This window comes from Serinus canaria, chromosome 21, assembly GCF_022539315.1.
Source record: "Serinus canaria isolate serCan28SL12 chromosome 21, serCan2020, whole genome shotgun sequence".
NCBI classification, from domain to species: Eukaryota; Metazoa; Chordata; class Aves; order Passeriformes; family Fringillidae; genus Serinus; species Serinus canaria.
In genome coordinates this window covers 3,651,989-3,793,119 of record NC_066334.1, presented here as the reverse complement: position 1 = coordinate 3,793,119, position 141,131 = coordinate 3,651,989, and the positions used below count along the sequence as shown (strand labels likewise).

Genomic DNA, 141,131 nt, shown 5'->3' with positions numbered 1-141,131 from the left:
CTCAACATATCAGTGCTGTTAGCATTGCTTTTCATTCTGCAGTGGAGTGCTGGTTCTTATTTCTGGTGATGCTTTAGGTATGGGGTTTTGGTTGTGTTTTTCCTTTTTCAAGGTAAAAATCCAAGTGTCTTTTTAAATGCTTAACTGCATCCATTAATATAGGCAGTGTAGGAGTTCAGTTCAGGAACTGATTTATCTGGGCTATTAAAGTCATATGACAATGTGCTGAGGGCCAGATATGGAGGTGTTGTGCAGACTGGCACATACAAGGTTTCTTTATGCTCTTACATTGTATTAGCTGCCCACCAACTGCTTTACTCCTACTCAGTTGGCAGGTGAGGGATGCTGGGGCGGTGTAATTTACGTGGTAAGCTCATCTTACCATATAAGCATTAAGAACATTTAATTGAGATGCACCTCACCTTGTTTGAACTTGCTTGTTTTTTTTCTGTCCTACTCTGTATTTGCACTGTGTTCAATACTATAGACCTTAGTGGCATGACTGGGCATTTACAGAAATATAAATTTTGTTCTTCAACTGGTAGCATAAATGTTATGGAAAGCAGAGTTTCATTTGGATTTTACAAAAGCTCTTATCTGCCTGCAACAGAGGTACAGGGAGAGTTCAAGGGAAGAAGACAAGCTGGGATTGGGTCTAGAAATGATCTGGGAAAGTGGATTGTGGAAGGAGCAGGTACAGTTGGGATTTAGAGGACATGTCAGCCTGTTTGATGAACACTTGTATTCATCTGTGTAACTCCAGTGCTAACCAACAACAGGACACAAGGCCGTGGAATGAAGGTGAGCCAGGGGAAGTTCAGATTGGACATTAGGAGAAGGTTCTTCACTGACAGGATGGTTGGTCACCAGAACAACAGACCCCAGGAAAGTGATCATGGCACCAAGCCTGTCAGAGCTCAAGGAATATCTTGTTATAAGGTTTAGTTTTAGGTGGACCTGTGATGAGCAGGAAGTTGGATTTGATCACTGAGGGTCAGTTCCAGCTTGAGATATTCCATGATTCTAACTCTAGCAATTTTTGTCATTAGCTGAACTGATTTAAAATAAGCATAAGACTGTCATGAACTTGCCATTGATTAAATGTCTTGGTCCTGATTTGCAAACTTACAGGTGGTCTAGGGTTGATCTGTTTTAAATTATTATAGTGCAAAAGAACAATAGCATGAAGGAAGCTGATCAATGATTTTTTGTTAACTGCATTGGACAGAATGGGGAATTTACTGCATAAAAGAAAGAGTTGCATCAAGCTTTCTGAGGGATTACAGGAAAATTTTGAGTATTGACCTTGCTTGGAAAAAGACTATTTAAAAGAGGCAGGCCTCATGCTCAGTAGTAAATGTACAGGGCTTTACTCCTAGCTTCTTAAGTAATCATGCTGCTGTCTAGTTCTCAAGAAAAAAGTCTTTGGGAACTAAATAGTTCAATTTGAAGTGACCTCCAACTATCATCAAGTTCAGCTGCCTGACCACTGCAAGGCTGACCTTCCCTCCCTCCCCCCTTGCCAAAATCAGTGGGCTGGTTTTGTGTGTATGGATATCTGGAGCCATACCTGTGAACAAGAGGAGAAAATGCAGCTGCTGACACCTTGTTCTCTAGACATGAGCTGAGATCTTTGGATCTCTACTGTAAGAGTTCCTGATTGTAGCTTATTCCAAGTGTGCTTTTGCTAAAATATGGTGACTGCCTAAGCAGAACAGGAAGATGCTACAGACCAGGATACTCTGGTCTCATGTACAGTAACAAAGAAGCTGTTGTAAAAAGTTACATGAGTGGTTGTTTTTCCTCCAAAATCTTCTGAAAACTTGCCCAAAATTTCATGGGCAATTTATTTAATGTCAGAAAAATGTCTTGAATCCATGGCACTAAATCCTACACAGCCTGAAGAACTTAAGACAGTCACTGAGTTCATATACACATAAATATATATTTATCTAAAATACTTAGAGAACACAAGGTGGTGAAAAAGCATATGAGCTGTTTAATATCACTGACAATGGGTTTGCCAAAGTAGATGTGGTACTAAGGCTTAGTACAACACACATGACTCAGTCAAGTTCTCTTTCAGTGAGAGCTAACCACTGGCAACAAATAAGAGATCTCAGCTTTTTCATAACTTCTGAGTGCTTTCTTCTGTTGGTGGGAAAGAGGGAAGGGCTGAGGAGGGGAAAAGGTGTTTTAAAGGCTTCTTTTACTTCTCATTATCCTCCTCTGACTCTGTAAATAACAAATTTACCTATACCTTTAAATTTGAGCCTGTTTTGCCCTTAGAGTATTTTTCTCTCAGTTCTTATCTCAACTCATAAGTCCTTGATTAATTTTTTCCCCTTTCCTCTGCCCAACTACAGCAGAAGAGAGTGAGTGAATGACCATTTGTGGGTGCCTGGTGTTTGGCTAGTATCAAACCACAAGTGTAGGCACAGGTCCCTCTGCAGACACAAAACTTGGTACCTCATCAGGCCTCTTCTTCCTTGAGTCATTGAGCACAGATTAATCTTTGCTCCAGCATTCATGTGGCCTTTGAGTGCTCTAAAGCAGCAGCCCCCAAGAACCAAACAACTTCCACGGTGAGTCTGCTACAGACTTTGTATCTCTCCCCCTCAAAACATCAAGTCATGTTTGTAAAAGAAGCTGCTGTTCCAGATGGATCACAGAATGACATTGTGGATCCTCTGAACTAAGCTGAAAGATGTTTTAGATTCATTTTAAGACAAAAGGAGAAAAAGAAACACCCAACACCACAGAACTGAAACCCAGCCCTTCAGCAGGAGAACAACATATTCTTTGTTGGTGTCTTGCAGAGAATTTTACTCAACTGGAGCTAATGTTTGCTTCAGAGGTAAGGATTATGGGGATTGTAAGAGAGGTTTCTAAGAAACAGAGGAATGGTCTGATCTGAGCAAAGCAAATAATGAGGCTGGCAAATGAAACACTGAGCCTAACGTCAAGCTGTAAATGAGCAGAGATGAATATGCTGTTAGAAGCTCTTGTGGAAGGACTTAACAAAAGTGTTTAGTGAATGCAAACCTTGCACCCAGAGAAGTTAGGAGGGAACAGTGCAGATTCATAGCAGTAGGTATTCACCACCAAAAGCTGCTCTTTTGAACACTGGTGGGTTAAACTAGTACAAAGCAAATGAGTAACTTTACATTTCAACTGCAATTTATGTGCAAACTCTCAGAGGAGAGGAGATTTGTGGTTTCTGTTTTGTCTAAAGCCCAAAGGATGCTAATAAATGAATGCACAGCAGGAATTGCTTTTGTTCTCTCCTTTGTTCTTACCCTGGGAAGGACTAGAGTTATTTGTCCCACTGTCCCCAAGTGGATACACTGTGCTAAATAGAGTTAATCTGTGTAAGTTTTGAGCAGACAATTTTATTTAATTAACCATGGGATAAGCATGAGTTTAATGTCTCAAATACGTTTAAGAGGAAAAATCATTGTATAAGATGGCCATGACTGCCTGCCAGCATTAATGATATCACCCACTCTCCATGGCCAGGTGGAACAAAAAGCCATCCTCATGACAAGGAATGGGACTCTTAAATACTGTTTTCATTTTCCCAGTGTTTGCAGAGCTCTAGCACATGGGTGGTGGTTGGACTGAGGCTGGAGGGAGCAGGGGTTGTTGCACTGTATTCTCACTTGTGGTCACTGCAGGGGTGGCTAAGCCTGGGTCTTCACCAAGGCAGGCAGTCAACAGCTGTGGGTGTGTGACACCATGTCCAGCCCATGTAGCTGTCCCTGAGCACCAGAAGCTGGGTGACAAGGAGCTGGTGATCCTACAACTGCCTCTGATGGCAATGGCTTCTCCCAGCACTGCTGCCTCTTGCCCCACCTGTCTGATTGTTCTGGCAGCAGACCTGCCTGCTCATGTTCTCTCAGCAGCTGTGCCACCTGGCTGGAACTACTTCTGTTCCTGTCCTTCATCCTTAGGGTTTCAAATCTTCCTCATCTTCCTTTTTTCCCCCTCTTTCTCTTTGTTTTTTCTTCTTTTCTGCACAGAGCTTGAAGGCTCTTTCCAGTGGCTGTGACACTGGAGGCAGGTAAATAAAACCTGTGGTTTTGAATGGGAATGTGATTGTTTTCTCCCAGAGCAACTGCAATGATTTTAATCGGTTCCTTATGAATGTGGCTTCTAAAACCAGTTTGTTCTTCAATAGGCAGCAAGTGGAGTAGTGAATATTGTGGATATTGTGGATGAGACCTGGCTGCAGACACAGCATCCTGGTGTGGCCACAGCCATGTGGATCAGCACTGAAAAGTGGCCCGTGGCAAGGCTGCGTTGGTGGAGACCCAAAAGCTTTATATCTGGGGAGGCAAAAGAAAAAGCTGAGCACAGACAGGTGAGGGACATCCCAGCACCAAAATAGCTTCAAATCTGCCAGGAGGACTGGGGATAGAGTGTATGTCAAAATGGGGAACCTGCAGCATCCTCAATAGAAGTCTGCCATGGTGTCTGGCATGGAACACATGTTGTTTGGGACAAATAGGTGTATTTTTGAGATTATTCCATTACTCAAATATGACATCTATGGCATTGGATTGATTCTCTCATCTCTGTTTAGTTTATCTTGCACGAGCATTTTGATAGGGGAGAAGGAGATGAAAAGGTGAACTGTATCAAATTGCTGACAACAGCAGTGCAACAATGCCAGTGCAGGACAAGTTTCTTGCTCAGTTTCACCTATTCTGGCACAATCAGACACATACCTTAGGGTCAGCTTAGGAGCAAGATACTTGCAGAGAGCCCTGTGTAAGAAAGGAGGGAAGGGAAGAGTTTTGCTGGGACTGCAGATATGCTGTTTGGGTTGTGGTTTTTGAGGAAGAACATTTGAGGATAGATGAGGAACCCAGTCCCACTTTTCATTGAGATGAGTACAAACCCCTTTCTGCCCGGTGACTGTCATGCTGTGAGTCAATAACCCTGAGTGTTGCACACAGGTTCCTTACACTGCTGTTTAATTACATAAACACTGATGAATACTTGACCAATATCATGGCCAAAATGATGTAAAAAAGTTGAAAACCACAGATCAGGTGGCAGGAAATTCGTGGAATAGGAATGTACAGTGATCTCTTGTGCCTGTCCTTGTGTGCTGCAGGATTATCCCAATTTCTCACAATTTCTTGTCAGGCTTTATATGAGCTTGTCCCCTAGCTGAACCCAGTTTGCCTCAGACAATGCTCTTTGGCATCTTTTCCAAATGTGATTGCACCCTCTATTGCATGAATTAGAGCTGGTTTTCTACAGACAAATACCTTTTATTCCTACTATGACTACTGATTTATGTGCCATCTTCCTGCTACAATAAATTCTACAAGACCTAAATACTAATATATACTAGGGATTCTTGCAGTGTTATGGTACCCTCTGAAGATAAGATTAAGAATGCTTAATGATTAGGGCTCTGAATTTTAAGTTTTATTTTAAAAGTAGAGCAGACTGCACTACATCACTACATCTTTGTTTGCAAACCATGAGGAAATTTGAAACACAAGCCCAAAATACAGCACTATAAAATAAAATTGCCTAATTTCTTTAGCCTAGGAAGGGAAAGACTTAAATAGAGCAGTGCATCATGTTTTACGGCATCTGCTTTACAGGCCTATCAAAAAATATCTCTGTACCCGCTAAAAATCTTACTATCACGATCCGCCCCGCCAGTGCCAATTTGGGAACGAGCGCCCAGCAGCCGCATCTGTCCTGGGCGGGAGGGGCTGCGGCGAGGCCGCGGAGCGGTGGGTGCTGCCGCGAACGGGGGGCGGCTTCTCCCACCGGCCCCTCCCGACCCCGCCGCAGCCTCGGGGCTCTCCGCGGAGGCGGTGCTGGTGCGGGCGGGAGCAGCGCGGGCCCGGGGCCGTTCGGCGGCTCGGGCGGTGCCGCTGCGGGCGGGCGGGAGCAGCGCGGGCCCGGGGCCGTTCGGCGGCTCGGGCGGTGCCGCTGCGGGCGGGCGGGAGCAGCGCGGGCCCGGGCGCTCGGGCGGGGGCGGCCGCTGCCGCTGCCGGCGGGCAGCGCTGGGCGGGGCCGGCGGCGTCACGGCGCGGCGCAGTGCGGGCCGGGCGGGCAGGTGAGGCGGCGGGCCGGGCCGGGCCGGGCGGGGAGCGCGGGGGGCGCTGAGCACTGGCGGCCGGGGCGGACGCGAGGCCCGGGGCCATGAGGGGCCTTGAGGGGCCGGCCCGGCCCGGGGAGGTGGCGCGGCGCTGCCGGCGCGGCTCCTGTCCGGCCGGCACAAAGGATGGGCAGGCGGCGGCCGGGTCAGCACCAGGGTCAGGGCCGGCCTTCCCCCGCGGCGCCGATGACTGTGGGGTTTTGGGAGCTCTCCGGTACCCGACGCAGAAAAACTGGAACCAGATTTGCCAGAAAAGTACAGTTATTTTCGGCGTAGCGGTGCCAGGAGGAGCGGTAAGGGCGGACGACCCTGCCTGCCGAGCGCATTGCCTGAGCACACGCGTTGGTGCGGATAGCAGCCGGCATAGCCAGCGTCGCTTTCCAGACTGTGATGTGCAGGTGTTGGTGTAACAGTGGAGTGCCAAAAATCCCAAGTAACTATTGACACTGAGGGCTAGCCGCCACACTGAGGGAGAGGTTTCGTGCCTTGCCGCTGTTGTGATCACCAGGTAGATTTAACCGAGGGCAGGTTTGAGATGTCTTCCTGTGAACCAGCAGAAAGTTGAGGGAGATGGCAGGTTGAGGTTATAGGCTCAGTTCATAGTTTTACACTGATTTTCTGCTGACCACTGACCATTTTCTGCTGAGCAGTAATAGCCTTTCATTTCAAGTAATTGCAGGTCACCACGTGTGTTTTTGAGCCATGCATGCAGGGTCTTTCCTTATATCATTAAAACATTTCCCCTTAGGACTTGGAATGCAGTCACTTTGCAATACACAGTAAAGAGCAGGAAGATAAAGGAGGATCTAGTATGGAATGAAACTAATAGATGAGGAAAAGGAGATAACACCCTCTCTGCCAATGGCAAGGTATGATAGTATTGAAGGGGACAGCTAGCTCATCCTCTTTGTCATGGCTCTGTGAAAGGGTTGTTAGAGCAACTGTCATGAATCTGACTAGGGTTTCATTATGTCTTCTTTCAGGTATCTCCTCATTTTTAACAAATTCTCATTGTGAGGAAATTACTTTTTCCTGGAGGCTGATAAAGTTTCTCTGCAAAGTAAGTACTCTGCTTGTGAGAAACATGAGTCACAAGAAGTTTTCAGTAATTTGGAGAAACAATGTCAAGGGGAGCACTGGTGCAGATGTCTTCACAAAGTCTCCATACACCTCTCTTTCTGCCGGTCCTTTGTGGCTAATGAGAATTCCCAGCAAGATGCAGCTTGCTGTTGGTGCTGTGTGAGGTGAGGGTGGTCAAGATGTGCAGCTGGGATTATGAATTGCCCGTTCTTTCCTCTTCCATGATATACGCCTCTTCTGAGGAGAAACTGTCAAGGAAACCCTCGATACCATGTTAGCAATATTTCAGTAGATGCCTTCGCACTCTCATCCTTCCTTATCCTCCTTGGCCCCCAAATGCACTCAAGTTACTCCAGCTGCAATCTCCTGTGAGGTGCTGGGCAGCCAGTTTTGGATTGTGCAGTGTCTCTGGATGCCTGCATGGAGCTGAGCATTGCTGTGTGTAGAGGCATCATCCCCAATGCTTAAGACTGCTTGGGTTAGTGTGATGGTAAACCTGGGCTTGTGGGGTTCTGCTTTTGGTAATAGTTGGGGATCTGCAATAAATTGTTGCTTTGTGTAGACTAAGGCCTACAGGAAGGAAGAGCAGTGTATGAAAGGTGCCAGACGAAGAAGAAGAAAACATGAGATTTAGGGGAGTGCTGTAGAGCCAAAGAGTAGAAGAGCTGGGAGTTTTTCCCCCAGAGGAACTGTAATCATAGAATAAGAGACTTGTTTTACTCACTAGTGTGCAGTTGTGAGGGTTTGCTGAAGAGGGATGGGGTGATGTGGAGCTGCAGCTTTGGTCTGTGGGCAAGGAGGCATAAGGAAAAGGTCAGACTTCACTCATGAGCTGTTTCCATTTCTGGCAAAAAGAATCAAGAAATCACATGTGGTTCGTTTATGCAGCAGATCTGTTGGCATCTCTCTGATGTGCTATTTTGGAAACCATTTGGCTGTTTTACCCACCACACTGTGCAGGCTTTGGCTACAGCAGTGATTCTGATGAGATCCAAGGAGCCTATTCAGCACTTGGGAGCCATTAAGCACTGGAAGAGGAGTAGTAGTTTTGAGAGTGGCTTGTGGGCCATGAATCTTCTTATGATTCACTTCCTAAGGATCAGACCCCCTCCTTGCACTGGAGATATCTCTGCTGAATTCAGCAATGGAAATAGGAATAAAACCAAACTTGGTTATTGAGAAAAAGGTGTTGCATTAAGCCTTGGCCTCTGCACAGGCAGCAGGAGTCCTAGGATCAGTAGCAAAAGGATTTCTTGCCAAAGTGATTTCATGTTGCAGCAGGGGTCTGGGATCTGCTGCCAGGCCACAGCTTTGCATTATTGTAAACATTGACTGAGATTATGATTTATTTTTTTAGCTTGAATGAGTTTGACTCAAGTGAATTCTACATAAATGTAAACCATTTGCTGGCCCATTGGGAACTTCTGGGAAGTGTGACTGTTAATTATTTTAAATATTTCAATTTTAATCCCCTGTGATGGTAGGCAAATACCTAGGTAACCTAGACAGTATCTCTGGTGTCTCATTTGTGCAAGGATGCAGGAGATGTGCCCATAAAGCACAAATGCCTTCCATCAAGAGATGGAAAGAAGAGGTTGTAACTAACACAAAGTACATGCTTCATTTGTGAAATGCTGACAAATGACTTAAACTTCAGTAAAAAAAATTAAGCAAAGTGTGGTGGTGTTTGTAGGGGTTTTAGGATGAGGGAAGAGATGAGAATTTTGACTTTGTTTTAGAAGGTTGATTTATTATTTTATGATAAATATTATACTAAAAGAAAATGTTTATTAAAATTATATTAAAATAATAGAAGAAAGGATTTTATTAGAAAGTTAGTAAAGAAAAGAATGGAATGATAATAAAATGTTGTGACTGTTAATAGTTTCAACACAGGTGGTTGTTATTGGTTATCAAGTAAAAACAATTTTACATGCTGGGTAAACAATTTTTTAAATCACATTTTAAAGTAGCAAAACATGGAGAAGCTGAAGCTTCTCAGCTTCTCAAGAGAAAAGGGTTTTTCATAAAATATGTCTGTGACAGCAAAGCTTTTCTTACCTCAGCCATTTTCTTCTGAGCTATTTGTCTTGCAGAGCCCTTCCCGTGATGATTCCACCGTCTGCACCAAGCCCTGTCGGCGATGCTGCGCTCCTGTCAGGTGTGGCCTCTCAGGAGGTCTGGAGATCAGCAGTCCCAGGCTACTCTGGGCTGCCCACACGGCACATCAGCCACCGGGCCAACAACTTCAAGAGACACCCCAAGAGGAGGAAACACATCCGGCCCTCGCCGCCGCCCCCACCCAACACTCCCTGTCCCATGGACCTGGTTGACTTTGGGGATCTCCAGCCTCAGAGGTCTTTCCTGGAACTCCTTTTCAATGGGTGCATTCTCTTTGGGCTTGAATTCAGTTATGCCATGGAAACAGCCTATGTTACCCCTGTGCTGCTCCAGATGGGGCTTCCAGACCAGCTGTATGGAATGGTGTGGTTCATCAGCCCTATATTAGGTAACTTTTCGTGGTGCTATTTCTTCCCTCTTATTTTTTTCACTATGGGTTTTTTTTTTTAATTTTTTGTTTGCAGTACCTCAGCTGAGGATATATTGTATACTCTCTTGTATACTCTCTTGTATACTCTCTCATGAGTATACTCTCTCAAGGTTAAGAAGTACTAACCAATATTTCAGACAAACAAAAAGAAGGAAAATTCTTGCTGTGCCCTGCCTGAAATAAGACAAACGTGCTCAAAATATCTGTTCTTTTAATAGCTTCTCCACCTCTTAAAAGGTGTCTGAGGGTAACCTTTGGTTGCTCTGTTCCTGTACTTAAAAAAAAGCATAAGAAGATCGGTGTATCCATTTGTGTCCCCATGAAAAAAAGCATACAGAGACAGTTTTCAAGGGTGTGTGAAAAAGAGCAGAGTGGGATTGCCTTCTCCTGTTTAACTTTCTGAAACAAATGAGGTGTTCCAATGATGAAAGACCATCAACCACTGGTGATACAGGTGTTGAATTACTTGCCTTAGCAGAGAGACAGGGCTGGGAGTGTATCCATTACTATGGATACCACTTGGAAAATTTTGTTCTGCCTGTTCTTGTACTCACAACATGTGCTTTGGAAGAAGAGATAGGCCCCTCCTAACAGGCTGGCACAGATTAATACAGGCATCTTTCCTACTTACATATTTGCTTCCTGCTGTTTTCCAAGCTAATCCTGCAGGGGATCTCACATCTAATATGGGATAAATGAGATAGCTTGTAAGGAACACAGTGCTTAAGAATGTGTAACTTGTACTCTGACTCTTCACCTGGTGTCAAACTCTGTGTCGCTGATGCAGGGTGAAGTGCCCTGCAGTGAGCAGCAGCACATTCTGAGTCCCTGTGCTGAGGCAGTGCCAGGCAGTGTGCTGTGTGTGTCCCTGGGTGACTGGGGATGTCACTGCACTGTGGTGTCCTGCCTTAACTGCCTTTTAGGGCATGCCTGTCTTAACTCCTCTGTGAAACAGGCTTGTAGAAGAATCCTGTCCATTGGTGATTCCTTTTTTCTAGGGTTTTTGCTACAGCCTTTGCTGGGAGCCTGGAGTGACAGATGCACATCAAGATTTGGGAGGAGAAGACCTTTCATTCTGGTTTTAGCAGTAGGTGTGTCTTTTAGAAATGATGGGCATAACACTTAAAAACATTGTGCATCTCTCTTCTGTGACATCCCTTGTGGCACTCAGCTGAACAAAATGCTCCTGAGGTGTTGGGTGTTGTGGGTCTGAAGAAGATGGTGAGTGACACAACTGATGCTTTGGCAGCTGGAGATCCACACATAAAAGCTTCTCAGAGTCTGAAAGGATGCTTTGAGGGTCAAGATTGTGGATGTTTTTGGCCAAAGTAAACTCTGGACATTTGTTAGGCTTGAATAGTGGAAAAGGATTATGTGTATCCTTAAGCCTATAACACTAATTTCCCAGGCTGCATTGATATGAACAAGAGCAGTAGTGCTTGCTGCAGACTGTGCAGGTAGAATGATGCTTTTGGAGTCTGGAGCTCTGCAGGCTTGCTTACAAACTATGACTGATTTTGTTTTGGTTTTGTTCCCAGGAGCATTGCTTGGGCTCTCACTTATGTTGAATGGCAAAGATATAGGGAGTGCCTTGTCTGACACTGAGAATAACCACAAATGGGGCATCATCCTTACTGTCTGTGGTGTTGTCCTCATGGACTTCAGTGCAGATTCAGCAGACAATCCCAGCCATGCCTACATGATGGATGTGTGCAGCCCAGTGGATCAAGACAGGGGCCTCAACATCCATGCTTTGTTAGCAGGTATGTCTTCTTGGTGCTTCCTGGGAGATGTGAGCCCTGAGTGAACAAGCCCTGCTGTGAGAAAGCAGGGTGTAAACTGCTCTTTTCCTGAATAGCCATAATGACCAAATACTGAGAGGTATCACTAATTAACTGTAAAAATAAAAAAATCATCTACTTATTGCAAAAGGCTTTTGTAACTACCTCAACTCAAACAAGATACAGTCTTGGCCTGTTCATCTGAAGGTCCCTCACATATTTTATAAGACCTATGGAAACAAAATTATCCCTTGAGGGAGGAGGTTTGGCTTCCTGCAGGTGTGGAATATGTAGTTGCTGTGTTGTAGTTGCTGTGTTGGAAGCGAAAGTGCATACTGGGTGCTGTTGATCCCTCACTGCTGTCATCTTCAATTGCTGTGCTGCCCTGTTCTAGGAGACTATTCCACACTCTTGAATGTGTTTGTGAGTAAGAAAGGAGAGTGTTGAAAAGACTTTCACCCTGTGAATGGAGAGAAAGGTGCTCTCTAAACTTCCCTGTTCATCAGTAGTAACACAGTGTCAGTTTTGCACACTGTCAACTCAGTGCTGAGTAATGAGCTTGCTACACTTCTGAAGTGATTGGATCTTAGTTAGATCTGCATTCCTCATATGAGGAAAATGGATTTTCACTTTCAGGAAAACAGTCTTAGCTGAATGATTGCAGAGCCTTGTCACAAGGCTGGTGGACACTTCTGTTTACGGACTGAAATAGCTAAAGGTAAGGTGTTTTGTTCTTGGCAAAGAAAAATTATAATTTTAAATTATTTGTATCATCACTTTCACAGCACTTTCTCTCTCTTTCTGTACCATCTTGGTACATCCAGACTGTCCTCGTGGCACAGCTGTGTTTATTAGTGCATTTGAAGTGAAAAGGGATCAAATGGTAAAACAGAAATGTCAGATTCTACTCATGATTCATTATACAAGTGATGCTGTGCTGCTGCTGACTTGTGGGACTCGAAAGGGAAGATAATCTTAGCTCTGTTTTTCCACCAGGTCTTGGAGGTGGCTTTGGTTATGTTGTTGGAGGAATACACTGGGATAAAACCAGTTTTGGAAAAGCTGTAGGAGGGCAACTTCGTGTCATCTATGTCTTCACCTCAATTGTACTGACTATTGCTACTGTGCTGACTCTAGTTAGCATCCCAGAGAGACCCTTAAAGTCCTCTAACAGGAAGAAAAAGGTGATGAAAAGTCCAAGTCTTCCTCTCCCTCCTTCTCCACCTTTCTTCTTTGAGGACAATGTAAATGAAAACTCTGCTTCTCATAACTCAGCTCACTTACATGCAAGTTTTACAAGTCCTGTTTCCCCCATGAGCCCACTCACGCCAAAATATGGGAGTTTTATCAGCAGAGACAATTCTTTGACAGGACTTAATGAGTTTGCATCATCCTTTGGGACTTCAAATATTGACAGTGTGCTTATAGACTGTTTTACAGGCGGGCATAACAGCTACATGACATTTCCAGCTAGTTTGTCCAGGCAGCCTGTCAGTGTCAGCTTTCCTCGGGTGCCTGATGGCTGTTACCATGGAGCAAATGGAATTCTGGAGCAAGGGGAAAGCAGCTTAACATCAGGGGCTGATAGTGATGTGCTGAGAGTGGGCTCACTGGATGCAATAAAGCCACGGTCATCAGGGATCTTGAAAAGACCTCAGACCTTGGCCATTCCAGATGCTGTAACAGGACACTGCCCAGAGAATAACAGAAGAAGAAATGTAACCTTCAGCCAACAGGTAAGAGCAGGAAATCAATGATATGACCATGTAAACATGAGTGTTATTAATCTCTTCATATTGTTTTAAATATGTGGTGCACAAATTGTTCATTAAAGACTCTTGTGGCAGCTTCCTCACAAAAGTCATTATGGGAACAGCACACCTGCTATGACTCTATATCAGTAAAGCAGTGGGTAGAGTGTGAATTATGGCTGACAGTCTGTCAGCTGCCTTTGTTAAGATGGCAGAAATGGGAATGTCCCACTCTTAACTGGGCCAGTTGTGAGAGTTAGGTCAGTATTTTTAGTCTTGCTTCACTACCAAGGGAGCTACCACATGAACGTAGAAAAGGTCACATTTTTATTGAGCCTGTATCTTCCCTTTCCACAGAAAGACCTGCAAAATAGGGCCAGGGATAGGATTCTCCCATGAGCTTCTCCTTATGGCAGTCATTACATCTGGCTCCATCAGGGAGGTGAGCTTTCCCTTACTGAGGGATAAGACTCTGACCTCACCTCCCACTGTTGATGATAACTTGGAATGTCTGAGACCTCTGCATGCTGGCCCATTTTTTTATGATCTGGGATGAGGTAAACAGTCCTCTGTTTTTTTTTTTTTTTTTTGTTTGTTTGTTTTTTGTTTTTTTGGGGGGTTTTTTTGGTTATTGTTTGGTTTGGGAATTTTTTATTTTATTTTAATTTTGGGGGGTGGTGGTTTTTTGTTTGTTTTGTTTGTTGTTGCTATACTTTTGACCCATTTTGTGAGAGCAGAATTTGTTAGGGCCAGGATTTTACATACTGGGCACACTGAGGTTGAGCATTGAGGTTAGCAAGCAGTGATAATGTGTTTCAATTAAACTCATCCTCTTCTTCCTCAGTGTCTCTAAAATTTCAGGGTCCACATTCTCCTGAAAGTGGGTACAGCTCCTATAAATGCAGTGGAATTTTTGCATTTCTGCTGTGCCTGTTCATCTGAATGTGGTTACCAAGTCCCCTAGTGAAGGGAAGAGAGCTGGTTCATGCATACTGAAAGCTACAGTGCAGTGCTGCCATTTGTCACTTGTTCCAGTCTAATACTCACCTTAATCTCCAAGTCAACGTACTCCAGCAGCAGAGTTTAACTTTCAGATGATCAGATAGGTGTGCAATATTGCATTCATCTGCTTACAGGATGTTTGTGCTTCCCTTGCTGTGCTTGTTGACCTGGCAGTTCTTATGGTGCAGGTTGCTAATATCCTGCTGAACGGGGTGAAGTACGAGAGCGAGCTGAACGAATCGGGCGAGACCTCGGAGCAGCCCCTGTCTGTGAAGCTGCTTTGCTCAACCATCTGCCACATGCCCAAGGCTCTCCGTAACCTCTGCATCAACCACTTCCTAGGTACTCCCAAAGCACTCTCTTGCCTTCACCAGGGAGTATTGTACTTGCAAGGCACCCCTGAGGAAGGCAGGAATGATGCATCTGACTCCATGTTCTCAGAAGGCTGATTTATTACTTTATTATACTATAGTATATTAAAGAATACTGTACTATACTATACTGTACTATACTATACTATACTAAAGAATACAGAAAGGATACTTACAGAATGCTGAAAGATAATAATGAAAACTTGTGACTCTTTCCAGAGTCCCAATTAGCCAAAGAGTCAAAACAATCCCCTGTGGGTAAACAATCTCCAAACACATTCCACATAAGCAAAACACAGGAGAAGCAAATGAGATTAAGAACTGTTTTCCTTTTCTTTGAGGCTTCTCAGCTTCCCAGGAGAAAAATCCTGGGTGAAGGGATTTTTTCAGAGAATGTGAATGCCCCAAGGGAGGACTCTACCTTGGGTGAACCTTTTTCAGTATTTTATCTATTGCTGCATTGGCTGTTAATAGAGACAACTTGATTTCTTCTTCTTAGAACAATTAGAAAGGGAAAAATCCCCAAAACATCCTGGCAAAGCAGTAAAGCCTGTGTTCCTAGAAAGGGAACAACAACAGCCTAAATCAGCACATCCTAAGGGGAATGTTCACACCAGGCAGAAAGATGAGATTAGTTGTATTTCCATGCTTTCATCCTGAGACTGGCATTTACTTTCCTCCCTTTGGCTGCTCATGTCCAGGGGTCCCAGAAGAGGCCAAGAGGAGGTGTGGAACATGGCATTGCAGGAGTGCCTGTAGCCAGTACATTATTACCTTAACTCTTTTAACCAGTGTGTGACTGGTGTTTAGGAAGGGCTTGCAGTCATTCCAGTTTACACTAAATTGGACAGAAGGGACCAGGTAATTAATACTCATTGGCTGTGAAAGGAATTAGGGGATTGTCTACATCAATGGCCTTGGTGCCAGTTTGTGAGCAGAGTTTTTAACTGTGTCAGAGGCACTCTGGAGGCTGCAGCCATGACATAAGAAGCACTCCTTCCAGTCCTACGTGGGAGGATAACAGCAACCTGAAATTACTATGGGATGAGCCACTCTGTTAAACTGAGTGCTGTGTCCTGTCAGAACCTGAAGACAGCTCAGACTTCTGTCATCTATTTTTCTGTCTTGCTAAACCAGTATTTTGTGGCCTTTAGTCAGCCTCGAGGTTTCCACTTAGGAATTCAAATGGTAAATCTTGGTCTTTAAAAGCCTGAATGTCTTTAACAAACATTGCAGCATTATGCACGGGGAGCAGCGGTCTCAGCTCCATGTGGCTGGATGTTATGTAACACTCAGCTTGCACAACCTGTCCTAGGGTGTGATTGTAATATAGCTGATAACATCCATGTAAGCTTACAAGGGGAAACTGATATTCTGAAATCCTAATAAGTTACTTTTCTCTTCTTTCAGGGTGGCTTTCATTTGAGGGGATGTTACTCTTTTATACTGACTTCATGGGAGAAGTAGTGTTCCAAGGGAACCCAAAAGCACCTCACAACTCAGATGAGTATCAGAAGTACAACACTGGGGTCACCATGGGCTGCTGGGGAATGTGCATCTATGCATTCAGTGCTGCTTTCTATTCAGGTACTTGGTACATCTGTCTGAAATTCTGCTTTGGGAAAAGATACATTTCTTAAAAGTGGTGATTCTGCAACAAGTAGGGCAGTGTTTATATTGCACACAGCCTACTACATGGCACAAGTGCTGTAGCAGAGTAGTTTTTTTTCACCCTGTTATCTCTGCTACTTAGCTTGACCTGCACTGACAGCAGATGAAGTCAGCAACCCAGGTGAAGACACATTTCTCTTAGGATGTGGTTCCTTTCACCAAAGTGGCATTTTCAAAGTACATGGAATGCAGAGATACATGCAGTCACCATGGGCACAATTCTGGTGCAGCACCACCCAGGCAGAGCACTCAGGTGTCATGTGCCACCCCAGCACTTTGTCATGTGTGTCATGCCTCTGCCTGCCCACCCCCAGCAGTTCCTATTTACCCCTCTGGGACAGGGGCAGTGCCAGGCCTCAGCTCTGCCATGCCCTCTGTGCAGACAGGGCAGCAATGCTGCATCATGGAAGCCAGATTTGGAAGGGGTCCTTGGCACTCACATGCAAGCCACCAGTTCCTCAGTGGCTGCCACTGAGATGTGGCTGCCTAAGCAAGGGTGGCAGTGGGGAGGGCTGCAGGTCACCCAAAGCTGTCCCATTTCCTTGCAGCCGTGCTGGAGAAGCTGGAGGAGCGCTTTAGCACACGGACCCTGTACTTTGTGGCATATTTGGCCTTTGGGCTGGGCACGGGCCTGGCCACGCTCTCCAGGAACGTCTACGTGCTGCTGTCCCTGTGCGCTACCTACGGCATCCTGTTCGCCACGCTCTGCACGCTGCCCTACTCCCTGCTCTGCGACTACTACCAGAGCCGAGAGGTGAGCCCCGGGCTGGGGAGGGCTGGGAGCCCCAGGACACCCCTGACTCTGTGCCTGTGTCCCCTGGGACATCCCTGACCCTGTGCCGGTGTCCCCCGGCCACCCCTGACCCTGTGCCTGTGTCCCCCAGGCCACCCCTGACCCTGTGCCTGTGTCCCCCGGGCCACCCCTGACCCTGTGCCTGTGTCCCCCAGGCCACCCCTGACCCTGTGCCTGTGTCCCCCGGGACATCCCCTGACCCTGTGACACCCCCTTCCTTACTCTGTGGCTGTGTCCCCCGGGTCCCCCTGACCTTGTGCCTGTGTCCCCGCAGTTTGTCGGCTCGCAGGCGGAGGGCACTCGGCGTGGCATGGGCGTTGACATCTCGCTGCTGAGCTGCCAGTACTTTCTGGCTCAGATCCTCGTGGCCCTGGCCATGGGGCCGCTGACAGCGGCAGTGGGCAGTGCCAGCAGTGCCATGTACTTCTCCAGCCTGGTGTCCTTCCTGGGCTGCCTCTTCTCCTCCCTCTGTGTCACCTACGAGCTGCTGCCCACTGAGGAGCTGCCACCCGTGGAGGAGCAGCGCCCGCTCCTGCCCCGCACACGGAACCAATAAACGGGAGAAGCTGCCTCGGCCTCTGCTGCCTCCTTGCCTCACCCTCGGCCTCCCTCTCGCCACAGGCCGGGCTGTGCCCCCTGGGATGGCAGCAGGGGGCTTGGCACACGGAAAGAAAGGTCTGTGCTGGCTTTGCTGGGCTTTCCCCTGCCGGAGGGAAGGTGAGGGGTGAGGCAGCGGCGCCTGGCACTGCTCGTGTCCTTCCCCCAAGGTTGCAGAGGGCTGTCAGTGCTCCTGGGGCCTCGTGGTGCTGTTATCCTGGGGTGGCTGCCACTGTCCTGCATGAGGCAGGAGACCTGCAAGTCTGGGGCCTGGGCAGGACAAGCTCCCTCTGTCGCTGCTGGGCTGCAGGCACTGCTGCAGAGATTGCTGCCGCGGGGATGGTGACAGGCCAGTCTGGGGGCAGAAGGTGCCACCTCCTGGCCAGGCAGAGCAGCCCTGGTCACCAAGGGCAGAGGTGTTTCCTGGGAGGCCTTTGGGAGCTGCGGGTCCAACCTGCAGCCTCTGCCCGTGGAAGGCCTGGCTCTGGAGGGTGCTTTTCAAAACTTTGGGAAGGCTGAGAGCAGCTGGTGTTGCTTGGGTGGTGTAAGTCCTCTGTCAGGTGTCAGTTAAGGCCAGGAGTTAATTTTAAGTCATTAATAAAACTATTTCTGGGTGCACAGAGCTGCCACCAGCAGAACTGCTACAAGACACCTCTGTGGGCTGCCAGCACTGTGGCCTGGCTCCCACACCCCACTCTGGGGGTCCTGGCTGTGGTCCTTGGTGATGTTTGCCAATATGTGCATATTTCCTTCCTCATTAGAGTTTTAATTAAGACTACAGGAGTTTGTGATGACTTAGCAGGAGGATTTGTCCATAATCCAGTTCAGCAGCTGTCCCCAGCTCTGGGGAGAAAGGTCTTTTCCTATCAACCTCTCTTGGGCAGAAGGTTACTCTCAAGATAAGAAAAATCATTTGTATGGAAGCTTACATCACATCATTCTTGTTTCTACAATTTTACCTTGGGACATTCTGAAGCCTGGGGGTCAGGGGCTAAGTGCTTGTCAATTACAGCTGCATTTTCCACATCTCAGTGAAACCAGTAAAAGGGCTTTGGGTTTCGTGACCTGAGAGATTTCTTAATTATTCTGATTTTAGAAGATGATGTATGAGAATTTTTACAAGTTCTAGTTAAGGCCAGGAGTTAACTTTAAGTCATTAATAAAACTGTTCCTAAAGCCCCTGTCAGTCTGCCTCTGTATGTGGGTAGGCAGCCAAGTTCTGCCAAGGCTGGTGGGATTTTGGTGTTCACATGTGCTGTGCATGGCAGCCCTGTAGAGATTATATTTGGTTCCTAGATCCAGAAGAAGGGTTTTCTCTGGAGAGTCACTCCTTTTAAATGGGGTGTACTTCACTAAGTTGGTTCTGATCTATGGTGCCAAGGTGAAGTAATACCTGTAACCTTGAGTTGTTGTGGCTTACTGTAATCCAGTGCTGAAGGAATAATACATAACTTGTAAGAACCCCTCATTTTTATCATCTGCTCCCAATTTTTCTATTTTAGAAGCAAGTATTGACTTAGAGGAATACTGCTGAAATGATGAAGTCAAGCACTCAGAGCTAAAGGACTGTTAGCTGTCAGACTGATGAGTACATTCACCTTTCATTTCTTTCTTTGGGCTCACACGGTGTCACATCTGCAGGAATATCTGTGCCATTCCCTTCATTATGGGACAGCTGTTCCCAAGAATGTTCAGGACAAAGCTGGGACAAACAGCAGGAGAAACAATGGCATTTGGCACTTCTGACAATCTAAACACTTGACTTTGGAGAATTATTCTTTCCTTGTTAGTCTGCTTTGTAAACTTAATTTCTTTTCCTTCTCAAACTTTTAAACTCCAAAATTATTTTATTTTTTGTTGGGTCCCACTAGCTAATGTGGTATTAGTTCTTAAAGGTTTTTTTTTCTCTCCTCTTAAGTTTTGTAGCCAGCATTATTGCACTAAATGGATTGTGAGCACTTTACTTTTCCAGGGAGCTGGAGTTGCAGATCATTTTGTTGTAAGTGAAAATCTTCAAAAAATTCATAAAATCAATGTATTTGATGATAATGTTTGTCTCCATTTCCCTCTGTAAATAATATCAACTACATTTATGTAGTTATAAAACTATTGCTATGCCTGTATGCCTTCCCAATGGACTCTGTATGACATTTTTCTATTTTATGGGATATGGACTTTATTTTTCACGTGTATTTATGTAGTGGTACATACACAGGACTTCTAAGTCATTATCAGGGTGTGTTAATTTGGGGCTTTGAGCAATACTAGTGATGTCTGGGAAAAAACCAGAGCCTCTCACCATCATGCAGAGTTAAAAGTTGCACCAAACCCTTAGGAATAACTTTAAAAAGAGGCATTGCTTACTTGCTTATTCTTTTCCTTTGTCAGACATTTTGTATTTTACAGAAATGACTGTATATGGTCACTGGTGAACTCTGAGCTGCAACGTGGTGTTTCCCTTCTGGAATCCAAAGGCTTCAAATATTCTGTCTAAATTTGCAAGTTCCTGATTAAAAAAAAGATGCATGAGTTTAGGCAGGAACATGATTTTACACTGTGCTGTTTTTCAGTGATGCCTAAAAGTTAATTTTGATTAAGTCCATATCATTAAAGGTTGCTTCATGGCAATTATTTGTGATGTTTGTAAATGTATTTATTACACTTGTACAGAAGCAGGGAAAACGGGGAGAGGGATGGAGAAAAGACCTAACTGATTTTCACATGTTTGTAATTAAGCTATCTGTAACTATCTCAGCATGTCTGCAGCTCATTCAGAAAAACCTCATGATTTCAGAACTTCTGCTGTTCTTCAGTAGGAAAAATAAATCTTTTCAAGAATAAAATAGAATAAAATTTATATATATAAATATAGTATGTATCTAGTATATATAAGGTATATTGGGAAGTATTTAAGTGTTCTCTAGACAATTTATTTTCTACAAATGAGTCATTAAGCACCTTGCACTCTATAGGAGAAACACTTTATTAAAAAAAGAATATGTGTAAAAGGTTCTTAATGTGCTCTCCCTCCCTCAGAGGTTGGTTACACTAACAGCTTTACTGAGATGCAACACTGGAAACTTGTCTTTGCCTGACATTTGTAGAATCATTTCAGTGTTGCACAAAGGAAACCCCAAAAAGCTCAGGGGTGCTTCTAAGGTAGGAGAGACTCTGGTGGGTTTCTTGTCTCTTGGAACAGGGTCAGATATGGGATTAAACAGTAGGACTTGTAACTCACTTCCCCAGTCCCTCTTTACATGAGACTGAAATCTTTCTCTTTTGCTTTTAAATGAACAAGCAGGCCCAGAACCTCTCTGGAGAAAGTGAACAGAAAACCAGCTGCACTCGTATTTGCATCTGTCTGAGCCAGGTCTGCCCTGAACCACTGCACTGCTCTGTTACAGTAACTCACAGCCAGGAGTCACAACTCGGACAAGGGGAGCCGGCCAAAGGCAGCTGGCAGAGGATGTGCCGCTGCTGCAGGCAGAGCACCTGGAAACAATGGCACACCCGGGGAACTCCCTCCTGGAATGCTCCTGTAGCTGCATTAGAGCAGCAAAGCCTCTTCTATGCACCACATGGCAACAGTGAGCTGTGACTGAAAGGAGTCTGGAGAAAGCAGCAGATGGACGGTGCAGAGTGCAGAGGTAACATTTTAATGGGGTCAGATGCACTGACAGGGCAGGGGAGTCCTCGGGCCCGGAAAGGCCGGAGCAGTCCCAGTCCGGGGCCGGTGCAGTCCCGGTCCGGAGCAGCCCCGGGCCGCTCGGGACCCTCCCGGCCGGGCCGTGTCAAGACGCGGTGCCGGGCTCGGCCGAGCCGTCCGCAGGGTCAGCCTGGGGCTGCTGCTCGCGCTGTCGCCGCCGGCGCAGCCTCTCGGCGCCGGTCACCGTCATGGGGTGGAGCGGCAGGAACCCCGCCAGCCCTGCCCGGTGAGACGCGGTGAGAGCGGGACCGAGCGCGGCCCCCCCGCCCCCATCCCTGCTCCGCCCCAGGCCTACCCAGGAGCTTCTCGGCGGGCCGGGAGAGCTGCGCGCCGCAGCCCAGCCAGTAGCGCAGCCGCTCCAGGTTGAGCCCCGCCACCTTCTCGCCGTGCGCGTTGGGCAGCGGGTCCAGGCAGCCGAGCTGCTCCAGGTACTTCCCGTCGCGGGCCCGCCGGCTGTTGGCCGCCACGATGCGGAAGAACGGCCGGTTGGTGCAGCCCCCCAGCGCGAAGCGGATAACGACGTGGCCGCCGCGGCCCCTCAGGAGGCGGCTCCCTGCGGAGAGAGCGCGGGGCGGTCACGGCCGGGCCGGGCCGGGCCAGGCGAGGCCGCTCCGGGCCCACCGCACTCACCGAGCTGCACCATGGCGGCGGCACGGCCCGCGCGCGGCGCGCAGAGATGACGTAAGGGGCAGGAGGCGCAGGGCGGGGCCCGCGCGGTGAATGCCGGGAGTTGGAGTCTGTGGAGGGATGACGTCACTGGGGCATTCCCCAATGTCACCGCGATGCTGCGGTGGCGCTGGGGGGGAGCAGGGGCTCCCCAAAAAGGGAGGGAACTGCCCCAAAATGCCTGAAAATTCACAGGGACCGTGTGCGTGTGTGTAAAATACTGAAACTGCAGTGTTTGTCGTTTTTATATCTGTTGAGAAATAACGGTACTTTATATAAAAATTGATTGAAAAACAACCCGCCGTATCTGCCGTATCATATACGGGATTTTAGAATATGAGAAATCCCGAATGTAGAATTATAGGGCTTTCAGATGGAAATGTAGCTTGAGATGTGGCTTGAAGAGGCCAGGAGAGGTGGGGTACAGGAGAAGTCAGAAATCTCTGGAATGTGCTCGGTGCTCTGGGACTGGAATGAGCCCAAAGACTGAGATTTGGGGTTTTGGTTAGGATTAGGGCTTGGGTTAAGGGTTAGAGTTTGGGGATTCTAGTTAGGGATTAGGGTTTGGGGTTAGTGTTAAGTTTTATGGTTGGAGTTAGGATTTTTGAGTGGGGTTCTGGTTGTGCTTGTGATATGTTCTGTAGTTTTTTATGACCCCATGTTGGTCAGGAATTGTATAACTTTGGTTTTTTAAATTTTAATTTAAAAAATTTTATTCTGTAGTTTTATTGCATTTGAATGCTCTGTACTTTTACAGGCAATGGGTTTTGCCTTCACATACTGCTTGTGGAGTGTTTTGGCAGGAGCAAGAACCTCTTGCCCCTGCTCAGGTAAGAGCTTTATTATTTTGCCTTTTATTAAAACTCTTCTGTTTCCAACACTACCTGAGCAGCCATCCTGCTGATTTTGTGCCATTCCAGGTAGCTGAGCTATCTGGGGTGTGATGGGTTCTCTGAGAGCTCTTAAGACCTGGCTTGAGGAGGAAGCTCCTGTTACGAAGTGCACATCCAGGATTCTGGACTGGGTTAGGGACCACTGTTGGTTTTTAATCTTATGGAATATCAGAGAAGAACAAAAAAAAAAAGTCTTGGGATCTCTCACTGAAGTGTTACTACACCCTGGAATGGAAATCATCTCAGTCAGGCTGGAGCTCCTGAGTTTCTCAGGTTTCTTTCACCACTGTGGACTCTTCTCATCTGCCTCTTTCTTCCAGGAGAAAAAAACCCCAATAACAAACAAACAAACAAAACCCCAAACCAAAACAAAACACAAAAAAACCCAAAAAAGCTGTTTTAGGTAGTTCAGCTGCTTTAGGAAGTGCCACTCAAGGCATTCTGGGTTCTTCTCTTCGTCCAAACCATTCTCACCCTTCAAAACTTTTAGACACTTCTGAGTTATTCTTGCTCCTTTACAGGGTTGAAATGGCTTCCTTTGGATCACTGCAGTTGTAGCAGTCTCTGGGATGTCTGTATCAGTAGATTTATTCCAAGTATTGCACATTTGGGATGCTTCCATTTTGACCCAGAGAAAATATTCCCCCCAGCATGAGATGATGTAACAGGGGTTTGAAATGGCAAAATGACAGTGGAAAAGGCTCCTTTCCTCTTTTTTATTTGCTTGTTTGCCTCACTCATCCCACTTTCACAGGAAAATCTGTCTATCCTTATCTGCTCTTTTTGTCTCTCCTCTGTGCCTTTCTCATGATCCCTCTTTGTTTTTATTCTCTGTTACTCTGGCTGAAACCTGGCTCAAGCCTTTCTGCAGGGTGTTCATCTGCAAAACACAGATTGATCCTTGCTGCTGGATCCATCACTGCCTCTGCTGCAGCCCCTGCAGAGAGGGAACTCTGGCACCTCCAGGTCCTGGTTTGGGGGGATTGCTCTTCAGCATCTCCAACCAGCAATATCTCTTCAAATAACCCCGTCTTACATGTGCTTTGGCTGGTCCTGCTGGAAAGGGAGGAAATGGGGAAAGGGGAAAGGAAAGGGGAAAGGAAAGGGGAAAGGAAAGGGGAAAGGAAAGGGGAAAGGAAAGGGGAAGCGGAAAAGGAAAGGGAATGGAAGGAAAAGGAAAGGGAGGGGACAGAGGAAGAAGGGGAAAGGAAAGGGGGAAACGGGAAGGAGGACGGGAATAGGAAGGGGAAAAGGAGAAGGGGGAAAGGAAAGGAAGGGAAAGGAAGGGGAAAGGAAAGCGGAAAAGGAAGAGGAAAGGAAAGGAAAGGAAAGGAAAGGAACGGGACAAGGAAAGGAAGGGAAAGGAAGGGACAGAAAGGAGGAAAGGAAAGGAAACGGAAAGCGGGAAGGAAAGGGGAAAGGAAAGGGGACGGAAAGGAAAGGGGAAAATGAAAGGGAAAGAGAATAGGAAGAAAAGGACAAAGGGGAAAGGACAAGGGAACGGAAAAAAGGAGAAAAGGGAAAGGAAGGGGGAGGGGGAAAGGAAAAGGGAGAAGACAGGGAGGAAGGGAAAGGAAGGAAGGGGAAAGGAAAGGGGAAAGGAAAGGGGAAAGGAAAGGGGAAAGGAAAGGGGAAAGGAAAGGGGAAAGGAAAGGGGAAGGGAAAGGGGAAAGGAAAGGAAAGGGGAAAGGAAAGGGGAAAGGAAAGGAAAGAGGAAAGGAAAGGAAAGGAAAGGAAAGGAAAGGAAAGGAAAGGAAAGGAAAGGAAAGGAAAAGGAAAAAAGGGAAAGAAAGGAAAGGAAAAAGGAAAAGGAAAGGAAAGGAAAGGAAAAGGGAAGGAAAGGGAAAGGAAAGGGGAAAGGAAAGGAAGGAAAGGAAAGGAAAGGAAAGGAAGGAAAGGAAAGGGGAAAGGAAAGGAAAGAGGAAAGGAAAGGAAAGGACATCTCCTCCTGTAGTCTCTCATCACCACATCCTTCCCCTGTGACTCTGTTTCCAAGCCAGAGAGGTTTTTCCTTCTCCATCTGCAGCAGCTTCTCACCCTGCTGGCAGATCCAGGTTCCACTGGTCACTCTGCAGCCACAGAAGCTCCAGACCCTCTTAGTAAGTGGATTGGGAGGAAACATAAAATGCAAATAAAGGGAAAGGTAATTTTCCAGATCTACCTTAGCCAGTGCATCTCTGTGCCGTGCTTTTCCTTTTCCCTACCAAACTGCCCGAGTTTCTTCAGCAGAGGGAGCTCCAGCTTTACGTTTGCCCTGCCTCGCCTTTCCCGAGGATTGCCCAGGGGAGCTGGGAGCGAATTCCTACTTCTGGAGCCTTCCCTGGGCAGCAGAACCCACCCACCTTTCCCCGGGCACCCCCAGCCCTACCTGGGCAGCCCCACCCAGCACCAGCTCGCAGGACGCTCCCGGTGCCGAAGCTCAGGATGTGCCCCGGCCTCACCTTGACCTGGCAGCTGCTGACAAAGGTGCCCTGGGGGGAGCTGAAGTCCTGAAGGACAAAGCTGTTTTTTCTGAGGTGGAGAATTCCAGGGCTGCATGGCGATCTGCTCCCTCTGCAGAGTGGGAGCAGGTGAGGGCCAGGCAGGGGATGCTGCTGGAGGTGGCTCCAGGTTCATTCCTGCTTTGCCAAGCCCCTTTCCTGGCTGTCAGTCCCAGCACTAACTGCTACCTCCACACTTTGCATGGAGGGCTCCAGCACATCCCTTTCCCTTCCCTCCATCCCCCTCCTGTTTTAGCATGCTCAGCTGCCTCGGCCCCTCTGTGGCTCCCGATGGTCCTGGTGTAGGATTCCAGCTGGAAACACTCTGAGCACTTTGGAAAGGCTCACCTTGCCCAGCCTCCTCACCTGCAAGGCTTGCACCAAGAAACCAACTTCTCATTCAGGAACCTCCCACCCAACACAACCTGAGCCACGAGTGGCTCAACCAACTCACACATCAGAATTGCACAAAATGACCCCAAAAGCGGCCATGTCCTAGCTGGCAGTGTGGCTGCAGTAGCCTTGGAAACCTTGGCCATGCTGCTGCCTGCCTGGGTGAGTATTTCCTGTTTGCTTTGTTTAGTTTAGGGCTTTTCCTCTTCTTTTTCCAAGCAACTATCCTGGCAGCACAACAAACTCTGTGCTGGAGATGTGGATGCCCATGGAGCTGCATCTGTTGATGGATCACAAACCTTGGGAAGGGCCAACCATGCATGAGTACACAACACACACAATGTGAAAAACACACACAAAATGTACAAAATACACACACACAATGTACACAACACACATCCAATGTATAAAACACACACACAACGTGAAAAACACACACACAATGTGAAAAATACACACACACAACGTTTACAACACACATCCAATGTACAAAACACACAAGCAAACACAACATACAAAACATTTATTCGGACCAGCCTGCCGGCACAGGATGCTCAGCAGTGGGTTCAGCCCTGGCTCTGACACACGCAGCTCCCAACCCCCAGAGTCACCCATTTGCCTCAAACGGAGCACAAAACACAGCAGGGAAAGCAGCAGAGGCAAGAAATCCATCCTCTCCCTGAGGAGCAGGAGGCCCCTTTCAGCTGCTTCCCACCAGCCAGCAGAGACCTTGGCAGGAGTCAGGGCTGGCTCTGGGCCACCAGCCCAGCCCAGCTGGGAGCCAGGGAAAGCCTTCATGCTTCTCTGGCAATGCGCTTCCCCTTCCTCAGAAAGAAAAGACACCCAAAAAAAAGAAACATTTCACTTTTCCACTTGGAAAATCCTTCTGCAACATCAGTTTGGTGGCTTGGAAAAGTCTTGCTGGAAGAGAGGGGGAGAGGAGATGAGAGGATGCACTGGGTGGTCTCATTTCAAACACCACAAGTGACACTTTTGGCATGTCCAGCCTTCATTTACTTCACAGCAGCAGAACTTGTGGTGTTCAGGTTTCTTTCCCCACAGTCTTTTGTAAAACCCAGTCCCAGGGAAAATGAGTCCCATCCTTGTGCCACAGCACGTCCTCCACGTGGCAGCTTCCAGGGAGCCCTGGCTGCTTGTGCACCCACACACCAACCCCCTCTTGGCATGGTGGGTTTTAAAAAACCCTCAACCAAGCAGCATCACAGATTCCTCATTTTTTTCTTTTAAGGCATTTGCTGGCCCACTGGCATTTTCTCCTGGATCTCCTCGTACTTGGGCGGAGGGGTGAGGGGCTCTATGGTGATAGGGACGCTGCTGTTGCCCTGTGCCAGGTTTAGCCTGATGTCCTTCAGGTGCAGCTTCTCTGACTTGATCCTGCGCACCTTGAGGGGTTTGAGGCGCTTGCTGAGGCGGGAGCTGTGCCGGCTGGGCGGCCTCTCCGGGCCGGGCTCTGCGCCCGCCGCCCCCGGGGCCGCGCCGCTCTCCTCCAGCCCTGCCAGGGACTCGTAGGAGGGCAGGGACACGCTGAGCCTGTTGCTCCTGTCCGAGTCTCTGGGCTCCGAGTAGCCCGTGTTCATCACCTCCTCGTAGCTGGGCACGTAATATTGGGAAGAGACGTCTTCATCCTCTTCTTGGCTGGAGGGGAAAGAGTTAAGTCTGGGCAGCGTGTCATTTGTCATTTCGGCTTCAATTGGGAAGGGGATGGAGAGGGAAGAATAGAACCACCCCACCCCACCAGAAATAGTTTATACCCTTCTCCATTATATGCCAGTTTCCTTTTGCTTGATAGAATAAATAGTGACCCCACCTAAGTTCAGAGAGATTTTATTTTCTTGTGACTTATGGCCATATTTGATCATCACTTTCTCTGCCCACAGACCCTTTTCTATTGCCCAGCAGTGATTTCTTCCCTCAAGAGAACATCAGTTTCTCTCCTCCACTCACAAAAATCAGTCAAAATACATTAGAAAAGAGCATCACCCCTCTGTCATTCTGATGTCTTATGGGTTGGGTACCTTGAGTTTTTCTCAAAGAGATTCAACTCTATTCTCTACTCTATGCCACCATCTATGCACAGGTACCTGCACAAAATAGTTGCCATTTCTTTGGCATTCTGAAGTTAACTTTCCAATCAAACACGGAAAATCAGTTTTGATGTGCACATCCTGACAAGAACCAGCAAAGCCATTGTCACCTCCTGTCCCCTTGCACCCCACATTGTCTCAGTGCTCCCCTGCCTCTCTCTGCACAGGAAGCACTTCCCCTGTGCTTGTCCAGACTGTGCCTGCTGTGGCAGCAGCCTTTGCTCTGCCCCACAAAACTCCCTGAGCAAACAGCTGAGCCCTGCAGACTTTCACCGGGTCTAAACTCCAAGGCCAGTCTCCAAGGCTGTTTGGCACCTTGGCTGCACCCAGCGAGGCAGAGTCAGCCCCTCTCCTGCCCCTCTGGCTGCTCTCCAGGCCTGTGGCAGGAGCCTCCTGCTCTCTGTGTCACCCAGCAGCCTGCCCAGCGTTCCCTCAGCTCTCTCCTATGTGCCAGCCCAGCCAGGAGCGGCACCTCTCCCAAGGCTGTCCTGGCCTCAGCTCTGCCTAGACCCCACCTCACACACCAACAGGGCTCCCTTCCACTCACAGCTGCATAAATGCAGCTGGGCTCATTCCTTTCCCATCTCCAGGACATACCAAAGCCCTTAACTATGGTATGTGCTTCCTTATTTCAGCACACGCTGCCTTCCTCCAGATCCTCCAGAGTAACAACAGCCCTTGGCTTCATTCCCACACCCGATCCCTCTCCCTCTGTCCCCAAAACTCCTCCTCACCTGTCCTCCTGCTGCGAGGGCTCCGCCGACACCTGGCGCTGCACGTGAGCGATGGTGAGCTCCTCGCTCTGCCTCTTCTTGTCGCGGACGTTGAGGCAGAGGGAGAGCAGGAGCAGCAGCAGACCTGCCCCCACCAGCACATAGGCCACCGAGAAGGTTTTGCTCTTGAGGATGCCACCAGAGCCGCGGTCGGGCTTGCTGCTGTTGCCGGCCTGGCTGCCGGGCTTGTCGGGGGGGCCGAAGCCTGGCACGAGGTTCCACACGGCCATGATGATGCCCAGCACCAGCATGCCCAGCCCGATGGCCGTCAGGGCGTAGTGGGACCCGTTGGCCCGGGACTGGGCCATGGCTGCTGGGGGCTGCGCCCACGTCACCGCATGGCTCGGAGCACGGGGGCTGCAGCCCTGCTGGCATGCGTGCGGCCCCCGGGCCGGGCAGGCAGAGAGCTCTGGGGACACAGGGAAGCTGTGGTGAGCGCACGGCACACAGCAAAGGCTCTGCAGCCACCTCGGCACCAGTTTATCCACCTGACACTGGAATCTCAAGCTCCTCAAGCTGAGGAGTTCATGTCAGGATAGAGCAGGGTAGATCCTTCCTGGATCCTTCCTCATCCCCATCCTTCTCTACTTTCTCAGCTGTAATATCCACCAACCTTTGAAAGCAATCAAATCAGTGATGTTTGCTAAGGGCTTAGGTTGCCTGTCCTAAGGAGTGTGATAACTGACAGCTTCACAGCACCAAAAGAAGGCCATCAAAATCGATTTCAAGAACTGTTGTCAATGCAAACCCACCTGGAAGTGCTCAGAAACACACCTCTAGCTGAACAGCTTCTCCTCTCCCCCTGTTTGGGAGGGAGCAGGGCTCCTCACAGCCCGGGCTGCCGGCCCTGGAACGCCTTCCTGCCCAGAGAACAGAAACCAAAACTGCCTCCCTCCCAGCCAGCTCAAACCTGTGGTTTCCCCTGGCTGCTGCTGGCAAGGGCTGCTGGGATGGTGAGTCTTTGGTAGGGCCCCTGGCTCACTCCAGGCCAGCTCTCACCCTCCCTGGAGCAGCACACACTGGTGCTGAGTTTCCCAGCTGCATCCCTCAGGGATGTCCAGCACAAACACTCCCGACCAGCCAGGCCATGGATGGGAACTCCTCCTTTGACTGTTTTCCAAGTCACCAGGACCAAATGTGCTTGATTTGCAAAAATAAACACACAGAGCCACATTTCCTGCCCACTCGCCTCCCTGGCCTCGGGTCCAGTGACCCATGGGTGGGCAGCTTGCATCCTCACAGCAGAACTGCCCCATCTCCAGCCCAGTGAGCTGTGCAGGTTTATGGATGTGCCATGTCAGGGATCTCTCCTTCCCTCCCTGGCTTCTTTATGCCAGGTTAGGCTCGAGGTGGCTGTGGTCTGTGCTGTCAGTGGTGCTATATCCATACACCCCCTCCACACACCCTTCAGCTCAACCCTCCTGAGCACAAAAGTTTCATGTTTGCTTGTTTAGCTTGAGTGCACGCCCAGTTTGCAGGGTCAAGGGCCAGAATAAAACAGCACTCCCAGAAAACAGAGTGGCTGCAGCAGGAAAAGACATACACGCAAGCCTGGAGAGGAGGAATCTGCAGAGGAACTTCCCTGCCCACTGCCTGTGCTCCAGCACAGCTGTGGAGACTCCCAGAGGGGTGTCCCAGCCCCTCTGCACACATCCCTGGCCCCACATGGCTCTGGGCAGGGTAAAGTCTTGTTCCCCATGGTTTTCTGGGGTTCAGGGACACCCAGGATCTGCCGATCCCAGCTCAGTGAGAGCTGCCAAAGGCAGGCAGGGACAAGCCCGTCATTCCCTGCCTTGCCAGCTCCAGCCCAGGCTGCTGCTCTGTGTGCTCCTGGGGGAAGGTATCCACTGAGCCCAGCTTTAATTCCATCCTAGTGAGCAGCTGTTGAGGTTGTGGAGAGCACTGCACTCAAAATGTTCTCACCTGCATCCCAAGAGCCATCCTCCCACCCAAGCGCTTCCAAGCCTGCCACTGGTGGTACCAGCACTGCCCTCTGCCCTCCCACGCAAAGGTTTTGCTCTCTGCTTGTGCCCTGTGGAGTTTTTCCCTCACCTGATGATCCAGTTGAGCTCCCATCCTTGCCACAAACACATCAGCCAGCCAAGACTTCACTTGAGAACAGCTGTGATGGCCTTGGGGCAGGAAAACTGCACTGCACCCACGGTGGGCACAGAACACACACATGGCTGATCACATCTACCCCTGGTGTCTAAACCTCTGTGCCCGCTCACAGCCTCTGTGCCTCCCCTCAGGCACCTCAATCCTGGAAGTGGGCAGGATTTCAGCTCCTACGTCACCCCTGTGCTTGGAAGTTTTTTACAGATCCATTGCAGTGCTACCCATCAGCCCAGCAATCAGATTAAAGCAGGAGACTTGCTATTCCAGTCTCTTTCTCCATTGAATTAGCTGCTCTCCTGGCTTCCCAGAGCTGTTCCTATCGCTGCTCCAACAGTGCCCTGACGTCAGTATCCCGGGAAGGGAGCTGCTGCTGTCTCTGCCTCAGCTCCAGCACTGTCTGGAAGCTCATCCCAGCATCACAGAATGGTTTGGGTTGGAGGGACCTTACAGCTCATCTCATCCCACCCCTTGCCATAGGCAGGGACAGCTTCCACTATCCCAGGTTGCTCCAAGCTCAATCCAACCTGGCCTTGAATACTCCTAGGGATGGGGCAGCCACAGCTTCTCTGGGCAACCTGTGCCAGGGCCACACCACCCTCACAGGGAAGAATTTCTTCCTAAATACCCGGTTCAAAGTATCCTTCTGACTTTAGAATCATCTCCCCTTGTCCTTTCACAAGAGGCCCTGTAAAAAGTTTGTCCCCATATCAGGTGGGTGAGCAGTGCCTGAGTTTTCCAGGCCCTAGGGCCCCCTTCTCCTCTGCCTGCAAACCAGACCCTCTCCATCCCATTCCCTGCCTGCCCCTGCCCTGCCCTGGCAATGATTTACACCAGGATCTCCAAACCATTAAACTCCTCCAGCAGGGCTGCAAAGCCTGGGGGCACCCACACCTCCTCCGGGCTTCCCGCACCTCTGCCCTACTCCTGCAGCTCCGGAGCCCTTCCAGGATGCTCTTGCGACATCTCCAAGTGTTAATCGGGCACGGGAAGGTTCGGGATAAGCCCGTTCTCAGCACCACACGAGCGGCCAGGAGGAGCAGCAGCAGGAACAGCTCCCTCCGTGGGACACAGACCCCCCGACAGGGTCAGCCCGGATCGTGTTCCTCATCCCGGTGCCCCGGGAGGAGCTGTGGCCCTGCTGGGTGACTCATGAGGAAGCCCGACACCCCCTGCTGCCCTCACAGCACCCACGCTCCTCTGCCCTCCACAACCTTTGGATTTTTCCCTGCCATGACATCACCTTCCCACTCACGCTCCAGCAGTAACACCTTTGTCACAGGATCACAGGAGGTGAGTCTGCAGTCCAGGGAACAGGTCGAACCCCCATGCAGTCACCAGACATGGGATGAGCTCCAGGGCTTCCTCACTCCCCAGAGTGACACAGCCCCTCAGAGCTGCCTCCAAAAAACAGGGTGTGACTCCATCACCAGTCACACAACTAATCTGGAAAATTCTAGGGGAAAATAAACCCAACCATCCGAAGATTCCAGTCTCCTCTCTGTTAGATTACAAGGCTCTCCCTTCATCTTCATGCTTCCACCCAGAGAACCTCCTCATTAACCTCCTTCCCTGCTAATTGGGAAGGCACATCCTGGCCAGGCACATCCTCAGGAGCTTGTTCCTGCAATGGCCACAGCCCCGTGCATTACACAGGGGTTCAACCCACCAGGAACACAAAACTCCATGTGGGGGTTTAAAGAGCAACAGGTCAGGACTCGGGAGGTATTTTCAGAGTCCCAGAATGTTTGGGTTTGGAAGAGATCTTAAAGCCCATCTACTTCCAGCTCTCTGCCATGGTTTCTCTCTTTTTGTCCCTTCTTGCTGCCCCTGTTACCCCTGCCCCAGGAACAGGGATGTTTCTGGCCAGCTGCAGCCAGGGGATGCAGGGAATAGCCAGAGAAATCCAGCTGAGTCACGAAAAGAAGCACTGCTGCTGATTTAGCCAATTTCTGATCTTTTGGATGAAGCCCAACCCATTTCAGAGCATCTCACCAGGGAACAGGAATCTGGAGAGACAGCCCCATGCAGACTATCAGGGCTTTTCCACATTTTGCTTACACTTCTGCCTAGAGCACAAAAGAAAACATCCACATCTCCATTGCCCACAGCATTCCCCACAGACATTTAAGAGTTATTTTACCCTCTTTCTTCAATTTAATTTTTAACAACCCCTCCTCAGTTGTACCTTGTAGGCAGCACTGGGGGAACAGTGATATTTTCCTCAAACCTTGCCCAAGGCTCTCCCACTCCAGAGGGAGCCCAGGGCCCCCAGCTCTGCCACTTCCTGCAAAACAAGGGCAAAGCCCATTCCCAGGCTCAGACTGCTGCAATCCACCCAGCTGGCTGTAGCCTCCACAGCAGAACAACAGTGACAGGGCCCACAAAACACCCCATTTCCACAAAGCCATGCCTGACCATTCCCAAGCCATAAGCACCTGCCTCTGCTGCGTCCCTGGGAATTGTGGGCACAGTTGCCAAGGGCTTCTGAAGTGGCACGGATCACTCAGGGCACGGTAGCCAAACTCCAGAGCTGTAATCATGACTGTGCAGCAGCCACCACCTTGGCCTTTGCCACTGAGATACAAGAAACTGCCTCCCAGACTCCTTCTCCCCATAATTCCATTATACCCATCCAAGCAGTGCCTGCTGCAGTGGCAATGGACAGGGACAGAGAGTCCTTTTGCGTTTGTGTTTCAGGACATTGCCATTTGTTCCTGGGGACAATGCTGCCGTGGCCACCGAGGCCACGCTGGCACGGCTCTCGGCAGGTCAGCGAGCCCCGGCTGTGTCCTGGTTGCTGTGTAAACACTGTCCTGGGGCTTTTCCTGCTCCTGCCTCTGGGACTGGCACTGGCACCAACTGCCACACTAATGCTTCCAGGCCCAGCTCTGTTAAACCAGGGAGGGGGGCTTGGGGTGATGCCTAAGGTTTTTAGCTTTTAATATTTTTCATATATTTAATATAAAAATATATTTAATAATTTGCATATATTTTGCATATATTTCCACCCGGCCAGCCAGGTGGATTTGTAGCTTTGTAGATTGTTAATGCATGGCTGTAACTCCCAGTACTTTTCCTATCTTTCTTCTCTACATTTAGGAACAATAAACTAACCTCAGAAACAATTTCCCAAAATACTGTTTAGTCTGATTTCAAAAAGAGAATTGACTACAAGGATGTCCTGTTTTCCAAACAGAATCTGGACCATACAAAAGAGAAGTGGAGCAAAAAAAAAAACCTCTGGACTGCTTCCAGTGTGACAGGACCCTGGAATTATGGCCTAATCAACCAACCTTTTAATTGGAGAGTATAAGTATACTAATCGACTAACCTTATAAAAGTTGTAGAATTACTATACCATGTGTGATTTTTGCCATATTGTATACCTGAAAGCTTTCAAGTAAAGGTTTGCTTTTGCATCCACTCTAACTGTGGAAGATCTATTGTATTTTCCAGGCAACGTGGGTGCTCACCTCTCTCCAGGGAGCTGAATTCCTTGTGCACCTAGGCCTGGGAAAGCATGCCTGCTTGGGAAAATCCCAGCACTCTGACTCTTTCTCCTTCCGGTTTTCCTTTGGACACCCCTTTGCACCTCTGTGTTTGGATTTTTTTTTTTTTTAATTCTAATCTGCTGTTTCAGCTGAGATAAAGCCATTCCTCCCCAGCCTCCCCCTGGTTTTTGTTCTGGGACCTCTCCCCAGATAACACCCAGACAAACACACCCTCCTCCAGTACAGGGAGACATTATCCATCTGCCCTTCTGATGTCCTCTGAAGCAGAACTCAGCTTTCCTGCTTCCTCCCAGCCCCTCTGGAGTGCTTTAAGTACCTGGATAGTTATCTCCCCTTCCTGCAAGCCACTAACCTGCCACTTCTCACTGGCTGCCATCGGCCTCGCCAGCACCACCTTCCTCATCCTCTGCCTGCACTTCCAGCAACATGTTTTTCCCCAACACAGCATCACCTCTTCCCATGCTTTTCCAACCAAAGAAAACCCATTGTGGACAGCCAAGGAGCCCCCAGAGCAGGAAGGCAGTGAGCAGTGATGCTGGAGGGCACAGAGCCAGCCTGGGGACACAGAGCAGGCTGGGCAGCCAAGCGACACGGAGCAGCCAGGCTCAGAGCAGCCGTGTTCCGCAAGGGGGGCACAGGTATTTTGATATGGATGGAGGTTTGCTGGGGATTACATTGCTCCAAGCCACCTGCACCGCTCACACAGGATATTTAGCTGCTTCTACAGAGCCCTGACATCAGTTTCTGCCTGTGAAATACACTGGGAATGAGAAAAGCTGGAGCAGCACGGGGAGGCAGACACATACCTGGGCTGTTGGAGGGATCCATCCTCCCAGGCTCCAGGCAGGAGGGCAGGCAGACAGCCCTGCCCAGCCCTGGCCCTCTGGCATCTCCTACAGCACCGCCACGGCGCCAGGCACTGGCACTCAGCTCTCTCCAGGGCACCGGTGGCCAAACATTCCTCCTTCCCCAGCCACTTCCCTTCCCAAGGGTTTTCCAAGCTGTATAATTACACAGCTAAAATCAAAGGTGTTTCACATACTTCCGAGTCACCCGAGCCCAGGGCTGGGCTCACCAGCCCCACACCCACATGTTCTTTGCTGACACCTGGGAGGTTTCCCTTTCTGCCTCTCATGCCAGGACATCCAGGGCTGTGGACAGCTGCAGGATGCTTGGATTTGTTGTAGAGGCATGTGTTGTGGCAGCATCCCATCTGGCAGTGGCCTAGGTCTGCTCCAGAGAGGCTGTAAGGAGCTGGAAAGCCAGGACCACACCTCCAGGTGCAGCTTCACCTCACCAGGCTCCATCCACCACACAGAGCCAAGGGTAACCCATCTCACACAGGACAAGCTCATGGAGCTGCTGGATTCTGCTCACACATCCACACTTCCCAACAACCCCAGCTATGCTGTGCTCAGCGACGCTCGTCCCCACCAAAAATCCAAAAACCCAACACCAACCTCAGCAGACAGCCATTCTGCGACACGCTCGGGAGACACTTGCGGGTTTGCCGAGCCCCTCAAAGCTCCAGGCCGCTCCTTCATGGGCGGCAATGGCACCATAGGAAGGAACAAGCCCCGGTGACCGGCGCTGGGCTCACGGACCGCCCGGCCCCCACCTGGCCTGAGGGAATGTCCTTCTCCTCGGCTTTGTTTGCTTTCCCGACAGCCCGGCTCGCACACCGCTCCTGCACCTTCCCGGGAACGGGCATCGCCACCACGGGCTCGGGACCCGTGTGCCGCTCCTGCCACCCGTGGGCCTGAGTTCGGCGGGGGGACATTCCCCGGTGCCCTCCCTGCTGCTGATCCTCCCTCAGAGTGCCAGCTGATGGGTCCCGAAACCACAGCCACTCTTGCCCCCACTCTCAGCACGGCCAGCCCGGTGCCCGTCAGGGCTGACGAGGTGCCCCAAGCCCAAGTGTCCCCAGGGGCTGACCCCAAGGCCCCGCCGCCCCCAAACGCGGCCGCTCCCGCTCCCTCACGCGCGTCCCCGTTCTGGGACTGTTTGCTCCCGCTCTGAGGGGTGTTTCCCCCGATTTGCAGGTGTTTTCCCGAGCTCTGGAAGGGATTCCAGCTCAGCCCGAGCCGGACTCGGCTCCGACTCCCCTTCGATCCCGTTCTTGTTCCCGGTCCCGTTCCCGGTCCCGTTCCCGGGGGGGCTGAGCCCAGCCCGCCCCGCTCCCACTTCCCAGAGCTCCGAAGGGTCCCAGAACAGAGGGTCCCGTCCCCTCCCGGCTCCCCCTTACCCACGTACCTCCGGCAGCAGCTCGGTGGGTCCTGCGGGGCCGCTCCGCCCTCCCCGGCCCGGCCTCCGGGGCGGCGCTTCCCGGGACCGGCCCCGCCGCTCCCGCCTCGGGCACCGGGGTCCGTTCCAGGAAACAGTGGAGGGGCGGAACTGGGACTTCCAAAAACACTCGGGAGGCTCCCCACAAACCACCAGGGAGACCCCCAGAACCAGGCGTGGGTCACACTGGGGATGCCGATCGCGTCACCCCTCGGAGCACTTGCAGCCCCTGCTTGATGCATCACAGCCCCGCATCTCTGCTTTCAAGGATCCCAGAATGGTTTGGGTTGGAAAGGATCTTAAAGCCCATCCCGTTTCACCCTGCCACGTCCAGGGACACCCTCCACTATCCCAGGCTGCTCCACACCTCATCCAACCTGGCCTTAGACACTTTTGGGGATGGGGCAGCCACACAGCTTCTCTGGGTAACCTGAGCTAGGGCCTCACCATCCTCCCATGGGGAAATCTATGCCCAACACCTAATGAAAGTTTTAGTTTTTATTCTACAGTTTAGAACCCATCTTGCAATGGACCTGCTTTGTAAAACTCTTGTAGCAATGAGCGGAGCTTTCACTCCATCAGTTCCAAGCTTTGTGTGCAGAAGCCCCATTCTGAAGAACTCCAACCACTCAGGCTCATCACTGCATTCAACAGAGCAAAGCCAAGCTTGCACACACAGGGAGCCTGGAAAGCTCTTTTTATCAGTGTGCTGCCCTCTGTAAACATTCCTAGTTAACCACTCGTGTGCTGGGAAGAGCTGTTTCAGGCACAGCCCTCACCATGTCTCCTGGCCACATGCCTTGGCCTCATAGCCAGACATTCCCATGGTTTCCAGACTGAACCACGGGGAGCAGAGCTGGGCTCTGGCAAACTTCAGTGCAACTAACGCTGTGTCCAGTGTCACCTCTCCTTGGCTGCCAGCCCAGCAGCAATGAGGATGTGTTTTTCCAGGCTCTTCTCACACCCAGCTGTAATAATAAACACCACCAAGGACTCAAATCCTGTTAGAGATGATACTCAGGGTGGGTTTTTTCCTGATCCAAGCAAAAAAACTGCATCACTATGCTGCTGGACCAGCCACTGCAGTTTTTCCTGTCCCTTAAGCCCTGCGAGACCTTGTGGAGGCAAAAGCCATCGTGAACCAAATGAAACTTGTCACATCACCTGGCGTGACTCAGCTCCACAGCCCTGCCTTGGGGCCACTGGTGTTCAGGATGCTTGGGAAAGCCCCGCTGCTTCCCTGCATCTCTCCCTACCAGCACAATCCCACATGGAGCTGATGGTATTTTCCACTGACTCACCTGCCTGTGATACCTCCCCCCTCTAATCAAAGGGCAATTCCAAGAGCTGCGCTATAAAAAGAAATAATTATTAAACATAACTGCATTTTTTTTCCCCTTGGATGGATTGTTTTGCATTTTTCCGCTTGGCCCCTGGCTCAGGCAAATTCGCCCCACTCCAGGTGGATTTCCCACTCTCCTTCTCCACCTTCCTGTGTCAGACACAAACCCGACATCCCAAGCAGCTCTGGCAGTCAGGAGACATAACAGGGAATTGTTTTCTCTGTAAGAAAGGGGGGGAACACGGACTTCACACAGTGACTGTCACCAAGCTGGCGCAGGGAGAGCTCCGTGCCCGAGCCATGTCACCCCCCTGCAGAGACCCTGGGGACTGTGAGCACAGAGGGGACATTCATTACCTGGTTCCTCAGGTTGCCACTCCACAAAACTGAATATTGGCCAGGAATGGGCTTTTCAGTGGCAGTGGAGCAGGATCAAGGAAGGGGGGCTCGCCTTCACCGCTTGGATGGCTGCAAAACACCTTCCTCTCTCACACACACTCTCTGTGGGATAGTGTATTCAGATCCATCCCTTGGGCTCCTTTCCCTTTCCAGCTCTGCAGACATCCCAATGTGGAGATTTATCTCTGGCAGCTCAAATCTTCCCCCTGCAAAAACTCCCTGCTCAGTCCCAGGCTGGGACTTCTCTAGGTGATTATCCAGCCAGGTATGCAGGGTACAGAGCACAGGAATGTCAAGGTGGAAACTGGAGCCTCACCAGAGCCACCAGCAGGCAACAAAAAGGGCCTTTCAGAGGAGCATCTGATGCACTGCTGTGTGCAGGGGTGCCAGGGGCTCACATTATCCTGCCTTAGAAATTGCTCACTGGCACATTTCCCTGCTCTTTCCTGCTCAAAGGCGCTCAATATGTATGTTAAAGGCACCCGTGGAAGCCTGGACATGTTCCTGGATTCCTCCAAAACTTCCCAACAGTGAGGCAAAAGCACTGCTCCAGCTGACCCCTGGATACCCACAGGTGGATGGCTTGTCCTGAAAGAGGTAAAGCCCATCCCTGGGAGTCAGGTCAGTAGAGCCACCAGACTGCACATTTATATTATATTGTAATATTATTTTATTATAAAGCCATGGAATGATAGGACAAGATGAAATGGGATCAAACTGGCAGAGTGTGGATCTAGATTAGATATGAGGAAGAAGTTTTTCCCTGTGAGGGTGGGGAAGCCCTGGCACAGGCTGCCCAGAGAAGCTTTGGCTGCCCCATTCCTAGAAGTGTCCAAGGCCAGGCTGGATGGGGTTTAGAGCAAACTGGGATAGTGGGAGGTGTTCCTGCCCATGACAGGGAGTGGGATGAGATTGTCTCAAGGTCTCTTCTGATTCAAACTATTCTGGAATTTGATGATTTATCGAGTTAACAGCTTCATCACAGATGAATGCTTGCCCTTTCCATTAGCCCTTTCCCTCCCTTTACCAAGCTTCTTCATGTCCCTGCAGTTTTCTTTGTTTAAACTCTGTATTTATCCTAATGTATGAAGGGCTGTAGAGCATGGGATATTCATTCTTCAGTGGAAGTCATGTGGCCAAACCAATTCAGATGACATGATTTTAAATAGCATTATAATATTTTAGAAAGATGCCATATTGCAAATTCCACATGAAATCGTATATACTTTGCATGTTGTAAATCCATTTAAATGTATTACTGACATATATGAGATGTCACAGCTGTCACAATGTTAACAGTGAATAAACACCAGAAATATAATATACATCTATGTATAAATGTAATGTATAATGGAACATGGCAGGGCCCCAGCTTTGCCCCCAGGATGAAAGCCCATCCCAGCCAGCTCCACGATGGGCTTCCTCAGATCCCATTCCCAGCCCACACACACTGCTCTGTACTTTTCTCTCTCTTCCTCATGCCTTAGTTCCTGCGCCCCAATTTAGAGTCCCTGCCGGGCTGCAGGCTGGGAACCTGCCAGGCAAGTGGGAAAAAAGAGGAAAAGCAGCAACTTGGGAGGCATTTCCGCACGCTACCGGTGGGAGGGTGTGACCTGCCAGCCCCTCCTGGCGGGGTGAGGATCCGGTGTCCCCGGGGCTGCGGGACCTGGCGGTGCCGGTCCAACCAGTCCAACCACCGTGCCAGGTCACCGGCTGCTGCTTCGAGCACTCGCACGTCTGCAGCTGGAAAACTGTGTAAATAAAGCCACTGTGTTCACAGTAATAACAGTAAATAACCTGCTGCTTCCTCCTGGAGCTGCTCCGGGGCTGCTGCATCCCATTGGGAAAGTTCTGGTTTGGGCAGGACTTGGGAATAGGAGAGCCAGGGCTTGAGGAGGACACAGCTGGAAGAGAAGGGCTACAGTGGTGTTGTGCAGCTGGTTATTTAAAAGCTCAGCAGAGATTAATCTAGCTGTTAAAAATTAGGAGCAGGTGGTGAATGAGAGCTGTTGTCCAAGAACAGGAAAATGCTGGGAGATCAATCACGAGCAGTGATAAAACTCCAAGGAAACCTTCTTACCTGGATAGGAGGCTTTGTCACAGCTCCAATGTCCTGGCTGGATGGAGTGGAGCCACTCGTGCTCTGCTGGTGCTCGTGGTGGTGTCAGGTCGGGGCAGTGGGAAGGTAAACAGGGGCTGATGTGGGGACAGCTGCTGGGAGAGTGGCAGAGCAGGATGTCCCAAAGGTGGTCTGCAGTGAGGGATCCCGTCAGGCACTGCTGCATCCCCTGGGCTGAGCAGGCGAGGGCTCGACCACACTTCCAGTACTGGCTTTGGAAAAGCAGCACAAGGGTAAAACTCCTCCAGGGAAAACACTGAAAACAGGTGAATTAATGACAGGCACATTCCCAAATTTTCAGCAGTCCTGAGCAGTAAACCAGCAGCCTCAGCAGCAGCCCTTGACACCAGTTTTTGGGGAGATCACCATCACCCACACTCTGTGACCCACTCCATGCCAAACCTCACCAACCTCCTGATGATTGATTCACCTGTTTGGGGTACATCAGTTTAGCTCTTTATCACCAAAAATCCAGCCTGGGGAGATCACCAACTAAAGCTATGGGGTGAGTCAGTGTAGAGGCAGGAAATGTCCCAGACTCACCCGTTTCCCTGCTGTGACCTCTCAACCCCATTCCTGATCCTCAGGTTACTGGGGCAAGGCTGTGGCACAGCAGGTAAACCCAGCTTCTGTTGTAATGTCACCCAGAGATGATGCCAGCACCAGCACAGCTGGGTTACACACCAGCAGGTGCTGGGGACAGCACCCTCTGTGGGGTACCCGGCCATCCCCCACAACACCCCATGTCCCCACGTGACATTGAGATATTTGCCTTTCTCAGTCTAAAGTCCTCGCCAGAGAAAAGGCTCTGGTGAGCACAAAAGGCTGCACAGCAACGTGTACGGCGCAAAGTGCACCAAGGAGGGCGATCACACCTACCACAAACACAGCCGGGGCACAGGAACTCGGGGACTGCTCACACGGTGGCAGCAGCGCAGCACAGTCTGCACAACCAGCACGGCGGGGATGCAGCAGGGACGGGGCTGATGGGGGATGCAGGAGGGATGAGGCTGGTGTGGGAATTCAGCAGGGACGGGGCTGATGGGGGATGCAGCAGGGATGAGGCTGGTGTGGGAATGCAGCAGGGATGAGGCTGGTGTGGGAATGCAGCAGGGATGAGGCTGGTGTGGGAATGCAGCAGGGATGAGGCTCCTGCAGCCTCCACTGCCAGTGAAGAGCAAGTCAGGGGGACAAAGCCACCAAGAAGCCCTCCCTCAGCCCAGGCCATCACAGGCACAGGGAGTTTGGCCCCTCTGCTTGCTGTGGCTCAGGTGAGGGTGGTGACCTGTGCCACCCTGCACAGGGTCTGCCACAGTTCCCATGGCACAGGGCAGAAGCCTTGCCAGTACTGGTGTGGCACTTGACACGTTCCTGGCTCCCAAAACTTTTTAAACCACGGATGGGATGGATGAGCATGCACACCCCATCCCCTGCACAAAGGACAACACCAAATCTCAGCAGGGAACCACTCCAAGTGCAGCAAATCCCACCATGGTCTGTGCCCAGCTCATGTTTACTGTGCTCAGCAGTTGCCCTTTAATGCCACCTGTAGTTCCCACTAATGCTGATTCCAGCTGCAGGTGATAGAGTTGGAGAGCCAGCTGGCTTCTCCTGAGTTTTTCCTATTTTTCTTTGTCCCAGCTCTCCCCATTTCACACTATGGTGGCTCTTACCTGCTCTGCAGCTGCTCCCAAACCCAGGAGGCTGTTTCTGCCAGAAGAAAAAAATAGAAGAAAAGGTATATCTCTTGATCTGTACCCTGATTATAGGCTTGAAACTCTTTGCAGGTTGCCTTTGCTCCAGCCTACAAAACAGCCATTGACCCCAAAATGGCATCAGGCCCCACTGGAAGTGCTGGCACAGCACACAGGTGACCAATGTAATCTGAATAAAAGTAACAATAATAATTTATCAACCTCTACATTGGTAACAGTAATTTATCTAGTTGGAGCACAACACTTTCTGATTTCTCCATCCTTTCTGCAGTTCTTAGTCCTTCTCATATTTTCCATTTCCGAGCAGGACATCTCCTGGCTGTCCTTACTTACCTTAAACCCTTGAAATCCCCATTTCATATGGATGCAGACAGTCCCAGCCTCCTGCCAGCATTCTTGCATCCAGGAGCAGGCATTTGGCTGGGAGTTGGTCCTGGGAAAAGCTGGCCCAGCCTTCTCCTGAATCCTCCCATCATCCTGCCCCCAAAATTCACGTGGCCACTCAGGGTGTTCTGTACCCTGGTGCCATGACAGAGATGCCAACACCCATCCAGGCTCTCCAATTAAACCACATGGAGTTCATCCATACTTTAAAATAAGCTTTATTTAGATCTTTTATAATTTTATATTTGCATCCATGCCTTCAAGGATTCTCCCCCGCTCACAGGGGGAAAAGTTAAATCTAATGTTACCCATAATTCATATGCTATTTAGCAAAGTTCTCTTTTAAATAAATCATCCTCTTAGTAATTTTTAGAATTACTTCCTAATTTACAAAAAAGCTGAAATGCAAAGGAAACTACTTGATAACAAGGAGATCGCTCATCTGTTCTGGTGGTTTAGAGTTTAAATTATAAAAACGCAAGGAGAACAAAGGAAAAAAAAAACCAAAACAACAAAATATATAAAAATGCTTCTCTGCAGAGAAAAGATGCCATGGGGCAAAGCCTGCCCTGCCACCCCAGGAGAGCCTGGGGGGACTGGTCCCTCTGTCACCCCCTCCATGGCCTCTCTGCATCATCCCTTGGAATGGAATATACAGCGCGAGGGCATCGGTTTAGTTCAGTGATTTAAGACAAAATACCCTTTTTTTTCAACCAGGGCGCATGTATCAGAATTAAGAAAAATAATACACTATTATAGTTCATTAAATAAATCTTAATACATTTTTTTTAAGAGCTTAAAATTATACTGTAAGCATTAAAGCATAAGGTACTTATCTTGGCATAAGCAGAGCGCGGCACATGTTAGTGGAGAGGGGGAGTGGCTGCCGCACCGGGGGGTGGTTTGGGGGCATTTCCAAGGAGTTTGGAAAAACAAGCTCCACCTGTGCTTCCAAATCACCCCAGAGCCAGAAAAACCTCCCTAGTGGGGACTCGTACCGATTTCCCCAGCCCCCTCTGACGGCAGTAACACTATGTGAGCAATCTCTCGGGATATGGGATATCTGGGATATCACCTTTCTCCCAGCTCGTGCCGGATCCCCCTAAATTTTACTTGAAGCAAAGGGTGAGCACCCCCCAAAAGCAGGGAAAAACAGTGGGCAAAGCTCCCACCAGCTTGCCCCCATCTGATCTCCCGGCATGTGTTTAGGTTTGCGTTTTCCAAGGCGTTAAGTGCTCCTGGGGCAGCTGAGGGAGCCTGGGCTGGGGGGGTCCACAGCCCCAGTCTCCCCCAACAGCAACTTCCCAGGACAGTACAGTACAAACACCCCCTTCCTCCTCCCCGCCCCATCCCAACTGACGTGGAAAAATATAAAAATCCCAAAACTTCTGCAATAATTTAGTTAGAATAGCTCCTCTGGGTTTGTGCAAATAAATTAAAACAACTAAAAAGGAACGTTAAAACACTTATTTCCAGACCGGCAGGCGTAACAACCAGCCCGGGTTGCCTCCACGGGGCTCGGCCAGGAAGACATCACAGCGAAGGAGATTTTCTTGTTGTTGTTTTTGTGTGTTTTCTCTCTAAGATCCCTCAGCTGGGCAGGTCCTTTGTCCCCAAGCGAGGACAATCCCGCAGGCTGGGCTCCGGAAAACAGCGGTTTCGGACAAGAGACATCACAAGCACAAAGTGCACAATATTTCTCGTATTTACAGAGACACAGCAGTCCTTCAAGTTTCAAGTTTTGTCAAAAGAACAAGAAAAAAGAACAAAAAAACCCTCCCAAAACAAGAAAAAAAAAAAACCCAACCCAAACGGACAAACTGAAGCGACAACAAAGGAGTTACCGAGATGGAAAAAAACAACAAAAAAACATGGAAAAAAGGGAAAAAACTGAAGTTACGACACAGCTGCATCGCTCCCAAGACAACAGGTAACAGGTCCACAGGTGGGACGGGCTGTGGGATAGGGATATGTACATGTGCAGGGCCGGGAGAGGCTCTGGCGCCGTCACCAGTCCGCGTCCTCCTCGATGTAGTAGTCGGGGGCCGTCCCGTCGAAGAGACCGGGATCGAGGGACTTGCGCTGCTTCCCCCGGGCAAACACCCTGGAGATGGAGCCAAAGCCCATCTTCTCTTTCTTCTTTTTCCGTTTTTGGTCTTCCAGGTCTTCTAGAGACTGTGGGAGGGAGGAGAAGACACAAGTTTAGGCATCCAGGTTTTCCTTTACCATTTTTCCCCTTCACTCACATCAAGGGTGAGGGGGGACCATGTGGTCCCAGTCCCAAAAAATTTGGGTCCAGGTCCCAAAAAGTATTTGCAGCCAGATCCAAAGTAATGTTAAGATCCTGGGCCAAAATACAATAATATTCCTAAAACCTGTGTGGTGGAATTTGCAGTGTAATTGGGCCCTCTCTCCACAGCTCTGGGATTTTGGCCTCTTTAATTCAACCGGATCAGGATTCCAGCTCTGGGAATAAATAGTCAGAGCATCTGTCTGGTTTGCTAAAATATCCCAGTGTTTTAGGGCCAAAAACAGAAGAATAACATGCTTTGGCTGGACCTTATAAAAATCAACACCGCGATAGGCCTGAGCTCAGTGAATGCCTATGGCATTACCTGGACTTTGGGGCAAATTATGGGAATAGGAGACATCCCAGACTTACAATTCAGGATGACTTCCATTCATCCCAAGTCATCATGCCTCTGACCACCACCCCCAAGTACTTTCTAGCACAGGAAGGGGTCTCACAAACAGGATTTGAGAGGATTTGTGCCCTACCTGTACGATTGGATTGTGCAAGTTCTTCTGTACCGGTCCAGGACTGTCCCCCTATGGCACAAGGAGATGGATCCATTGAATCAACCCTGATATAGCCCAAGACCCTCCACCCCCAGGTCAAAAGGCAGCGTTTGTGCAGCTGAACTGCAGTGGGGCTGGGATAAACCCCAGAGCAGCAGCTTTTCAGGTCAGCCAAGCCCCAGCATGCCCCACCCTAGAAACCCAATGCTGTTTTGGGAAGCAGAGGCCCATGGAATGCCCAGTGCCCACCTCCCCAGGGCAGGGCACCAGGGCCCCAGCAGGCAGGCTGGGAAGCAGAGGCCCATGGAATGCCCAGTGCCCACCTCCCCAGGGCAGGGCACCAGGGCCCCAGCAGGAGGCTGGGAAGCAGAGGACCATGGAATGCCCAGTGCCCACCTCCCCAGGGCAGGGCACCAAGGCCCCAGCAGGCAGGCCCTTACGTTGCAGAGCGAGTGCGTTCGATGCCGGGGGGAGTTGATGTCACTCGGAGTGGACGACCGGTCCCCTTCGGCCGCCGAGGCGTCGGAGATGATGGACGGCTGCCGGGAATGGCAGGGGCTCACTCTGACTGCTGCAAGGCAGGGGGAAACAGGGAATTAACACCAGCAAAGCCTCTGATGCACTTCCAAAAGAGCATGGGACTCTTAATCCCAGCATCGTGGGTTCGAGCTGCACATTGGGCACCAACTGTTCTGGTCTCTCTGAGTGTCACTGAGGGAACCCCTGCCAGCCCTGAGATAGTGAACAATGGGGGGGTGGGGGGTGGGGGTGTACTCTCTTGTGCCCCCGAGGGTACAGAAGGCAACCAGGCTGATCCCCAGGGGTAGGGAGGGCAGCCAGGCTGACCCCTGGGGGTACAGAAGGCAACCAGGCTGATCCCCGGGGGTATGGAAGGAAGGCAGCCAGGCTGATCCCCATCCCCAAGGGTACAAAAGGCAGCCAGGCTGATCCCCAGGGGTATGGAGGAAGGAAGCCAGGCTGATCTCCAGGGATACGGATGGCAGCCAGGCTGACACCTGGGGGTACAGAGGGCAGCCAGGCTGATCGCCTACAGCAGAGGAGAGAGACACTCCTGGAACAAGAGTGGAATATGAAGGGGTCGACTCTTAGCAGGGGTTAATCCAAGGTTTATTCTAGGAGCTCCAGGGAGCCCCTACCACCAAAGAGGGCCTCCTGCTGACAGCCCCGGGAGAGGTGCCAAGGTTACATTTAAAGGGAGGTGGAAACCTAAAGTAGAAAACATTTTGCTAACCAATAAGTGACTCTAAAGGATGGATACTGGGGATAGGTATTTAGAACAGCGTATTGAGAAACACTTGGGGGGCTGACCCCTAGCCTCTGACTAATCACTCGACTTCCTAGACTGAAAGTTCTAGATGGAGGGGATGGGATGCTGAGCGATTGACAGAGAGCCAGGGTGGGGATTTGGGGATGATCTCAGCAAAGGAAAGGGATTACACAGTTAGAGGGAGGGGGTACAATCTGGGGCAAACCATTTGGGAAAAATACGTGGATACAAAACCAAAGCTATTACAAAGTATAAAAACACACTACAAGAGGGAGGGGTGATTTTGACCATCTTCGCTCCCCAGAAGGGGCTTGGCATTGAGAACTTGCCATCCGTGGGGTGCCCACCTTGCCGGTCCGCCGAGTGCTGGGGGTGTGAGTGGTAGAGGGTCTGCTGGCTCTGCCGGATGGCGGCGGTCAGCGGGAGGTCAGCCTGCATCACCCACTCCTGGTTGCCGTTCAGCACCGTCTCGCCCGGCATGGCCAAGGAATGGCGCTTGGGCACATCCTTGGTCAGCGTAGCCAGGGACTGCTTGGCCTGGGAAGCACATTGAGGTGGTGGTGGTGGAGTGGGAAAACCCGTGAACATCTCCCAGAGCAGCAGAACAAGCAGCAACACACTGTACAGCAAACCCACCCTCCCCTGGGCAAGCAAAGATCCCAGCTGTGCCAGGGATATCAAGATATTTTTGAGTGCTCCCCATGCCAAGGATACCAAGCTCTTTTGAGAGATGGAATATTTTCCTCTCATTTTTGCAGCACTGCAGCCACTGCAGCAAGCACTGAGATCTGTATAAGTGATCCAGCTCACCATGGCCAGCTCGGCCTCCAGCTCCTTCATGCGGTTGTCCTTCAGGTCGAGCTGGGAGCGGAGGGCGCTGGCGTGGTCCGTGGCCTCCTTGGCCTGCCGCCTCAGCTCCCACTTCTCCCGCTCCAGGAGATCCTTCTCCTTGGCCAGGGCTTTCACCGCGTCCTCGCTCTCCTGCTGGCACAGGGGTGGCCATCAGGAAGGGAAAATCTAAACTTGGTCACAGCTCCCTTGGGGACCACCCAACCACGAGCAGTATCTTAGGTGTCACAAGAGCCCTGTGCTGGCAGGAATGTCAACTCTTTTTGGGGAGATCCAGAATGCAGCCGGTCCCCAAAAAGAAATGCTCACTGTGCACCTGGTTAAAATCACATCAAATCCCCCAGCTCTGGCTCTCTTTCCTCCATTTAACCTTAAACTGCCGTGGTCCATCCCAACCCCAGCAGGAGCCCAGCTGGGGCTTTAGAGGGATTTACAGGTCTCACACTCAGCCCTCTGTGCCACAAGAGCTGGGTGCTGGGCCCTGCACTCACTTTCCTGTGCTGCTCGTAGTTGCGGATGAAGTCCCGGAGCTGCTCCTCTCGGCTCTCCAGCGTGGCGTACAGCTGCTGCATCTGGCTCACCAGGTCTGTCTTCTCCCCCTTCAAGCGCTTGCGGTCGGCTTTCATGGCTGTGGGAAGAGAGGATCACTCCAGCACAGGAGGCATGGCAGCCCTCTGACTCCATCTCTTTTATTTTTCAAGGAAAAAGCACCAAAATGACAATCCTGGGGGTTGGGCTGGGAGGAGATGGCCAATTCCCCCACATTGCTGCACCCCTCAAAATGCCCATCATGTCACCACTGTGCCTCCTCATCACTGCCCATGCTCCAAGGGGCAGCTCAGACCTTGGAGAAGGAAGTTTGGGAGCAAAACTGCAGCCTCAGGGCCTGGCGGAGGAAAACCTGCTGCTCCTTTCCAGGATAAATAAACCACAACCAGTTTATTTTTAGCAGTGAGGCAGATTCCAGAGCATTCCCACGAGCCCAGGGCACGGCTCTCTGAGTGTCCCCTTCCAGCTCAGGGATGCTGTGTTGGGATGAGGGGATGGAACAGAGGCACATGGGATGTGATGGGTGTTTCAACAGCCCTGAGAAGAACCCAAAACCTTCATGTTTTCCCTCCTCACTGCACCAGTGAGGGATGCTCGCTGACCACTGACCCCGGGACAGCCATGAAAGGCTGGAAATCCAGGGAGAATTCCAGAAATCTCATGTAGGACAAGGAGTTTTGGTCACTTCTGTACATCAGTGCTTTACCCAGTACTGAACCTGGTCCTTGGCAGTGCTGCAGAAGTGCCCTGTGGCTCCCTGCTCCAGATACATCCCAGCCCACCAAAATAATGCCCAGTTAGGAATCAGATCACAAATATGTCATTGTAGATTCCTGCTTTTCCACCCTGAGCAAGTGCTGCTAAGTCAGGGATGCTATGAAACACCCTCTGCCCCTCCAACTGTCCCTGCACTCATTGTATTGAATCATTGAGTCTTGCAAATTGTTGTTTGTATTATAAAAAAAATCCTAAATGCCCCCACAACTCTCCAGAAAAAACCAAAGCCACCAGGGGCTGTGTGTACTCCAAAAGCTGCCAGAGATGATGCAGCATCATGAGTGGGACCTGTCTCCATGCACACATCCAACCTTTCTCCATCAGATTACAGAAATCACAGCAGCTGTTTCAGCCCACACTGTGTTTTCTACCCCCTGCAATGAATCACTTCATCTGGGAGTTAAACTGCAAGTCAGGAACCTTTGGGCTCCTCTCAACACGTGAGGATAATAAAAACAATGTAAGAAATACAAGCAAACTGTGACTGTGGCACTCTGAAAGGGGAATTAATTTCCTTCATGCACCTCCTTTGGCTGGGAACCCTCCAAAGGCATTTCCACCTGTGTGTAAGCAGGGAGAGCACCTTTATTTGTGTGCAGTGAAGCCCCCAGTGAGAATTAGCTGACAGCAGGGATCACCCAGCCCTGCAGATGTGCTGGGATAGACCCCAAAATCAGAGCAGCCCCCCAGTCCAGCTCTGTGTAGCTCCCACATCCCACCCCAGCTTGTGGCAACCACAGTCTTGAGAAGAGGTTTATTCAGCTGTGAACTTCTGTGCACAGGTTTTACTCTACTTTTTCTACCATTTCTTACTCTAAGTGTGTGCTGGGAAGATGAACACTAAATTAAGTACTTGGAATGGAGCTGTAAGGAAAGGAGGGGGTTTGCAGGTGAGAGAAGAAAAAGATGAGGGAGAAAATGAGACTAAATAGTGGAGGAAGAGGGAGGTGCTTTGGACTATAGAGATTTTTTTATCTGTTAAAATCCAAGAGATGAAACTCTTTGGACCAGCTATTCTGCCAGTAAGCACTGGAGATAAATCAGAACAGCGAACACCAGAAAATGAGGTAGGAAATGCTGCAAAAATTCACATTGTCTTGTGACAAGGAGCTCTTGGGAGTCTTTCTTGCCCACTTCAATGAACACAACTCCTCCTGGGACAGCTCAGCCTCTTCCGACACCAGGACTTCCCTTACTTTATTCCCATCTTAGGAAATTCCTACAGAAACCCTCTAAAAACAATCACAACCACACCCATGTCTTTGAAAAAGCCCTTTCCCACTGCCTGTGTGTACTTAACCACCACCTTCCCCTGCCCAATTCTTTCACAGGAACTAAAAACTTGCTAAAAAAGAAAAATTAATGATAAGTTGACCAAACTTATCATTGGTACTGGGGTGAGGTCCAGACCCCACAGACACATATGTATCTATATATGTAAAAATTTAATTTCCTCAAGGATACTCAGAGGCTCTTTCAAAAGTTTAAGTCACATTTGCCAATCTCTGATGCTGGAGGCGACAAAAGAAAAAAGAATCCTAATGAACTTAATTAAATAGTGAGTCCCCTATAGCATACAAACTCCTTTAATTAGTAGCAGTGTTCATGGCCTTTAAAGATTTACAGAAAACACTTAATCATTTGCCAATAAAACAAAGAAAATGCTCTGAAGTACTATTAGAAGCAGGGTAACTATATCCCAAGGTTGAATATGTTTTGATATACTAATATTTACCAATATTTATGCCAATGTATCAGTATTACAGGAAGATTATGAGGTTTGGGTATTGAAAGAGCAGATTTTTTCCTATTAACCCAACAGGACAATTTACTATTCACTGCATTTCATATTTGAGAGATTTGCTGAAATTAACACACTTTTTTTTGCTCCCCTTTATTACTCTCCTTCCTCCAAGAACGATTAGCTCCTAAGCTTAAAGAAGATTTATCAGTCATTTGAGAACTTCATTCCAAGCCAAATTAATAGGAAATTAATTGAAAAAGGCAGGAGAAAAATAAAAAGTGAGGCAGAAGTGAGCTGTGAGGGCTGCCAGCAGCTCCTGGACCGAGCCCCACTTGCTGCAGCAGCTTAATTTGTCCTTAGCAAACAAGCCCAGCTAATTACTCAGTGGGGGAAAACGAGCCTTTGCAATCCATGGCCAGCCAAGGAGGGATAAAGCAGATTTTCCCTGGCTATCGTGTCCATCTGAGGAGGTGAAATGGCTTTTTCCTTTAATCTGATGATCCAAAGCCAGGTTTCTATATCCCAAACCCCCACAAGTGTCCAAATAAACTCCCCCAGCCCATTGGCACAGCAGACTCTGGACAAACCTCTGACCTCTTCATAAACTCAAGAAAAGAAGCAAGAAATCCTAAACCCAGACCATGAGTGGAAAGTACTTCTCTTACTTGCATTATTAATTTTCCCCTCCCTCCAAAGCACGTGGCAGAAGGAGAGGGGGGACCCAGCAGCCCCCCTTGCACTCACAGCTCAGCACCAGCCTTGGCACCAAGGGGTGGGGGAGATGGGTTGGGATGAGCTGGGTGAACCCCCCCAGCTCTCAGCACCATCCCCACCTGCACCAGGCCACCCTGCCCTGTTGTTATTTGAGCTTTCACCTCCTGCCACTCGATCCTCTCTCAGTCCTTTGGGAGAAGAGTGATGGACACAGACGTAACGGGACCAGCTCTGAGCTGGGCTCCTCCTGCAGCCACAACAATTAAAAATCCACCCCCTCAGCACCTTTTATTCCCAGCTCTATGTCAGCAGCCAAAATGCTGTTGCTCCACTGGGAAGGCACAGCCCTGTCTGGGACAGCAGCAGGGCTGGAACCACCCGGTGATGCCACCACTGGAAGTGTCACCAGCCCGTGGCCCCAGTCTGATCCCATCATCCAACAGCTTCCAGCTGGGAATTAGCTCCTGTATCCCAAACCCAGGCATCTCCCCTCAGGATTGGGGGCTGCTCTAAATACTGCCTTCCCTCTTTGAGATTAATAGTGTCAGATTAAGGGGATATCAATTACAGAACATCCCCATGTGCAAGGGACCCATAAGGATCACTGATGTCCAACCCCTGGCCCCACCATCCAGCCAAGGTTCCCTTGGAGGACATTTGAGCAATAATTAGTGTAACTACCTTGATAATGTGATATTAGATGAAAAACTACTGCTTGAAGCATAGAAGCAGCATCTCTGCCCAGTATTATGCTCCTGGGATGAGGCAGCAATGCCCACCCACCAGAGCACTGGCAGAAGATGCAGCACACCCTTGAACTCCAAAGAGCAGCTTCCCATGACTCCCACCCACTTCCAAGTCCTTCTCTCACCCCACACAATGTGAATTTTCATGCCAGGAACAGAATCAGAGCTGACTTTCTCACCTACTGAATAACACACTCATTTTCTAATGCAGGGCAGGGCATCCTTGGGGAGCCTGGCTGGAACCCCAGAGATGCCCTGTGCAACAGGAACGTGCAAACCCATCCTGTCCCATTAACATTTACTTAATTTCTCCTGTTTCTTCCTTGCAGCCATGAAATCCAATATTGTTACCATGACTAACCCATAAAATCAGGATGGCAGTGCTGCTCCTTGCTTTGCAATTAGAGCCACGTGGGGTCCCTGGGGCAGCTGTCACCAGCAGGAAGATCTTGATGCTGAAAACATCAACATTCCATGGTGTCAGGCAGAGCCAGCACTCACTCCTGGGGGTGTGGAGGTATGGAGCAGGCAGGAAATTAGAGCCCAATGTGAAATTTCAGGAAAAAGTGAGGTGAGGCAATTCTCCATGAGGGAGTTTAGCTGGTAACAGCCAAGGGCTTTGCAAACCTGACCCAGCAGTCAAGGAGCTGATCAATGACCTTTGAAAACTTCAGATGGGTCTTCAAAGGAGAACAAGAGGTTTTCTGTAGAGATCCTTGTCCTTATAGTGGAGATGGCTTCCTTGGCTGGGTCCATGGCTGGGACATCCATCAGTCAGGACATCCATACATCAGGACGTCCATCCAGTGGGACACCCATCTTCTGGAACACCCATCTGCCAGGTCACACATCCTTCTGGGATATCCATCTGATGCAACCCTCATCTTCTGGGTCATCCATCCACTGGGACACCCATTTCTTGGCTACCCAGCCCCTCATTGCAGCAAGTTGAGGGTGCTGTGGATCTCTGTAGGAGGCTTTCCCCAGCTCAAATACTGTTCCTGGGGAGTCACAGCTTTGAGCTGAAGGTGAGAGAAGGAGAAAACCAGGCTACAACCCATTTATGGAGCAGACACAAAGTTGGTTCATGCCTTTCCAAGCAGCAGGGAAAGCCAGCCTGAGGTTTCCAGGCTGGCATCAAAAAGGAAACAGAAACCAGGTTTGCTCTCGGTGTGATAATCCCGCAGGCAAGCTCCAGCATATTGGATAAACCTTCCCAAAAATGGGGTTTCTGCCATTAGCCCACATGCTCGTGGATGTCTCCCAGCCAAGAGGCTCCTCAAGTCCCCCAGGCACTTGGGCACAGTCCCTGCCCACAGCAGGACCAGCAGTAATAAAGCTGTCTGCAACTTCTCCCATCAGGGATTTCCACACCAGAAATCCAGACCACATCCACACCTTTCCAGCCAGGATGGGGGAAATAATAACTGCACTCATGCTGGAAGCACAATTCAGAGTCCCAGCCGTGGCAGAAGGGGAGAGGGAGGTAGGATGTAGCACGATGGGATTTTAATTGGATGTTAATGGAATAAAAAATGTGCAAGAGATGGAATTAGCCCAGGAAAAAAGTGGAATAAAGACACACAAAGCACATGCTGACAGAAACAAAGGAACTGGTGGAGCTGCTCTTGCAGAGCACCCTGTGCTGGGCCAGATCCCTGCCCCCAGATCCCCAGTCTCTGCACAGCAAGGACTTGTTACACAGCACAGGGAAGATGCAGCACAGGCTTTTCAGCTTTATTCCTGTGCCAAATGCTGTTGAGAAGGGCTGGAAATGCACTTCTAAAGGGGGACAATAAACCCACCCTCCATGGAGCCCATCACAAACCAAACCCTGTGTGGTTGTGCAAAATAAAGGCTCTTAAAACCTGCTGCAGCCCCCAAAAGCAAACCTGACCAGCAAACCCCCTCTCCTTCCCTCTGCAGCATGGCCCAGCAAGCCAAGATCCATCTGAACCAGCTGCACTGCACTTCCAGGCTCAGAGCCAGCCATGCTGACAGCTTTCCATATAATTTATCTGCTAATGACATTCCACAGGACCCACCATGGATCGTGGGCTGCTGCAGGCACAGGGATGCTGCAGCCTCTGCTGCTGGGAGTGGGGCAGCCTTTGGTGAGGATGTGGGACTGGGGATGCAGGAATGCAGGCTGGGAGGAGGAGCTGCTCTGGCTGCAGGACACAACTGACACAGATCCCTGAACAACAGGACAGTGTGGCCAAGTTTCCCTGTGCTCCTGGCACAGCCTTATCCCACACTCAGAGCCATGACTTCCCCAGTGTGTCCATCAGCAGCTCCATCTCCCCTGGCAGATCCAGTCACCAGGCACCGTTTTTCCTCCACTTTTGGCTACGTTTCTCTCTGGACAATTTTTCACAGAAAGGAAAAAGGATTTTTTTCCCCCCTCCAGCTGCTGATCTCGTTTTCCAGTTATCCATCTCAGTCACTGCTGCCAAGCCTGCTCTGCTGCCCAGAGCCTCCAGCCCAGATCCAGCCTGGACAACTTTCCCAAAACCACAAAAGCTTCTCAATATTGCAGACCAGGGAAGGAACATCAATTGTAAAAACCTTCTTGCTGTGTGCCCATCCAAGTGCCAACTGAGATTTTCTCTTCCTAGCCACCACCTGCAGAGAAGTCCTGGAAAACCAAGCTCAGAGGCTTGAATATTGGCAAATAAAAGCCCAATAAACCCCCAACATTATATCCCTTAAATGCTCACCATTTTCAAGGAAAACTCACTTTTTCTCTGGACTATACTCCACAGAAGCACATACAGAAGCTTCTGAGATGACTTCTTACTCTTTTTTTTTGTAACTAGTACTATAATAGTTCTGCTTTTCTGCATTTTGCATTTATCAGCACTTCCCCCCTGCTCCATCCACACAGAGCAAATATTCCCTAATTAAGGTTTTTCTCCTCCAATTACAGTTCCATAAACCCAGAGCATTTCCTGCTGCCAGAGGCTGCACTGGTGGTGTGGGGGGAGGCAGCATTTTGGAGGTATTTTGTCTATTGCTGATTTTTAGGAATGTTTTTGTACATCAGAGAGTGATAACAAAATTTCCTGAAGTCCTTTCCCCAAATACTGACTCAGCCCAATTCCCTGTGCCTCAGAGCATCTCAGCATCCTGGACAGGGGGAGATGCAGAGGCCCCACAGCTCCCCACGTGCTGCTCAGCCTCTGAGCCTGAAAACTTTTGACAGCTTCTCCTCATAATCCTCAAATATGAGCTGACAAGTGCAAGTTACACTCGGTATGCTGGGGATTTCAGATGATATTTAGAGCCACGGCGCTGCCAGGGCTTGACGAGTGAGAGCCTTCCCTGCTCAGGATCATCCCCTGGCTCCAGCTAGCAAACCATCCTGCCTGGATTTATTGTCAGCTTGGTTTTAGAGCAGAAAAGCTGCAGTGTTGTATTTTGCTCCACACACCCCAGTCCCATCTGCCACAAAAGCCCCCAAAGGCAGGCATGAAGGAAGGAGGAGACCCTGAATGTCACCTGGAAATAACCCCATGTGGGACAAGGAAAGCTGCAGTCACCAGAAAACTCACAGCTTCCCTCCTGCAAGTCTGAGGGGCTCAAATCCAACCCAAAGCTCATCACCAGCTGCATTTCAGCTGCTGCCTTGGCTCTTCTCTACTGCTGTGGAGGAATTCCTTTGCAGAGCTGCAATCAGCCCTCACATCCCATTTCCATTTCCCAGCCCACTGCTGCACCCCAGTCCTTCCCAGCTCCACACCAACCCTTGCTGGGGCAGGAGCAGGGGGGTCCCAGGGAGACCAAACCCCCAGCAGGAGCACATGAGGAATGCAGAGCCCATGTGAAAAGGATGGATTTTCCTTCCCTCAGTAATCAACATTTTGAAAGTTGAGGGTGCTGGGGAGAGGTGCAGTTGAGGGAGGTGCAGCCCTTACCTGTGGAAACCCAGGGCACTGGGAATATTTCTGTGTCTGCTCTGGGGTGCCCTGACCCCCAGGGCAGCACTGACTCTGACCCTCATCCATGGAGAAAGTTTCCCAGACTTCAGGAGAGACTGGAACCCACAAAAGTGTGCAATAGATTCTAGAGAGCAGTGCAGGTGTGTCACTGGGTGAGAAATTGAGGGTTTGGGGTTTTTAGGATGTTGTGGATGGCAGCAAGGTGGAGGGCACAGGGTGCTGTCCTGGGTTTCTTCTTCATGCCTTCTTCATGCCTCTTCTTCCTCCTTCTCCATGGGTTTGGGTGGCATTTTGTAATTGGGCAGAAAAGTCTGCACTGCAGCTCTGTGGGATCAGTTCTGGGGTTAAAAGGGAAAATAATCCAGGTGTCAGCTCTTCATTGGACAGTTCAGTCTCACAAGCCCTTGGACCAAGAGATTGTTGGGCATTTTGTGCCTTGTAATGAAAAGCTGCTGAACTCCCAGCAGTGAGGCTGTTTGACTGATAAGGAATAATAAACACCTGAGTGTGAGCATGAACTGCTGTCTGAGTGCCTTCAGTCCAGACCCAGAGACACCCACAAGTGGTACCCCCACACTTACCCTGCAGAGCCTCCTTGGCACGTGCCAGCTCCTGCTCCTTCTGTGCCAGCTGCACCTTCAGCTCTGTGGCCGAGAGCACCTCTGGGGACTTGCTGCCATGGGTCTCCTCCAGGTCCTTGGTCAGCATTTCCTTCATTTGCCGGAGCAGGTGGACCTCCTCCTGCAGCTGGGCCACCTCCTCCCGCAGCAGCGCTGGAGGAAGAAGGGACACAATGTCAGGAAGTGAGAGCTGGCCCCGGCACAGCCCCAAACCCAAAGCCAGGGAAACGCTGCGGGGGCGGTGTGGGATCTTCTGAGCCCCTCGTCGAAGGGGGGAAATGAGGAATCTGAGTCCATGTTCTTAGAAGGCGAATTTATTATTTTATGATCTATATTATATTAAAGAATACTAAACTAAACTATACTTGGGTGCTGGTCAACAGCTGGTTGAACATGAGCCAGCAGAGTGCCCTTGTGGCCAAGAGGGCCAATGGCATCCTGGCCTGTGCCAGGAATGGTGTGGCCAGCAGGAGCAGGGGGGTCATTCTGCCCCTGTACCTGGCACTGGTGAGGGCACACCTTGAGTGCTGGGTCCAGTTCTGGGCCCTCAGTTTAGGAAGGATGTTGGGACACTTGAGCATATTCAGAGGGGGCAATGAGGCTGGAGAGGGGCTGGGAACACAAACCCTGTGAGGAACATTTGAAGGAGCTGGGGCTGTTTAGCCTGGAGAAAAGGAGGCTCAGAGGTGACCTTATTGCTCTGTACAACTCCCTGAAGGGAGGCTGTACACAGGTGGGGTCGGTTTCTCCCACCAGGCAGCACTGCCAGAACCAGAGGACACAGCCTCCAGCTATGTCAGGGAAGGGATAGGTTGGATATCAGAAATTTTTCACTGAAAGAATAATAAAGTACTGGAATGCTCTTCCCAGGGAGGTGGGAGAATCACCATCTCTGGATGTGTTTACAAAAAGCCTGGCCATGGCCCTTGGTGCTACAGTCTAGGTGAGGTGTTAGGGCACAGGTTGGACTCGATGGTCTGGGAGGTCTCTTCCAACCTCATTCTGTGATTCTGTAAAGAATCCAGAAAGGATACAGACAGAAGGCTAAAAGATAATAATGAAAAACTCGTGACTCTCTGCAGAGCCCTGACACAGCTGGGCTGTAATAGGCCAGTAAGTAAAAACAATTCACATGAAACCAATCAATCAATCACCCGTGGGTAAACAATGTCCAAACTACATTCCAGAGCAGCAAAACACAGGAGAAGCAAATATTGTTTTCCTTTTTCTCTGAGGCTTCTGAGCTTCCAGGAGAAGAATACCGGGCAAGGGGATTTTTCCAGAAAATATGAGAATAACAGGGTGGCTCCTCCCTGCTGGCAAAACTGCTCTGCCCAGCCCAAACCTGCACCACCTGGGACTGGAGAAGGAGGATGGATGTGATGGGAAGGCACTAGGAGAGAGTCAGGGAACCTCCACTGGGAGATGGGTTTAGCATTAAAAAAACAAAAATAGATGTTAGTACATAATAGTAGTAGTAAGAAGAAACCAAGAAGGATTTTCCGATCCAAACCACTCACTGGCAGGGCTGGGGTCCAAGAGAGTCTCCTGAGCTCCCACACATCTCAGCTCTGCCTCCAGCCACCCACATGCTCAGGGCACACTCAACAAAACCACTGTGAGACTGGGAAAGGGAAGATGATGCTTCCATCCACAGCCTCAAATCCTGAATTTTGCAGATTTACACCCAGTGACTGCTCACTTCTCCAAGCAGCTCCACTGCAGGAGCACCCTGGCAGAATCCAGCTGGGATCCCCTCCACAGCAGGCACTGGAGGAAAGCTCCAGCACCTCATTTCCTACAGCTGCACCCACTCTTTAGTGTAATAAAGTGCTTTTCTGCTATTTCCACATTGCACCCATCATCCTCATCCTGCAAAACACTTTCAGGCTGTGCAGGTGCCACTGCAATCCTTCCTCTGAGTCTGGCTTTGCTTTCCCTCCCCTTTATAAACAGCTGTAGAAAAGCCCTTTCACATCCCAGACTGGCTTATTGATTTCACAGAATCATGGAATGGTTTGGACTGGAAGGCACCTTGAAGACCCTCCAGTCCCACTCCCTTTCCACTAGACCAGGTTGCTTTAAGTCCAACCTGGACTTGAACACTTCCAGAGGTGGGACATCCACATCTTTTTGGGTTAGCATCATGGACACGGGGAGAAAAAAATGCCCCCATCAGCACACACATCACAGTTACCAGAAAAATGAAACAAAAATTAAACCCAAACACTTCCTCTCCAAACCACCATGGCTGTGTCCTTTCCCCAGTGCCCCTGAGTAGCAGTGAGCCTGCAGGACACAGAGTGGACATGGAACACAGGGATTTTTCTCCTTGTTCTTCCTCGGAGCCGTTTCCTGTCCGGCCCGGGAGGTGACGCCGGCGGCAGGACGGGGAGAGGCAGCAGGACAGGACAGGGAGAGAGAGGCAGCTCCCCCCCGGCAGCTGCGCCAGGAAGGCAGAAAATCTGCTGCACATACTTGAAATGCTTCCCCAATGAAAACTGGCAAGGCCCCATTCTGTAAATTATTTAGCAATAAAGTCACTAATGAGGAACAGTCGAGCTCCGGGCTGGGGGGTTTGGTGCAGCCCGAAGTGATTTCTTGAAATCCGTGCAAAAAGCAAGAACTGGAGGAGGCCAAGGCCAACAGGATCTTCCCCAGGGATGGGAGGAATACAGTGTGTCCCCTCCAGCCTCTGGGAGCTCTGAGAGGATGTGAAGATCTCACACATGGCGGAGTATTTTGAGTGCAAACCCCACCAAGCCTTCCCCAGCCACAGAAAGCCCCCTGCAGCCCCTACAAAATACCCCTGGCTGCAACAAATTGGCTTTTTTTTCCCCCCTGATAACTTATTTTCACCTTTCCTAACATGCCACTTTATCAAGGGCTATTCTGGGAAAAAAATGAACCAGCAGATGAGGATGGAGGCAGGGCAGCTCGCACGGGGGTTGAGTGATCCCGATGGATTCCTGCAAATTGCAGCATTTTGGTGGGAACCAAGAAAATCCCTGCATGGCAGGAAGTGATCTGGGAAAGGGATAGGGGAAACAAGACCAAGGACAGACAGCCCGGGGGGGAATTCTGCAGCAAAGAATTCCAGAGGGGTGTTTGGGCATGGCCCAAGGTGCTGTAATGCACTGCCCAGTGCAGCTCTCCAAAAATGCACTGATCCCCTCTGCTCACGGTTAGAAACACTGAAAAAAGAGAAAAACATCTCTCCTCCTAAACAGGCAACCAGGGAATTCCATCCCCACTTAGTACTCAGCTCCTCATCCAGGCAGAAACTGCTGAAGGATTAAAATCTGAGATCTATGAGAAGCTACAGATGTAATCTGGAGAGAAACATGCAGCACCATGCTTCTCATGCTGCTGGCTGCAAGCCAGACCCTATGGAGAACCTGAATTATTGATCAGCCATACATCCAAAATTCTTGCTGTTTTAGACATATAATTTGAGATAGACATATATATATATATATATATATATGTAGAAAAAAGGATTATGCTTTGCAATATATAGTTATATTTGCTACATATACATTATTATATCTATATGGCAAAGCCAAACCCGGTTTAAAAATATATAAATATATCTTTGTTTTTCCCCCTGATAATTTATTTTCACCTTTTCTTACATGCCACTTCATCAAGGGCTATTGCTGGGAAAAAAAATGAATCAGTAGATGAGGATGGAGGCATCCAAATACATCCAAAATTCTTGCTTTTTAGACATAGAATTTGAGATAGACATATATATATATATGTATAAAAAAGGATTATGCTTTGCAAGATATAGCTATATTTGCTACATATACATTATTATATATATATGGCAAAGCCAAATCTGGTTTAAATATATATATTATATATATATATATATATATATATATATATATTATATATATATATTATATATATATATCTATATATATATATATATATAAAATGGGAAAGCACAGTCCTTGCAGCCAGGGTTTGATAGGAAAATCCCTCTTTCCAAAAGACTCAAAACTGGTTTGGGTTGGATGGGAGCTTAAACTCATCTTATTTCATCCCTTCCACAGGCAGGGACACCTTCCACTATCCCAGGATGCTCCAAGCCCTGTCCAACCAGGCCTTGGACACTTCCAGGGATGGGGCAGCCACAAATTCTCTGGGCACACACCTGTAATGACACTTGTGCACAGGATTTCCATCACTCCAATGCTTCCTCTGGTATTCTGCCCACCAAAATCACACCAATTTTCCCCCTCACAGCACTTTCCCACCCAGCATGGAGCATCTGCTCTCCATCACTCTTCTCCAAGCTTCCATCCCAACCCTCCAGCACCTCCTGCCCATGAGGGTCCTATGGAGAAATCCCTTGTTATTGGCATAATTTGCACTAAGAGACTCAGCTTGAAAGGGAAACTTTAGCTTAATTTTAAAACAGGGGGGAGAAAACCCCTGCTGCTGTGCCAGCTTTAAGTACCTAAATAAATGACCCAAAACGTGCAGGCAGCTCTTAGAGACGGTTACAGAAAAGTTCCAAAAGCTGGGAAAATGGGGTCAATTATTCAGGAACCTCATTTCAGCCTCTGCTTCTCCCACATCCAGGTGGCTGTCGGAGGGTTTCCATGTGATTCCTACCAGCTGGATGGAGCTGTGCCTCTACTCGAAGCTGCAAAGGAGTTTGCAGTGAGCATCAGCCCTCTCCAGCAGGGACCAGGCTCAGCGCCCCTCACAAGGGACTCCACACACTCCCCCCAGCATGATGCAAAAGCAATCAGGAGAAGGGAACATTTTTAAAGGCTTTTTTTGTTGCAAGTGTCACTATATCAGGGTGCAAAGTTAGATCTGTCATTAAGAATCGCCTCCTAAATGCAACAACCTCAATGTGAAAAGCTTCCACAGTACTTTTCCCCCAATATTTTTGTCCTTTTTAGATTTTCCCTCCTCTTTTTAACCTTTTTTGGGGGGGAAGGGAGGGGAATTGGGTGCTTTCTGTAATTCCTGACTACCCAGAGGAGGAGATAATGCCCTGCATGAACAAACCCCATCACTCATTCCAAGCCCTTCCAAACCTGCTGCAAGTGGGCAGAGATGAAATTAATTCAATTTAAACATTTCCCAGACCAACTGATGAAAACTACCATTCCCACTGAAATAATTGGCTGTTAATTATATTTTAGTTGATCACATTAAACTTCCATGACACTGCTGGATTCTGCATCCTTTATGCTTCAACCACTGATGGGTGTTAACAGACAACGCCAAGGAGATTTTTTCTTTTTTTAATTGTGGTGAACATCTCCAGACAGCATTTTGGGGCTGAAGTTTCCACTCCTGCTCCTGCAAATCCCATCCTGGACTCCTCTGGGCAGCAGACCAACCCTCCATGCAGCAGCAAAGCCTTTTACTGGCCTTGGAACAGGCATCACTTTAAAGACATCCATTTAAAAGCCTTTTTTTTCCATGTAACTCAGCTGACACGATTGCTGTACACGCATTTCTGCCTTTGGAGGGGACATATTAAAAATGGATGCAGAACAAACGGTGAGGCTCGTGTGGGTGAATCAGTATCTCAGGTGAAAGCTGCATTTTGTGCTGCTTTGGTGAGTTTGATGGTGAGATGGTTTTTGCTTTGCTGGGCACAAGTCAAGGGTGTGTTTTTATCCAGAACATCAGCAGGATAAATATACATGTACACACACTTCTGTCCTAGGATGAGAAATGCAAGGGTCATAAAGAACCTTACTAGAAAAAAGTAAAGATTGAAGACTCAGGGATGAGCTGAGTTTGTATTTTAAAGAGCATCTCATCCCCTCTGATTTTTAAGTAGCTTCTCAGCTTGGGACCTCCTCCTTGCAAAGGTGCAGAAATCTGGAGAGGAACTTCTGACAAGGATCTTGAAGTGACAGGCCAAGGGGGAATGACTTCCCACTGACAGAGGGCACAGTTAGATGGGATATTAGGAAGAAATTCTTCCCTGTGAGGGTGGGGAGGCCCTGGCACAGGGTGCCCAGAGAAGCTGTGACTGTCCCATCCCCAGAAGCGTTTGATGCCAGGCTGGACAGGGCTTGGAGCAACCTGGAATAGTGGAAAGTGTCCCTGCCATGGCAGGGGAGGGATGAGATGGGCTTTAAGGTCCCTCCAACCCAAACCATTTTTACGAGGACCCAGCTACTGCCACTGCCCAGGACTTGCTGGGGCAAAGCTAATACATCCAACCTCTCCCACTGGCACCTGGGCAGCATGCTGGACTCACAGTGGCTCAAAATGAGCCCCCTCCACCCCACAGCATCATCTACTCAAGGGGATAAGCACAAGGGCCTGACTTTTGTAAATCAGCACTCCAGCCCAGCCTGCTGTGCACCCCAGGCACATCCCTCAGCACACAGTCTCTGCAGCACCACGGCACTCCATGGCCTCAGAGGAGCTGTCAGCACCCAGTGCTTCCTCCCAGGTGGGTACCAGGGAGCTCAGCAGAGCCTCTTGGATTAATAAAATGAATTCTGCCTTTGCACACCTATTTCTTACTTTTAAATAAGCTTTTATTTCCACCCTGTGCTCCTGCTGCAATGCTACGCGTGAGCTGTCACACCTGGCCACAGATAATCCGTAGGAATTTCAGGGTAAAGCTTTCACCCAGTGAGAGCAAATCCTTGCAAACACCACTTCTGACCATTCCCTGAGTTAGACACCAGCTTGGCCTCGGTGCCCACATGCTCACAGCTCTGGGACAGGACCCCCAGCCACACACACTGACCCATGCCCCATCACCCAGCTGGGGCACGATGTCCTTTCCAAGTTACCCCCATGTCCTGGCATTCCCCACCTGGAAAATAAGGATTATTTCCACCACGCAGTGTCCCAGTCTCTACTCTGCCCTGGCCACAAGCTGGTGGGTGTCTCACAGGGGATGTAAGTAAATAAAGCCCCATCCAAACCCCTGTGCACGCCGACAGGAGGGTGAGCAGAGCGGCTTGGGGACAGACCGGGGGGGTCTGGGGGCTGCCAGAAGCGCACACGGCAGAAAGCCACGGGCTGTGGGCTGCGACCCCCGCGGCAGCCCCGGAGCCGGCTCCGAGCCCTGCAGCCCCTCCGGCAGACAGGCTGGACTGCGGGGGCACCGGGGGCCGCCCGCCCGGCCCTCCCAGCACCGCGGGAGCCCGGAGCCCCTGGCTGGCCCGGCCGTGGGGACAGCACGGCCACCACCGCCACCCTCCCCGCGGCCCCGGCGGCTCCCGGCGTTGTTTCGTTTCTGCCAGGAGGAAGCGAGCTGCAAGCACAAAGCCAAGCCAGGGGAAGCCGCGCACGCCGGGCTGCGAGCGCTCGCGGGGACCCCCGGGCACCCCCTTACCTGCGTGGGCTGAGCGGGGGCACAGCGCCCTGCCCGCGGCATCGCCCGCGGCCGCCCCTCGCCGTGCCCGGCCAGCCGGACAATGGGCCGGGCGCGGAGCGGAGCCGGGCCGGCAGCGGCACGTCCCCGCCGAGCTCTCCTCCTGCTCCGACTGCATGGCGGGGCACGGCGGGCCCGGGGCCGCGGGGGGGTCCCCGGTGGGCGGCTCCTCGCCGGTACCGCGCGGAAGTGCGGCCGGCGCTACCTGCGCCGGGAATTTGACCCCTCGCCGGTCGCTTGATGTCACGGCTCGGAGGAGTGGCTCTGCCCCGCACAGCCCCGGCTGAGCGGGACGGGGGCCCCACAAGTCTCCCGGAGCCCCGGGGCCGCGCAGGAACCCGCGGCCGGCCGGCGGCGGAAATGATTCCCGGCTGGAATCATCCATCGCTCCCGCCGCTGCCACCCACCGAGCGGCCAGAGCCATGTCCCCGAGGCTCTGTCGCCTCCGCTGCCGGCGCCGGCAGCACGGGGGGAAACTGAGGCAGGAGGGTGGCGAGACAGCCCCGGGGCTCGGGCCGGCTCCTCCTCGCAAGGCAAACACGTGCAGGGTTTCTTCTCGCAATGCAGTTGCTACTTATTTTATGCGGGATGGCGTGAGCAGAGACAAAGCAAAACCCGTTCAGAATGCCGAGACCACCTGCCTTTCTGTGATAAAAAGGTGATATTCTGTGATATTTTTATGTGTGTACACATAAAAATACAGCAGAACAACCGAACTCTCTGAAACACAGCACGCTGGTCTAGTTTTTCCATAGATTCATCAAGGTTGGAGAAGACTTCCAAGATCAAGTCCTACTCTTAACCAAATAGCACCATGGCCACTAAACCATATAGTACAGTGTCTCATCTGCTTGTTTTTTGAACACTCCAGGGATGACAACTCCACCACTTCCCCTGAGGAGCCGGGTCCAGTGCCTGACCATTACTTCAGTGAGGAAATTTTACCTAATACAAATATTTTTGTTCCCTGTGGTATACGGTACGCTGTTACCTGCCCTCACCCTGCTGCCTGGGGTGTCTATTTCCAAGCCCCCCCCAGACCTGCTTTTTACATTTTTTCGCCTGCCACAGCAATGAAGAACTGGGCAGAAGCCCTTTGGGTTTATGAATTTTTGCCTGTCTCTACACTGAGCCCTGCCCGGCCAGCTGCCGGCTGGGGGATGCTCGGGAGGCAGCCCCAGCACACTGCAAACACACACCTCTTGCTCTGCCCAGGAAAGCTCATAAAACACAAAAACCCCACCACATTCCACTTTACAACAGCACCGAGCCTCTGCCAGCCACAGCTTCCCCACCCTACAGCAGCATGGGGAAACTGAGGCACACCCCATGTCCATAGGCTTTGACGTTTTGGGGAAGTGGGTGACAATACAACTGCGGTAGGAGTGAGCTGTCCTGGCTCGGAAGGAATGCACCCATGGCCACCTTGTACACAAAGGTCAATAAATCAGGTTGTCACCCACCCCGTGACACCCTCGTGTCCTCCCAATAAACCAGGTTGTCACCCACCCTGTGACCCTCCTACCCTCCTGGCGCAGGCATTGCCCCTTTCCTACCCTGATGCTTCCTCGCCAGAAGCTCGGGAAGGGGAAGGGGAAGGAGGGGAAGAAGAAGGGGAAGGGAGTCGGTTTTGTTGTGCAACAAGCGCTGGCTCTCATTGCATCAAACCCAGTGCATGAACAGGCTGGCAGTGCCACATGGCCGGGCACGGCTCTGCGGTGTCCCAGCTCCTGCCATCACCCACCTCAGCTCCGGGAAGCCCAGGGAAGCTCTGCGTCACCTCCCTCCCATCGCAGCCTGTTTGCACAACTCCTCTCCCCGGGATCAAGTCGGAGCCCGTCCGTGCCCGCTCCGCTCCCGGTGCTGCGGGAGCGCTGCCACGGCCGGAGCCGCCCCACGCGAGCCGGGATCACCGCGGCACCTGCGGCTTTAGCCCTGCTCGCTGCGTAATCCCAGAGCAAAGGTAGCCGTGTGACCTGCCACGGCTCGGCAAGGTGCTGAGTTCAGCGCCCCGAGAAGCAGAGGGAGGAGGTTCTGCACGTCACGGGCATTGCACAAGCCCGAAGCTCCCCGTGAGCCTCTCCCTGGCAGAGGAGGCCGGGGAGCGAGCGGGGCTGGGCTCGGAGCTGCCTTCTGCTGACTAATGGTGGCCCGGCAGCGTTACTCACACCCAGACCCGGCCGTGCTGAGACACTGCTGCTCTTTGACCCAGCCACGGACCCGCGAGGATTCCCCTGGCCCTCCCTTTGCGATTAATAATCCCTTTGGAAGAATGGAAAAACGGTGCTGCTGAAGTCCGAGATGGATCACACCTCGCTGGGTTTGTGTGGTGCCACCGGGCTCGGAGGTGTCCCTGTGACAGGCAGCAGTCACCTCTGGCTGGGGTTAAATTGGGGCTGGTCTTGGTCTCCTCTCCTTGCTCTGGATCAACCATTGCTGTGTGGCCACTGGTGGTCCCTGCCCTTAGCCAGGCAGAAGCTGGGGCCAGGAAGGTGTTTCTGTCCCTGGAGTCACTCCCTGTGGATCCTGGCTGCTCCTGGTGCTGGGAAAGGGACAAGTGCTGGTGTCAGTGCAGATGGGTCTGGTCCTTCTTGCCAAATTGGCCAGCCTCCTTCAGCCCTCCCTAGCCAAGACCCTTCCTCAGGGGCAGGAGAGACCCTTCCCAGCCAAGCCTGGCTCTGAAGGCCTCTGCAGGCTGATCCAAACTTGACAACCCCCACCAGTGGACAAACCTGTATTGTGTGTCCCATCTCCAGCTTCCTGGGCTTGCAGGTCTCACCAGGATTATGGTTCTGAAGCAAGCAAGCTACAGGTGGTCCCCACCAAAAGTTGTCCCAGCTCTGCCAAAAGCCCCAACCACCACCCCCAAGGGCAGGGCCCACCAGAGACTGGCAACAGAGAGTCAGGTTGGGGTCAAAAAGTTGTCCAGCCCTGGCACAGGCTGCCCAGGGCAGTGGTGGAGTCCCCAGTCCTGGAGAGATTGAACAGACACGTGGATGTGGCACCTGGGGACATAGCTTAGTGGTGGCCTTGGCAGAGTTGGTTGGACTGGATGATCCCAGAGGGCTTTTGCAACCTTGATGATCTTGTGATTGTGTGAAAAGGCAACTCAGCTTCAGCACTGCTGCTCCAAAGGGAACAGTTCTCCCTCCCTGCAGCACTGAAGAGGAGCTGGTGGCTGATCAAATGCAGCCTGAGCATCTGGCTGTGTGTGCTGGGTGTCACTGCCCTGGAGGCACCGGCACCTGCAGCCACTGCTGAGTGACCTCAGCCCTGCTGGAGAACCCCTGCAGGAGGCCAGCCATGCATCCCTGCACCTTCAGAGCCACATCTGACCTGGAGGACAGAGCTGTCCACAAAAACCACCGGAACAGAAAAATCTGGAGACCTCATACAAGGTTTCCTGCTTCCAGGAAAACTTACTACAACTTCCCTCCCACAGCCATGGAAACCCCCCTCTCCATCCCCCTCTTCTGCAAAATAAAGATAACACAGTGAGGACATGTTTCAAAACAGAGCTGATTTCTTTTTTCCCCCTGGTTTTTCTTTCAAGGAAAAACTTCTCTCAAAAATGACAGATTTTTGTCAAACACTTCACTCATGACAAATTGGCATTGTCATGGAGGAGAGCGCTCGGCTGGGAGTTTCAGAGGCACTTTGGGAACCTCCATCTGCTCCTCCTGAGCTAAAATCCGACTGTGCTGAGGTTGGAGAACGTAATGTGTGAGGCAAGGATTAATTAACATCGATCTGGCTCCAAAACCAGAGGCACTGAGAGTAATTTTCATTGAGGAACTTGGCACCATTTAGCACCTCCTCCTCCTCCAGTGCTGTCGGAGTATTTTAAGCTCCTGAAAATCACACGTGCATCACCAAGAGTTTTTGCAGTTATTAACGAAAGCCTCAATAGAGAGAAAAATCTGAATTTTTTGGTTAGCTCCCTATCCAGGCCATACACAGCATTTCCCTCTTCTTTAAAACAGCACTGCAAAAGCTGTTTTAAAGAGGCAAAAAAGCAACAAGGAAAGGGCAAACATTATCATGTTGGTTCCAATCTCAGTTGGTACAACTTTCTGAGCACATCACAGTTACTTCTATTGTGTTTTTTAATTTTATCACGAGGATTATATTTATCATCACAGACATTTTATGCCTAACTTCTGGGCTCTTTACAATATTTTCATTCAAATGCTAAAAGGCTGTAATGAGTCTAAGATAATGGCCTGCAAATATAAATGACACAGATCAGAATAGGGGGAAATTGGTTAAAAAGGAAAACAAATAGAAATTATCCATCCTAATTTGCATTCAGAGACGGTAACTGGGGGGGAAAAAAATCAATGTATTATGGAGAGGGAGGTTTCACCTGAACCCAGCAGAACCTGCTGTGCTTCTGCAACATCTGGATCCAGCTGCAAATGTCAGTGACTCCTCCCTGCCCTCCCCAGCTTCATCAGTGCTAACGAGGAGGGATGGCACAGAGGGCTGCAGGTTTGTGGCCCTGCAGGGACAGGGTGGGCATGGATCAGCAAAACCTGAGTTCCCCGAGAGCTCTGAACCGCTGAACCCCACCAGAATCAATATTTTCCTTTTTAAAACAATGCTGGGGGGAAAAGCACGTCTCATATAGATTCAGTGTTATTCTGGGTTTTACATTATTCATTGAACCTCATCCCATGTCATGCTGCAGTGAATATATTACCATATATGATGATACAGAAATTACATGACTCCTGCAAACACCCGATAAAGTGTCAGGCTGGGCTGCTAAAGGAGCTGCAATTGCTCATTAGCAACGTGTAATTACACTGCCACACGTTGGGGTTGAGCCAGTGCCAGCACAGGGAAAGAGAAGGAAAATAGTAATAATAACAATAACAATAATAATAGCAAAATATTCATAAATTAGGCAACAGCAAACCCCAGAACTGCATGGCGGGTCTCAAACTTCAGGAAATATTTCCTTGTTGAAGCCTAATAATAATAATAATAATAATTAAAAAATCATAAATCAGGCAACAGCAAGCCCAGAGCTGTGTGGTGGGTCTCAAACTTCAGGAAACATTTTCTTGTTGAAGCCTTATCCCCCCTCAGCACATCCAGGAATGTCACTGCCAGGGCCAGCGTGTCCCCAGAGCCTCCCAGCTCAGCCCAGCTCTGCAGGGATCATGGGGGCACTTGGAGGGAGCAGGCTGCATGCAGAGAAATGTCAGGGGAAATGGGAAGTCTGTTGGGACAGCTTAATGATTTATCCCTGTGTATAAACGTGCTGCTGTTTCTAAAAATGGCTTTGCAGCCTCAATGCCACCTGTGGTTGGAATGGGGCTGAAGGTGGGCAGCTCCACTCTGATATTGGCCACTATCTTTAAAACCAGCTATTATTGCCTTTTAAATTTTTTTAAGCTGCCCTGGAGCTTCCACAGAGTTTCTAATGCTCTGTCTTCATCAACCACTCCACCTACATATATATATATAAATATAAATAAGTAAATGTATATTAGGGAATTCAGCATAGAAAACAGGTTTTTGTGTCACCCACACGACCTGCTGCATTCATCAACACAACCAAAACTTACCCAAACCCCATTTCTTTACACCCAAACCTGACTCTCACTTGGCACAAGGCTTGTGCACGTGCATAGACTCCAAGTGATGCTACAGCCCAATTTTTGGTTGCTTGCAGGAATTGCAAAGACACAAAAAAAAAAAAAAGTGGGAATAAAGCCTGGCTGGGGTGGCTGGGATTAGTGAAGCAGGTTAGGAAAGCCCAAGGGGCTGCATGGATCAATGACCCCTGAGCCTGGACATATCCCATTCCCCTCCTGTCACTGTGTGTATCAACAGAATATTTATAAATCAATTGAAAGCAATTAATCAGCTAGAGAAAGATAAGGGATAATGAAGAAAAGAGATTAGCTGGCGATGCACAAACAGGGCTCCTCTGGGGAGGAACTGCTGTGGTTGGAAGCCTCCTCTGCAAAGCCTATTAGCTCCACTTAAAAAAGAAATTTAAAAGAGGCAACCTGAATAATTAAAAGGAAGAGTTAATGGTTCATGCTAACAGCTTCTACAAACCTGCAGCAGCCGTGTTTGTTAACCAGGGGACCTGCAGGTAAACCCCTGCTCCAGGGCTGCAGCCCCACAAACATTCCTGCATCCCCTGGCAGGGGGAGCCAGGGAGACTCACCTGGACAGGGCCACCATCCCTGAGTGACCAGCCCTCAGAGCTGAGCTGCAAACAACAACAGAGAAATGACTCCAGGATGGGAGGGGAAAATCCCAGTATTGCCCACCCGGGGTATCCCATGGCAACCTTCCAATCACCAACCTGCTCCTTGTTGGCTAAGCCAGGACTAAATATATTGCTGGGTTGGTTGCCAGCTGAAAAATTAACCTCTGGGCAGGGCAGTCACCATTTCTGCCATTTTCTGTGAGTTTTCCTACTGGTTTTTCCACCCTAATCCTTCCACACCAAACTCTGGGGAGGGGTAGGACCAGCAGCATTTTCCTAGGGTGAATTGCTGCCCATAATCATTTATTTCACACCCAGAAGATGCCAACACCAGGGCTGGGCTTAATCCAGTCCACACCACCATGATGATGCCACTCAGAACTGGGTGCTTTTGGCCAAAACAACTTTCTGAAGCTGCCACTTAATTTTTGAGGAGAATCCAAAAATGCACCATCCCCCAGCTGTGACATCCTGGGGATGTCTGTGAGGAGCTTTCCCAAATTTATGGGGAAATTGGCAGCCTCTTCCAGAGCTGTGGGATCCCACCTGAGAGCTGGTATCTTCATCAGGAAGCCCCACCAATTCAGAGGACTAAACCCAGCATTTCAGTGCAATTCTTGCCTTTTTCAAGTAGTACTCAACAAAATTGCCAGGTCAGAGCTGGAGTTCATGGGGTTTTTTTTCAGAGGAGGAGGGTAAATATCTCCCCACCTTCCTCACCAACCTGCAAGGCAGCAATTTAACCTTCAAGGCAGAGCTCACACTCATTTAGCAACAGCCCTTATCTACAGGTTAGGGCCAGAGTAATTCCACTGGGAACAAGATATAACAGATAAAAATAACTGCACTGCAGCACAGACAGGGATGGCACCAGCAGCTTCCTCCCTGCCCATCCATTCCCTGGCAGGTGAGGGGCTGAGAGCAGGAAAACTCCCAGGTTCTGGTGCTCAGGGGCTGATGTTGATTTAACAGGAGTGAATCCACAGGCTGAGCCTCACTGGCCTCTCCAGATGCCCCAGTGCATCCTGCTCCCACTCCACTGCCCTCCACCCTCCAGGCCCAGAGCCCTGTTTCAAAAACCTTATTTTTCCCCTCTTATTGTTAATAGTAAAAAAAAAAAAAAAAAAAGAAATAAACTTGAAGGTTTTTCCAAGTGCCTAAGCATAAGAGAGATAATATTTTACTTACCTATTATGCACCACTTAATGAACTTCTAATCTACGCTTATGAAAACTTTTCACTGCAAAGTTTGTTCTCCCCTGCCAGGAGGTTCAGGACACACCTGGAGGTTTTAAAGCACTGTTTTCCCACCAAAGTGTTACGAACCACACTAAATTTCACAGCACACCTGGCTGTGATGAAATAAATATACCCATGCCTATAAAATCACAGAGTGCTTTGGGTTGGAAGGGACCTTAAAGCTCATCCAGTTCCAGCCCTGCCATAGCAGGGACACCTTCCACCATCCCAGGTGGGCAAAAAAACCCCAAACTGACCCCAAATCAGTGCTGGAAATGAGGTTTTTCAGTCTGAAAATGAGGAGGCAAATGCCAACCAGTACCAAAAATATCTCATTTTCCTGAGTACCCACAGTATTGCTGGATGGGAGTGTGGCAGTGGGGGGTGTAATGCTGCCCCATCTATTTTACACACATTCCCAAAGGCAGGAAAATCCATTTAAAGCTGAGAGGGCTGAACTGGGTGCCTGCCTGGAATTAAACACCACACCAGGCAGCAAAGTTAATAAAAGTGACAGCCTTTTATTCATCTTGGCTTGTGCTGCAGTGCTGGGAGGCAGCAGGGAGCTGCTCCTATGGAGTTATCAGGGCACTGCACCAGGCAAACCTGGGGCTGGGAGAATAGAATAAATTGTTACAAAAATATTTAATTTAAAGTTTTAAACATCATTATCATCATCATCATCATCATCATCATCATCATCATCATCATCATCATCTTATTATTATTATTAATAACAACAACAACAACAACAACAACAACAACAACAACAACAATAATAATAATAAATAAAAATAAGAAATGTAATTCCCAGGCTAGGTAATGATTGCATCTGGATTCTTCTTTTCTTCTCTTCCCAAACTTTATTTTCTGACTCAGACTCATGAAATTCTCACAAATAAATTCCCCTGACCAGCAGAGAAATGACTCTTGCATTTCCCCCCATGTGCTGCACAAGGCTCAGCAAGCAAAGCTGACAGCAGGAGCCCTGATCCCTTCCACATGTACTTCATAACCCAAACCATGATTTTCAAATAGCCAGAGCTAGAAAATGAAAATAAGCCATACATGATCCTAAGAGACAGGTAGCCAAGAAGCAATTGTATTAACTCAGAGCTAAATCTGATCAAGAGCAATAATTCAAGGATGGGTTTTCAATGTGGTACTTGAGGAAGACAAAAAAGATGTTATTTCCTGCTATTTATTCACATAAAGGTTCTGCAGCCATCCACCTTTTCTACACTGCCCTCACAGGACCTCTCCCAAGCTGTGCCCAGCACTGGGCATTTTCCCAGAATAAACATTGTTGTACTGAATAAATGAGGCCAATAATAACAAAAAAATACCCAGAGCAATGGGGGGATTTGGAGGAGATAAAAAGAGCCACAGGCAAATGCAATTCTTTCTACTTAGTGCAAGCAATTCTTTCTACTTAGTGTGGGACTAGGATGGGAGAAGGGGCACCCAAAGGACTCCAGGATTAGGTTTATAACTGGGAAAATTAAAGAAATAAATGATCATTCAAACACCAGACACAAAAACACCTACTAAAAAAAAATATTAAAGAAATAACTGATCATTCACACCCCAAATCCCCCACCCTGCTGAGCACACCCAAAACATTTCAAAAACTCAAAACTCTTCAAAACTCTTTTTGACTTGGTAAACCAGGGATTTTTTAAAATAATCCAGCTGTTTTGTGCTGGGACAGGATGCTGGCCAAGTCCCCTCTCTCAGGGGCTGCCTGTGAGATTAGAAGAAAAACTATCTAAAATTCAGGCTGGGGGAAAGGGTCTCCATTTCAGTATTTCTAAATAGAAAAGTCTCAGCAATGGCTTAAATAATTCAGAACCTTTAGGAGAGGCACAGCCCCATGTTGAGTCACTTTTGGTAACTGCTCTTTTCACCAATTTCCCCCCAGCCACACCACAAAAATGATGGAAAAAATCCCTTTATTTTCTTAAGGGAGATTCACCCTCGCACCACAGTCCCCACAGGAGTACAAATATTTGATGCAATCAGAAAGAAAACAAAACAGTCCCAAAATGACAGCTGAGAGGGAAACAATCTGGGAAGTTTTAACCTTCAAAATCTGTCTCTTAATTCTGGTTGTGATTTCTGCAGGCGAGGGAGGAAACAAAAACACAGAGTGGTGTCTGCTCCTGCAATGGGATTTTAGGAGAACATGACTAGGCCAGAGTTAATGCTATTAAAATTCGAAGTACAAAGAGAGCTGATAATCCCAGCTGGTTCCTGGGACAAGAATCTGCAGCACACAGAGATTTGGTGCTGCTGGCTGGTATTGATTTGATTTTATTGGAAAGGGAAAAAAAAAAAAGGGAGAAGGATCAAGAAGGAAACCTTGAGCTCTTCAGCAGCATCAGCCCAGCTCTCAACACCCACAGCTCAGTAAGGGAAAGGAAACTGCTGGCAAACTGAACTGAAAAATGTAGAGAAAACAGAGATTTGGAGACAAAATGATCCCCTGGGCTGTGAGAGCTGCCCAGGCATGGCTGTGTGTCTGTCTGGGAGAGCTGTGCAGCAGGCACAGGGCAGGGAGCAGGGGATGCAGCTGCAGAGCAGCCCCAGAGCATCCACAGCAAGGCACAGCCCATGGACACAAAATCCTCCCCTCAGACCTGCAGCACTGCCCTGGGGCTTTGCAGAGCTGAAATCCCAAACCTGATCATGATCCTGTGCACCTTCATTTCCTGCACACTTCAGCCAGGCTCTGCCTCTGCAGGAGCCACTGAGGGACCACTTAGGAGGAAACAAGTGGAAATGCAGCCTCTGTATTTATACACACAGAGTATTTTGATTTTTAAATTATTTTTTTTTTTAAGCACACACTCAAATGCTGCCTTGATTTTGTACCAATTAATCCTCCAGCCAGAGATTTTCTTCTGTTCTTCAGCCACTTGCAAAATCCTCCCAAAAGATTGCTGGGGGTTATAGAGGAATTATGTTGGTTAGTGAGCCAGTTATTATCCCTCTGATAAGAGGAGCTGATCTGGGCAGAGAGGCATTGGCTCCACACTATTTGCAAGGAAAAATTAAAGCAGAGATAGTGGCAGGTTGGCTCAGCTCCTGCCTTATCTCCAAAGCGTGGCAGAGATATTATTTGATCCAGTTCTGGCCAGGGAAGGGAAGCAGGGCTCCAGGGGAATTCAGCAAAGGCAGTTTTTCCAGGCATTGGCAGCTCTAACTCTGCAGAGAAAATCAAAATACAGCAGCAGAGATGTCCAGGGGAACCTGAATTCTGGGAGTTTTGGGAACAGACACCTGGAAATTGGGTGTGCTGGGACTCAGGTTTATTATTTGGTGAAAGGCACCCATAAACCTGCAAGGAGTCATAAATTCCTTCCTGGGGGGATGCAATCCAGCTGGGCAGGCTGGAAGCAGCCCTGAGGGGAGGCTGCACACCCAGGAGGGCTGGGAGCACCAGCTGCCCTCCAGGGAAATCCTTCCAGCATGCCAAGCAGCATCTCCAGAGAAAATGTGTCCAAAAGAAACCCTCCTCTGCCTCCAGAGCCAGAACTAGGGCAGCACTGGATGCTGTCTGTGCTGCTTTGCACCTTGCTCCAGCTGGGAACCACTGGGAAATGATCTGCAACTGAGGAAAGGTTTTTTTTAAAACTTTTATAACATTTTATTTTTGGATTTGGGGTCACCAACCAAGGTCCCTGGAGGTATTCTCTGCCCTGATGGGCAGCACAAGGAGGTTTGTCCCAAAGCCAGCTTTTCTCTGGGAATTGCAGGCTTGGGAAAGGTTCCTCTCCACCCTCCTGAGGAGCTGGCATTATTTGGGCTCAGTTAATGCCACCAGGTCCCTTTTAGACCTTCAAGGGGGTTTCTAAGCCTTCACCACTCTGCAGCAGCAGCACAAGCAGATTTACATGCAGGAGCCTCCCTCCAAATGTCCTCCAGGGAGGAAAAGGATTTCCTTGGGGAGATAACAGTATTTTAAGGGCTGGGTTTTTAATTTTAGGACATATTTTAACCCAAAATATCTGGACCCAAGGAGCAGCCAAATGGCATTTGCTCCAGCCACTTCTCATGGTCTCTGCCATCTCCAAAGAGCCATGTGGGGAAAATAATGAGTTTGGATTGTCCTGGTGGCACAAGGTACAGCACAGAGTGAGGCAGGAGCAGAGAAATCCAGACCTGAGACTGAGTTGCCTTTGAGCACACCAGGTAGTTGAGGAAAGATGCAGGTAAACCCAGAGCAACTGCACACCTGTTGCAAATGTGAATTAAACCCCAATTTTTAGATAACCCAGGAGGTTTTTTTTAGGGAGCAGTAACAGTGCTGCCCTGATGGAGCAGGAATGGGGCACAGAGGTGACCCCAGGGGCTCAGTGCCTTCCTTCAGCACAGGGAGCACCCAGGGTGGGACTGGGCTGATGGAGGAAGCAAACCCACAAGGGAGGATGGGCTGATGGCTCTGCAGGCACTGCCAGAATATTTTAGGGAGCAGCTGTGCCTTACCAAAACCCTGGAAAACCATCCCAGCTCCCAGCCTGAATCCCAACCCTCTGCACTGGGCAGTTCCCAGGCCAGGTAATTGCCACAAACCCTTCCACAGCAGCTGCTGAAGGGTCACTAGGACAATCCAAATGAGAGGCTAAATTCTCCTGAACACATCCTTTCAACGATTAGAGCCCCTTATACTCTGCAACATCCAGCAAGGGAGGGACAAGGGAGGCTGCCAAGGTTGACCAAGGGGATGCTCCAAGGCTGAAAATGGATTCTTCCCCCTTGTTCTGTGCCAAACAATTATTTCTTGCTCCTTGGACTCACTTGTGCAGGATTTTACTGTCCAGGATACTCATCCTTACCCTCATGGGCACCTTCCCACCAACTCTTTGGATCCTGCAATGCACCAATCTCTGCCCTGTCCATCTTCTGGAGGGGTTCCCAAAAATAATTTATTGCAGTCTAGCATTGCTCACTTATACATGGAGGCCTTTTGAATGGGAACTGTTTAATTTGAAGTCAAAGGCATGTTTTAAATTAATACCCACAATGAGGGGGGAAAGGAAGCACACTCCAAAAATAATAATATTTGCAGGAGATAATTCCACACATGAATATTCTCCATCATCTCCCCATCCCCCAGCTCTCCTCTTATCTATCCCCAAAGCTGCAGATGTTAACTTCAAAGCCAAACACTGTTCCTGACTGGAAATCCATGGACCCAGTGGATGTGGGGAGCTGAGGAGGGTGCCCAGCCCAGCCAGGGTGTCCCAGGAGCTGGTGAGACCCTTTCCTCAGGGATCACCCACCCTGAAGTCCCCAGTGCAATGAGCACACACACTGCCCCAGCTGCTGCACCTTCCCATGGAGATGCCAGGGAGCACAGCCTGTCCAAGGACAGGGGATGTGGCACTGACATTTCCTGAAAAATCCCTTCAACCAGGGTTTTGCTCCTGGGAAGCTGAGAGGCCTCAGAGACAAAGGAAAACAATTCTTATCTCATTTGCTTCTCCTGTGCTGTGCTCACATGTGGAATGTGTTTGGAGATTGTTTACCCACAGGTGATTGTTTAATTGGATTCATGTGAATTATTTTGATTTATTGGCCAATCCTGGTCCAGCTGTGTCGAGACTCTGGAAAGAGTAATGAGTTGTTTATTATTATTATTATTTTCTTTTTAGCCTTCTGTCTGTATCCTTTCTGTATCCTTTAGTGCAGGTTAGTATAGCATTCTTTACTATAATATAGTGTCATAAAATAATAAATTAGCCTTGTGAGAGCATGGAGTCAGATCCATCATTCCTGCCTCCATCTGGGGGCAATGCAAATACAACCAGGGAACTTCATGGTCCTCACTGCAAGACATCCAACATCCCAGAAACAAGCCCCAGGAAGATGTGGGGAGCTGGGGAACGCTCCATCTAACTGGATTTAGCTCCAAACTCCTCTCTGGAGCTGCAGCTAAGCAGCAGCTCTCCCCAGAGCAGCCAGGGCACTACAGCTGCACGCACAGAGCTGATCCCTCCCCGTGCAACAGACCCCTGGCATTTATCCCTGCTGCCCAAAGAGCTGCTGGAGCCCTGAGGATCTCACCATGAATCAGCATCAGCCAGGGCTCTGCTCACTCTGCTCTGCCCCCTCATCCCAGCATTAATCCCCCTCCTACCCAAAAAAACCTGGAGCAAAACACAGAGTGAGAAGCAGCATTTCAGTCCAGGCTTTGCAGCTCTGCATCTCCCACGGAAGGGAGGAATTTCCCTCCCAGTGAGCAGTGGGTGATACATTCCTTGGCAGCCTGCTGCCATTAGCAAACACAATCTGTATTTCTGCCTGCCTCATTTGTTTGCCAAGTGCATTGGGAAGGAATATTTTATCCACTGCCAGATAAAACCCAACAGCGACCGTGCCCAAGGTTCTGCTGCAGGTATCAGGTTTGCTCCTGCAGAAGGACCTCCACAAATTCCAGAACCAAATCCCTCCCACAGGGCTCTCAGAGCTCAGCACAGGGCAAGGAGGTGGCATCCCAGCCCCTCTCCTGGCCTGGGATAAAAGGGTGGGGGGGAATAAGGGGAAAATTGGCTGCACAAGAGCAGGGTTAAAAAGCTCTTGCTGGATTTGGGATGGAGAAGAGGAAAAACCCTCCCAGCCTGAGCTGCTGCCTCAGTGAGTGCTGGTCCCTGCAGCTCCCTGGGCTTTGGTCTTCTGCAGCTCTGCCCAAGCTCAGCTCAGCTCCTCTGGACTCTGTAAGCCTGGGTTTAAACCAAGCTGCTTTCAGCTCACGCCCCAGTTCCTTTGCCTAGGCTATAATTTCAACAAAACTCCCTGAAAATGCCCAAAGCAGACATTTGTGGTTCCACAAGTATTTTTTTTCTCCCCTTGGTGATCTGCACATCAAACACATGAAAAAACAGACAGAGGAAAGGGCTTGTTTGAGTTATTTTCTCTTTCCTCTGACCCAGCTCTCACAGCTGAGCCTTTCCTGCACCCCCAGTGCAGCAGAAGCAAAGTTTTGAACACACATGGGAAGAGATCTTGGGAAAGGGGAGCAGCCAACTCACAAAGTCCCATCATCCAGCCTCAGTAACCTTAAAAAGCCTTTTTTTCCTCTCCCCCTACTAGATTTTAATTTAATTTTTCCCCCATTTCCTGCCTGTATTCTGCTCCTCCAGCTGGAACATGCTCCCACACAAAACTCCTCCAAACCTGCACCAGGGGCCATTCCTATGGGAAAGCAGCTCCAGTGCCTGCCTGGAGCCCCAGCAAGGGACAAAGCACAGCCAGGACAGCACCCAGGGCCACCACCAGCTCCCTGAGCCTTTATTGGGAGACTCCCCCTCCCCAGCAGCCCCACAGCCAGACTAAAACCACCAACCTGCATCTGGGAAGCTCCCAGATCCCACTGGCAGTTTCCACAGCCATCCAGTTCTCCCTTTCATTCCCAGAGCAACCTTTCCCCTCTTTACTTGGCTTCCAAGTTCAGTTGAAGACATTAACCTAATTACAGCTATCTCTGGCATCGTTTTTGTCTCCTTCTCACTCCCCCTGCATTCAGTCCAGGTCCATTTTGCAGCTTATCCCAAAAACTCCCGCTTGTTTGGGATTTTTTTTTTTTTTTTTTGCAACAGTTCCACTTCAGCCAAAAGGCAGGAGAAAAGGAGATGCTGTAGGGAAGTGAGAATTAATGGAAAAAGCTGTGCCAAGGGTGGCATAAGGAGAAAAAACCCCATTATTTTAAATTAAAAATTAAGAATTAAGAATACATCCGCTCCCAGGATGCTGTTTGAGCTGAGGATGGGGTGATTCTGGAAAAGGCTGGCAGGCATGGAGCAGGCAGCTCTGTTTGATTCCCTGCTGGCAATTTGGGTAATTTGGGGGGCACAGAGAATGACCCCCATTTCACCTCTGCAGGCTGCATGCCCGGAGGTGCTGGAGAGCTGGGTGCACTTTCAGCAGCTATTTCAGATGAAGCAGGATTGTCAGAGCACCAAAGCTCTTTAGGTGCCCAAATCCCACTGAGAGTCCCTTTGAATGCTGCCACCTTCCTAAATTCCTGCTGGTTTTAGTGCCATCAGACACACAAAGAGCCCAGCACACGTCACAGCCCCAGGGCTGGGAAGCTGCTGACCACCCCCAGCCCACCCAGCCCTGCAATGTCCAAACCCAGCACATCCCTCTGGCTGCCCTGGAGGACTCCAGACCCTGGCAGGGGGCTCAGAGACCCTGACACCGAGCCCAAGACCCCTGTGCCTTTGATTTTAGCCCTTGGAAACAATTCCCAACTTTGTGTGAAGAGTTACAAGCCACAAGAGTTTGAGTAGAATGACAGGGAATTTGTCACAGGGTGAAAAAGTAGAATTTTGGGGTTTTAGAATGGGGGTTCAAGAGGCAAGATGGAGGGATCTGGGCATGTTCTTTCTCCTTCTTCTTCTTGTTCTCCATCTTCTGCTGGGATGGTGACACTTCTGGATTGGTTTAGAGCACAGACAGACTGTCTGACACAGGTGATAGGAATTGGGAAATCATTGTAAATAAAGCACAGGTAGTTCTTAGTATAAAAAGCCAACACCAGCCCAAGGGCAGGGGCTGAGCCACAGCCCGACCTGCTGGACAGATCTCAGGGGGTCAGAAGAAGAATGGAACAGAAAAGAGAAAATAAACAACCTTGAAAAGCAGAACTGACAAATCCCAACTTCTCCTTCAGTCTCAGGGCTGGGAAAAAAAGAGACTTGGATACCTCAGGGCTCATCCCAGCCTCAGAGACCCCATCAGTGCAATCCATGGAATCTCTGGGCAGGGAATCCCCATTTGGGCACCTCCAACTTGTTCCACCCCAACCCTTTCCTGTCTCACCTGGAGTTCAGGTTTCTCCTTTTTTCCCCCTCTTGCTCTGTCTGGGTGAGCATGGGGTGAAGCAGAGATCACTGTCTACAAACCCTCTTGGAAATGGCTGCACAACAAACCCCCTGCATTTCCTCCTGCTCCACACAGCCCTGTCCTGCTGTAGGATGAACCTGTGAACCAAGGGACAACCCACAGGGGAGATGTGGCAGCAGCCCAGACCCAGGGATGGAGCCACAGCTCCTGGAGCTGCCCAGGGCTCCAGCTGGGGCTGCTGCCAATCCCCCCAGGCAAACCCCCCAAATTTGGGGTGATTTTTACCTTTCTGAGGCTGCAAGGAGAGGGGAGGCAGCTGCAAGCAGTGCTCTTGGGGGTGCAGACCCTCCCAGTTTCTTTCCTGCATTCTCAAGCCATTTTAGTTCCATCAGCCCCTGTGATAATGCAGGGAAAGAACGTGCCAAGGCATGTGTTTGGCTTCCATCCTGCCAAATACATTTTAATTGGTGATAATTCCTGCCTGCCTGGTATATCCAGGTGAAAATGAACCCTGGGTGCTCCTCTCTGCTCTGCAGGTTAATGTTCCTTAGGCAAGCTGGTATTAAAACCAAGGGGCTGCAGCAGTGAGAATAAAAAAAAAATTAAAAATCAGCTTTTAAAGGGCAGCTCTCCCAAAAGCATCATGAGATGTTTAAACTTATCTCCAATCTGGGAGCAAACTCCTGTTTTAATAAGTGTAAGGGGTCTGGGGATATTGTCCCTGAAGGGGAGGGACACGTGGCACCAAAGCAGCCCCTGGGGGGGCACGTTCCCCTTCCACCCAGGCACAGGCAGAGCAGCCTGGTGCTCAGGGGAGGATGCACAGCTCCCCATCACCTCCTCCAGGCTGCAATGCTCTGACCAACAGCCTCATTCACATCCCCAGGCAGATGAAGGCACCTGCTGTTTGCTTCTCCCTCCCTCTGGCCAGGGAGAGATGGAGCCCCCAGAGCTGACAGGGAGGGTTTGGGAACCATCCCTGGGCTGGAATCAGCCAGAAACTTGAATGGGGCTGGGATTAATTCACACACACACACACACACACACACACACAGAGAGCTGAATTTATGGGATATCTGCATTTCTGGATCACGCAGCCAGATGGATGCTCCATGGCATTGAGGTCTCTGCCTTCCCCCTCTCCCCAGGCTGGCTTTCTGCAAAGGCAGCATGAGGGCTGTGCTGGTTTGGGGGTGGATGAGCAGGCAGGATGAGCCACAGGACCCCCCAAAATGTCTGTGATGGAGCCACAGCAGCTCCTCCTGCACCAAGCAAGCAGGGGTGAGTTCCAGACAGCATCAGCACAGGCAGGCACCACCCCTCACAAAACCCCTGGTCCAGCTCTCCAGGGCTCCCACCCCATTTGTGTTCTCTCCCCAGTGCTCACCACCTTTGCAGGCCCAGAAGTGGCAGGTGGGAATGGCAATAATTCAAATATTCACTGGGGAGTGCTGGCAAGGAAAGCACAAATCTTCCCTCTGAGCTGCGTGTGAAAGGAGGTCTTTGTGCTCAGGAGCTTGGTGTGCCTTTGGAAGCTGGGCTGGAAATCTGAATCCAATCTGATGGGTGCCTTCATTTTATTTTTTCCAAAACAAGCCAAACAACTTTATATAAACAAAATATGCTAAAGCTCCTGTTTTCCCTCACCTGTCTGATTATTTCTTCCTTTCTTGCTTTGCTGTATCAAAACAAACAAACATTATCTATTGATTCTGACTGTTCTCTGAAGATTTCTGGCAGAAAGCTGAAGGCTCCTGAGTTACTGCAGAAAAATAACTGGATGCCTACTGGCTGGAAATGTTTCCTTGGAACAAAAAAAGAGATAAAAAAGTGGCTGTATCATAGCAAAGGACATGCTTTGCTTCCTCAGACTGGAAGGAAGTGTGAAGTATGACTTTGTTAATAATTCATTTTGACAGGTCTCCATCCTTCCTGCCTTTTTTTTTTTTTAAATCCAGGATACACTAGGAAAATCGATACAAGAAATACAAAGTTTGGCTTTTATTTTATCTTCCAGAAAGCAGCAGGGTTCACAGACCCTGCATCTCCAACCACTTCCACCAACCATTCCTGCAAAAATACAGGAATTTTCCCATTTCATCTACACAATGGCATCAAATTAAAGGCCTTGCTCTCCTCAGTGCCTTCTGCAACCTACAAAACTTCAAATTAACCTTTTGCTTTCAGAGTAATTAATGCTGCAACACCACTAACAACCTGCTTGGATTCCAATCCACTGGAGAGCTGCTTGCTGCAGCCCAGTTGGGATGCCCTTGGTCCACACTGGATGCAGAATTATAATCTTCTTAAGGAATGCTGTTCAGCTCAGTAATTGCCTCACGTTGTAAAATCTCACAGAAAAAAACTTGCCCTGAGGCACATTTGATATGTTCTGGTCCTTGGCCAAGCTCTGCATGAGTCCATTGGACTCTACTGGCCTTTTTCCCCTTTAAATTTTACTTTTTTGGGGTTTTCTCTATGATTACCTCAGCAGGATTCAGCACATTTCATGCACAGGGAATGAAAGCATCAGTGGAACAACAGAGACCACAATACAACATCCTCAAGAGCAAAAATCACACGAAATCCCACCAAAAAATCAGGATTAAATCAGGTGCAATAGTTCAAAGTGAGCTACCTTCACCCTAAACCAGAAATCCAGCCCAATCTAAGACCAGCCCTGGAGTTATTTCTGAGGTTTAGTCACCACCACAACCCAGAGTGATGGGTTGGGGATGGGACCCTGGGGGTCACCAGCCCTGTGCTCCATTTATCCTCACTGGCAACTCTATGAAAAATCTCAAATGCCTGACCCACAAAACATTGAGATTTTGTCCCAAACCCACCTTGAGCTGACCTCTGGCCACCAGCTACAGAGGAGAGCCCAGGGACAGGGGAGCACTCCAGCAGCCCTGCTCACTTCCACAGCTCTGGGCAGCATCCTCTGCCAGCCAGGTCTTCCAAAACCCAACTTCCCCTGCCCTGTTCCCACCTTCCCCATTCCCTGCTAACAAACAACGAGGAAAGACCCCAGGGAAGGTATTCAAAGCAGTTGCTGGAAATCAGGAGCTTCATCTAAGCCCAGACAGGGTTAGAGGTTGCATATCACCTCCAGCTATGCAAAACCAACCCACAGGTGGCTTACAACAAAATTCCCTTTGTTCACAAAGCCCTTGGAGTTCATTTCCACTGAGGTTCTTCTCCAAAAAATTGGGATTTTCCCCCAAAAGCTGGGATTGTTGGTGTGGCACAGCCACCCCAGGTGGTTCTCCTCCAGGAGAACTTGGTGCCTGAGGCTGCACTGCCTGAGGCTGGAAACAAACTCCCTTCTGCCCATCAGGCTGCTGCCTTTTTTTCCATTTTAAGACTTATGATCAGTGCTTTAAAGAGGGAATTAAACTGATGGATTGTGGATGATGTAAAACCTTGATGTCCTGGGAAGCTGCACAAATAAATGTTATCAGAGTAACTAGAAGGGGAGACAAGCTCCTTTTGACACTAATGGGATTGAGATGGTCTGAATTTTCCCATCTTCCCTGAATCACACAGCCCTGGTCTCACCATGCACAAACCCATCTGCAAACCATCCACCCTGCAGGAAAGGGCTTGATTGGAACAACTTCCAGGAAATTCAGTTTGTGTTTCCCCTGAGACCAAGCCACGGCCACCCCTCCCACCTCTGCTGATCTCGAACTGAGACCAGAAGCAAGAAAGCCAAGAGGGTTTTTTTGGCAGAACCACAGAATCAGCACAGATCCTGCTGCCAGGGCACCAGCTCAGCCTCCCTGCCTGCACATCAGCCCAGCTGTGCAGCTGCCCTCGCTCCTTTGGCCACTAACCTGCTTTGGCAATGACAGAGAATTAAACACCACCTCCGATTTGTGGTGTGCCCATCCCTGGAGCTCAGCTGGAAGGTGAAGGATGGGGGAAGCTCTCAGGGGTGCAGGTCAGAGAGGTTCCATCTCTTCCCTGCAGCAGCACAAGGACCCTCACACATGGGAGAGGTGACTGCCCTTGGAGCTGAGGAGGACCAAGGCCAGGGGGGTTTGGGAGCCCCCAGGAGCATTTGGTGGCCCCCAGAAGGGTTTGGTGACCCTGGAAGGGTTTGGTCACTCCCTGGAGGGTTGGGCTGTCCCCAGGAGGGTTTGGTGGCCCCAGGAGGATTTGGTGGCCCCCAGGAGGGATTGGTGGCCCTGGCATGGTTTTATAGCCCCCAGGAGGTTTTGGTGGCCCCCAGGAGGGATTGGTGGCCCCCAGGAGGGTTTGATGGCCCCCAGGAGGGTTTGGTCACTCCCAGGAGGGTTGGGTTGTCCCCAGGAGGGTTTGGTGGCCCTGGCATGGTTTTGTAGCCCCCAGGATGTTTTGGTGGCCCCCAGGAGGGACTGGTAGTGTCCAGGAGGATTTGGTGGCCCTGGCAGGATTTGGTGGCCCCTAGGAGGGTTTGGTGGGCCTGGCATGGTTTTGTAGCCCCCAGGAGGTTTTGGTGGCCCAGGCAGGATTTAGGAGCCCCCTAGGAGGTTTTGGTAGCCCCCAGGAGGGTTTGGTGGCCCCAGGAGTGTGTGGTGACTCTGGCAGGGTTTGGTGGCCCCCAGGAGGATTTGGTGGCCCTGGCATGGTTTCATAGCCCTTAGGAGGATTTGGTGGTCCCCAGGAGGGTTTGGTTGCCTTCAGGAAGGTTTGGTGGCCTGGGCAGGATTTAGGAGTCCCCTAGGAGGTTTTGGTAGCCCCCAGGAGGATTTGGTGGTCCCCAGGAGAGTTTGGTGACCCGGGCAGGATTTAGGAGCCCCCTAGGAGGGTTTGGTGGCCTCCAGGAATGTTTGGTGGCCCTGGCAGGGGGAATGCAGTGCCCAAGCCCTGGCCCCCCCAAGCAGAGCAGGTGAACTCCTTCCCCTTTCCCTGCACACTGGGAGACCAGTGCTGTCCTCAGGCTGGGAAAGGTTACCCAAACACCAGGGCTGGGAGGAGGGGGACGTGCCAGCCACGCTCCCTGATTACAAACACCAAAGCAATCCCTTCCAGGAGAGATCAAGAGTTTCTTCCTCCACTGGCAATAGCTCAAAGGGCACTGTTCAGCTGATGGGAATTGATTTTTCTCCCTTCCTTTGCACTTAGAGCGTGGTGAGAGCCCCCAGATGTGACAGAGCTGTCGATGGCAGGGAGGGGACACAGGGGGGGACATCTGCCCCCAGCACAGGGCATTCCTGTCCCTGCTGCTCTGCTCCCACCCTGAGCCCTGATGAGAGACACAGGGAATGGAACCATTTAACTTGGGAAAGCCCTCTGAGATCACCCAGTCTAATCACCAACCCAGCACTACCAGACCATCACCAAACCCTCTCCCAGGTGCCACATTTGCTGTCTTTTAAATCTTCCAGGGTTAGGAACTCCACCACTGCCCTGGGCAGCTGTCCCAGGGCTGGACAGCCCTTTTGGTGAAGAAATTATCACTAATATTCAACCTAAACCTCTCCTGGTGCAACTGGAGGCCATTTCCTCTTGTCCTATCACGTGGGAGAAGAGATTGACCCCACCTGCCTCTAACTTCCTCTTAAGGAGTTAAAGAGAGCAAAGCCCCAGGAAAACCTTTCCCAAAAGGAAAGGGCACAAATGAACTTTAGCAGGGAATGAATGAGATTTGATCAAAATAAGAATGGGAGGGGGAGGGAAATTCTCTTTAGCACAAGCAGAGCAAATGCTGCAAGGGGTGAATCCAGAGCTGGGATGGGATGGGATGGGATGGGATGGGATGGGATGGGATGGGATGGGATGGGATGGGATGGGATGGGATGGGATGGGATGGGGGACAAATCCCCTGCACCCTCCTGCCTTCACAAGTGATAATTAGAATCCTGCCTGGCTGCCCAGGAAAAACCAGGCACCTGCCATTCCAGCTAGAACACAGCTCCAGTTCTAATCCACTGTTAATTAAAAAGATTTTCACCATAGGTTCAATCAAACCCAAACCTCTTTAGCTTTTTATCTGCACAGAAGGAAAGGAGGGGCATTAAAAAAAAAAAGCTGTCTGTAATGCAGATCATCCAGAGATCAATCCCTCTCCCCTCACCAAAGTCTTTAGCAGGAATCACTGAAGGCAGGGATTCACCCCCTTCCTCTGCACCCAGCACTGTGCAGCTGCAGGATGGGGGACCCTGGCTTCATTTGGTTCCCCTCTAAACCCCCACAACAGCCCAAGATGGGTTTGTGCAGAAGCAGAGGCCTGATTTACCAGGTTATAAAGCTGCACTGTTATCTCACTATTGGCTTTATTGCAGCACATAAGATTTTTAATGAGAAATAAATTGATAGAGATACATTACCACAGGGGAGCTCTGGTCTGCTCATTTGCCAGCCACAACAGCACAGACCACATCTCTGAAACCCAGAGGGGGAAAATGCTCTCACGGCGTATTTCTGTCAGCATTCAGCTGGGATGGGCACCTGAGGTGGCACCTGGGTGGTGACACTGGCAGTGGTGCTGGGCAGGACAGTGGTGGTGGCACTGGTGCAGGTGATGCCCAGTGAGTGGCTGTGCCATGGGAAGCAGAGCCTGGAGAGCTGGAAGGAACAGCTCAGCTGCACCAAAGCAGGGAGCTAACCACCCTCTGCACCCCTTTGGTACCTACAGTGTCCCCCTGCCTTGGGAGCAGCTGAGGGGCATCCCCTGGCAGAGACATCTCTGGTGGGCAATATTGACCTCAGCAGGGAATCCTTCACACATCACCTGCTGTGCCCCAAGGATGACAGGGGGGGTAAAAACCAGAACCTACTGGTATTTCAATAAAAAACAACAAAAAACCAGGAAAAACTGGCATGATGGGGAAGTGCTGCCCTGTCCTGACACGAGCATTGTATCTTTGTCCTTGTGCCACCTTCTGCAGAGCTCCTGTCCTCTTCAATCTCTCCCTTGGCATGGGCTCTCCCACCTTCCCTCCAGCTCCACCGTGCCCAAGGCAGCTGCAGGTACCTGCCCAAAATGCCAGGACACACCAGGCAAGGTGATGGCCCTGGGAGGAGGAGGATGGCAGAGCCCTTGTGACCACAATGGACCCCATGCATGGGGGGACCAGACATGGCCTCCATGCTGCCCCCAGATGTGCTGCTGCACATCTGGATAAATCCCTTTCTGTTTTGCTTCCCCTATCAGAAGGGACAGGTCAAAGTGATGCCCAGGAATGCCCTTCCCACAGCCCTGCCATGGACAAAGCCCTGGATTTCTCTCTCTCTCTCCCTCCCACGTTCCTGCCCACGTGCTCCAAACTCTGCCATTCCCCACACACCACTGCTCTCCTGTGCCAGTGATGCATCTGGGCAGATTTACCTGGAAATTTCTCCTCTAAATGTGTATTCACACTTACATGTGTGAATATTATTTTCACACATGTGAAAATATTATTTTTTTTAGTATGGAATTTTTTATTTTTTTTTTTAGTGTGGCTTGCTTTTTGCCAGCTCCCACCCATCACTTTGCAGCCAGGCCTGGAGTGATGACTTTGTCATTTTTCCATTGGGAATATCCCCCACTGCAAGAGGAGCACACAAACACCTGGGAAGGTGGCACACACCTTGTGTGATGCTGGCACATCTGACAACCCTCCTGGTAAGACAATGGGTACAGGTTCCTGCTGTGACACCCCCCAGCCCAGAGCTCTGCCCTGACACTCTGTCTTCTCCCTGATGGCAAACAGAAGGGATCCTTCAGTACTTTAATTAACAAGCACTGGAGCAAATCAAGCCAAATCTCATCTGCTGCCTTTTCTTTGATTTTTTCATTGACATTTAGGGGGAGAAGAAAACTCCTCCAAGGTGAAGTTTTGATATTCAGAGTGCTGGGAGAAATGCAGGTTCCTACTGAGGACAAATGTGTGTACCCTGGATATCCAAAGGAGAAAGAGAGCACTTAAATGATAAGAAAACAACTCTAGGTAGTTAGTACTGTGCTTGTAAGATAATAAAGATCTTTATCAGCTTCCAGCTTGCCACTGATGGTTAATAATGCACATCCTTGTGCTGCTGGACAGTGGTGTTTGGAGAGCTGTGCAGCACTGGGCTGGAGGAGGTGGGCAAGGGATGCAGCCACATTCTCTCACCCAAAGGGTTTTGAAACCCCAGGCAAAGCAAAAGCCAGCAACAGACCTGAACTCTGCAAGGGGTTTGTTTGTGATCAGAGAAAAGGAAGGTAAAAGAAAGGGGATTTTGCAATGAAAAGCACCCAGGTTTCTCTCCACTCTGGGGTGGAAGGGTTGTGTGTCTGCCTGTGCTCTGGAAATAGCCCAGAGCTGCCAAGTGCTCCCAAAACCAAAGTGAACAAGCTTGTAAATTATGGCTGGCACATTCCTCTGGAATTTTTTTTTAAATTTTTTTTCATCCTTGCTGTATTTTCCAAGCAAGCAAGAACCAGCTCCTTCCCCCTCCACAATCCTGGCACTTTGCACAACACAATTTCCTCACCACCATTTATTTCCAGGATTTCCTGGAAACACACACAGACCTGAGACAGGGGGGTGGGTGCAAGATGCTTCCAACATTTTTTATTCCAAGAGCATCCCTGTGCTGTGTGCTGGCAGTGGGCAGAGCACAGCTGTGGCCCTGGGAACACCTTTCCCTGGCTGTGCCCTCCAGCTCTGGGGGAGCGTGGCTGTTTCTTAGCTAATGCCTTGGGTATTTTCCTGGAGAGGAGCTAAGGGCTGTGGAATGAGCTGCGGGAACAGAGCACAACAGTTCATCTTGTCTGGAAAAGGCACACAATGTCCAGAAACTGGCATTTTTATAGCCTTTAAAATTGCTCACTTCTGAAACTGCTGCAGCCACTCTCTTATGAATGGAGAGGGACCAAGAGGAATGGCTCAGACCTGGCAGGAGGTGAAAAAAACCCCCAAACCCTCCAACCCTCCCTCCCCAAAGTACCCTCCTTAGCTTTAATAACTCATTATCCTATTATGAGGCAAAGGCTCACAGGATTATGGTATTTAGTAATATTATAATGGATGTGAGCCAGCCTTCCAGAGAGCTTTTTGTGTTCCTGCTTTGAGCTGACCTGGCCTTAGACCTGGGGTTTGTGTCCCACTGTGCTATCAAAGACAAACCCCCCCTGCTCCCCATCAGGAAATACACATGCATTTAGTAAATTATATATATATATATATATATATATTTATATATATATATATAAAAAAATAGATATATATGTGTAGCACAGGTAGGTGGGAATTTCAGAGCACGAGATTTGCTGGCTGCTTCCACTCAGACAAACAGATCACACAATCCTTCAGCAGCAAAATAAACAGCTCAGAGCAAACAAGAGGCTTAGTGTGCCACCACTTTGTATTTTCTGGCTGGGGCTGGCCATGGCTGAGGCCACCAAGCCCAGCCCCACCCTGGTCTCAGCCCTTTGGGTCACCCAGCACTGGGGGCAGCTGCATTTTCCTCTCTTTTGTTTTGGTGCACTACAGACTTGGGCAGGGTTTCTTCTGGCACAGATCAAAGCAGAAATAATCCAATTGGATGCTCCTGTGTGCAGAGCCACCCTCAGTTTCATAGAATCCTGGTTTGAATTGGAAGGGACCTTAGAGATCACCCAGTTCCTTCCCCTCCCATGGGCAGGGACACCTTTCCAGGTTGTTCAAAGCCCCATCCAGGCTGGCCTTGGTTCCCAAGATGAGTTTTGAGCACTCCCAGGTATCACCCCCATCTCTTCATCCCTCACTAAACTCACAAGAGAAAACAGTACCCAAAGTTGCTGAATGCACAGGAAGGCACAGCAGAAGAAAACATGTTTTCTTTCCTCCACTTTTTCTCAATTATAGCAGCAAACAAGTTTTCAAGCCAGCAGAATGAGAGCTGAGACCAAAGGCTCGATGTGAAAATGAGACACAGCTTGGGTGGTTTGCTTTGTTGAAAGTATGTGGATGCATTTTTGCAATTCCAGCTTAATTTCAAAACTTCCTTTCCCTGGAGGAGGGCACAGTCACATCCCACCTGCCCAGCCCAGCACACGGGAGCTGTGTGTCCTCTCCCAAAGCCAGGCAAGGTTTCTGCCTCATTAACACCCTCCCCAGCCCTTCCCTCCCTTGGGAGCTGGAACAGATGACCTTTGAGGGTCCCTTCCAACCCAAATTATGGGTTTTGATTCCCATCACCAGCAGCTCTCACTGATTTCACAGGTCTGACATCACCCACAGGGCCCTGGGGCTGCAGCCCTTCTCCCATCACAGGCATTTCTGGGAGCACCTGCAGCTCTGCTGCCCCTTTCAAGAGTTTGGCACCATCACAGGAGCAGCCAGACAAACAACCAACCCCATTTCTACTAAAACAAACACAAATTTTTACATTCCAGCAAGTAATCCTGCATAAGAGGGAGGGACTACTGCGGCAGGAGTGAGAGGAGGCTGCATTTTTACTCTTTTCCCAGCATTTTCACACCAGCCCTCTCCCAGCCATGGTACTGAATCAGAAACATCCAGGTTCATCAAGACTTTGTCCAAACAGGATTTGGGGTCTCTGAGGGCCACTGGAGAATCTCAGGTTTAAAGAGAGATGTTCAACCTCAGGGCATAAGGGATGTGTTAATGCACTGAGAGCCAGCTCCTTCCCTGCCACTCTCTTCTTCCCAAAGTTACACAGACTAAAAGAGGCACATCAGAACTGGATCACCCCTATCTCTTGCCAAGGGATCAAATTAACTTCCTACAGCCCATCCCAAATCTTGCATTTCACACTTGTGAGCTCTTGCTAGGGAACACAAGGAATTATTTCCCAGCAGGGAATGAAACTGTGCCAGTGGCCAACACCAACACCAACCCAGAGCATGGAATGGAGCAGAAAGAAGGAACACCATGGAATTCTCCACGAGGACAATTTACAAGCAGTGTGACTCCCCCTTCTGTGCAAACAATCCTCTCATACCTTCAGCTTCCTCACAGACAGAAGTCATTTTCCACCCCCTAAAAAAAAAAAGACTTCCATGGGACATGGGCTGATTTAAGAACAAGTCCAGGAATAAGGAACCTTTGAGTAACTTCTGAATGAGAAACTTTTGGGAAATCTGCACTGGAGGAAGACCCCTAGGATGAAGCCCAGTGAGGAGGGTCCAGCCCTGCTTCCCCACCCCATCACCTGGAGGAGGAGGAGGAGGAGGAGGAGGAAGAGGCCCCTTCCCCAGCCACATGCTGCAAAGCCAAAAATCCTGAGACCTGCTTCCTGCTGGCCCCCTGGCCAGCCAGTACAGAATATTTCAGCCTTCAACAAGGCTGTGAGATGCCTCTAGACCCCAGCCTGTGCAGTGTTTATATGCTGTAATGGCCCTCCCCTCTGCTTCAAGCCTCCTTATGTAGAAAAACCTCCAGTGAGAGCAGTGGGAGGCTCTTAATTGCCTCTGCTCCAATCAATACAAACAGTGCTCAGCAATGCCAGCCACCACAGCGAGTGCTGCCTCCCCAGTGGCTCCATCTCCACCTTTTCTTACTGCTCCCACTGCAAAAGAAAGCAGGCAGAAGGTACTGGATCTACTGCTTCCAGGATGAGCCCAGCAAACCCTGCAGCTGAGGATTGTGATCCAAACTGAGCTGTGGTATTTTCTGGGGTCCCCCATTGTGGGGAGGAAAGATGAATCTGACTCCATGTTCTTAGAAGGTGCATTTATTATTCTATTCTATTCTATTCTATTCTATTCTATTCTATTCTATTCTATTCTATTCTATTCTATTCTATTCTATTCTATTCTATTCTATTCTATTCTATTCTATTCTATTCTATTCTATTCTCCATTCCATTCCATTCCATTCCATTCCATTCCATTCCATTCCATTAAAACTATACTAAAGAATAGAGAAAGGATACTTTCAGAAGGCTTAACAAGATACTAATGAAAACTCCTGACTCTTCAGAGTTTTGACACAGCTTCATTGGTCATGAAGTTAAAACAATTCACATGAAACCAATGAAACAATCACCTGATGGACAAACAATCTCCAACCACATTCCAAAGCAGCGAAACACAGGAGAAGCAAATGAGATAATTATTGTTTTCCTTTTTCTCTGAGGCTTCTCAGCTTCCCAGAAGAGAAATCCTGGGCAAAGAGGATTTTTCAGAAAATGTGACAGTGACACTGAGCCAAGATTTTGTGGAACCATCCAGAACATCAACCTTTGGATCACAATCCAACCACTGCTCTTCCAAAGGCTGGAGAGAGCTGACACCAACCCCTGCCTGTGCCCAGCTCTCATCCTTGGCTGCAATAATAACAAGAAGCCCTGGGAGCCCTGCTGCCAGGCAGGGTGCAGAGGATCCCAGCTATTCCTGCCCTTACATGAACCACTGACAAACTGAGCCCGAGAGGAATGACCACAGGAATTTGGATTTAATGCCATCTGCAAATCTGCTGAAGCTCTCCTCAGCAGGAGGCACAGCAGCTGGGATTTCCAAAGATGCTGGGGCAATCTGAGCTCCTGGATCATCTTGGTTCCTGGGATACTTCAGAGTCAGCCCTAAGCCTGCTCAACTCCAACAAAGCACAAGAGAAGAGTCTCCCCTTACACTACAAAATCCTACTTCAGACCCTGAGAAAACTCAGCAATGCCAGAAATGTAGCTGAAAAAGCCAGGGTTAAGCAGTTCTTGAGGATGGCACTACCTTTAGCTGAAGTGAACACTAAATTGTCTTTAAAAATATGTTAATTGGCAGGGTTTCACCAAGTTTATTAAACAGTTCTGCCAGGCTCTATCACAGGCAAGTCCTCAGCCCTGGCAGTTTCCAAAGGGCTTCCATTCAGTAATTACAGCTTGCCTGTGCTATTAGATGGCCTGTTATCCTCATTTGACTCTCCTGTTATAATTACTGAGATCATTTTAACAGGTAATTTGGCAGAGCTGTCACCACCTCTGAGTTTAAAGTGCCTTCACTGACAGTGCCACACACGAGTGTTCCCCCCCAGCCCCCAGAGCAGCCCAGGGGGCCACGGGTGGGATTTTCTGGAGCATGCCAGGACCACGTGCAAGGTGTCAACATTCCACCCCCACGCAGGGTACAAGCAAGACAAGCAGGTGGCTGCTCTCCAAACGACTTGGGATGAGGTGTGGGATGCCAAATTAACACTGAGGGGTGGCAGAGAAGGAGGAGCAGGCAAGGCAGTGATGGCAAGCACAGCAGTGGCAGCAGATTGGACTTGCAGCAGACCCAGAGATATGGACTGAGGAAAACCAAATCTTAATATGCAGACTGGACTTGCAGCAGACCAATAGATATGGATTGAGAAAAAAAAATCTTAATATGCAGACTGGACTTGCAGCAGACCAATAGATATGGACTAAGAAAAAACAAATCTTAATATGCAGACTGGACTTGCAGCAGACCAATAGATATGGACTAAGAAAAAACAAATCTTAATTTGCAGATTGGACTTGCAGCAGACCAATAGATATGGATTGAGGAAAAAAAATCTTAATATGCAGACTGGACTTGCAGCAGACCAACAGATATGAATTGAGAAAAACAAATCTTAATATGCAGATTGGACTTGCAGCAGACCCAGAGATATGGATTGAGGAAAAACAGAGAGATAGAATGGCTTGGGCTGGAAGGGACTTGGGAAGCCCCATCCAACCTGGCCTTGGACACCTCCAGGGATGGGAGAGTCACAGCTTCTCTGGGCAATGTGTGCAAGGGCCTCAGCACCCTCACAGGGAGGAATTCCTTCCCAATATCTCATCTCTGCCAGGTTAAAGCCCTTCTCCACTGAATGACAGCAGGGACCTGCTGCTCTGGGAGTGGAGGAGATCCCTGGGTGAGCCCTGTGAGCTCCCAAGCAAGGTCTGAGTCTGAGATGCTGCAGGGAAACCATGAACCTTGGCAAGGCAGAGCTCTGCTGGGACCTCATTCCCCACCACTCCTCCCACCTGTGGCCTCAGTGAGTGCTTTGTGGTTTTCCTGCCAAACCAGGACTCTCTGAGAGCACTGGGAGAGGGCATGGGCTTCAGCCAGGCTGCAAAGAGCACCAGGCTCCTTAATTACTTCTTTTCCCTGGCTAAGCCTGTTTGTGCACAGCTATTTCATGAAGTTTGTCAGTGCTAACAATGCAGCCCCCTCCAGAGACCCATCCACTTCACAGGGCTGCAAATGTGATGGGTAAGAAATTAATTTAGGGTGCAGTAATATATCAAAAAGGAGATGGAAATAAAACAAGAGCCCAGCCCTGCTGTAACAGGAATTGCAGCTGGCCAGGGGATCAGCAGCAAGACCATGGTAATGATAAAAACCATGGAAACTGCACCACAGTCATCTCTATAAAACAAATACCAGGGAAAAAAAAGCAAAACCCAAAGTAACCCACACTTTAATCACTGGGTTAAAGTGGGATCCAAAGTTTAAAATGCCTCCTTATGATACATTTCTGCAGTCTTTCTTCAGGTTCTAAATGTATCAGCTCTGTTTTCCATCAATCTGGGCTTTCTTTCAAATCTCCTTAGGATATTGGGGGGGGGGAAGAACTCTCATTTCATAAACTGTGCACTTAAGACAATAGCCAATAAAACCCAAGAGATTCCCACACAAAGGACTTCAGAGGAGCTGGTGAGGAGGAGATGCCCCAAGATGAGAGGAGGTGGAGGGCTGTGGAAGAGGCTTTCCAGTGCAGAGGAGGTGACCCAGCCCACTGAGCCCCAACTTGCTTGAAAAGCAGTTTTCAGATGGGTATGAAAAAAAGAACAGAATCAGAGTTCATTGATAGAGCTGGATTCCATCAGCTGGAAACTGCCTTTCTTACAAGCTCAAGAAAGGGGAGAGGAAAGGGAAAAGACTGGAATGCCCCCCAGCAGAACACAGAACCTCCTGAGGGTGCCCCTGGAGCATCCCTCACCGAAGGGCTCCTGCCTGTTGGCAGGGAGGGACAGAAATCCCTCAGCCTTGCAGAGAAGCTTTGGAGGGCCCTGAGACAGCAAGAAATTCCTTCTTTTGAAGGAAACTCAAGAAACTAGACTGAAAATCCAACCTAACTGTGAGTGGTGCTGAAAGCACCTGACAGCTACATAAACCAGCACAGGTCCTTGTTCACCCCTTCAGTCCTGGCATTTGGCAAGGAAACAGCATCAACCTGACCCAGGGATTTACATCCCTGCTCCTCCTTCCCCACCCAGCACACTGGGAGCATCTGAAGGGTGCAGGTCTCCAACAGAAGTGGGGCTTGGAGGGCACCCACACCAACCCCACCCTCGTGTTTCACAGGGGATGACAAATTCTTCTTCCAGAGGAGGAACTGAGAGGCCCTCGTGGCTGCTGTGACTCTAAGTGCCCGTGAGAGAGCTGCCATATGGGCTCAGATTTATCACTTGGGTTTCCTAACTTGCACATCTGTTTTCTATAAGGAGCTGTCCAAGTCAATGCATCTCCCCTTTCCTCACCAGCCGCCCACGGAGCCTCTCAAGGACAAATTGCCTTCCCTCGGTGCTTCTCTGCTCAGTGGGCTCCCCTCTGCCACCTGAACAGCCTCAAGGGCTGCTCACAAAACCCCAGAGAGGACATCACCCTCTGAAAGAAGGGTAACACTTGCAGTGGTCAGGGTTCTGAATGAGAAGAGAGTGATCTGTTCCCATCAGCAGCCCGGGAAACTCCCTGCCAGCTCCTCAAATTCCAGTGAAGTCAAGAAAGTTATTCCCACTGCCCTGTGTCAGGACATGTCTTCCTAAACTGAAAGCTGAACAGAGGAATCTGAGAGAAAAGGGGAATTTTCCAAGGTCAGAAGTATTGGGAAAGTGGCACAAAGCCAGGGGGGTCACGAGGAGCTAATGAGACTTCCCAGACCCCATCTCATCTGGACACGAGGAATGTGTGGCATGCAGAGGGCAGAGAGGGCCATCCCAGATGCAGGAGAACTTGGTTCCTGTGGATGGCCACCAGAGCAGCTGACCCTTATTGCTTTGAAATTCCAGTGAAGAGCCAATAATTTCTATTTCTTCCTGAAAAAAAAAAAAAAAAAAAAAAAGACAAACCAAAGGTGACCTCAAAGATTTCTCTGCTGAAAATGTTGTGTACAATCTCTCATGCCTTCTTTCTTCAGTGTTTATAAAAAACCTTCCAGCTTGGTACTGAAGGGCAGGGATAAACTGAATAAAATAATTGAGAAAAAAGACCACAGAAGGGAAGAAAAACATCTGCTAGGAAATTGCTGCTCTGAGAGTTAAGGACACAGCTCAGTGTGGCCCACCAGGCTTCAGGGCAGCAGTGTCACTGGGTTTGCAGTGCTGTGGGGACAACGTGGTCCTGCCCCAGCCACTCCACCATCCCAGCCTGGCAATTTCGTGTCACCTCAGCAGCTCCAAGTGACTCAGAGATGGGCCAGATTCTGCATCAGTGGAAAGCAGGGCTGTCCTCTCACCTCCCCAGGCTGTGAGGTGCTCTCAGGCAGGACACACCTTGCTCCAAGACAAGTGCAATTAGGCAGTGAAACAGTTTTAAAACAAATGAATATTCTCAGCTGTTAATGGTGCCCTCCAGCAGAAGTGCCCTGTTACCATCCCCAAGAGGAACCCTGGGCAGCCCCTCAAGGGTTAAAGAGCAGGGAGGCTCTTGTGGATGCAAAGTGGGAGATTAATAGTGAGTGTATTAAAAGTGATAAGAGAGCAAGCAGGGATTGAATCAGAGATTGCAGAGGATATTTGAGAAGAAACTCTCCATCGACAGAAGAAAGAAAAGGTCAGTGAAGAGAGACAGTGACTTCTCTCAGAAATGCCACAAGTGCTTTCCTGACACAAATATTGACAGCAGAGACAGATACAGAAAATTTATTCATTTCCCTGCCCTGATAGCAGGGAGAGTCAAGCACCATCTGAACAGGGGGAGAGGAGAAAGGAATAAAGCAGGATAACTGAGCAGGTAATCAAAGCCAAGGGCCACTGGGACAGGCAGGAGTCACCCAAGCAGGACACCACTCGTCATGTAATATTTACACTAAAATCCTGCCTCTTGCTGCTGCACCAAAAAAAAAAAAAAACCTCCAGCAACAAGAAAGGAAATTTATCTCAAAACGTCTCTGAATTCACCAAACTGCACTGCAACAGATTAAACCATAACAACACAGCCCAGAGAGGACAGACAAAATATTAAGCAGAATTAAGCCTTAAAGGATGTTATGGTCCTTGGAGAAAAATGAGCTCAATTGCTTTTATCCTTATGTTTTACAGCAACTTTAAAAAGCCTCTTCTTTAGAGAATGCTCAGCGGTGACTTTTAGACCAGGCTTTCAGCAGCTGCCTCCCTCTCTTCCCTAACATATAGAATCTAAATTACAGTGGTCACAAACAGTATTTCCCTTGCAAGAGCTTTATTTCAGAGCACTGTCAGCTCCAGTAGTGGCAGAAGAATTTACAATCTGCCTTTGCCCCTGAAATGTAGATTTACAGGAAGAGACGTTTATTTTTATTCCAGACTAATGATTCTCTCTTTCCATCAATGCCTTTAATTCCTTGAAGAGCTCAGCTTCCAGAACTATTTTGCAAGTCTTCCTCCTACACCTCAGTTAATTATTGCTGACAAAACAGCAAAATGTGAAGTGCTGCTCTCTCTGTCTCTGGATAGATGTCCCACTGCTGCTGGGGTGGGGGAAGATGGAGATTTGAAGGTACCTGGAGTCACCAGCCAGCTTTTCCTGCAAAAAGATCCTCTTCCCCAGCATCAACAGCAAGCCCACAACACTTTTCATTGAGAAAGAAAGGAAGAATTAATAAAGCAGCTTGTTTTCTCCTGCTTGACTTCCTGCACTGAAGAAAAGCAGCCTCTCTGCTTTCTACCCTGTCTGGACACTTGTGTTTGTACCACCCCAGCCCGACTTGCCCATCAATAATCTTTAAATATTGAGCAGGGCTCCTGCTGCCACCACTGCTCCTCTCAGCCCCTGGGCCACTGCTGGGACAGCCAGGGCCATCAGGCAGAGCAGGTGGCACCTGCCAGCTTGGGTGCAGCTGCTCAAGTGCACGGTGCAGCCCCCAGGAAGCAAATCCAGCCCTTAATTATTAATAACATTTAGACAGCACGTGCAGAAGTGAGAGAGAAAGCCTCGAGCCCTGTGTGCACTGTGCCTGGAGCAGCTCCTGCCCTGCTGCTGGGCTCTGTGCTCGTGTCCATGCCAGCCTGGGAGCAGGGATTCACCTCCCAGCACCAAAAGGCATCTCCTGCTTTGCTGCTGAGCTGGCAGGGGAGCCTCTGGTACTAAACATGCTGCTGGGGAAAATCAGAGTTGGGTTCTGTGTGTGTCAGTCTGCTGAGAGCTGAGGCTGTGAGCAAAGCCCTGAAGGACAGCCCAGCAGTGCACAGGGAGGGCAGGTCAGCAAGGCCAGGCACCACAGCTGCAAATCCAGGTCTAAGCCCCATTCTTCCTTCCTACCACACAGGATGGTCTTGAAGAAAATGAGCAATTGCAGCCAAGCCTGGATGTGGCTCCTCCTTGGTCTTTAGATGCTGCAGCACGTGGCCAGGCAATGTTTGGAGCAGTGCTGATGGAGCCAGCCATTGTTTCAACCATCAGCTGGGGTTTTATTTACCACACTGGGAGGTTTGGACCCATTGAGTCCTGGCAGCTTTGCTGGTGTCCCTTGGCTTCATCTCCTTCCCACAGCCATGCTCTGCCTCCCCCCACAGCCACAAACCATTCTCCTTTCTTTGTTCCCTGCATAATAACAGGTGATTCAGCAGCTGTCACATTCAGGAGCTGCAGGATTTGAGGGCAAACTCTGTTGAGAAAAATGTGCTCCTGGAATCCCTCTGGCTGCCACATCCACCAGAGGCAGAGGATGACAGAGAAGGCAAAATTCGCTTCTATGGCAGAAAGACTCCACTTACCCACACACTGCCAGCCCTCCACACAGACCAAAGGATGCTCAAAACCACCCAGGACAGATGCACAGGTCTCATCTGAGGCTGCCCAGTGCTCACCAAGCGTTATTTGGGCTGCTGTGACATCTCAGTTCCCTGCAGAATGAGGTGCCACAGCCAATCTGCCCCCCAGGCCTGTGTGCCTGCTCACAGCTCTCTGCTGCATCACCATCCTTGGATGTGCCAGCACCTGCCTCCAGACCTGAACCAGCCACACTCAGCACTGCTTGGATTTTTTGCCATAGAAAAAAATAAGTAGAAAAACAACCCATAAGTAAGTCAGTAACAAATCAAAGAATGACTCAAATCCACCGAGTTGTCACAGATGCCACAGTCCACTCCAGCCAACTCCAAAATCCCTTCCCATCCCAGTTTATCCCCTCCTACACTCTCACCCTGCCCCCCAAAATAAAAAACACCCAAATATTTCAGTTTCTCAATAATTTATGACAGGCAATAAAACCCAAAAACAAACACAGGGAAGACACTGATTCCAAATCAGCACAATTCCTTTTCCTTTGGTACCCAAGGCCTGGCATGCACTGGGTTACACTGATTTAAAGGTGGGCTCATTATGCTGCAGGCAGGATCCCATCAGTGAAATGAAGGAGGAATTAATACTCAATCCACCCTTGCTGGGGTGCAAATAGTGGGGCTTGGAGGACACCCCCACCAACAACCCCACCCTGGTGTCTTACAGGAGATGATGAATCCTTATATGAATACCTTAAGGTATACTTATATGAAAGTATACCTTAAAAATCAAAACACATTGACCTTAATTATTGTAATTATATGGGAAGAGCAGAGAGAGAGAATGGTATGAGAAATAAATGATTGAGAGCGATGTGTTGTGATCCAGCACAAGGATTTTCCAATTAATAGTGAAATTCTGAAATCCAGATACTGATAACACCTAATTTGTCTTTTGTTGATTAAAGGTGTTTAAGTTCTAGTACTACCTACACCACAATAGTACTAACCAACCCACAATAATAAAATTATTTAGCCAGCTCCCCTCCCACCCAATCCCTCCCCAGACTCCCAGCTCCCCCCACCTCCTCCTCCACCTCTCTGGCTCAGCCATTCCCACATCCCTGGGTGAGTCTTCTCTTTCCCATCACACAGAGGCATTTCATGGCCATCCCTACCCCAAGGACAAAGGAATTAGAAGGGAACAAAAGAGCAAACCTCGCTGCTCCATGGCCTGGCAGACAACAATCCCAGCTGCTCCAGGGGAAGCACCCAGGCACAAAGAGCCCAGCTCTGGTGCAGAAGAGGGTCCTGGCTCCCTGGGGGCAGGAGGTTGTCACTGGAATATGCATCTCATTGGTTACCTGTCAGCTTTCCTGGGCTGTTCTGAAGTGCAGCTGCTGCCTGAGGCTCTAATGGGATGGAATAACGAGGCAGCCCCTCCACACAGCAGCTTTGATTAGGTGATGGGAACTGGCAGCATCCGCTGCCTTTTGAAAAAAAACCCACAAGCTCAAAGCTGTAAAAGAAAGGGATGGCCAGGAATGTGGCCACTTTTTCAGGCTAGGAGGGATGGAGAAGGGAAATAAATTACAAGCTTTGTTTCTTGCTCTTATCTCTCCATCTTTGGAGGTTCCATCAGTGCTGTCCCTCTAGGCTCAGATATTATTTCCTGGCTCCTCAGGTATGCTAGGAAAATGACATGTTATAATACCAGGGAATTACAGACTGTGCAGGGGGAAGGAGGAAAACTCCCTGCCCCACAAATCACTGCCAGCAGCTCCTGTCAGCAGCTTGAGCTGCAGCCTGGGGAGGCACCTGCAAATTCACCAGGCAGGAGTTTGCCATGACTGGGATTCACCTCTCCCACCTCTCACGTGGGCAGTATCTCAAACAAAAATATGGCTTGAATGTGGCTGTGCCTTGGTGACTCCAGACCCTGCCAGTTGGGTCACTGGGTCCCAGCTGAGAAGTCTGGCTTTGAGGTAAATGCAACTTTTGTTCTGGTAACACAACTGCCCATGCAGCACCTTCCACCTACCCCTGTTCCAGCACCACCATGCCCTGGTTTCCCTGGCACAGATGTCCAAGCTGGCACTGGGACAGGGCAGAGACCAGCAGACAGGTATTTTTCCTCCCCACAGAATAAGGAAAACATGTGCAAGCAAGATGGGAGAGCCCTGGGGTTTGGGATGCCAACTGGAAGAAATAAAACTTGACTAATAAAGCCCAGGCTGTGGAAGATGTTATGGATGCAAAGGGTGCAAGGGTAGGGAGAAGAGCAGCGTGCAGGTTAATGAACACACCAACCCACGACTCCACAGAAAATCAAATTCAATCAATCTCTCTGTGAAGGACACAGCGAGACAATGGCTGGGAGGAGGAAGGCAGAGATCACACTGGCTTGGCTTTTTCAGCCCAAAAAGGAAGGGGAAACAGGGTTACCCCTGACAAACTGGCTTTTCCCTCAAGCAAGCAGCTCTGTGTGAAGCTGTGATTACTTCCAAGCTTGGCCATGTGTGGATTTGCATGGGGCACGGGGCAGGATTTGGCATTGGGTTGGACGAGCATTCCAGAAGCAAAGCAGCATTCTGCAGGCTCAGCACAGCTCTTCCTTTCAGCACAAGGCCCATAAACAATGGCCCAACAGCTTAACAGGGCTGAAATATGATGGTATTCAAAGGGGATGTCAGGAGGATTAACAGCCCTGCTCCTTCCTGCTGGAGCCGTGCTGGCACTGGAGACACTGGAGAGTCGATGCTCAGAGTGCTCTGAGTGTGAGGTTTTACATCTTCATTAAGCACCAGCCACTGCTGGGCTGCTGGGGGAAGGATTTCTCCTCTCCATGACCATGGTGGTGACACCAGGGGTGGCTCCCACTCAGCACTGCTGACACCAGGAGAGGCTGGCAATGGGATGGGTGCCCGTGCTCCCCCCTGGTACCACACACCTGGGAAAGGGTCACCAAGAATAATTCTTACCATGACTGAGGGAACCAAACAGGTCTGATGGTCACTGAGGGCAGAGGGAGCCCCTCAGTGGAGAACTCATCCTAACAAAGCAGATTTGGACAGGGGCAAGTGATTACAGGCTCTTTGACTGTGGGAACCCAGGAAATCCCTCTGGCTGCCCTGGAGGACGTGACACCCTGTCAGGGGGCTCAGAGCCCCTGGCACAGAACCCAGGACCCCTGTGCCTTGGATTTAGCCCTTGGAGAAAACAATTATCAACCTTATATAAGAATTGCAAGCCATGACAGTTTAAGTAGAGTGATAGTGAATTTATCACAGGGTGAAAAATAGATTTTTGGGGTTTTTAGGATGGGGGTTCAGGGGGCAAAAAGGAGGAATCTGGGTGTATCCAGCCTTTCTCCTTCTTCTTCTTGGCCTCCATCTCCTGGGTGATGGTGGCACTTTTGGGTTGGTTTAGAGTAGAAGCTCACTGTCTAACACAGGTGATGGGGATTGGGAAATTATGGTAAATAATGTACACGGAGTTTTTAGTATAAAAAGATAACACCACCCCAGGGGCAGGCAGAGTGCCTCTGTCTGTCCTGCTGAGCAGACCTTGGCTGGACAGGAGAAAGAATTTTATAGATAAGTAACAAAAAACAACCTTGAGAAGGAGAACTGAAGAGTTCTGGCTCCTTCTTTGAGTGCCAGGCTGGGAAAAGAGACTTTGTGTCACATCTCGGGGTCACTGTGACCAACCAGAGACCCTGAGATTTGACCAGATGACAAATCAACACGAGGACAGAATAAGAAAGTCTGCTAGGAGGGTTTGCAATATTAGGATGCAGCAGAAAAGGAAAAAGAAACCTTAAGAGAGCAAACAAGCAGAAAGTGCCATTGTGCTTCCCCTGTTTGCCATGCAGAGCTGGGGCCTCATGGCACCCCAGGACACCAGACAGGGCCTTGCACCCACACACAGAGAATGCTTCAGGTGCCCACTCTGAATACTGGGGAGCACTGTCCCCATGTGAACCTCAGCCTGCAACTCTGCTTCATAAACTGCAGGCTCAGAACTTCACCCTCTTCAAGTGCTTTAATGCCCTTTTATAGACAGAAGTGAGCTCAGACAATGGTGCCTGTTTTTATGGGCTGATTCACCTACACATCTGGTCACAACATGAGATTTCAAGCCAACTTTTCAAAACTGCAAAGAGCCATCCCAGTTCTGCCCCACTGATTTGTGCTGTTTTACACGACATAAATATTTATACAATTACTGCTACTATCCTTCAATGACCAAAGTTATCACATTTCAAAGGATCTATATTTAAAGAACACAATACACTGATGGAAATGCAACTTTAAATTTTAAATAGCTGTTCCTCCCCACACATTGCACACAGTCACTAGAGGTGCTCCAGAATTCCCATATTCTCCTCAAAGCCACAGCAGCTCCTTGCCACCACTCCACCTCAGCATCCTGCATCCCAAGCTGAGCATCCTTGGTGACACCTGGCTACCTGCCCACCATCTCCAGGAGGGAAGGGCAGTGAAAAACACAGATTTATACCAGCACTGGGTTTACCATCTTCTGGACAAAGCCAGAAGGAAAAGCAGTTTGTTTTTATTAAAATAGACTGAGGCTATGACTGCCTGTGAGATGGGCACACTGGTGCACACCAATCCCACCCTCTCCCACCCCCTTGGATGAACAGGACTGCTCCAGGTTTCCCTCTGTGAACCTGCTGTTTCTGACTCCCTGATATTTCAACACAAGCTGAGTATGAGCTCTTCTTCTGAGGATTCTGAACCACCTTACTCAACAAGTGCTGATGCAAAAATTAGAAAGAATAATAATAAATCTAGATTAGGAGTTCATAAACTGGGATGAAAACACCTTCATAAATAATGTCATGCTCCTAACATGTGGATGGTTGTAATTACTAGGGAAGAATAAAGGATAAAACTCATTTGGGTCAGTGCAATTGTCTTTCTTATCAGGAAAAAACAACAAACCATGATGAATTATTAGCCATAGAAAGAACTCAAAAGGTTTTCAGGTTTACCATGCAAGCAACAGCAGAGAGAAACCAGAGAACAACCTCCACTGCTGCTCCCCATCCACCCCTAAGGTTTGGTTTATCCCTTTCCCCTCTTTTCTCCTGACTTTGGTGAAGCAAAAAATAAACACCTGCAGTGTGCAAACTCAGTCCTGACTCACCTACAAGTTCCTCTAACAGGAGTAACACAGCTAAAGGAGAGGGGGAGAAAAATGGACCAAGTGGAAAAACATATTTAGGGAAGAGGGAGGGAAGGAGGAGGGGGGGACTGTCCTCCTAAAGCAGTGCCCAACAGCTGCTCCATTCATAAATATTTCACCAATCCCAACCCAGCCTCCAAATCTGAACCACTGCTTTGATGAAAAATATAAAAAGGCTTCTCCATTAGTGCTTTTGATGTTCTTTGCACACAGAATAACGAATGCAGGAGATTCATCTTCTTCCCCATCTCTGTCCTCCCTCACTTCAGTCTTTTATCTGGCCCAACCTTCCAAGGACAGAGAAACCAGGATTTGAGCAGGAAGACAGAGCAGAGCTTTTGGCCTCTATGCATTTTCCATGGACTCTAAGAGTCACAGAATCATTTTAGCTGGAAAAACCCTCCAAAATCCCCAAGTCTGGCTATGAACCCAGCACTGCCCTGGTTACCACTAGCCCATGTCCCCAGGTGCCACATGTACATGTCTCTCTGGAGATGGGGACTCCACCACTACCCTGGGCAGCTGTGCCAGTGCTGAAAAACACTTTTGGTGAAGAAATTTTTCAAAATATTCAGCCTAAACCTCCCCAGTGCAATTTGAGGCCATTTCCTCACATTTTATCATTTCTTCCTGTCCTACTTCTGCACCGTTCTGCCTCTTTCCACCTCTGGGGACAAGACAGCAAGGAAATGGGGATACCCAAAGGTTTTTTGGATGCTGTTGGCATTCACACTCTGTTTCCACCTGGCTGGACCATATTGACCATCATGACTCTACCAGGAGGTGTTCAGAGAAGCTGAACAGAAGTTTTGAACCCCTTCAAAAGCACCTGCCAAGGACAGACAGTTACCCCACGTGGCATAGCTGGCTCCAGCTGGAATTTTGTGAGCTTTTATGAGAGGAAGGAACCCCCTGAGCCCTGATATGGGCTGTCTGAGCTCCCCTGCATTTTTGGGGGGCTCATTTGGGAGAATCTCAGAGGAGAAAGGAATCCTCCTCGAAGCTCAGCAACAGAAGCAGAGGCAAAGCCAAACCAGAGGAAGCAGTACGTGACCTTCTCCCAGCCTCTTAATGCTCTCAGGAACTTAATAGCTCAACATTTATCTTAACTCAGCAGAGATGTGCCAGGGATAAAGTATCCATCTCCCTGCACACCAGCTCCAGCGTTTCCAGCCCGCCGCTGCCGAGCTCTAAATTGCAGCTTTTATCGCCTCCTCGCACTTCTGCTGTTCCACAGCATCCAAAGCAATTAAATCCAACCTATTTTTTCCTACTTCTATTCCTTGAAGTGGAGCTTTCTTGTGTGGGGCAGAGATTACAGGGTTTGGGCTGGATTTTGATTCACATTTATTTTCCATTAAGGACTCGGCTGCACTCATCTCCTCTTCCTCCTCCCGTGAAGCTCGCTGCGCGCTCAGCAAATAAGAATTTGAAAGCAGTTTAAAGGAAAACAAACAGAAACTGATGCCTTGCAGAATTTTTGCAACAAGAGTCCTGGAAACACGCAAAGCATTTTAAGGGACTTGAAAGAGAGCGGCGTTTTATCACCAGGAGTGGGATGCTAATGTTTGCAGGAGAGTTACTGCTGTGCATTATTCATCCTCCTGGTTTGTATTTATTAGGAATTATTAGGAAAGCCATCACCCAGCGAGCTGCAGGGTTTCTTGGCAGCACTAACACAGCAGAAAACTCCTTGTGCCCAAGGGCTCCTGCTTCTTTGGGGGTGGTGGGTTTCCCAATCCCATTTCCTGCTCCATAATCCCAGGGAAGGGGAGGAGTGAAGCACCTGGCTGTGTTTGGGAGATGCCCCAGTTTCAGGTGGAGGGCACGGAGGTCTTGGACACTTGGTGGCCTGGTGGTCTCAGGTGGGGTCATCCCAAAATGATCCACAGGACACAGGAGAGCTCACACCTCATCTGGACTATTTCAGAGCAAGCTGTGTTCCTCCTTTTGCAATCAGGAGGGACTGACACCTCCCACACACCGAAGATCAGAGCATTACTGTGCTCCTGGACACTGCCAGACCAGATGAAAAAGTTGCCAAGGAGGCCCCAGTGCAGCACATGTGCCCCTGGTGTTCCCCCACTATTCTGCAGGTGCACTGCTTGCACCTTTTTAGCCCAAATCTCCTTCCCACCTGCCCCTTTCACGTTCCCCTGTCTCTGAGCACACCACCCAACTGATCCAGTAACAGAGGGCAACATGCTGCCTTTTCCCTGCTTCCTTCAAACTATGCAGCCACTAAAGAAATTAGCTGAAAATAACCCATTTCCCATCCAAACATCCATTTCCCAGAGGAGTTAAGGTTTTTTAAGTTATGCCACCTTCTCCCAGCAAACAAGCCCTTCTGAAGGGCAAGGCTCAAGCCACTGCAGGGATGCAGATTTTCAAACCATTCATTATGCAAATGGCTCATTTATTGCTGCTGAACTGAAAGCAGGAATTCCAGGCATGCAAATAAAAAATAGTTGGGGAGCAACAGCCAGTAAGTGCCTGTTGGCTTCTGCTGGCTTGGGTAAGACACAGAACAGACCCTGCAGGCAGCAGCTTCTGGTGGAGTTTCAAACTTCAGGATGAAATTGGTCTGCAACCACCACTGGTGGCTCCTGGGCTCTGCAGGACCTGCAGCATCTCCAGCTGCAAGTTCTGCCAGGGCTGCAGATCCTGCCGTGCCCCTATTGATCCTAAAGTCTTCCTCATCACAGCCTGAGCTAAGCAAGGCTGAAATTCAGTAATTTGGGGTGAGTGGACACAAGGGGTGGAGCTGAGGTGTGAGGAGGTTATGGGAGATTTCATTGACAGGGTTGCAGCAGCGCCAGGAGCAAAGCTTTCCCCAAAACCTTAATAAACATCCCGGGGCTGGGTGGGAATGAATGCTAATTAGCATCTGATAAAGATTCAGAGAGAGAAACTGGCTGGGAAAGGAGACAAAACTCGAAATTAGCCATGCAGGCGGGAAATTTTAAGCAGGACTATCCTGGGAACAGCCTGCCTCCACAATTCTCTTCTCACAGTGCCTGGAAGCACAAGGAGTGGAGGATGCTCCATGGCCAAGGATGAGTCTTTGTCCTCCAGGAACTGAATCATGTACAAACATTTCTGAGGCCCAGCTCCTTCCAGCTACTGAATCTAATTCAGGTCCAAGTCCTGGAAATGACCTGGCACGGGGCATCAGCTTGCACTGCAGCCATGGGAAATAATAAGGAATTTAAAAAGCAAAACAGGAACGTTGAGCTGAGTATTAAAGAACCTTTCAAGTTCAAACATGGGGAAAAAAAAATGTGATGCCGAGCCAGTCCAACGTCAGCACTCAAGGTCAAATGGAAAAAGAAATCTCTGTGGATTTGCCTTTAACAGGCTGTGGTTAGTGCCATTATGTTTAATATCATTAACACAGAATCATTATGTAAATTCTGGTTTTGAAGCTCAGTTGTCGCTATCACAAGTTAGTTTTAATCTGGAAGCAAACTAAAAGCAGCTGGTGCACTGACCCGGGCTCGGCACACTCAGCACTCATTTTCTCCCACTGAACAGAAGATTTGCTGGTTTTTCTGTGCTCCTATATCCTTAAACAGCATCATCCAAAATCCAGCTCAAGATGTGACACAAGACTCATTGCAATTTTTGCTGCCAAGTGACTGAAATGACAAGAGACCCCGGCAGGAGCTGGTTGAGTGTTCATCAACGAGCAGATTAATTGCCAAGACAGAAAGGTCCTGATACACAACCACCTGACAACAATCAGGTAATCACTCACTATGTGCACATTTCTCAAAGTCCTGGAACTGGCACAACACCCAAATCTGGAGCCACATCAACCCAAGCGATGACAAATATTGTTTCCTGTTTAAACAGCAGAGCTCAGCAGTTTCAGACCCAGGAATTGAAAAGAATAAATTTACCTGAGCCCATCATTGCACAGCAATAGCTGTAATACATGAAAAAAAAAAAGGTTTTTACAATGGAGAGACTGTTCCTGGCTTCCAACAAGAACATAAGCAATAATGTACGTGCAACAATGCCACGATTGAGCGTGTGTTTCAATGAGCATTCACACACACGGTCCTGAACAGATGAAGGACAAGTGCTACAGGCTGAATGGGCTCCATTGAGCAAAGCTAATTAGCTGGATAAGCATATGCAAGACCAGGACCTAAATTTGTTCTCTGCCTCCTGGGACAATGAGAACTCCTTTTTCTTTTTGTTGTGCCAAATAGATAGAGCAACTCGAAGGCAAAGTTCTAACCCCTGGCTGGCACAGAGCATTTTTTCGTGCAAAGGTGTTGGGGTTGGGAAACAGCAGCTCAGGGGAAAGAAGAGCATTGCCCATGCTCTTGTCAGGACTCATCCCTCCCAAGCTGCCATTAAACATTGCTAATACCCAGCCCTGCATAACAGCACCAAAATATTTGCTGTGATCAACATGCACAACCTTTGGATGATGGATCTGATAATCCAGAGCTGCATCCAGCAAGACAGGGCTCTGATTTCCCAGATCTGAAGCACATATTGCCACAGCAGAGGATGCAGTCTTTTATTACAGCCTTGATCCCGTGACTTGCATTTGCAGGATGGAGTTTGGCACAATCTGTGCTTGTCTGGAGGTGGCAGGGATGGAGCTTGGGAGCAGCAGAGAGCAGAGGGCAGGGCTAGGGAATTTCAGCACACAGCAAAACAGGGATAACCTCCACCAGACCCCTCTGAAACATGGCTTTTGCAGAGGACTGAGGTAGACAGGTAGGTCTTGTGAAACAGCTGCCCATGCCTCCCAAAAACGCAGCTCCAGCTGTGGCTGCTGTGTTCTCATCCCCAGCCAGAGTGCAAAGCAAATATCCCAAGGGAATAAAGCCAACCTGGCCACTGGATAATGAGAGCACCTCAGATCAGGGGGCATTTGCAGAGAGCTGGGAAAGCCTTGTGTGCAGGAGGGCAGGAAATGACCCTCAGAGCCTCGATCCCCTCCTTACTGGAATTCCTGGCAAAGTTCCCACTGGCTGCAGGAACAGGACTGAAAAGGTTTCAGAGCACAGTCAGTGACAACAAAGGGTAAAAGGACTTGGCAGACACGAGATGAGGCACATCCACCCTGCCCTGTTGGTGGCACTCAGTGTGGCATCGCTGCTCCTCACACAGAGCCCTGCACAACCTTCAAACCCAACCCCAACCCCCACACCAGCACACAAAACACCCTGCTCTGACATTTTTAAGATAAAAACTGATGCCAATTCAGCCCTTTCCAGTAAGATTTGTGCCACTAGTATCTTCTTCTGCCGTTATTAAAGGAAAAAGAAACACAACTGAAACTTAGAGTAACCAAACCAGGTTCTCCCTACATTTTATTCCTTCTTTAATCTAAACATAAAGTTGTAAGAGTGGGATATTTGCTGTAAGGAAATGAGCTGTCAAGTGATTTATGGTCTTGCTTTGTCTCCATCTCAACAGCTCCAAGTCTTCTCCAAGACCTATTTTTAGCAAGCTGTAAAAATTAGAGGCAATGAGGGACAGGGTGGGGAGCCAGGCACTGAGAAATGTGCAGAGCAAACTTACCTCCATCTTCATTATCCTAAAGCACCTTTGGCTGCTGAATACCACAGGGACAGTCCCAGGCAGTCCCTGGCTCTCCTGCAAGGTGCCTTCACACAGGAGGTCACACAGGCCTCAAAGGAGAAGTGGTGGGGGAAACTCCCCTGGGTTTGGGTTTGTTTGCTGGGGTTTTGGTGTTGTTGGAGCTGTGTTTGGTTTGTTTTCATTAATAATGGCCATAATGACACAGTGCCATTATGCACAAGGAGCTCATACACTGTTTAGATGGCAGGCAAGACCAAATTCAGCTGGAGTCAGCACAGGCTTTCCTTTACTCCCAGGATGCCTCAAAGAGAAACCCACACTCTACCCAGTACTCAACTATTAAATCAATAAAGGCAGTTGCCTGATTCACATTTTATTGGTCATTCCAGCCCAAATTATTCTAATAATTCCCTCTAATAAGAACCAAGGTCCTCTACTGCAAAAACTATTATTTCCAGCACCTTCACTTGCAAATTATGACAATAATTACTCTAAGTCCCCATAAAGCATTTACCATAGGAGAACTTTAAGAGCTTTAACAATGGGAAGTTATTACCAGAGCTTTAACAATAGAAAGTTATTACCAGCATCCTTATTTGTGAGAATGAGGCACAGAAAGATCAAACGAATTGCTGAAGATCATTCAGCAACTCTGGGAAAAGAACTGTAATCTCCTGACCCTCCATCCAGAGCTGATTTGGACAGGGAAAAGAAAAAGCATCCTTGAAGCATGCATGAAAAGGGTTTGCTTTTGGAAAATGAGCTTTTCCAAAAGGAGCAGTCATAGCAAATGTCTGAAGCATGACAGAATTCTGAAAGAGATTAAATGATGCTGTTAATTATTGTGTAGGTGGGGAATGGATAAACAGAGGATGCATGTGCCTTTTGACCACTTTCTTATCCCCTCTGGGCTGCCCCAGGGAGAAACACCAACAATCACATACTTTGTTGCACAAGTAATGTCACTTTTAAGGATTAAAACTCTTTTCTCTCCCTCATCTTTCTTCTTCCCTGTGGTTTGGCCCCTGAGCTGTCCAAGCTGACACATCCAAAATCAACAGTGAATTTTGACCATCCTGGCCAACACAGTTTGCTCAGAAGTACCAAACACACACTAAGTCTCCATGAAACTCTTCCTGCTCAGAAGTATTTTAGGAGGAAGAACAGACCTTAATCAGCAGAAGAACCATGGAGAAACAGAATATTTATCTGAAGCCACATCCTCAAACCAAACAGGATGAAATCCTCTGAGGCAGCTATTAAGGAGATTGCCCAGCAAAAAGGAAATTCAGCAAACCAGATTATCTCTAACAGGCTTATCCACTGGAAAGAATCATCAGAGCAGTGACAAGATAGTTTTGAGAGACAATTAATGAAAGGTAGGAGAGAGGGGAGATTGCAACAGGGTGACAAGGAGTGAAAATCCACAAAATACAGATTGTCATGGCTGATCAGCCATAAGGACATTACACGACCCATCACACGTCTGGAAGAGGAAAGGGAGCCAAGATGTTCACAGTGCCTCGTGTCTGTGGCTTTGCCAGGGGCAGAACTGCTTTTATCTTCTTTAATACGGCAATAAGAAGAATTCCCCTGCTAGAGCAGTTGACAGCCATGAATGGGATCAAAAGAGCTTCCACCAGCACCACTGCCCTCCTCCTCACAGCCCAGCCCTCCCCTGCTGCTGTCACCAGCTACGTCCCACAGCAGGAGGAGCATCTTCTCCAAAGCAGGATCCCCAAAGTTTAAACCAATGGCACACCTCCAACAAACTGAAAATGGGTGAATGGATGAAGCCCACTGGAGGGTCTTGGACTGGAAATCTTCCCACTGCATGAAAGCCCCACTCCTTGGGCAGGCCCACAATGGAAATGAAGAGCACAGAGCTGTGGCTTTGCACTGCATTGCTGCTGGGACAACAGGCTTTCTCTTACAGAATTATTTCATGTTATTTCCAACCCAGATTCCTCCCAAATCTCTGATGTTGTCAGAGCACAACATCAGGCACAGCAGGTAACCCTAAATCTGTATGCCACCCCCCCTACCTTCAAAGTACTGCTACCCCACACGCTCCCCAGCAGTGGAACCAGGCAGAAAAACAATTAAAAAATCCCACTGAGGAAAGGATGAGGGCTACTGGCATGAGAAGATTCTGTGCCATCAGCTCTGCATGAGGATGGGACAAGCAGGGATGGAAAAATTTAGAGATTTGCCAGAGCTAAAGACACAGACTTCACTAGGCTTTGGACCAAATGCCTGGACAAAGAGCTGCACTCAAGAGCTATCAAGAAGCTTAATTCATTAGCATTTTTAAAGTACTTTTAGATCCTGGAGTGAAAGGATATCAAAGTGCAAAGTCATTTTATTAGTGATAACAGTCTAAGAACAAGTTGAATCCTTCAGTCCAAAGCCTTGCAGCACAAATGGGTTTGTAACACAAAGATGTCACTAAGTCCTCAGAGATGTTAAAACTCCCTTGCACAGGCTTTCACCAGATACTAATTTTCTAAGATTCCCTTTAACTCCACAAATTCTGATGGTAATTAATAACACTCATGCAGCAGGATGGACCCAAACCCACAGAGGGAAGGCAGGAGGGTGTGAAGGCTGTTCAGCCCTTGAGAGGCTCTTGTGTGTGCTGGCAGAGCTCCTGTGCTCGGTGTGCTGTGCCAGGACCACAGGGACCCCGCAGCTCTGAATTCCTCCCGTCCTCCTGGGGAGCAGAAAATGAAACTGCCACAGGCTCCTTGCACGTGGATCTCCAAAACTGTCCAGGGGATTGGCTCCCAGGCGGGGTGAGAGGACACACAGCAAGAAGCTGGCATGGCTGCAGGTTGGCCTTGCATGCAGATGCTCTTCTTCTCCAAAATAAAATCTCAAGCCTATAAAAACATTGGCAGCAGGCGCCGGAAGATGCACAGTGTGGCCTTCTATAATTTCTCTGGTGGAATCGACTTCATCCTCTTCCCTCTGGCCCCAGATCAAGCACAAGCTCCTCACAGGAATTTTCCATTATCCTGTGGCAAACACACCAGGGCAATCCAGCTGCTTAACCAACTTACACTCTGACCCCCCTCCCCAGCAGCAGCGAGGTCTTGCATAAACACAAGGCATTTCTCCAATTCCAGCACCACAGCCCAAGTGAATTTGGGCTGGAATTCCCAGGCTGACAGAGCTGCAGTGGGGCAGTGGAGACACCATCAGTGTTCTTTGCTCCACCTCTGCCCTCCTGGCAGACCCTGCTGTCCCCCACTCTCAGTTGCTGAGCCCCTCATTTATTTCCACAGCCTGGCAGACTTGAAACCAGGGGAAGAATGGAAGATCTCAGCATCCCTCCTCTGTTTCTACTTCAGTAAATCCTTTCCTTGCCCTGCTCTTTCACTGGGCTGTGAACTCACCACCAAATCCACACAACCATTGCTCACAGCTGGATGTCCATGTGAAAGGCACAGGGAGAGCCAAGTTCACCCCAGCAGCCCAAAGGGGAGCATCTCCATCCCTTCAGCTCCCACCCTCAGGCAGAGGGGCTCTGGAAATGCTGCAAACCCCACAGCATCTCTGTGGATACAGGGATCATCCATCCACAAAGTGTCCTTGAACCACCGAGGAGCAGGAACCCCCTGGCATGGTGGGGTGGTGCAGAGGGATTGCCTGAGGTGTGCTCACAGCACTGATAAATGCACAGAGCTTATCCTGACATTCCCTCTGCCACATTTATTTGCTCAAGAAAAATGTTTGGCATCTCCTTATCCCTGCTCATTTCCGATGTGGTTTCTGCTTTCCCCAGGGTCACAGGCAGAGACAGGCATCCCTGAGGCTTTTTTGTGTTTGCAGCCATCTGCTGAGCAGGGAGGGCTGAAGCAGCCTACAGCAAGGAGCCACCAAAGAGAGCTGTGGTTCCCTTGCTAGGGTGACCAAGTGACTGAAAAACATTTAGTTTATTCCCTCTTCCCAGAGATCTGCTATCAGATAATGGCTCAGCTCCAACAACATCATCTCTTCCAGCAGCATGGTTCACATAATCTTGGCCAAGGCAGAAGGCTGCAGCTCCAGGAACAAATGCTTAATGAAGCTGCAGCACACCCAGTGCCTCCCTGGGTCTGATCCACAAGGGTGCAGGAATCCCAGGGTGTTTAAATGCCCAGACACCCCCACACAACTCCTCACAGCTCCAGCAACATCATCTCTTCCAGCAGCATGGTTCATGCTATCTTGGCAAGGCAGAAGGCTGCAGCTCCAGAACACACACTTAATTAAGCTGCAGCTCACCCAGTGCCTCCTCCCTCAGTGTGATCCACAGGGATGCAGGAATCCCAGGGTGTTTCACCCCCCAAACACCCACACCCAACTCCTCACAGCTCCAACATCATCTCTTCCAGCAGCATGGTTCATGCTATCTTGGCCAAGGCAGAAGGCTGCAGCTCCAGAACACACACTTAATTAAGCTGCAGCACACCCCTCGGTCTGGTTCACAGGGGTGCAGGAATCCCAGGGTGTTTCACCCCCCAGACATCCCCACCCGACCCCTCACAGCCTGCAGGTGCCCCCTCTGTCCCCCCAGCCACCACAGCCCTTCACTAACCAGTCTGCAAATGAGCTAAAAAAATCCTTAATCCTGCAAACAGCTTCTGTATGAGGGAGAGACTGGAATCACTGCCAGCTCTGCAGGGGTGGGGGAGAGGAGAAACCGTCCCCAGCACAGGGACAGTCACACAAAGGCCACATTGTCCCACACTGCAATTAACTCCTGGCAAAAAAAAAAAAAAGGCCAAGGCTTTCTGTTTGTGAAGGGGCAAGGCTTTTCTAGGACATACCCAGCAAACAGCAGGTCCCTGCCCTGCAATGTGCAGGACGTTCCTTGAGCACCCCAAAAATCATTCAGGGTACAGCACCTGGTGCTGCTGTCTGCTCAGGGAGCTGCACTGCCTGCGTCTCACCCCCAGCTGACACTCACTGGCGTTTTTCTAATATGAGTTTTACAGGGGAAACAAGATCCAAAGGCTTTCAAAGCCTCTTTACAATTTGTCAGCACTTTCCTCAGGCTGGAAGGGATGAAGTTGTTGGGAATATCATGAAACAAGTGGCACATCACCTCTTTGAAACTCAAATAGCAAGAGACCACATCAAGTCTTCAAATATTAATCTGTACTTACCAACTAATCAGCACTGACAAAAATAACCCATCTAATTATCAGAACACTACCACCTAAATAATGAATTATGTGCCTTATTAAAAAGTATAATAGATTAGAGGACGTGAAACAATTGCAATTAGTAAAACAAGAAACGCTGGGAAACAAAAAACCCTACAAGTGTGATCTGAATTGTATAAATTAATGTTCCAAAATAGCCACTGATCTCCTTCAACTCATCAAACAACAGGAACTTTTGAAGCCTATCACAAGCCAGTGAATGCAAATCACCTTAAAACTGCTGGAAATTCATATTAAGACATTGTGTTTGCTGCTTTGTCAGGACACATCCTGGACCTTACTGGGAGAGAGCAGAGCTCAGTGCATGGAATTGCTTTGTGGAGAGGAGGAGGGGTGGGGGACAGGGATGCTGCACAGATAACAGCCAGGGGAACGAGGGATGCCTCCAAGCACTCGGCACAGGAAGCTTTATCAGCTTTCCTCTAATACCACCAGGGCCCTTGGTGCTGCACATCACCCAGCCCCTGCCCCTGCCCTGAAACAGCACCAGGTGGGGAGGGAGGTGGGGGACACTGCTGAAACCTGTCCCTCAGTGCTCCTGGTCTCCAGCTCTCCATCCCATGGACAACGAGGCATTTCCCCACCCCAGGGCTACTCCAGCCTGGGATTTTGGTGAAACACACCTGGTGCCTTGTTCAGCCCTTTGCTTACTGACCCTGCCATCATTACCAACACAGCACATGGATCCTGGGCTCCAACCTGACAGAGGGCAGGCTTAGATGGGAAATGGGGAAGGAATTCTTGGCTGGCAGGGTGGGCAGGCCCTGGCACAGGGTGCCCAGAGCAGCTGTGGCTGCCCCTGGATCCCTGGCAGTGCCCAAGGCCAGGCTGGGCAGGGCTGGGAGCACCTGGGACAGTGGGAGGTGTCCCTGCCATGGCAGGGTGGCAGGGGGTGAGCTTTAAGGTCCCTTCCAACCCAAACCTTTCTGAGATCCTGTGATCTTTGCAGAGATTCTACAACACCCAAGGTCTGCAAGATTCTCCAAGTCCTCAACCTCCCTCTGCAGTGCTCAAACACCAAGGGGTGAATAAATCCCAAAAATGCTGTTGGCTTTCTTCTTTTCAGCAGGACTACTGCTGTTCCATCCTCTGCAATATTTACCTTTCTAAGGCTTTAATGCCTGCTGCAGTCCTGACACCACTCAGCTGCAGAACACACTCCTAATTGTACCCCAAGGTATAGCACAGGAGAAAAGATGTAGCACAAAAAGAAACCAAAAAAGCTTTAGAGGGAAAAAAAAAACCAACCAAATTGTTGACTGCAAAATATTTTTTTAAATAAATAACAAAATCCCAAACTCTACATGTCTTTGAGATGTGTAACAGCACCTGAACAAAGGTCATTGATCTTTAAAATAACATCCTCCTTCCAACCCAGCAGAAAGATGATGAAATTCTTCTTCAGCTTAAAGCAGCCTTTTAATAATTTGAGTGCTGTTCATGAGAACTAGAGGTTATGACAAGGACAGAGTAACTCACTTCCTGTTCAAAATTAATTTTATTTAGCTCAGCCCTCAATAACTGATGCCATTCCTTGCAAACACATCCCCAAATGTCTCCCTGCAAAAACCTACACCAACTTAAGTGAAGAAAAAGAAACTTTTGGTTAAACTGTCCCTTGTAGTGGTCAATACACTGTAACTCCCAGCTGGGTTCACAGTATTTTCCTCCTCACAGGTAATCAACAGGTACCTTTATTAAAATAAAGCATTTTTTATTTAATGTCCTAGCTTGCTCCACCATTCAAAAGAGGTTTTCCCTCAAAAGAATGTGTTAACACTTCACACAAAAATATTTTTCATCTGAGCTCACTTTGAAGGGAGAGTTTCAGCTGGAGACAATTCAGCAGGTCAGGAATACAACCCAAAGAGCCCAGGGGAGGGAATGATGCATGGGCAGGGGCTGAGACCCCACTGTACATTAATTTAATTTGGAGCATGTGGCTGCTCACACCAAAGCCTGGAGCTGGTGGGGCACTCAGAATTCCACGTAGGAATGCTTGGATGTGTGGATCCTTCCAGAGAAATGAGTCAGCCTTTAATTCATTTTGCACTATAGTAGAAAATAAGCTTTTTCAATCCAAGCTGAAAATGAACAACTTCTTGCCTACTTGCAGCTCTACCACTGAGTGTGTCAATGCCTGGGAAAGAGAAAATGACTGCAGAAGAAGTTAGCTCCAAGCCAAGGTGAAGCCAAGTGGTTTGTTTTCATTACTAAAAGCCACAGAAAAGAAATGCAAAACACGAGAGAGCCCAAAGCCAACGGTGAAATTCACATTCAGTCGGAGGATTTTCTAAGGGTAAATGTTTGTTTTTATCCCAGTGCACTCAGGTCAGCTTGAATTTATGTTAATACCATCAACAGAGCAGTGCCAAAATACTCAGTGCCTGACAACCTGTAGGTTAGGGGTTTTTACAGCTATTAATTTGTCCTGAACCAGCACTGCCCCTTTCACACTGCACACCAGGGTAAAGTCTGCAGCACCTACAGTAACACTGGATTTGGCCACAACCCACGGAGACTGCAGACAACTCAACACCCTCATTTATTCCAACAATTATTTTCTCACCAAATCCCCAGTCTCCACATTTTTGCTGTGGCGTTCACATTCTCTGGAAAATCCCTTTGCCCAGGATTTTTCTCCTGGGAAGCTGAGAAGTCTCAGAGAAAAAAAAAGAAAACAATAATTATCTCATTTACTTCTCCTGTGTTTTGCTCCTTTAGAATGTGGTTGGAGATTGTTTATCCAACAGGTGATTGTTTCATTGGTTTCATGTGAGTTGTTTTGACTCATTGGCCAATCAGGGCCAAGCTGTGTCTGGGATCTGGAAAGAGTCACAAGTTTTCATTATCATCTTTTCAGCCTTCTGCAAGTATCCTTTCTGTATCCTTTAGTATAATATAGTTTAATAATCTTTAATATAATACAGTATCATAAATAATAAATTAACCTTCTGAGAACACAGAATCAGATTCATCATTCCTTCCCTGATCAAAGCACCCCACAAATACAGTACTGCACATTTTTGCCAGCTGCCACAAGCATGGTGGCATCTTCTTCCCAGTTTGCCATCCCCTGCCTACCTTTCTACCTGAATCACTGTCCTGCCTGATGTTTGCAACCCCAGTTTATCACCAGTTGTGAATTTAATTAATGTGTTGTTTCTCCCTTCAACCAGATCATTAATGGAGCTGATAAATCAAATGTGCCATTGTGCTCCATAACAGTGGATTTGTGATATTCCCCAGAGGTCAGAGGACACACAAACTGAGGGGTGAAATTCACTGAGACATAAATATAGCATCCTCGTCTGTGACAGTCAGAAACAATCAGACTCCAGTGATGTGAGCATTATGCAAGAGAACTTTCTATCTGGCCTCTTCCACAGAAATGCCACAAGACCAATACAGAAAAACAAAAACTGGCTGACAACCCATTTCATACATTGCTTCTCATTCTCCTTTCATTGGTGCTGGCAGGTCAGTAATATTTACTTTTGTTTCACCAGAGCTTGGGTAGAAAAATACCACCAGGGCAGTATTGTTATTGATTTTAAATGAAGAATGGAGATTAAAACAGGGAATGCTCTGTTTGATGTCCTTGAGACTGTTTGGGATCTTTTGCCCCCTCTTATGAGAATTGGCTGGAAGGGGCTTGGAGCAGCCTGGTCTAGTGGAAGCTGTATTCCCTGCAGGGATTGGAATTGGATGATTTTGAAGGTCCCTTAAAACCTCACCCAATCTCTGACCCTGTGGCTGAGCTGGTCCCCACGTGGCTCCCCAGTACACATCACACACAGCCCTGGCATAAACAAAACCATCAACAAAAGAAAAGTATCATAAAGTTGTGATGAAAACTAAAACCCAAAGCAACAGATAGCTACTGTCCACTCTGGACCAGCCTGTCCAAACCAGCCCCACCACAGTGAGCCTCGGAGTCCTCCAGAGATGTCCAGCATGGACACCTGTGACCTGAGACTCATCTGTGCTCCACCAGGTCCCTCAGCTGGTTTTAGGTGCAAGGTTTTGCACGGGTAGCAGCTAAGAGAAAGCATCCTGGAAGTTAAAAAATAAATAAAAACCACAAACCTTGCCAATTGTCCCTCTGCAATCACGTGGCTTGACTTTTATTTCTGCCTTTCTCTCAGGGTTGTGCTGAGCAGGCTCTGGCTGAGGAGAAGGTGCTGCTCTGAGAGCAGCAGCCCTGTGGAAGGTTCTCATGGTGAGCTGATTGAAATGCTAATGAACAGTGGGCTCAGACACCCGCCAGCACTCACCTCCTTCACCTGGAGGACCTCAGAGATCAGGCTCTGGGTGTAGGTCACAACCCCAAAACCCCAAGGAGGTCGCAGTGGGACTCCAAGGCTTGGCAGCAGAGTCTCCCTGAGCCTGCCAGGGAGGGGCACTGGGCGAGGAGCAGCGCTGGGAACACCCCAGAGGAACCAAGCCCGCCTGCAGGCATCTCCAGATGGGATTTGACGCCAGCACAGCAGGGCAGCCCTTCCCAAACACAGCCGGAATGGCCCTGAAGCGGCGAGGGCGGTGATGGGGCGGGATCGGTGCCCGCGGACCCGGCTCACCTACGGCTGGTGGGGAGAGAGCAGCACCCGGGTACCGAGTACCGAGCATCTCCTGCTGCCCGTGGGGAGAGAGCAGCACCCGGGTACCGAGTACCGAGCATCTCCTGCTGCCCGTGGGGAGAGAGCAGCACCCGGGTACCGAGTACCGAACATCTCCTGCTGCCCGTGGGGAGAGAGCAGCACCCGGGTACTGGCAGCACCTCGAGTACTGACCATCTCCTGCAGCCGCTGGGGAGATTCCAGCATCCCCAGTACCGTGCATCTCCCCACTAGCAGCAGGTTCCAGCACCCCTGAGTACCGAGCATCTCCTGCTGCCAGTGGGGAGATTCCAGCACCCCAGCCCCGTGCATCTCCTGCTGTTCATGAGGAGATTCCAGCACCCCAGCCCAGTGCATCTCCTGCTGTCATGAGGAGATTCCAGCACCCCAGCCCCGTGCATCTCCTGCTGTCCATGAGGAGATTCCAGCACCCCCAGCCCAGTGCATCTCCTGCTGTCCATGAGGACATTCCAGCACCCCCAGTCCCGTGCATCTCCTCTGCCGGGTCTGCCGGTCGGGGAAAAGCCCTGGGGAGGAGCCGGTCCCTGCCCAGCCCGCACGGACCCGCCCGGACCAGCCCCGCACCTGCCCGCGGCTCCGGCGTGACGAGTCTCGCCGTGGGAGCCCTGCCAAGCTTCGAGGGCTTCGCAATTAACTTTCACAACAAACCGAAAGCCTCAAGAGCTTTTAATCTCCAAATAAGCAGGAGATGTGGGTGCCCGCCAAGGCTTTTGTGCCCGGGTTTATCGGCGAGGCGCTGATAAGGACCTTGCTGCTTTGTGTCTGTGAAAAATGCGTATTTTATGATTGGCTTTTCGCAAATAATAAAATGAATATTGTATGGGTTATGTTAGAAAGTTATGCTGTATTAATTCTCTTAAGTAGCGTGTTAAATATAGTGTTAGATTATAACATAATGTTAAAATAGAAACTATTTATGTGAGATACTTTTTAAAGAGAGGACTCACACTGAGACAGCAGTCACAGGACACCTAAACCATTCAGAAAAAAAGGATTTATTGCTCTCTCTTCAATCTATAGCAATCTATTGCTATTTATTTATGATTATCGAGTTCTTCCCTCCTCGCTCAGCCCTGAAGACGCCGTCAGGATTCAGAGGAAGGAGCTGACACTGCCCAGACAGAATCCTGTGTGTGAATGGAATTGATGCACCATGGATGAGGTGTGTGAATATGCAACAGGCTGTTGTTTTAAGGGTTAATCCTCTGTTAACGTGGGACCTTTTTCAGGCTTATTTTGCCCAGAAAGAGGAACCTGGACAGTCCCTAACTCTTTGTTTTTATTGTCTCATATTGTCCTAATCCAAACTGTCCGAATTTTTATCACTCTAATTATATTACTATTTTTGTAACCACTTTATTACTATTAAACTTTAAAATTTTAAAAACAAGTGATTGTCATTTTCCACACACCTTCATTTCCACAGGAGCTCCCAGTTATCCACCTTCATTTCCACAGCAGGAGAGCAGGGAAAGGCACAGAGTAGCTGTGCAACAGGTTAGAAGTGCCACCTTTGTGCAAACAAACTTGAAAGAAACGCTGAAGAGCAAAGATTAAAATTCCTGCACAGGTACCATCCTTTGCAAAAACCTGGTCATGCTGTTCTCCATCACAAAAACAAATTTAAAAACCCAAACTTGTAAAATACGTGTGTACATTTAAGATTTCATCACAAAGTAGCTGATCCTGGCAGCCATCAGTTACAAGAGGTGCAGTAACTACCAAGACAAGCCCTGGTTGTGCTGTTCTCCATCACAAAAAAAAAAAAAAAAAATTAAAAAACCCTAAAATTATAAAATACATGTGTACATTAAAGATTTCATCACAAGACCCTCCCTGCCAGCCATCAGTTACAGGAGGTGAAAAAAGCCCCAAAACAAGCCCGGGCTTGCCTGAACAAACAGGCAGGAAGGAAATTGCTGTGTGCAGCTCCCAGCCCGGCAGGATCCTCATCAGGATTCTCTGCTGGCAGCAGCATTGTCACACAGACAGACGGACAGACAGACAGACACCGTGCTCGTGCCTGCAGAGTTCAGTGCCTGACCAGCACCTCATGGTGAGAATACTTCTGATAACACCCAGAACACCTCTCCTGTGTAACAGCACCCTCCAGCCAGCCCCTCCTCTCCCGGGGAGCCCAGAGCTGCTGCAGCAGCACACCTGCACACACAGCTTTACCCAGGACAGTTCTGGGCAAAATTCAGAAAGAATTGGCTTTATACTGCCCAGGACAATACTTTGGCATCCTCCTTGAGCCTCAGCCATAGCATCTGTGTGTGAAAAATGTCTATTTTATGATTTTCTTTTTGCAAATATTAAAATGAATATTGTATGGGTTATGTTAGAAAGTTATGCTGTATTAATTTTCTTAAGTAGTGTGTTAAGTATAGTTTCAGGTTATAACAAAATGTTAAAATAGAAACTATGCTACGTAAAATACTTTTTTAAAAGAGAGGACTCACACCAAGGCAGCAGCCACAGGACACCCAAATCTTTCAGAGAAAGAGAATTTATTGCCCCATTATCAGAAGAAATGAACTTCTTCCTGCCTCACTCAGCCCTGCAGACGCCGTCAGGATTCAGAGGAAGGAGCTGACACTGCCCAGACAGAATCCTGTGTGTGAATGGAATTGATGCACCATGGATGAGGTGTGTGAATATGCAACAGGCTGTTGTTTTTAAGGGTTAATCCTCTGTTAATGTGGGTCCTTTTTGGGCTTATTTTGCCCAGAAAGAGGTACCCAGACTGTCTGTAACTCTCTGTTCTTATTGTCTCATATTGTCCTAATCCAAAATGCCCAAAATTTTTATTACTCTAATTATATTGCTATTTTTATAACCATTTTATTACTCTTAAACTTTTAAAATGTTAAACCCAAGTGACTGGCATTTTTCACATGTGGTAACTTATGCCTCTTCTTCCCACCCTTGTTCCCTGTCAAACTGGAATAAAGAAAAAACTTCATGTTTTTATCTATAATCAAAGTTTATTTCCCTTACCATTTTCTACTCATTTTCAATGATGAAAACTTTTTGGTGTTATTAATTACCCACTTAATCCTGCTTTCCTAATGACATGTACACAGATTTCCATAAGATCAGAGCAGCTCTGCTAATCAGGGATAAACCCAGGGTACTAAAGAGGGTTATACTCTTACATTAGTCTTTCCTGTTGTTCCAATTAATGGCATTACCCTCTAAACTGTGCACACACACTTAAAGAAAGTTAAGATAAGCTGGAAAAGTGCTGCCAAGGAACCAGAGCATATTTAATAACTTCCTACCAGTTACCTCCAGCACTACATCCATCTCCTTGAAGCCAACAAATTCCATCCCTCCTCTCACTCAGGACACTTGGTTTGGTAAGTGGCTTTGGCTGTTGATATAAAACAGCATAAAATCAACTTCATTTTTCTGCTTCCCCTCTCCTCACCAGATTGCCACGAGGATATCAACACTCACTTGCTGATTCAAGCCCAGGAAAGATGACAAACATCTCTGCAGAATGAGCTCGTACTTACATCGGCAGAAACGAGCAAAAAGGAATTAGCAAGCCAGAGCTACCTCACAAAAAACTGCAGTTCAGCAAAATATCCCCCAATTTGGAGTCCTTATGCACAGCTGCAGCTAAAAGGAACCGGAATAAATCACAGCAAGTCTTCAAGGCCTGGATAATTTTCTTCCTTTGAGAGAATCCAAAAGTTCAGCTGCTCCCAGCTCGGGGCACACTGGAGGATCCAACACCAGCAGTTTTGAAAGTACCTGGGTGACTTCCAGCACCCAGCTGAGGTGACTCTGGGCAGGTCCTTGCAGCAGGAATCCCAAACCAACAGCCAGAGCCCCTTATCTGACAAGGGACAGGTCCCTGCAGCCACAAAGGGGCCTCTCCAGCCTCACAGGCTGCACCCACTGCAGCAAAGAACTGGATGAGGTCACACATGTTCCCACAGGCTCCTCACACCCAATTCTCTTAATCCTAACCCTGAGACATCTCCTGGTGTAAAGATGGTACCAAAGGGTAGAAACAACCCTTCAAAATTATAGAAACCTTGGCAGCAGCACCAAATCCCACACGTTTAAGAACCAGGTGTATCAGCAGGTCGATAAGGGCCCTAAAATAGGCACAGCCCTGCAAATTTACATCTCAAGGGTGTAAATGCTGCTTTTTCTGCTCCCAGGGCTACCCTTGAAGGGTCTCACCAGGAAGGATTTACTTGATTTCTCCCTGCACAATATTCCAACGTGTCTGTGCAAAGCCAGGTTTGACTGAACGTTGTGATGAGGTCAAAGGCGCCTGTGCTGACATCACAGCATGGACAGGCTGTCACTGCTCCTCTGCTGTTATCTGCACTGCTCATCTGCCAGCAAGCACAGTCAGTGCTTATCTGAATATGGGGTTTTAATCCTGCAAAGTGGTCGTCACCACGGCATTGTCACGCTAATTAACAGGTAGAGCTCTCAAGGCTTTTTTATGCATGTTTCCCCAACCAAAATAAAACAAATATAATTGCAACCATACATTCAGATTTTGCATCCTGTTTCCAGGACCTACAGTCACCCCCAGTCCACGGCAGCAGAGGAAACACTTCAGTCCACAAACCACAACAGCATCAAAAAAAACCCAGCCCAAGATAATACAGCTCCATTTAAATGGAAAAAAAAAAATCTTCAAGGAACCTACAAGGTATTCAAACCTCTTTAGTAAAGTGCTTTCCATTAATCCTGCCACAGGTGAAATGCTGAATCAAAGATGCTCAGTAAATGTGCCTGTCAGAGGAATTACACCCCAAATCAAACTGCTCCCTAATGAGTGCACTCAGAAACGACAGCGATAAGCAGGGCACAGGAGATGTGCTAAATTACAACATTTACCCAAATCCGCTGGAAATGATGCATGTCCAAGGAGAAGGAGCACATGAAAAGGGCCTCTGCAAAGGTGGCAAAATGCAAAGTGCTTTTCTTTGAAAAGGAACAGCAGATTGCTGTCGGTGCCACTCTGGGAGCACCTGTGGCAGCTGCCTGGGGCCACCACAGACCTTCCCACAACTCCAGCAAGGCTCAAACCACTTGTGAGCAACTTCTGGGAGTGTGAGCGAGTGGCAGAGCTGGAGCCAGGCCAGGCAATGACAAGGGCATGAGAACATGGGCAAGCAGGGCAAGGTGGCAGCTCGTCAGCCCTGTTCCAGCACGCCCTGCTCACCCCGGTCCCTCCCTTTGTGCACTCAGCAGCTCCTAAACTGGGGCACACAGTGCTGGGCAGTGAGCTGGGGACATCCCAGGGGACCCTTGGGACCAGCTGGTGACAATCCACTCAGCTCCTCTGTTCCCAGTTCTGCCTCCCCCACCCAAAGCACGCACAGCAGCATCAGGACACCCTGCAGGAATCCGTCCTGAAGCCAACACAACTGCCTGGGCACTTTCTAGTTAATAAATCTTGCAAAGTTTCTGCTTATATTGCAAGTGCTACCTCAAGCCAGAGGTTTTTGATATTAAATACAGCTTTTTCACTAAATATGTGGCCTTTCTGTGGTTTCACTATGAGCTTTCTGTTCTCAAAGCTCCCCCCCGACAGGAGCTGCACAGCTTTGGCCTCACCACCTCCCTCTGCTTTTCATGGAAATTTAAGAACCCTATTAATCAGCCCTTTCACCCTGAGCTGTCAGTTCTGGACCTCTCTTGACCACGAAACGAGATCATGCAGGAAACTAAAGCTCATTTGAGCAAACCCTGCGTGGCTTTAGAACAAGCTCCCTTCCCAAGGATGACAAAAACGATCTTTGCAGATTCAATTACACAATGCAAATGTGGTGGGGAGCACACCTGAAATGGTTCCTCTGCTCCTGCCTGAGCCATCACTTCAGCAGAAAAAAAAAATAATACAGATTTGGGCAAAGCCATTTAGCAGCTCTGGATATACTATAGGGGATATAAAAGGTCAAGGAATTAATGTTAAGAATCTGTGGTGGATAAAACAACAGGTTCTGCTGGAGCAGATAATGCAATAATTGATGAACATAAAAGCAAATAATTGGGTGCATTTAAGGCTAGAACAAACAATGATGAACACACAGAGAGAGAATATTTCACCATCACAGGATGAGGAATCTGTTTTCTGAATGTGCTGCTGTTAAAGCAAATCACACAAAGGCATTGTTCAGCTCCAAGGGAGACTCCAAAGCCCAGCAAGTAACTCCAAACTGGGCTCTGCTCATCCTCACCCCCTTGCTGTGACTCCAGTGGAACACTGCAGAGGGACAGGGCTCCAAGGTGGGAGCAGATCCCCCCACCAGGGTCTCCTCCAGCATCACTGCCTGTGCCCTCCTGCCTCCCACCTCAGAGGGCAGCTGCTCTTCACCATGCAGCTGCATTTGGAGATTTTCCAACTGAAAATCTCACTATGGTCCACCAAAACCTTCACAGCAGTCCTCCAGCTTTCTCCTGACATGCTGTTTTTCCCTTCTGCAGCTTAAGAGAGTGTCTAGACCATCTAAATCTTTAGCATCAAAAGTAAGTTCCTCAAATCTATTCCTCAAATCAATTTGATTTGCTTTCCACCCCTCATAGAGAAAATCTCCCTGGAAAACAGGCAAACACTTCCCGTGCTTGTGTGCCTGCAGCAAATTTCGACCCACAACCACATCTTACAACACTTGGAAATATCCTGGAAAAAATGCCATTTTATGATGGGAGGGCAGAGACCACTCACACCAGTCAAGGACCAAAAGCAGAATCTTACAAACACCTTTTAACCCAGCCCTCAAGTTTGTGAGATGCTCCTGTGCACACCTGGAAAAGCAGACGAGGCCAAAGCTAAGCATTTGGGGATATTCTACTGCTGAAAGGAAGCAAGGAAGCAGATTTTGGGGAATTAGCCATGGCATGGCTGCTGCCCAGTCCCAGCCTGGGTCCCCACTCAGCTGATGATGGCCAGCAGTGATCCTGTGCTGCTTTTCCCAGGGAATTTCCAGGGAGGATGGTGCACAGTTTAGTTAAAAGCAGCAGGCTGGAGCAGTGTGGGGGCTCTGCCAGCCTTCATCCTCCATCATCTCTGGGCTGTGTTTCACCACTGGAAAACTCCCCAGCTGTGCAGTGACTGAGGGAACAGTTAGCAAGTTCATGTCCTGGCTGAAATTACAGAGTAATGAGAGTCCACTGCTGCAAACACCATGATTTGATAAGAATTAAAAGGCAAAGGAAACTCAAAAGGTTCAAGTTTCAGGTTCTCAGTTTCAAACACGGCCAACGGCCTCAGTCTGCTGGAGCAGAGCTACAAACTGTTTCCCTTTTTCTGCACAAACTATTTCCCTGCCATGTCAGCCCTCATGGTTTCATTGCTGCTGCAAAAAAGAGTCAGAGAAAAACCTGCAGATAGGCATCAGGATATTATTGTACTCCCTTATTCTCTTTACATCCCACATATTCACACCAAACAACAATTTCCCCCACCTCCAAGAGATGCTGCTTTCTGCAGCAAGGTGAGATTGAACTCCCCACTGAGGGAGAGCACACTTTCTGTGAGAAAGGTGGTGATGGAAAGGTTTGGGATTCTCCCCCAGGTGCCACCCAGCAAAGTGAGACAATAAAGAAGAGATGGCACAGGACAGCAGCAGGGAAGGCTGTGACACGTCAGCTCCCTGTCAGATAAACCCAAGGGCTCAGTCCCCAGACACAGCCTCTAAAATCTGTGAAATCTTAATTTAGAGGAAGAAATGCCATGAAAAGACGTGAGTCAGAATGACTCTGTAAGGACCAAAAAGTATGAGAAATGGATTTCTGGATGCCCTCAGAAGAGATGCTCCTCTCAGAAAAAATATTTACATAAGCAGCAAGGGACAAGGATGGTTCTCCAAGACTGTGACGAGCCCAGACCTGGACCCCATGATAGCAGAGCATCACTCAGTCCCCTCTTCCTTCTTCAGGGGTAAGGGTGATCCTCTCCCAGACTCTTGAGTCTCGGAGCCCACAGGAGATCCAGGGTGCCACCACACTCCCCTTCACCTTTCTGTAGCCACCTCTGCTCCTTTCCCATGGTCCAAGGGATCTGAAAGCAAATTCCAGCCTCATAGACTTAAAATCTGTGGCTGACCACACATCTGAGAAGGAACAGCAAAAGAGCTTTTCCCATTTCTCTGTGCAAACACAGCCCTGCCCACTGCAGCTCTCCCACCAAGCAAGTGTCAGAAATCCTCCTGACAAAAACCCATTTCTCACTAATTGCTCTGTGCAAAAACATTTCTCTGCTGCAGCTCATCTCCTGCACTCCAAGGCAGAGGTCTTTGCAGTTCAGCAATTTTCAGACACAGACACATCACTTTATCAAGCCCAGCTGAAAACCAGAAACCTGACCCAAAAGCCACCCACACGAGTCTGGGTGGGAAACCCAGCCTGCACCACCTGTGGTCAGCTCTGTCCCCATCCCAGAGCTCCTTGCAGGGATCTGGGGAAGGAGAGCACCAACAAGGTTAGGGAATCAGTGATTTATCAGACTGTGGAAGCTAGAGCTGGGCTGAGGGGTACAGGATACCCCTGGGAGCCAGAGTCATGCCCAATCATGGCCAACACCACTGCAAAGCTGTTCTGCAGGGATGCATTATCCTCCTGGAGAGCCTCTGCTACCTCAGCTCCCCACCCAGCCCCATCACTCAGCCTCTTGCTCTGGGGAGGCACCTCCAAAGCCTCACCATCACATCCCCAAGCCTCCAATTACCCACCCTGGCCATGGGTGCAGGAGGAGAACCTCAGGAAGAGATTTTCCTCACCTTTGCAACTCCTGCTGACAAACTGACTACACTAAAGGCTTCAAAGCTTTTAAAAGCATTTATTCCACTTCCATATTCTGGTGGGACTGCTTCTTCTTCCTTAAAAAAAAAAAAAAAAAAAGCTAAACCAATCCCACCTCCTGCTACCACAGGACACATTTCAAAACACCAAAATCATCTTGCTGGAGGTTCCCCAAAATCCATCTCAATATCCAAAAACATCCCCCATAAATGCTCAAGTAAAACAGCACAGAAATGAAAAACAGGAAGGGGTGGCAAAGCAACAAGAAGCAACCCCCTGAGCCTTCAGCATCCTAAGGGTGAGGATGTCTCCTGAAAATGGAGCCCTCTGGGTGACTGATTCCCTGGGCTTTTCTGTGTAGCTGCTGCCCTGCCCTGCCTGCTGTGTTATGAGCACGAGGTTCTGCAGATGCTGTGTCAGGAGCAGAGCACTGATCTCATGCTTTGCTGGCATGAGAAATCCTGAGGATTGAACTTTAACGAGCTGGAGGCTGAAGTTTTGCTCTCCTTCATGCTAGTGTACAGTGAGGTCCTTGAAGCACAGAGAGGAGTAGGGAGCACTCAAGGAAAGGTGTTGGCACCCCAAGGCTGGGCCAGGAGCTCCTGCTCATGGCTGTGAAGCTTCTTTTGGCATCTCAGAGAATTCCATATTCAGCCCCAGGGACAGAGAACACCAAGTCCACTGATGTATCTGGAGGAAAAAGGAAAGTATTGAGAGGACAGACTGTCCTCTTGGATGACACCCAGCCCCACCAGTGAATATCTGAGAGTGCCTGAACACAACCCACAAAATCATCTCATCTTCCCCAAATTAAGACTGAGACTTATTTCTACGTCCCTCTGCCCACCTGCAAATCTAACACCATTTTCATGGTTATATTTCAAACTGGTGAGTCAAAAGCCCTGGATTAAGTCCTCCTTCAACTTCAGTTTATTTGAGCTTACTCATCCTTAGAAGCTTCATTTTAACTCCCCTGGACAAAGCCTAAAGCAATGATAATCTAAATATTATGCTAACCATGCCAGATGAGGCTTTTGAATAGGAAAGCTCCAGAAAAGATACTTAAATTAACATCTTCAAAGACTAGGATATAGCAGGGACCTGGAGTGTTATCAGCAGGCAGTTCCCAGTGTCTAAAGCAACCATGGGAACATTGCTCAGCACAGATTTATTTCCCAGCACAGACAATTGTTTTAGAGCACGAAACAAGTTGCTCCCTGAACTACGCAGGACAAAGGGAAACAAAGTAGGAAATTATTAGAAAGAGTAATAGTACAGCAAGACCTTGATCTGGTGATAAGCATGGCACAAAAATGCTCCCAATACCCAACTGGGCAGCAGTATCCAAATTCCTCAGGCTTCTTTACAGTATCAGCTCTCCAGCTCTGGAAGAACAAATAGCAGGGAAGATTTCTGAAGAGATGAAAATGGTACATTTTCAACAGCCAGAGATGATTACTCACAAAATAGCAACAGCACAGAGGTAACTGATTGCCTCCCGGGCAAAAGTCAAAGTCTTTGCATTGTAGCTATGAAAGGATACTGAGATCAAAAAGAAAAAGAAAAAACTCTATTTTAGGCTGTCATGAGCAGAAAGGTCCTCCTAGCCCCTTGGCATCACCACGTACCAAGATAGAACTGAAACCTTTCTTAGGCTGCACGTGCTGAGATAACAGTGCAGCAAGGAGCAGCCCTTCATTTACTGCAGGAGCAGGTGCAGCTCCTGCCCCAGCCCCAGCTGAATTTTGGCAGCACCCGTGGCAATCACCACCAAGGGCCAGGAGATCACAGTGTGCCAGCACCACTCTGAAATCAGCAATGAGATAAGCCAAACGCTGAGCGAGGTGTTATTAACAACACTCAGCCATTGATTGCCTGTTACATCTTCAAGCACTTTACCAACATTAATTAATTAAGGTGTTTTCCATTTAATGTGGGAAGGAGACTAAAGCAAAAACACGAGGCTGAAGGGACCAAACACCTGATGCAGCGTGGCAAGGCACCACCAGACTTCAGTTTTCCACACAGACACTGCTTTAAACCAAACTGCTGAAAATACAGGTGTATTATATAGGTTGGATATCAGGAAAAGTTTTTCACAGGAAGAGTGATAAAGTTCTGGACTGGCTGCCCAGGGAGGTGGTGCAGTCCCCATCCCTGGGTGTGTTTAACAAAGCCTGGATGTGGCACTGGGTGCCAGGGTTGAGTTGGGGTGTTGGGGCTGGCTTGGACTCGCTGGTCTTGAAGGTCTCTTCCAACCTGGGGATTCTGAGAGTTTGGGGTAATTCTGTGAATTTAGGAAAATGTTGGGAATTCCAGGAACCAGGGAGGTGGTGGAGTCACCATCCCTGGGTGTGGCACTGGGTGCCAGGGTTGAGTTGAGGTGCTGGGGCTGGGTTGGACTCAAAGGTCTCTTCCAGCCTTGTGACTCTGTAGGATGGGCAACGCCACGAAGCCAAAAGCCCAGAGGTGCAGCCAGCATGGACAGGGGTCACAGCTAAGCATGGACCCTCCACAGCAATGCTCTGCTGCATCCCCCATTACCAGCATCCCACCCCAGAGCACTGGGCACATCTCTGCTCACCATCAATTCCACCAACACGAATTCAAGCAAGGATTCCAGCACGAGGGTGCTGACACACAGCTGCAGAGATGTTACCGAGTGCTGCCTGTAATTGCTGTGCTAAAAGCTGGGGACATGAAGTATTGATTTCCACCCTGATCTGCATCCAAGTTTAGACAGAGGCTGCAGCCAAAATACTTCTCCCAGCTAACTCACTGGTTAAAAGAGATTGTCAGGGCTGAGAGGTTTGAATGATTAACACTCAGGCTAGGGACTGTAACAATGTACAAGTTCCATTCCTGCCTACCTACGCACACCCACCATCCTGCTCCCACTCTCTGCAGAATTCTTTCAGTTTTGATTAAAATTACGGAAAAGAGGCCCTCAAAACATACCTTGTCATGGCACAAATAGCACATTGTAGCAGAAAAAAAGTCCCAGAGTGCACAAAAGGGGCAGAGTTATTACCTCCAGCTGTCTCAAGCTGCACCATAATTACACAAATAACACATCTGACATACTCAGTGTTAATTACCTACTGAGGGTGGCACAGAGACACACATTCACCTCCTTCCATACAGCTTGGGACTGACCTGGAGCAGCTGCCTGCAGCACTGAGATTGTGAGCTCCTTCCCACCACACGGAAGGAATTCTCCCCTGTCAGGCTGGGCAGGCCCTGGCACAGGGTGCCCAGAGCAGCTGTGGCTGCCCCATGACCCCTCGAAGTGTCCAAGGCCAGGCTGGATGGGGACTGGAGCACCCTGGGATAGTGGAAGGTGTCCCTGCCTGTGGCAGAGAGCTGGAACTGGATGATCTTTAAAGTTCCTTCCAAGCCAGACCATTCTGGGATTCTCTAAGCAAAGGGACCTGATGATTTCACCACAGGCTTTTCCTCCTGGACCAAAGCAAACTCCACCACACCCCCACCTGCCACTGAGCACCACCAGCACACCCCAAATCTGCACTCGCAGGCTGCCACCCTATTCCCATCCTCCTGCCTGCCTTTAATACATTTGCATAAATCAAACAGCTTGGCAGCCCTCCTACTTAGGAGACACACAACAGCAGAGCTATTCAGAGATTCTTGTTTTCACCCCATCCTTCTGAACGTCGTCTCAGAATCCTTGAGGAAAAGCATATGGCTCACTATAGATATCTTGGGCCTGTCTACACAAACACAGAGTGATGTAGGAGAGCATTTATGGCAGCATATAAACAATAGTACCAAACTCGGGGAGGAAACACAAAGCAGAGTGAATCCACTCGGTGGGTTTTGCAGAGATCAAGTACTCTCCCCCTTTTCCTTCCTAAGCATGACAGACAAAACACTTTTAAATACAATTTTATGCTGAACTGATTGGCTTCTGTTACAACACCAGTGGCACAGGGCTGGATACATCACATATTTAATAACAGCTTATTAAATTCATGGGGAAAGACAAAGACTCATTCACAGCCACGAGGCCATGGAGTCACACCTTGCTGCGGAAGCGTCCTCTCTCCTCACTCCGAGTCAGCAGCATGCTGAGCCAAATTTATCAGCTTAGAGAGTGGGAAGATGGAGCAAACCCCCCAGCAACTCCAGCTGCAGGTACCACTCTCCCACCCAGCTGAGGGTGGGGCCACTCTCCCCCTTCCCCCATCACAGGGACCCCACAACCCCAAAGCACGTGTAGTCAGAGTTATAAGCAGAAACACACAGGCTTTGGGGAATGGAGCACATTTCTTTGGCACCTTTACAGGGCACCAACTGTTTTCCAGCATGCTGATAGTAAAGGAACACAAAGAGGAGTTTTTTTTCATCACTCAACAGATTAGAAAACCTCTGAGAAGAACAAAAAAAAAGCCCTAACCTCAGAGAACACACCCCCCTGTCCCTTGCCAGGACACACTGCAGAAACGTGCATCTCCCAGGAGTGTCCTGGAGAGGAAACGAAAGCAAACACTGAACACACACAGAAATCAGTGTGAGCACGAGCAGCTGAAGGCTTTTACCTGCTTTCCTGGCTGGAAGCCTGCATTTCCACATGCATGCCCTGTACATCGTGTCACCATCTGCATTCCCGATGCCCCTGCTCCACAGGGGAGGATGGAGGCTGGCATCCTCCCTCTGCCCTTTCAGCAGATTTTTATGAAAGCAAAGAGCCTCAGTAGCCTGGCTGTGGTGCACGGCAGAGGCTGGCTGAGATCACCCCAACCTCTGCACAGCATTTCAGAAAATCCCGGGCCACACAGGTAACTTCACTTCCTCCATCCCCACAGCCACCAGGAAGCTCAGCCGGCTGAGTGGAATTCACACCGCACACCCCCACCACCAAAACAGTGAAACACAAGCTGGATGGAATAAAACCACTAATTAATCCCTCTAAATCAGTTTGCCACGAACAACAACACACCGGCAATGCAATCCAATCAGTTCCAGCCGTGGCAGGGGGGGTTGAAACAAGATGATCTTTATGATCCTTTACAACTCAAAGCGTTCTGTGAATCTGTAATTCCATGATTACATCCTGCCGGCAGCAACTATGCCCCGCCAAACACTATGCTACCCTTGAAGAGCTTCGCCAAAATGCGACTGTTATTTAAAATAGCGCCGAACCACCCTACCAAGAGATACAGTAAATAAGTAACGAGTAAATAACAGCTACTGACGTTTTTATCACACAGGTGTAAATTCAGTTATCGGGAAAGGGGAGGGCTCGCACTATTTCTGTTCTGACATCAAGGCTGCTCGGGGTAAACTGTCATGCAAACCTGTAATTATTGGGGAAATTTAAACCTTAAAATACAAAAGCATTCAAATAAAAACGTATCAGCGATGGCAACACACTTCGATTTGCAGGAAACTGAATTCCAGCTTGACGAGAGCACCACGAGTACTACGGGAGCGATTCGGGCTCAGCTCCTCACCCACCACGCAAAGTCTCTTCCCTCTCCCCCTGCACCCCGCTTTCCACGGAGACAACTTTTCAGGGATGCGGGGGGCAGAGGGGGTGTGTGCCAGGCACAGGGGCTGTCCGAGCCTACCCGGGGGTGCCGGTGCTCGGGGTGGGCTCCGGGCGCGGACCGAGCCCCGGGCCGGTCCGAGCCCCGGGCCGGAGCAGGCGGGGAGCGGCGGGGCCGGGGCTCCGTGCGGGGCCGGAGCGCGGAGCGCGGCGGTAACATGGCTGCTTTCCTACCGAATTACGAAACCGGCTGAGGGCGCGGGATTACCGGGGAGAGCCGGCCAGGGGGAACCTCGGGGCGGGGTGCGGCGAGGGGATGGGGACAGAGGGGGCGGTGATGGTGGCGGCGGCGGGAGGATGCGGGGAGCAGTGAGTATTTGGGGCGGGGGGTCCCTCCTCATGCCGGGGCTGCTGGAGCCGAGCGCGGTGCCGGCAGCAGCCGCAGCAGGGAAGGACCGTGCTCCGAACCCAGCGGGGAACCCGCAACCACGGCCCGACGGGACGCGCCGGGTACCCCCAAAAATAAACAATGGACAATAACACCGAGCGGAGGCGGCGGCCGGGAGTGTCCCCCAGCGGCTGCCCAGAGCCCCCTCGCCCCCTGCCCGCGGCGGGACCCACCTTGCGCGCCGTGCGGGCCGTGCTCCATGGCCGGGTCGCTGCCCAGCTCGGCCAGGCGCCGGCCGGTGGCCGCCAGCTCGGCGCGCAGCGCCGTCACCTCCTGGCCCGCCGCCTGCAGCGCCCCGTCGATGCGCAGCGCCAGCTGCTTGTTGTCGTCCATCATGTGCAGGATTTTGGCCTGGGGGGAGGGAGGAAGAGGAGGAGAGAGAGAGAGGTGAGAGAGGGAGCGGCGGGGGGGGCGAGCAGGGGGCTGTGCTGGGCAGGGGGGGCAGGGGCTGCTGGAAGGGAGCAGCGAGAGGGGAGTGGGCGGTGCGAGGGGGCGGCGCGAGGGGAGGGGGCTGGGAGGGTGCGAGGGGGGCTCGGCCGGGGGGGGGGACAAAGGGGAGGGGGCTCTGTGCCAGGGGAGGGGGACTCCCAGAGGGGAAGGTGGGAAGGGGATGTGTGCAAGGGGGTGCAAAGGGAGGGGGGCTTTGCAAAGGGGGACAAAAGGAGGGGGAGTGTGCGGAGGGGAGGGGGCTGTGCAAGGGGAGCGAGAAGCGGAGAGGGGCTCTGCGAGGGGGTGCGCGGAGGAAAGCAGGGGGGGCTGCGCAGAGGGGGTACAAGAGAAACAGGTTGTGCGGGGGGTGGGGGTACCCCCTACCTGTTGCCCCCCCCGGCAGCCCGGGCAGGGCCGCGACGGAGGCGATGGCAGCTCGGCCGAGGGCATCCGCGGTGGGAGCGCGGCTGCGGCGGGCGGGTCCCGGCCGGGCGGGGCGGGGGGAGCCTGCGGTGCCCGCGCCGCGCCGGGAGCGAGACCCCCCCGCAGCCCCCCGGGAAGTTCAGGGGTGCTGCGGGGATGCTGCAGTGCCCGCGGTGAGCTCACAATGGCACCGGTGAGGAACCGCTCTGCAAACTGCGCCCGGCTTCACCCTGAGCGTGGCATTGCCCGGCAACTGCCCGCAGCAGGTGGAGGAAAACGGGCTCCAAAAATCGCCCTGGAAGGATTTTGGGGCTGGAGTGGGGGGGGAAGAGCCACCTGAGCGCTGTCACCACTGCAGCAGTACTAGTGCAGGAGCTCTTACAGTGGCGGTTCACGTGGCACGAACCCAGGGTGAAAAATCGAGAATTATTGGTATCAACCATTCGCTGGCGACTGCTAGAGGGAGCGCGGATGTTTCCCTGTGCCTTATCCATCCCTCAGAGGGATCCACTTGTGTGTTTGCCAGGGCTGCAGCAAGCCTGCAGAGCTGCCACCCTGCCCCTGGCAGCCGTGCAGATGGCTTCATCCTCACTCAAGTGAAACTGTAGAATCACAGAGTGATTTGTGTTGGAAAGGACCTTAAAGATGGCCTCATTCCAACACCTTCCACCACACCAGCTTGCTCCAAGCCCCATAGACAGGGATGCTTTGGAGACCAGGGCCCACGTGGCTGTACCTCCCCACTCCATCCCTGCGTCCCAAATCTGCAGGCAGCCGTGCTGAGAGTTGTCACCTGAGCCACCTGTACCTGGAAAAGTTCACAGATGGGTTTGGGAACAGGGCAGAAGCCCCCATGGCAGTGGGGTGGGAGCCTCCCAGGAGCAGGAGTGGTGTGGGAAGCACAGCAAGGAGCCAGGATGCTGAGCAAGGACTCTTGTTAAGGGGGAAGTCAGAGAAAATCATGACCTATGAGTAAAGGGGGAGAAACAGCCCAGCACAATTTGCTAAACCCTCTGATTTTTGCCTAAATTCAGGCTTTTGGCTGAACAAGCTGAGAATTTGGGGCAGTTCTTTGAACTTCAGGGTGTCCTTGTGCAGCACTGGCACTGCAGAGCCCTGATTCAAAATGCAGTAAAAAGATAGAAAAGGGCTCCTGCTCTTGAGAGCTGCAGGGCTGGCTCCAGGAGAGGCTGGGCATGAGGAAAAGCAGGAGCACATCACCATCCCACACACCCAGGGACTGAGGGGATGGCTCAGCAGGAGATCTCCGGTGTGCAGAGTCCCCAGGCAGCTTTTGGGGCAGAAATGGGGAAAATCTGCTGTGTCAGTCTGCTGAAAAACATCAACAAGAGCAGCCTGGATCCCCCAAAACCTCAGGTCTGATCTGGATCCTGGGCACAACCAGCTCTCCAAGAGTCAAAAGGAATGAGTCCTTGGCAAGTGGCATCTAGTCCTTACATCCATCTGGATCAATCCATCTGGATATTGTAAAACAGAGAAAATTTAGCATTGATTCCATGAAATGGTACAGTGGCTTTTGCAAGGGACAGTTATTCCTGGCAGGGAGTCTCCAGCAGTGTCTGCAGCCCAGGCTGGGTGCTGGACCAGGGCACTCAGAATATCAGTGGATAGGTCTGTTTTCCTTAATGAATTCCCAGAGGGCCAACAAACAACCCACAAGGAGAATAAGTGCAATTTTTGAAATTCTCTCTCCATCATCTCTGCAGCCATCCCTGAATGAGATAAAGCTCTGTATGTATACAAAGCAAATTAATTCTAATCAAGATAAATGCCCAGTTTCATACCTAATTTGCATGAGCATGTGCTGCAAACTGTGTTTGCAAATGGGAGAATTATGGATGTAACCTGATAACCTGAGTGTGCAATCCCAGTACTGTACATGCAAAACTTACTCATTGCACTTGAATAAAAGCAAAGCTTCAGCAAAAAGGAACTTGGCTTTAAAGTACCAGCACATTATTTTTATCATAAAAAAATCAGGTTAAAGCTGATTTGAACCTTCCAAGAACCCATTTAGCTGCTAAGGCAAATTCCAAATGATGTTTCTTACTCAATCTAACTTTAATAATAGACTGGTTGAGTAGCTGCACTGTCAGAACTGGAATTTTTAAAACTTACTGACAAAGAGAATTTCTACATTAGCACGTGGTTATTTAAAATGTGTCCTAAAGTTGGCTGTGGCCTCATGGGTAAGTCAAAAACCTCACTTAAAAACTTTCCTTACTACTTTCAAATCTCCCTGAAGAGATCTTGGAAGATTTTCTCCCTTTTCCCATGCCTCCTCCTAGCCTTACTGGGGAACAGCTGGATCCATTAAAATTGATTTTGGTTTCTCAGAGCAGAATTTGATTTCTCTGAGCTTCCTCCTGGAAGGAGCACAGAGTGTCCCAGCAATGCAGCAATATCAGCCAGAGGAAAGGCACCAGGATGGGGCATTCCCAACCCAGCTGGGCTGTGCCAGCTCCCAGCCAGAAGGCCAAGCCTTTGCTGGAAACCTCAAAATTGGGATAAACGAAACTTTAGGAAATGAATTGTGCCTTCTTCCCTTACTCCTTTTAGTTTTAAATTAAGAAAAATTTGAAATTAACAGCTAATTCAAGACACAAAAATAGAAACATATTATTTCCCAAAATTGCTTTGATGGTATTTTTTTAAATTTTATTTTTTTTTATTCCAGCTTTTACCAGGAAGTTGACAGCTCTGCAAGGAGTCTGTGTCCCAAAGGGATGGGAGTCCCTGGCTGTGCAGATGAGGCATGAAGAGATTGGGAATATTTCCTGAGGACACAAGGGAAACCTGAGTCGGTGCCAGTAAGTCACAAATCTTCATTCAACCTTACTGCACTCAGCATCTGCCCAGGTGCTGCAAGGGGAGCCTTGAAAACCTGGAGAGCACCCTCAGGTTTGGGCAGTGTGTTCTGGCAGTGCCATCACATCCAGGCAGGCTGTTCCTCAAGCTGTGTCAGTGGAATAAACATGGGTAGAGGAAGATTTGAGAGTTCCACCCCTCATCTTTGCTCTGGTTACAACCTAAGGAGTACAGGGAAGGGAATATGAGAAGATTTAGAAGATGAAAAAGGGTTGAGAAGCACATGAGTACCATTCAGGCCTTCCAAACCCTTTAATTTGCCATTCAGATTAGGACTTTTTATAGTTTAATATGTACAATATGCAAAGGAACCAGTTTAACTCAATGGGAAAAGCCTTCTGTGTTAAGGTTGAACGTAATCTAATAGGGCCCTTTGACTTGATTCAATTAAATCCTTCTTTTTCCAATTAAATAATCATCCAGAATTTAATAAAAATGAATTTCCATGTGTCATCCTGCAGAATGATGACCTCTGTGATGGGGAAGGCTTATGTAAATTCTGCTGATCGCTTTTTATCTGCCTCTGCCTCGCTTCCTCCAAAAGAATTGCCTTCTGCCTGTGTATTTACATTAATTTCTCATCTGCTCCATGTATCTCTGTTTGCAGGAGCAATTCCCAGCTGAAAGAGCTGTGAGCACCACCAGCTTCTTTCAGTACACCCTCGAAAATGGACCCTCTGTGAGGGGAAAAAGATCTCCCAAGAGGGATTTTTGATCTGTGCCCCAGGTTTGTTGTGTCCTGGCACGCTGTAGGGCCAGCTTCCAACTGGACACTTCCAAGTATCACCAGAGGCATCTCTGTGGCTGTTTATCACCAAGAAAATCCAGTCCAAGAGACCAGCAGCTTCAGCAGCTGTCCCCAGGAAAAGCTCAGCCTGGCCCACATTCCACTCCCACCACATCTCCACTAAATAATTCCCATCAAAGCTACAGCAGCTGTTAATATCCACTTTTTCTTTTCCCCCTCTGCAAAGGTGTAGTTATAACTGCATTTTACACCCCTCTCACTCATGAAATACAGAGCACCAACTCCTTCCTTCCTCAGCTTCCTCAGCAGCATCTTTATGCAAACCTTGCTGATGTGGTACTGCTGTAATAAATTATTAGTTATTAAAATTAATAACTTATAAGTTATTAAAACTTATAACTAAGTAATAGTTACTAGCTTATAAGTTATTAAAACTGAATTAAACACAGCTAAGGATGAACAGGTTTGAAATTTGAGTGAATATTCTGTTTCTCTCCTTGCCACATTTCCCCATCTCTTTTTCTGTGAGGGTAAAATGGTCTTGGCGACCTTCCTGTGCTGCAGATCCCTGGGGACCGTGAAAACAAACCCATTAATGTTTATAAAGTGTCTCAGACTGGGGGAATTACATCACTGTGGCGAGATACAAGCTTAATGGATCAAAACAAACCCCAGCTCCAAACCCCCCAGCTCAGACACATCTCAGTTACCCGGCACAAACCTCAAGGAATCCCACTGAGAAGGGATAATTGAGAGAAAAATGTGATCCCAGAGATTTTTCTGCAGTAAACCCATTTTATGTTAATAGGAAGCAGATTTCTAGACCCCTTTGCAAAGCAATGACTTCCACAGCATATTTCACAGCTGAGCACATCCATGGCACCAGCTTTGGACACGGGGCTATTAAACCCAACATTTGTTTAATGAATTACAGCAGTCCATGAATCTGGGTGTGCTCAGCCTGTGTTTAAATGTTTACTGTCAGCAGCCAGCTCTGCACCAGCAGGTATCAGCCTCAGTGATGAGCTCTCACTGCACTGGACCCAAAACTTTGAACGTGTTTTTGGGTTCTGCTTTCTTACCCAAGACAGATTACCCAGGAGGTTCAGGGTCTCTGCTAAACATAAAACCTTTGGGGTTCAGCGCCACTTTGGGGTGTTTTCTCCTTGAGGATGAACTGCCCTGCCTCTCCCACCTGCCTGGGGTTCTGAAGGGTGGATTAAGCCATTAAAACTCACACATTCAAGCAAGGTTGATGTGCCGCAGCCGTCTCCAAGATGACCCCACTCTCACCTCACCTGCCAATCTAGAAACCTTGACAAAACATTAGCTCTGGTTCGCCCTCCTCTTTTTAACACGTGTGAAGTGCTCCCTTTCATGGGAGACAGAGACAGCGGTGATGATGTGCTGTGATCATTTTGCTTTCCTGCAAAATGCCTCTGATTTATGGTGGTCTCCACTCCAGAGATCCCCACCCAGGAGCAGTTTTAGAGTCCTTTGGGCTGGAAGAGACCCTAAGGACCATCTCATTCCACCCCCTGCCATGGGCAGAGACACCTCCCACTGTCCCAGGCTGCTCCAAGCCCTGTCCATCCCGGCCTTGGACACTTCCAGGGACCCAGGGGCAGCCACAGCTTCTCAGTGCCGGGGCCTCACCACCCTCCCAGTTCAGAATTTCTTCCTCACATCCAGTGTAGCCCTGCCCTCTGTCAGTGGGAAGCCATTCCCCCCTGTGCTGTCGTTTCAGGTGAAGTCTGAATGAAATGCCACTTTCCCCTCTTCTCCCCATCACAAATTAGGGAGCTTTGGTTGGGCTTTTTCCGAGCTGCCAGGGTGATCTGGGAGATCAGGTCCTGCTGATCCCCCAGGACTTCCCTGGGAAGGTGGGAATGGGGACTCTGGAGACATTCTCCTTGCACTTCCCTCCTGTTCTGTGATGAGCACCATGTGGGAGCTCCAATGAATGGTGAGAATGAGAAGCACTCAGCAGGATAATGCGTGCCATGAAAAAAACCCTGTGATCAATCAGCAGACAAATATATACTTAAATGAGGTGTTAGTGGGAGAGATGCAGGAAAGGTGATTATGGGTTTGTCTCCG

At 49.3% G+C, this 141,131-nt stretch overlaps 4 protein-coding genes and 1 long non-coding RNA gene across 13 annotated transcripts; 2 read left to right on the top strand and 3 right to left on the bottom strand.

Moving 5' to 3' along the window:
• The first annotated feature begins 6,026 nt into the window (after positions 1-6,026).
• SLC45A1 (solute carrier family 45 member 1) lies at positions 6,027-20,598 on the top strand. 5 transcript variants are annotated; one of them, XM_050982599.1, is made up of 11 exons: positions 6,068-6,088; positions 6,879-6,999; positions 7,114-7,190; positions 9,307-9,719; positions 10,760-10,852; positions 11,300-11,524; positions 12,539-13,278; positions 14,484-14,637; positions 16,077-16,253; positions 16,886-17,091; positions 17,405-20,598. In XM_050982599.1, exons 4-11 carry the CDS (start codon positions 9,320-9,322, stop codon positions 17,684-17,686), a joined length of 2,277 nt encoding a protein of 758 aa, XP_050838556.1. In that variant the 5' UTR covers positions 6,068-6,088; positions 6,879-6,999; positions 7,114-7,190; positions 9,307-9,319; the 3' UTR covers positions 17,687-20,598. The 5 variants fall into 5 exon arrangements, with proteins under 5 accessions (XP_050838555.1, XP_050838556.1, XP_050838554.1 ...); XM_050982597.1 differs by lacking the exon at positions 6,068-6,088 and adding an exon at positions 6,224-6,423; XM_050982598.1 differs by lacking the exon at positions 6,879-6,999 and having other exon boundaries at positions 6,027-6,088.
• A 764-nt stretch (positions 20,599-21,362) lies between these two features.
• On the bottom strand, positions 21,363-22,138 carry MRPS16 (mitochondrial ribosomal protein S16). Its single transcript, XM_050982603.1, has 3 exons — positions 22,064-22,138; positions 21,729-21,986; positions 21,363-21,652 (listed from the first exon to the last, which is right to left on the bottom strand). The coding sequence occupies exons 1-3, from the start codon at positions 22,074-22,076 to the stop codon at positions 21,519-21,521; spliced, it is 405 nt and encodes a 134-aa protein (XP_050838560.1). The 5' UTR covers positions 22,077-22,138; the 3' UTR covers positions 21,363-21,518.
• Positions 22,139-26,371: 4,233 nt separating this feature from the next.
• TMEM51 (transmembrane protein 51) lies at positions 26,372-36,682 on the bottom strand. Of its 3 annotated transcripts, XM_018920440.3 has the most exons (4): positions 36,627-36,646; positions 35,180-35,374; positions 28,705-29,152; positions 26,372-27,521 (listed from the first exon to the last, which is right to left on the bottom strand). In XM_018920440.3, the coding sequence occupies exons 2-4, from the start codon at positions 35,199-35,201 to the stop codon at positions 27,110-27,112; spliced, it is 882 nt and encodes a 293-aa protein (XP_018775985.2). In that variant the 5' UTR covers positions 35,202-35,374; positions 36,627-36,646; the 3' UTR covers positions 26,372-27,109. The 3 variants fall into 3 exon arrangements, with proteins under 3 accessions (XP_018775985.2, XP_009093856.2, XP_050838559.1); XM_009095608.4 differs by lacking the exon at positions 35,180-35,374 and having other exon boundaries at positions 36,627-36,682; XM_050982602.1 differs by lacking the exon at positions 36,627-36,646 and having other exon boundaries at positions 29,496-36,620.
• Positions 36,683-42,817: 6,135 nt separating this feature from the next.
• LOC103820834 (kazrin) lies at positions 42,818-134,770 on the bottom strand. Of its 3 annotated transcripts, none has more exons than XM_030232756.2 (8): positions 134,716-134,770; positions 56,604-56,795; positions 48,043-48,179; positions 47,513-47,683; positions 47,050-47,239; positions 45,855-45,985; positions 45,394-45,444; positions 42,818-44,790 (listed from the first exon to the last, which is right to left on the bottom strand). In XM_030232756.2, the coding sequence occupies exons 1-8, from the start codon at positions 134,741-134,743 to the stop codon at positions 44,623-44,625; spliced, it is 1,068 nt and encodes a 355-aa protein (XP_030088616.1). In that variant the 5' UTR covers positions 134,744-134,770; the 3' UTR covers positions 42,818-44,622. The 3 variants fall into 3 exon arrangements, with proteins under 3 accessions (XP_030088616.1, XP_009093857.1, XP_030088617.1); XM_009095609.4 differs by lacking the exon at positions 134,716-134,770 and adding an exon at positions 65,768-65,984; XM_030232757.2 differs by lacking the exon at positions 134,716-134,770 and adding an exon at positions 63,985-64,034.
• A 50-nt stretch (positions 134,771-134,820) lies between these two features.
• On the top strand, positions 134,821-139,348 carry LOC127060340 (uncharacterized). The gene is made up of 3 exons (XR_007779270.1): positions 134,821-134,929; positions 138,093-138,225; positions 138,891-139,348. It is a non-coding gene; the product is annotated as an uncharacterized LOC127060340 (long non-coding RNA).
• The last annotated feature ends 1,783 nt before the right edge of the window (positions 139,349-141,131 follow it).

Excerpts from the sequence above, each read along its gene's own strand:
- MRPS16 (XM_050982603.1), bottom strand. Across the intron at positions 21,653-21,728 it reads GCCCGCCGAGAAGCTCCTGG|GGCTGGCGGGGTTCCTGCCG; the intron begins GTAGGCCTGGGG and ends CTCACCGGGCAG.
- LOC103820834 (XM_030232756.2), bottom strand. The coding sequence starts at position 134,743 with ATGGAGCACGGCCCGCACGGCGCGCAAG. Across the intron at positions 47,240-47,512 it reads TGGAGGCCGAGCTGGCCATG|GCCAAGCAGTCCCTGGCTAC; the intron begins GTGAGCTGGATC and ends TGTGCTTCCCAG. Across the intron at positions 45,445-45,854 it reads GAACGCACTCGCTCTGCAAC|GGGGACAGTCCTGGACCGGT; the intron begins GTAAGGGCCTGC and ends CTTGTGCCATAG.
- TMEM51 (XM_018920440.3), bottom strand. The coding sequence starts at position 35,201 with ATGGATCCCTCCAACAGCCCAG. Across the intron at positions 29,153-35,179 it reads GGATCCCTCCAACAGCCCAG|AGCTCTCTGCCTGCCCGGCC; the intron begins GTATGTGTCTGC and ends CTGTGTCCCCAG. Across the intron at positions 27,522-28,704 it reads CCCTCGCAGCAGGAGGACAG|CCAAGAAGAGGATGAAGACG; the intron begins GTGAGGAGGAGT and ends TTTCCCCTCCAG.
- SLC45A1 (XM_050982598.1), top strand. The coding sequence starts at position 9,320 with ATGATTCCACCGTCTGCACCAAGCCCTGTCGGCGATGCTGCGCTCCTG. Across the intron at positions 16,254-16,885 it reads CAGTGCTGCTTTCTATTCAG|CCGTGCTGGAGAAGCTGGAG; the intron begins GTACTTGGTACA and ends ATTTCCTTGCAG. Across the intron at positions 17,092-17,404 it reads ACTACTACCAGAGCCGAGAG|TTTGTCGGCTCGCAGGCGGA; the intron begins GTGAGCCCCGGG and ends GTGTCCCCGCAG.